We start from the raw sequence: 144,179 nt of genomic DNA, 5'->3' as shown, positions 1-144,179 counted from the left end.
GATATTATAATCAGTGTCCTGGCAGGAGAGGTGAGGCACACCCAAATTGTTTAATTTGAGGAGAGCTCACTAAAAGGATTATTTACAAAGTTTTGGGAAGAGTACAAAGAAACCCTGAAGAACAGTTTGGTATCCCAGATTCAGTAACAGCAGAGGGTGTTTCTACTCCCGTCTGAAAGTTGAGGGAAGGGATATACTGAGACAGATGTGGGTGGAAGACAGGAAAGGAGTGAAGAGAGAGAGAGAGAAAGATAGAGAGAGACCGAGAGAGAGATGGAGAGAGAGATATAGGTATGTATGGACGTGCAATGGTGTTGACGAACGTATAGGTTGTATCCTACCTGTGGTTACACTGAACATGCTTCTGAATACATTCTCACATGTCTTTTCATGAATTTGCGCATTCATTCCACTGCACCTGACGCCGAAAATATAATTAACTTACCTTGGGATATACGTATGTTCAGATACTGCCAACCTGTTTTCTAAAATGTCTTTACCAGTTTATGTTTCCAATAGTAATGTTTGCAAGTTCCGAATGTTCAAAAACTCAGTTGATATTGTCTTTTTAATCTGGATATTCTGATTGATGTACAATGGCATTTTACTGCATTTTGTTTGCATTTACTGATAACTGATGAGTTAGAGCATATTTTCATGTGTTTATTGATGATTTGCATATCCTCTCTTCTGAGGTGGTTATTTATGTTTAAATGTTTAATTTTTTATCCCTTTCTCCACCTCCCTTTTTTTGGATTGTTGGTATATCAAGATTCTCCAGAGGAACATTGTACATGTGTATATTCACGCACACACCTATAAGTAGGAGATTTATGTTAAGGAGTTGACTCATATGATTGTGGGAACTGGCAAGTCTGAAATCTGTAGGTCAGTATAGTAGCCTGGAAATTTAGGTAGAATTTCTGGGTTACAATCTTGAAGCAGACATTTTCTCTGTGAAATTTTCATTTATACCTTCAAATAATTTGATGAGGCCCACCCATGTTATCAAGGATAATTCCCTTATCTTAAAATTAACCGATTTATATGTTCACCACTGTTTTTCAGAGATATCCTATAATAGCTGTCCACTTTTGGGTGCTATCTCAGTGTTACACAGAACCATCTATAAATCAACTAACTGTAAAGAACTTATGCCACCACAGGTGCAGGCTAGGAAAGAGGAGGCAATAGAGTAAGAGTTGGGGCTTAGCCTCTTTTGGCCACTTCCTGCAGTAACTTGCTTGTGCCTTCACGGTCTGCTTTACCCTGATTTTGTGTTTACCACTTCCATTGGTTGGTGGAGTCCAATGGCTGCTGAACTGTATGCCTTCATGGGTCAAACAATAGCTAGTTCATGTTGGGCAGCTCAGGATGTATGAGGGCTCATAGTTAAGCATTCTGGATCTCTACTACATATCCTGTATTAGACGGGATTCTCTGGAGAAATAGATCTGGAGAGATTTCTCTGGAGAAATGGCTCAAATGAGTGTGGAGGCTGACAATCTGAAGCTTGTAGGACATGATGGAAGACTGGAAACTCAGGCAGAAGTTAATGCTATAGTGTCAGAGGAGGATTTCTTCTCAGAGAAGTCTTTTTTTCCCTTAAATACTTCAGCTGATTAGATGAGGCCCATCTAAATTATTGAAGGTAATCTCTACTTAAAATAAACTGATTGTAGATGTTAAGCATATGTACAAAATGCCTTTACAGCAACACCTAGATTTGTGCTTAATTAAATGATTGGGTACTATAGCCTAGCAAGGTTGATGTATAATACTTGCCATTCTAGTCAGGCATTATATTTTTGATTTATAGTCATTCATTATACATTTATATGCCAGTCTTTTTTCCAGGATTAACATTTTGCAATTATGTTCTATCAGTGTCAAACTCATTATTCTTTTGTTTTGCATTATAGTACATCTTATGACCTGTTTTAAAATATTTTTCTATGCAAAGCTCATACTTTCCAATGTTTTCATATGCAAACTTTATTTTTTAATCATTCACATTGGAGTCTATGACTCATGTCAAACATTTATTGTAACATTGTTCCTCATTGAATTTGCTGACTCCTGCTCATAAATCAGGTTACTGTATATATGTCAATCAGTTTCTTGATTCTCTTTTCTATGGGTCTGTTGTTCTATACTTGGGCCAACACTGCACTGTTTATTATAGATAATTCATAAGGAATGTATCTCTGTCAACTTAAAATATATACGTAACCAAGTACATAATGTAATTTGGGGCTTTTTTTTTTTCTGTCCTGAGATCACTCAGGACATGCCAAGGTGTCGATGGCTGAATCAATTTGGAGAATTCACAGAGCATTTCATTGTTGGCAGAGTATAGGGAAACCACAAGAACAAATGTGGCATTCTAGGACTACTAACAGTAGGACTTTTTTTTTAAGCTATCTGTAGGCCTGAAGGAGCAAGAGTAGGAAACAGTTATTATGACATGGGGCAAAAGAAAGTTCTATAAGAAGGTTGTTTCATGATGTAGTCAGCACGTGGTGACATTGCAGATAAGAAGAGGGAAATAATTCAAACTCTCCTTTCACATTTCCTGCAGGTTTCTTTCACTGAAAGAACATAACAAGGAATCCAGGAAGCACTTGTTTGCATAGTCCCTAGTGGGCTGCTTTATAGAGCCAGAACAGGTTTGTAGAAGGGTACAGAGGGAACCCAATGGGGAAAATGGGCTATACCGCACAAAAATGACATAGAAGATCTGCAATAATGCATCTTCAACACCAAAATAAGAATCATGTTAGCACAGGGAAACATCATACATTTGACCTAAGTTTAAAGTTTCCTTAAGTTTTAGTTTAAAAACATGGTAATTCCAGTGATTAACTGATCATGAAGTTCTGGCTTATGCTAATTAGTCAATTCAGAGGAAACAGAATGACTGTTTCATTTATTGAAATGACCACCACTAACCCTTAGCCCATGTTCTTCTCCCTACTTCCTATAAGTAATACGGCACCCAAGAATTAAAATGAAACAGAACTGAGGGCTAAGTAAGAAAAGAATGGAAAAAATAGAATACCTGGCTGATCAAAGCATGCATATAATAAGGGAGAATTTATAATCATTAATGGCCCAGAAATTCTTCATTCTTAGACTGCTTCTGTCCCCACTTCCAGGGGTAAAAAACTAGCACAGTCTAAGGATGTCTGTATTTAAGACATTGACCTACTTTCCCAGGTGTGCTTGCTGTCAAGAACTGGAGTGGCACTGAGATAAACTAAAGCATGCTCTTTGTGTTGTATTTGTAACTTTTTTAATGGAGGGTGAACTTTACCAGTTTTGTATCTACGTGCAAAAAATGCCACTTTCTACAGAGCCACTTCAGGATCTGAAGTTGTGCAGTGAGATGGAAACTACAGTCTTATAATCCCTCAATCACTCAAAGCAGTCCCATGAAGAAAGAAAAAAAAAAAAAGAAGCTGAGGTTGTATTCTAGGTCAGTGCTATTCAAAGTACGATTCATAAATTATTGCTGGTCTACAGTTTGTTATTGCAAGGGCATAAGCACAGAAATCGAGAGTAATCATTTGGAAACTTCTATAGCAATTTGACAGTTGTGTGTGACAAGACTTTCTTCCTAGATGTCAGTATAGGATCATGCTTTAATCTGTAATAGTTACGGGTCAGTTTGATAACTGTAACTCACATGTATACTAAAATCTGATATTCATTTCTTTCATGAAAAGATAGTTTAAACTTGATTATAGTTATATAAGAAGCATTATTGAAACTGGAAATGTTAGGTAGAAGCTAGGTAGGAGCAGTGGAAGAAGCGCCCCAGAGGCAGAGTCCCAAGTACTTGAAGGGGAATGATAGAGATCATGAGCTGGAGGTGGGGATGGTGATAAAAGTACACAGTCCAGCACAGTAAAAGCCAGCGGGAACAACATCCTGACCTTGTGGCTTCAAAGACCTTGGGGCCGACAGATCAAGAGCCACAGGTGTGGAACAAAGCTCTCCTCTCATACCTCTGCTCCAGTGTAACCCCTCCGCTCATTATAATTCACTGACATCATATCTATAGCCCTACCTGATGGAGGAAGACTGCCAAGATGAGTCAGGTGCCAACCTGTGGGAGGTGATTCCCAAACGATTGGAAGCAGCGTCCATTAGAGACCACTGCTCAGCTCCTCCCAGCCCAGAGAGACCCAATAATATCCAACTGGAAAACAACCTAAGGGCTGGTTCCGCTTGGGGAACCCGTCTGTTTTCCCACTTTGAGAGAGTGTACTTTTTTGCTTTCATGAACTACTTTGTGCTTCCAACTTTCCTTCTGGCTGTCTTTATCTCAGTGCAGATCTTCACATAAATTTTCTTGTGAGTAATCTAAGGACCGAGACCTTCATTCATGCAACACAGACTCTCACACCCCTGACAGAAATATTAATATGTTTCTGTGAGGCCGTTTTGATATGCTACTAAAACCAGACATAGCTGGTCACTGATGTGCTTCTTTGTCTAGGAGTGATGTTATCTTCAACCTAACAGATAAGTCAACAAGTACGCTTGTATATACTTTTGAGTTACAGTTGTCAAGTTATATGCACACATTGGATAGATGGTCTTGTTCAATGTATGCACGTAGGTGTTTAATAATTCATATATCACAGAAGAAGGCAAGATGTATCAACTGTAAAAGCAATTCTCTATATTAATAACCTGTATGCATAGTTTTCATGAACAATTTATAAAATGTGTACACTTCTTTCTTCTCATATTTGTCCTGATTATATTTACTGTAATGTGATGTTCTCTCTTATATCTAATAAAAGTGGAATTTGCATTTTATGTCTTTGTGACTTGTATTTTATTTTTCTAGTGTTTACATTTATTGCATTTTACAAAATTATTTTTCTACACTGATTTGGGGAAGGAGTGACTGATCCTTCACCAAGAGATAGTTGGAGAAGTACTGAGTTTGGTGAAAATTCTAGAAGTGAAATAGAATATTTAAAAATAGTGTGGTATTTATTTATGTATTCATTTATTTTTAAATATTTTGTTTTATTTTTATTTGAGAAATAGAGAGAGCTCCCAATGGGGAGTTGGGCTGGGGATGGGGAGAGGGAGAAGCAGTCTCCTTGCTGAGCAGGCAGGCAGTCGACAATTCCAGGACCTGAGCTGGTAGATGGTTAGCTGACTGAGCTACCCAGGCCCCTCAAAATAGTATGAAGTTTGAAGGAATGTAAGAAGTTAGAATCTTCATCAACGACTTAGTCAATATTTCAAATAACAAAAAGACGGAAAAGTAAAATATGAAGTCCAAGTTTTGAACTACAGTAATTAATAGTGGTACAATGCAATTTGCTGGGAAATTCAAGTGGAGTTGCAAGTTTGGAGAAGGTATTAGGAGCTAGTAAGGTGGTTTATAAACAATTTAAAATAAAATAATCATAGATACCTATATTAATATTATAGTTAAAATTTTGCTAATAACTAAAAAAAAAGTAGTGTCATTTCCTCCTTTGGATTTGTATGGCACAGGGTCATAAAATGTCATTTGGTCTCGAGTGTTTCCCAGTTATTAGTGGAATACTTCTGTTTGTCATACTTCTCTGCCTTCCCACAGTACTGTATATACCTTTAAAGATTTAGCCTGAAGACAAATTTGAATGGCATTGCATTTAGAATGATTATTATCCTGAGATAACAAAAGTTTTGTTTGGGGATCAAAGATTTTTCATGAAAGTGGATTTCTACCAACATGACAATCAGTTTGCAAGGATGTGTGCCACATGTCTGAACTCCAGCAGTGGAGAAGCTTTATCTCTTTTGTGATACTTGATGCAGCATTTTATTTTGGATTATTTTTATGTCTCAAATGTACTTGGCTTGGTGAAATACTCAACAAACTAAAGGCAAGTTAAATATAGCTATTACCATGTTTAAGGAATGAAATATATTAGGCTACCAGATTTTGCAGGGTTCTTTCTGACACCTGTGGCTAAGTACCTCATACCTCATATCTCTTTAGTCATTTTTTAAAATTTCATTACACCTTATTACTGTCATCTGTAGCATTGTTCGGATATCTATTTTGTCTTTATTTGTGTGATTATTTTATATGTGTCTGTCCTCCTACCATACTGTATTATCCCTATCTTTATTCATTTTTAAGTACCTAGCATATTGCCAGAACAACATTAGGGGCTAAATATTTATAATGTGAGTAAATGAATGATGGGTTTTATTAAGCATAGAGCCTCATGTTCAGAACAATATACTTATTAATTAGCTAGCTCCATTTGCTTGTTTGTTGGTATCCATCTGTCTAGGATTACTGAAATGGAGGAAGTGAAGTACTGACTGTTATTATCTTTAAGGGCTGCTGTTCAATGATCCTGTTATTAACAGAAAATTCATTTTCTTCTTATGCAAACATGAGATAGAAATCTTAGAAAAAAATTCACTCTGAATTGCTTCTTTTCCCCCATTCCAAAGTGATTTAAAATATGGTATAGGATCTTTCTCATACCAAGAAATAGTCCCTGACTAATTATTCTATTTCAATAATTCCAGTACCTCATTACTGGAGTATAACTGAAATTTCATAATACAATATTGATCTTAACATGATTCGTAATAAATATACCATTAATATCAACATTGTACAGGAAATATATATGCATTTAACATCTACATTGAATACACATGATGATATTATGATAAATTCAATTTACCCATTCAACATTTTATATTAGAGAAATATAAAAATTTGATATATTGATTTACAAAATATAATCTTGGTATGGATTATGAAGACTAAATGATTTTCTAATAAAACAGATGGAAAAATATGCATAGCACACCAATACTGTAGGGTCAATGTGACAAATAATGCTACTGAAGTGCAGATATGGGTGTTGAAAGAACTTCTTCCTCCATTTCTTATCAAACTTGCAGAAAGTAAACATTGTCACTCGATTCATTAGAATAGGTTAGATTCTCAAGTGGAATTTATATTCCACTATATATTGGTTATGATAACAGAAAACACATTTTCTAACACTATATTTTTAAAGCTGAAGTAAAAAAAAAATCACTAAATGTTTCAATAGAAACTGCTTCTCAGGTTTGGATTTCAACAAGTTCTGGAAATGCTTCAACCTTGTTACCCAGTTTCAGAGATGACATCTTCCTTCCCATCCCCATTTCAAAGCAATTGCACAAATCCAAGTAAAATTTAATATTGATGTAAGTAGGGAAATAATAAATTAATATATTATGTTTATTTGCTCTTCCATGCCAAATTATGTTTTATTCAGCACATGGCCTCTAATATATTTATCTGTATGACCAAGGAGATGGCAGAAATAAAATTTTATGGTTTTAGAAAAAGTTTGGGGAAAAAAATCATAGTTTTTCCTCTATTTTGAGGCAATTCCCCCGTTAAGTGTTAAGTCCTAGATAAGAGGTTGAATTAAAACAAAAGATAATGCATAGAAGAAATTCTGTCCCATTCAAATCCAAAAGAGGATGGAGAAAAAAAGTAAAGAAGTAGAGTCATTCAACTTAATCTTAGATATTAATCAGTAAAGATATATTGTCTAAAGTAGATGGGACAAGACCCAGAGAGTTAGAGTATTAGTTAAACTTATATGATTCATCAATAGAAAATAAGAACATGACAAAACATATAGCATGAGTGTCTGGGGAGGAGATGACAATAAGTAGGTAAGTTTAGATCTAAGTCTGCCATAGTGGATTCTTAGTAAGTACCTCTCTAAGTCCACAGATATTATTTGGAAAAAGAAGTGATTTCAAAGACAAATTGACAAATGCATTGTGGAAGAAAATCATTATGAAGGCTGTTTGCCTTTTTAGCCTTCCATCAGAATTTAAAAATAATTTTAAAATGTAAATACTTAGCTTGTATAAATTAACTTTTTATTCAGTCTGCTAAAGTAATGATAATATTGATTGAAATAATAAAATAAAAGTTTATATAACATATATTAACATATATGCATATATCAATATATACATACATATTTATTTATGTTTACTTATATACATAAGCATATATATCCATGTCTTTAAAATACTAAATTATTTGAATCTATCATTCAGAATTTTTATGAATTTGGAATTGTCTTTAGGAATTTTATACTTAATACAGAGAATAATCTCTTTTTTTCTGTAGGTAAACCAGGAAGATTTTGTTAAATAACTTTAATCTATATAGCAATGGCATAAAATTTTGAGGGAAAAATAACACTTGGACTATTGTGGTTACTGCGGTACCTCTGTAAAGTTTGGAGACGTGCAAACAATATATTTAGGGCTAGAAAGGGTTTTTTGCTAGTTTGGTTTTTTGAGGTTTTTTATTAGTTTATTTCAACTTCCTAGGTCGCATTAACACCTAGGACGTTAAGCAATCACGGGTGAAAGATGGTTGATGTTTTATTATCTCAAATTACCTCATGGCTTCTATTTAAGTCTATTGGCCATGACTACATAATGAGTTTGGGGGTTGGGGGAGAAGGATCGATGAATTACTCTAAGATCCGGAGAAATTCTCAGAAAGTACTGTGTTCAGGCACATAGAAAATTTGCATATGTCAGAAGAGTCAATACTGTGTGTAGCAGAGAAAAAATACCTTTAATGTAGACCTCTATGCTAAGCCTACTTAGGATTTAATGTTTTAAATCCTGAAGTTTCTTTATAAAAGTGACTCATAGAAGGAGTTCATGTGAAGCATTGATACATAAAATTCATAAAACATCACTGGTGGTCTGGGGATATGTGTTTTAATAAAGGAATCATTAGCATGCCTAACAAGAGACAAGAGGTAGGTAAAATGTTATTTTTGGCATAACAGTGTTTGCATTGGAGTGATTAACAATTATGAATCAATATTGGACTATGTTGCAACTGTGAAAAATCCTTTGAAATCTGACTGCTGAATAACGTATTAAAAAGGAAATAAAGTAGACTTAGAAATCATCAAGATATGGTTGTCTTCAGATTCAAGGCCCAGGTATATACTTGAGAAGTTCAAAGTGAGACATGTATGGTCCACCTGTTATAGGTGGGCAGCCCTTCTCTACCTTTCTTTACCTATTGAACAAGTCAGACCATCAGAACAGGAAGTCAGAGAGACTTCTAAGACCTAGGTGATGCTTTGGATTGGATACCATGTCCTCTACTTTGCTTGCCTGCTGGCAGCCAGACATAATGCTATTACATTGCCAACTTATGTAAGCATTCTTCAACAGTTTTCAAACATCAGGGATCCAAGAAACTCATACGTTAAGAAGATCAGAGGGAGGAAAGAGTAATAAGTTGCTAACAATGTTTGCTCTTCAAAACACAACTCTCCCCCAGTTTCTACCCGACAACAGTTTAAAAAAAAAAAAAAAAATCATACACACGGAAGAAAAGTGTTGGTGTGTGTGTTTATATATGTGTTTCTTTTGGAAAGGTAAGTGGAGGAAAAAGGCTATATGCATAAAATTACTTTTTAAGAGTCACAGTTAAATATTGGATAACACTGTGTAAATTCCCTGCTCTGTGCCCCCTCCAAAAAAAAAAAAAAAAAAAGACAACAATGGATAAAGCTGATGCGATCAAAATTATTAACCTGAAATGTTACTCAGTTTCATTGGCAGGCTAATTCTGGTATTTAACATCTCAGGGCAATATAAAAAAATACCTAAAATAAAGACAATGTATTCTGGTTCACTCTTTTTTTTAAAATAAAATTAAAAATTTTTTTTATTACTGAAAAATCAAAGTACTGAAATATAAAATATATTTTTATGATGTAAAGAATCCTTAATTATATATATAAATGAGTAACTTATTAACTTAATCGTTAGTTTGGGAAGTAAAACTCAAATTGCTAATTTGTTATTAATTAATAATATCTTAAATCTGAGATGATTCTTTTCAGTGGCTTAAATTGCTGTCCTCCTTTCCTTTTTTTTTCTTCTTTTTTTTCTTTCCACAGAAACTAGTACTCAATAAATCTTACCCTGACTTACAATGAAATAAAAGTATTGAGAGTGTCTAGGTTTCAAATGGACAAGGTTAGGAGGGTAGTAAATTACTATCTTTTCAGCTCTCTTTCTTCTCTATCAATAGGCACCGTTGGATATGAAGGTTAGGGTATAATTCTGGGAGGGAAAAAAAGGAAGAAAGAAGAAAGTTTTGAATTAGTGATCTAGTTAGAATTGTTATTTTTTTACATAAGGAAACTGAGGCAAAGAAAGACTAAATATCTTTCCTTCAGCTATGCATATTAGATTTTAGAACTGCACTCAAATTATTAAAAGATTGATTGCAATCATTTTCTTCCAACTTTGTGCAGTGAAAGTCTGAAGGGAAAATGATGTACTAATAGTAATAACAGTGTGCTGAACAATAGACTATAGATTTGTGCTTTTTAATACATTGAATATGCTTTTAGCCCTCACATTGAAGTCAAATCAATTTAAATTTTTTAATGGGTGGAGTACAATTATCAACATTTTCCTCTTATCCCCTGCTTTTTAATATGACTACACATAATGGTTTAAAATTATATTTGCTCAATCTATATTCATACAACCTCTAGAGTTTTGTTGGAAGCAAGGCAGTAATAAAACAACTGACTTGAATTACTAAGATGCATCAATAAGAGAAAAATTAATCTAAAGAAGTACTGGAAAAACTATATTGGATACATGTTCTATCTAATGCAAGTTAGCTAATTACACTATTACTTGAACCTGGTTTCAGCCAACTGTCCTGATTTTTTTAAAAAAATCTATAATAAAAACATTTCTCAAAATGGAACTAACTATTCTTTTTAAATCATTAATTGAACAAGTGTTGTCTTTGGTTTTTAAGTTATATTTTTTCAACAGATATGCCTTATAATTCACTTTTTGTTAAAAGATTAAATATAACTATGTCATTAAGGAGTATAAGTGGTTAGCAATTTATTCTCTTAGAAACACTTTTATTAAAGATTTTATTCATTCACTCATGAGAGACACACAGAGAGAAGCAGAGGCACAGGCAGAGGGAGAAGTAGGCTCCATGTGGGAGCTTGATGTGGGATTCAATCCCAGGACCCGGGGGTCACAACCTAAGCTAAAGGCAGATGCTCAACCACTGAGCCACCCAAGCATCCCTACAAACACTTATTTAGGGGTATTTTGTTCAATAAGATGTAAAGATGAATCAAGCCCTTAGTAATTTACTCAGGAGAAGTGCCCAATCCCCCCAGGAAAAAGAAAGACCTGTACAAAAACAACTGTAGTAACAGGGAGAATTATAGGAAATGTGATTTAAACTTATACAGACTCTAGGATAGCATAATTATATCTGCCTTTGGGTTGAGGGAAGGTATCACAAAGAGAAAGCTTTTTGTTTGGAGCTTAAGAGGTAAATGCAGACCTGGTTAAGGACAGCCAGAAGACAAAACTTTCATTCTGGTCATTTCAGGTTGTCTAAGGTCAATATAAAGCTAAAATAAATTTCATGAGTCCTAACATCTGTTTTTTTCTTATTATTAATATAAAAGTGAATAACGAGAGGACTGGAAGAGAGTGAGGCAATAACTTAATCACTTTTTAAATACAGATGAGTAAATTCAGTTTCAAAATGTTCAAGTGTCTTTCCTAAGATCAGGGAATTAGTAATGTCAGAACCAGATCTAGAAGGTGTGATTGAATCAGCATCATGTATTCATGTATTTAGGATCTGTAGAAATTATACACGTATTTAACTCCAGTTTTTTGCATGTTCTCTGCTTGAAATCCTCTTTGCCCTAAACATTGGTTCTGCTTATCCAAGAGAATCTTCCATAACATCCCCCTCTTCAAAGTCTTCCAGCTACAGGATGTCCTCCTATGCTCCCTTTGCAGCCTGCACTTCCTTCCATCATTTTTCTGCAACTCAGAATTCCAAATCTTTTCACTGCTATCTTCTTCTTTTTGAGTCTCTAAGTTTCTTGGTGTATGACTCTGACCTATATTTGATGTTACTTCAAAACTCAGAAAGACATTTAACACATAATATGCAGTCAATCAACATTCTACTGCATACAAAGTTGCAAAATTATATGCTGACTTAAATTGCTTTTTAATTATCTCTAGTGCATGTTTTTAATCTCATAAACCAGATTATTTGCTATCAAAGAAGGGCTGTATTTCATATCCCAGAACCACAGCAATATTACTGCTGCATACACTCAATATATGCCTATTGATTGACTAGTATAATTAATATGTTTTTTTTTATTTTAAAATCTAAAAAAAATAAGCTTTATGAAATATATATGATTTCAGGGATCCCTGGGTGGCTCAGTGGTTTAGCGCCTGCTTTGGTCCAGGGCGTGATCCTGGAGTCCGAGGATTGAGTCCCACATTGGGCTCTTTGCATGGGGCCTGCTTCTCCCTCTGCCTGTGTCTCTACCTCTCTCTCTCTCTCTCTCTCTCTGTGTGTCTCTCATGAATAAATAAGTAAAATCTTAAAAAAAAAAGAAATATATATGATTTCACATACACTCCACATATGTTTAATTGATAATATATATTGAATTATAGTGGCTATGTATTTCATATGAGTAGCTGGATAATAAAATTTATTAGTATTGAATATAATTATTCAATTATGTATTTTTCTCCTGTAGAACTTAAAATCTAATTTAAAAAAAAAGCCTAATCTTACTATCTCATGTTAAACTGAGTAATTGCATTTGGCTATTTACATTTTATGCAATCTACAACTAATCGTCTTCATGAATAAAATAGTGGTGTTTAACTAACTTTTAAACTTTAGCACAAAAATCAATCTGTGCAGAATTTTATTCATTGTACATTGGGTGATTATTGAATGAACTTTCAAAACATGGCTATTGAATTCATTAGTTTATAATATAATGCTGTTATATATTTCTATATAGAATATAGAAATTTATTTTTATAACACATTGATACTATGCTTGGATATTATATAGTATAAGGATTACTCAAGGAAATGCAAAACAAAATCACAATGAGATATCACTTCACCTGTTAGAATGCCTGTTCTCAAAAAGACAAAAGGTTAAGTTTTGGCAAGTTTAGAGATTAAGGGGAACTTTTGTGCACTGTTGGTGGAAATGTAAATTGATGCAGTGCAATGTTTCCTCACAAAATTAAAACTAGAATTACCATATGACCCAGCAGTTCAACTTCTAGGTATTTATCCAAAGGAAATGGAAACACTAACTCAAAATGATATATGTACTCCCATGTTTTTAGCTGCATTATTTATAATAACCAAGACATGAAAATAAGTGTTCGTCAGTGGATGAATTAAAAAAGAAAATAGAGATGCAATGAAACGCGGGGACACCTGCACCCCGACGTTCATAGCAGCAATGTCCACAATAGCCAAACTATAGAAGGAGCCTCGGTGTCCATCGAAAGATGAATGGATAAAGAAGCTGTGGTCTATGGATACAATGGAATATTCCTCAGCCATTAGAAACGACAAATACCCACCACTTGCTTCAACGTGGATGGACCTGGAGGGTATTATGCTGAGTGAAATAAGTCAATCGGAGAAGGACAAACATTATATGGTCTCATGCATTTGGGGAATATAAAAAATAGTGAAAGGGAATAAAGGGGAAAGGAGAAAAAATGAGTGGGAAATATCAGAGAGGGAGATAGAACATGAGAGACTCCTAACTCTGGGAAATGAACTAGGGGTGGTGGAAGGGGAGGTGGGCGGGCACTGAGGGGGGCACTTGATGGGATGAGCACTGGGTGTTATTCTATATGTTGGCAAATTGAACACCAATAAAAAATAAATTCAATGAAAAATAAATAAATAAAAATAAATAAATAAATAAATAAATAAATAAATAAATAAATAAATAAAAATGTGGTACACACACAGTGGAATATTATTCAACGTAAAAGGAAAGGAATCCTGCAATTTGAAACTACATGGGTGGAACTTGAGGACATCACCCTAAGAGAAATAAATAAGATATGGAAAGATAAATATCATATAATCTACATATTATATGTAGAATCTCAACAAACAAATGAAATCAAACAAACAAACAAAAATGGAATTCACAGAACAGATTGGTGGTTGCCAGAGGTGGGTGGCAAGGAAGGCAGACAATATGAGTGAGGGGGGTCAAAGACACTAGTTGCCAGTTATGAAATAATTAAGTCCTAGGATATAAGCTTGGTGACTATGGTTAATAATACTATATTACATACTTGAAAGTTGCTAAGAAAGTAGATCTCAAAAATTTTCACTACAAGAAAAAAATATGTAACTATGTGTGATTAGAGTTATTGTGGCGATCATTCTTCAATATATACAAATATCAAATCATTATGTTGTACAGCAAAAAAAATGTTAGCTATATCTCAATAAAAAGTATTGCTGAACACAAAGCATAAATGACAAAAATGATAAATTTGCAAATGAGTTAAATTTCTACCTTATAGTGTCTAGCCTTGGGAGAACTGATTAGTATCAGAATTTCATCAGTTTCATGCTGAGCCACAAATAAAACTGGTTTATGTCTCTCACTTAAGTTCCTTTTCAGACCAAGCGGGACACTAGTTTACAGAGCACAGCTCTATATTTGCTATGTAAAAAATTGATTACATGGAGGTCTATCAGTCATAGAACATATATTTACAGATTTCGTTACAAATAATCAATATAATAATGAGTACTTACTACATGTCTGAATTTTACCATACTTATTTGCCATTTATCATTATTAGAAATATTAAACATGTATTTTATCATTGATGACTTGATATTTCTGTTCTTGAGATATTAAATGCCACTTATTTAAAGTTTATCATTTTAACCTCATAAATATCACCCAGTTTCTGTAACACATGCAAATTAAAATCTTAATAAAGTTAGAACCTTCATATAGAGTGAGGAAGGGACTCATTTACCAATACAGTGTACCGTAACATTTAAAGCTGAATTGTGGTTTGCATAATAACCTATATGTAACAGTGGCCTACTTTCAATAGTTCAATCCTTAATATTCATCATGTTTCCTCTGAAGTAAAGCAGTCATACAGTTTGTTTGTTTTACCATATAACCAATAGAACACAGAAGTCTGTTTTTTTCCTAATCACTTTCTTATTTTAAGCGGGGGATTTAAAAGGAGGGGAAAAATTTTAAAGAATTCATAATAGTTTGGGGAAGTGATGAAAATTCTTTTAAACTATTCTTTAGATGTATAAATGCCTTAAAATTTATTGGAAGAAGGTATAATATCTGTGTCCTAAAGAAGGCAATAATAGGACCATGTTTTAAAAATTAGATGTGTCTAGCAGACTGTGTTTCAGGGTATATAGGAATAGAGTATTTAGGATAAAACAGTGTGTTTGGAAGTGTGACTCCACGCAGTTGAAAGCTATTGATAATAGCTTTTAGTGGTTATTTTGTTCAGCTAGAGATGATGCGGAGATGAAGGCCAGTAGGCAGTTAAATAGCTCCTTGAAGTTTTATTTCCTTGGTGTCTTATCCTTCACACAATTCTTCTCAGGGAAACAGGAAGGACAAGGCCAAACTTTCAGATGAAAAATAAGTAACCAGAAATTAGAGGAACATTTAGATATTTAAGGTGGGAGAAGAATGTTCCTCTTCCTTTACTATAACATGATATTGAAGAGCTTAGTCTCTCGTGTATTTTTTTTTTCTCTATATATAAATGATGCCATCAAAGGATGGCGACCTGTCAGAAATTTGACTGGCATAGTTGAAAGATACAGGGTGATACTATCATAAAGAATAGTTGTTTATGGGGATCCCTGGGTGGCTCCACAGTTTGGCGCCTGCCTTTGGCCCAGGGTCCTGGAGTCCCCTGATCAGTCCAGCATAGGGCTCCTTGCATGGAGCCTGCTTTTCCCTTTGCCTTTATCTCGTCCTCTTTCTCTCTCTGTGTCTCTCATAAATAAATGAATAAAATCTTAAAAAAACAAAAGAATAGTTGTTTATATGTTTCTTGACCTTAACCATAATGCATTAAAATGATATTTCAATTTGAGACTAGTTTTACTACAATAGCTACCTCCACCGAAAGGGATAATCTGTTGAAAAACAGTATGAAGCAGAAGTATGGGCGTGGCACGGAGGAATTTCTATTTTTCCCAAATATGTCCATAGTAATGATGAATAAATGCATCTCCCTTTTGGGGTTAGGTTTTTGATCTCTCAGAAGGATTTGTTTTTTTATGACATTTTTTTAACTTTTTGTATAAAAAGATAGTCACTGTACTACTGAAACTTTAAAAACAGATTTTATCCACAGTACCTTTGCACTTGCTAATCATTCTTACTAGCAGATACTACCCCACGTAGATAACTTGCTTTCTCTTGTCCTTCCAGACTTTGCTCAATTATCCCTTTGATTGTGACATATTCCCTGGCCACTCAAATTACAGCCCTCCCCAACACCTTTGTTTCTGTTTTATGTTTCTCTTAAAGTTCTCACCACTATTTAAGACACAATGTGTCTTCTTTATACATCTTACTTATAGATTGACTTCCACCACAAGATTGGAAACTCCATTCAGAGATTTCCTTTTTTAAAAATTTGTTGTTGTTCTTGATCAGATCCTTAGCATCTAAAATGGTGCCTGACATGGAAAGTGCTCATTAAATATTCATCGAATAAATAAGTGAACCGTGAAGGGATAAATAATCATGATGGTATTCTGTAAGTAGTGAAGGATAGCCCTTTCATGAACTAACACTATCTCCTAATGAAAAACAAACTAAACTAAAAGCATGTCTAACAAAACAACACGAAAAACATTTCTTGATTTCAAGCAATTTAGTCTTGGAGGGTAAGAGTTAATTTGTATATGCTTAAAGAAAATTAAATTATTTTGATACTATGAAAGTTATTTCTTACATGCAACAGAGGAAAAACAAATTTAAAATAAGTAAACGAAGAGGAGATCAACCTTATTAATATCAGGGAAATAGAAATGAAACAAAAATAATACAATGCTTCATCCATGAGACTAGCAGAAACAGTTAAGCATAAAAGTGTCATGTTTTGTCAAGGATGTGAGAAATGAGAACTAGTGTATTAATACTGCCTTAACTACTGTCATATTGAAACCCAAGGAAGCAAGAACTCAGCAATTCCACTTGCCTTATTTGGTCTCAGGAGATATGTACGTGGTGTACATTGTGTATAATAGCAAATTAAAAAGAGAGAAAAAAAAAAGAGAAGGAAAAAGAGGAAAGGTCATGATGCTCCATTAATAAGGCAATAGCTGATTTAATTTTGGCATATTTGTAAAAGATAAAATATAATGGTTAAATGGAAAATGAGATGGATTAGAAATACAGTCAGTTTATAATAAGTCTGATAAAAATGTCCTAGTTTGTATTGTTTTACAATTTGCATGTTGTAAATACTTCTGCTATGGCTGATTTTAAGCTACTGATATGAAAAAGCAATAATGAACTTTTTCAAGTCAATACTATCCAGCTAGTTCCAGCCCAACAGTACATAAAATTACAGCTCAAAAATTAAATTGTGAGTAAAAAAGCACATTTCCTCAACTGCATTTTGAAAACCATCATTAAAATGCAGAGTGACATATTACGTGTTCTGCATAGATATGAATATGGGATATTAAAATATGATTGGGAGGCTATATCCAAAATTTATTTTAGTTCATTTTTTTGTTGTCTTTTTGAAAAGAAGATAAAAGATTTTTTGAGGATAGAATGAAATGGAAATAAGTAGATTTGATGGTCAAATATCACTTCCAATGTATCTATAATATTTTACTTTATCCATTTAAATTTATTTGAAGGAAACTGAAATATTGTTAAAATTATTAATTCTGGACGACACATATATATGGTTATTTTGGTTTATTATCTTCTCTGGTTTTGTATTTTAAAAAACGTTCTTTTACATAATATTTAAGATAAAAATGTACCTACTCTGAGATAAATATGCAAAATATACCTACTCTGAAATAACGATGCAAGTGTCACAGTAGCACACATGCTGATTTGAAACCCTTATCGAGGTGAAAGTGGTGATAAGATCAGATGACTTCTTAGCCATCACACTAATCAAGAGCTATTAAATGAAGAAAGTTTCAATGACAATTTAGTGAATAAACAGTCCTTTAAAAATGGAGAATGGAGACCAAATTTTATTAAGTACCCTACAACAAGTACTGGAGAATGAAAGATTATGTAAGTCAGAGTGATTATATATATTTTTTTTTCTTTTTTTTTTTTTTTTTACAGAACAATGGAAGGTACAAAACGAACAGGCAAAACAAAACTCTAGTTTTGAATATCATTGTATGATCTTTTACTTGGAAAAAATGTGGCAAAATTTCAGAAATCTGGTTTGGGAGTGACATCCTTAGGCTACGAATTAGGGCTACTATATAATTTATCAACAAAACTGAGTGAGAATCATGGCATTTGCAGAATGAAACATGATCCAGTGAGTAATTATGCCTGCACAAGAATTTTAAACCTGCAAATGGGGATTTTTATAGCCAAACTCTTTAAAACTGACCATTTTGGTGAAATATATCACATGGATTGGAAATGAGAAAGCATAGATTTGGAGGTCACAGTGAAATCATAGGTAGTGTAGGTATGAGGTGTGGTAGGATAAGGAGCATCTAAAAGAGAACTGAAAAGAAAAGACAGATGAAAATGAAAATATCTGACAGATTTGTTCAATTAAGGAAGTTATCAAGCAGAAAAGAATCACAAAAGACAAAAAAAGCATTAATTTATATTTTAAGTATCTTGCTCAGAATAAATTATTTGACAAAGGTAATAGTTTATCTCCTGTATCATTTGTATATTTGACCTGTTTTTCAAAATTTTTACAATTTTATATGTATTAGTATTACAAAGTGCTTTTGAAATATTTTTGTTCTGCAGTTTCACTCAGATGATCACAGCAGTATTTTCTAAAAGTGGACAGATATTGTTTTCTTTGATATCTCAAATTTTCTGAAGGGCAGAGAATCACTACCTATGACTTTGAGTTAAAAAAAAAAATCTGCAACTTTGTCAAGGTGTTTAATTGACGAATTGGGTCTATTAAATTGTAAAACTACCCAATTTTCTTGTTCCTGTGGTTGTTTGTTCCAGAACCAGTATGAGAAAATCAGCACTGTGGGTAGTAATTTTTCTTTCCTTTGTAATTTTATAGGACAAGAAATATTTCTTCTATTCTTTAAAGTTAAACTCTTTCTTCAACCACTCCAGAGAATTCTTGGAAGTTAAGGAAAGCTATTCAATCTACTTCCCACTCCCTTGGGAAATTACATACACATGAAGAATAATTCTAATTCCTTCTTACTGCTACAAATGACCCAGTGAATTCTTTCATGTTTAGGTGAATCATCTTTATGAACTCATTCTTAAGTTACACAAAATAAAAGTCAAAATAAAACTTGAAATGGCCATGGCATATGTATAGATAGATGAATAAGAAATCATTTATAAGACATGTGTAGGGTACACTTTCAGTCATTGCCCATATTTCAAAAATAGAGAAAATAATGCATATTTATCCATCTCAAGAAATATAAATATTACTTACTAATAAGAGAGGGAGGGATCCCTGGGTGGCGCAGCGGTTTGGCGCCTGCCTTTGGCCCAGGGCGCGATCCTGGAGACCCGGGATCGAATCTCACGTTGGGCTCCTGGTGCATGGAGCCTGCTTCTCCCTCTGCCTATGTCTCTGCCTCTCTCTCTGTGACTATCATAAATAAATAAAAATTAAAAAAAAAAAAGAGAGGGAAAATCCTCATAAATGTGAAGAGCTAGATTTTATTGGTGAGAAAATACAGTAGCAAAACAATAAGTTTAGATTTGAGTAGAATTAATAGAGTCTTTAAAACAACATTGTAATCTCAATTTTACCCCCAAAATTCAATTTTAAGGTAATTATAATTAAGCCAGTCCTATGGTCTGATACTACATAAGACAACTGTATTTTTTGGGATGCCTGGGTGGCTCAGCGGTTGAGCATCTGCCTTGGCTCAAGTCGTGATCCCAGAGTTCCAGGATGGAGTCCCACAACAGGCTCCCTGCATGGAGCCTGCTTCCCCCTCTGCTTGTGTCTCTGCCTCTGTGTGTGTGTGTCTCTCAAGAATAAATAAATAAAATCTAAAAAAAAAAAAAAGAAGAAGAAGAAGAAATAGGAGTTAACAAAACGCAACAAGTCAAAGATTAAAAATATTTATTCAATGATTAGAAGTAAAGCCTCATAGTTGTTACTTATCTCCTTGGAGATCTATTAGACGGGATATAATAAATTTGTTAGTTTCCTGGAAGTGTAAAAGGAATATTGAACAATTATAATTAGGAATATTGATTAAATCACCTTCTACAAATTGTTTATTACTGTCCATCTGTAAATGGATGATATCTACTTTGAACTAGCTTAAGTAAACAGATGATTTAATTAGAATGCTTGCTGTTCCAAAGTGAGTGTATGGGAGTAGTTTTTTTGGCCACAGTGGTTACTGGAAACAGGAACCTGGAGGGGGGTAGGGAGCATATTCTCCACATCTGTTGTTTCTTCCTCATTTGTATTATAGCTTTATTCACTTTATCAGTTGAGCATGCCAACATTGTAGAAGCCATACTACCAACAGGTTTAGATTTTCCATGATTTTATCACTAGACCTTGATCCCCATTTAGCATGAGTTTAAATTTTTGAACACCAATAAAAATAAAGATGTCTACTATTGTTCACCTTATGGGAACACATATATACACACATACATGCACAGAAATATAACTTTTTCCACCCTCTCAAATTCAAGTTTAAAAATGTTCCAGATAGCCCAATTCAATTATTCCATATGAGATTCAAAACCACATCCAGGGGGGAATATGTAGCTATGATATTAGTATTTTGGCCTAATGTCCATTCCTGTCAAACAGAACTCTTTAGAACAATTATTTAAATAGAATAACTCTCAGAATAGGAAATGAAACAACTGATATATGTTTATTTTGCACCATAATCAAAGGATAGCAGTAAAAAAATATAAAATGATAACTGAAAAAATGTTTAATTTAAATGGGAAATGTAGTTATAAAGACAAGTCTTACTATTTGGGCTGGATAGTAATGTGCATTTCTATATTCCATCTGTCACTATTATGTGGCCCTAGAAACAAGTGTCTTTGTTCTCCACCAAGGAGACTTTCATGCCTTCTGATTGCTTTGGTCGGTGGGAGCAGTGAGGGTCTGAGCAAGTAAGAGGAGAGAGTTAGTTATGATCATAATTATACACATGGGTGGAGTGAATACTAGAACTTTTGATCTCCCCTAGAAATCTGCAGCAGTGTATAATTTATCATACGGTCCATAGGAAGGAAGTAGTTGGTGGTATGTTAAAGTGCTATTAAAATATATAAATGAAAAAAAATTCTATGTCTATGGGAAGAAGTTGACTCAGTGGACTGTACAGGAGTTTTATGCTTTCTTACCACATTCTCAAATGGAAGCCAGCTTATAGAGCTGAGTTTCCTTGATTGAGGAGATAGGACATCCTTTAAAGAAGGACTCTGCAAGGTGGCCACAGCACATCTTTCTTCATGTCTCCCACAGTAAGATGTGCAGCCATTTATCAAAGTGAGTATTTATTATGAAAAGGAAAATATTTTGAATTCCCACGGAATTATAAAATAACAACTCAAAATTTATGTCAATCCCTGAAAACTATAGCCACAGCCTCGAGTGAAGTTTCATAATTTATGGAGTGTTGGCCTGAGCCTATTTCCCAGTTTATCCATTGGGGCCATGACTTATATTACTATTAAGGATACTTCTTTAGCTCCAGAAGGTATAATCAGAAAAATTATAAATAAAAAACTGGAAAAATTCTATAATGAACCCGACCCATGAAATGATATTATAGAAGGAAGGGCCAAATAATATGTCCTTGGGACTCCATCCCATCTATTATCCCCTTAGCCTAAAAAATAAGTAAATAAAAGCAATACAGTATCTCCAAAATAATTCTGAAGCTAACATTACATAAAATCATTCTGAATTCTTTATGCATATTTTTTATTTTTTCCTTTATATATCTTATCCAATAGAATAAAGAGTTTACTTCACTGGCTGTTGGCCTGATTTCAAATACAAATAATAAATTGAATTGATGCTTCATAGTGTAAGAAGTACTTATCTAGAATTTATGGGGTTCACATTAGCACTCCCTAGGGCTCCCTTGTCCCACAATACTGGTTGGTAGGAATCTGCGGTAGCCATTAAGGATAGGACCACTGTAATCTAGGATTCTGGAATTAAGTTTTAGGTTAATTTAACTGAGGTCTGTAGGAGATTAAAAATGACTTCAAATCTCTGTCCCTTCTCCCTTTGAGAAGTGACATAGAAATTGTCCTTCCTTTGAATTGGCTGTATCTAATAACAACTTTGATTAATAGAATGTGGAAGAAATGAAGCTGTACCAACCAGTCCAAGTCGAAACTTTAAGAAATTGTCACCTTCCACCTCTTGTTTTTGGAATACTTCCTGAAGGAGTCAGCTGTAATGTAAGAAGTGCCAAAAGCTGTAAAGAGTTTAAATTGAGCCCAACCTGTCAACCATCCCTACTGGTAGGGATTGAATTCATTCTTTCTGAAAGATATGTTGAAATCCTAATTCCAAGTATCTAAAAACACGAACTTGTATGGAAATAGGTCATTACAAACGTAAATAGTTAAGATAAGGTCATGTAGGAGTACGATAGGCCCTTAATCCAATATGACTGGTGTTTTTTTATAGACAATATAATGCAAAGAATCAGGGAAGGCAACCGTTTGACAATGGAGGCATAGATTGGAATGAGGTGTTTGCAACCTAGCCCTGACAATGCCTTGGTTTCAGACTGCTAGCCTCCTTAAAAGAAATTTCTGTGTTTTAAGCTGCCAAGCTTATAGTACTTTGTTAACACAGCCCTAGGAAACCAATACAATTGGCAAGATATCACATGTATGGTGAAAAAACAACAAAAACAGCTTGAGCTCTCTTGTCTAGTCCATCCAACAACTGAGGGCTATTGGTCCATGCTGCCAGGAGCAGATGTTACGGCTTCCTAATCTTGCTAGCCTGGGCCCATGTATCTCCCTTGTTGACTGATTTAACCTTATGCAAGTCTCTGCAGAAGGATCCTCTACTAAATGTTGAGCTCACCATCCTGATTCTGCCATCAGTTTCTTGTTGTGACCTTGACTTGTGCCTCATACCTCCTGAAATCCTCAGTGTGGTAAAATGGGCCAAAAGGGGTAAATCTATAAGAGTAAGAAGAGTTAGAGAAGGTAAATTATGGCAATTTCTGTGTTTTCTGCCACAGAAACATGTTAATGGAGTCTTGTGGTCAGATTCTAAGATAAGAACCCAGAAAAACTAAATTTTTTCAAGTGTCTCTGAGCCTCAATGTCAAAAGGATAAGACATATTGTCTGAGCTGTCTTAGACCTTGTATCTATCACTGACGCAGACATTTTTTATTTTTGCATCATGCTCATGTGGTAACATGGAGGCTAGAATCCTCTCTCTGTGATCCCACTCACATACACTTCAACAGAGGCTATGGAGTATAACTAATTATCTCCGGACTTTGGACTAACCAGATATTCCAAGATCCATTTACAGCCTCATTTCCAATTTCCTAATAATAATCCATATAGTAAGGTCTGAGGAATAAAGAAATTCAAATAGCAAATGCCAAAAAGAAAAGAAAACAAAACAAAACAATACAAAAAAAAAAAAAAAAACAAATAGCAAATGCCCTTATCCAACAACAAACAAGATGGTTTCATATATACAAGCCCTCCCAGCTTGCTGTAGCATTTTGATGTAATATAAATTGGAAACGTATTTGTCAAAATCTCTAACAAAACTGAGAAATGTGTTTGCATGATACAAATACTATATTTAGTTTTTGTATAAGAACTGAGGTTTCCGAGTTTGACCTCTTTCATACCATACTTTCTGATACTATTCATCCAAAGGGTTTGTTGCCTTTTAAACAAGGGATGCTGTTTTTCAGATAAGTGGTATAATGATTAAAGGATCCATCTAATAAATAAATAAATAAATAAATAAATAAATAAATAAATAAATAAGGATTCATCTAACTTCTGTAACTGTCATCAGAGTCACTTTATTTTAGATATGCTGAAAATATCTCAGTTTCAGTATTTACCTGATATCTCAGAACCCCAAAGGTTATTAAGAGAATAGGAAAAGTGTTACTTTGATTTGTAAAATGTATGCATGCTTACACACCATCAGAGTGAGAAAACATGAATTGCTATAATTTTAAAAATTGAAACTATTTTACAAATTATATTTTTAGCTAGGGGGAAGTTTTTTTTTTTTTTGGTGATAGTAAACACTTTCTGTCTTTACAGGATTTCACCAAGACCTCACTAGTACCTAATTAGAATCTGAGCATATAAAAATGTGATAGTTCTTTAATTTTTTTTATCCAATGCATTTAAGTATGGAACTTTCAATAGCCTATCTATTGAGAAATGTGGACTGAAAGAAATGTCCTTTATACAATCCTGAATGTTGTTAGTGTATTTTTTTTTAAATTATGTGTTGTATAAATGAGAAAAGAGGTGCTAAATTATTCTCTATCCATACTGGTTATTTTGGGGTCACCACCCTTGCAAGATTAGTTTGACATTTGTGACATGGCCACAGTGATAATCAAACATCTGATTTGATTTGCATAAAACTTAGTCATTGGCAACTAGCCTCTCCCTGGTTAAACCTGCACACATAGTTAATCAGAGTTTATTATTGCCACAATCAGTCTATATCTGTCACTGTAAGTTTCCAATTATCAGTTCCTTGGAGAGAAAATTCTGGCTTAATTAGAAAAATTAGCTCTACACATTCAAGAAATGATTATTTTTTTAGGTTTTTGTTTGTTCTGTATTTGTAAACCTTTCTTTTGGAACTGGAATAAGCCCCCTCCTCCCCAGCCTAATGTCCATTCCCTGCATAAAGTCTGGTTACTCTTTGTGCCCCAAGACAGAAGCCGTGATGCTTTGCCACACGTGGAGGAGCATCATGTCATGGTGGAAAAGGTTTATCTCCTGCTCTCATGTTTCGAGGGCCTGGTTGTACTCTTCTATTACAGTCTGAAATAGATAAAGATATTATTTTCTCATTGTTTTTTTTTTTTAGATTCAGCTTTACTATTTTAGAATTGATATTAGGAATTTTGTAAAATTCCCTCATTTTGGAAATCCTTTTTTAAATGATATAGCTAACCACTTCTGTGTTAGAAGTCAAATTTACTAAATGATTAGCACAATAATAACTTTAAAAAATCTTTCTAGAATCAAGAATATGTGCATAATATTGCATTTCACATCATGTCTTCATTGTCAATCATAAAACCTCCTGGAGCGACTGTCAATAAGGTTTTGTGTTGCATTTATCATTCTTACTGAGAAAAGACTAACTGGCCCTTGCCTGTCTCCATCAGCTTTTGCTATTTATTGATTAGTCTATTTATAACTGTAATATCATCAATTTTTCAAATTAAGATACAGTTCCAAAATGCCAAGTTTGGACTTTTTAATAATTACTTAAGTCCTTTCTGCTGACCTTTGTCTTTCATGTTGTTAATGTTTTGCCTGTGTAGGTTCTTTCTCAACTGAGCTACAACAGATTCGATAGTGCTCTTCTGTTGAAGTGAATATATCCTCTGACAGTTTTTGATTTGATCAAACTATGCATTTACTCTCTTATTTTCTTCCTTGTACCTTAGTGGCAATCCAAGCTATTGGATGTATGTACGTGCACCTGTGTGCAACGCATTGCATTTTCTTCTAAGCATATGTACAAACTTAAAGAAATTTCAATTTTAGAAAATTTTATTTCCTTGCTCATTGAGTTTACTTACCAGAGTCATTTATATAATCCATTTTCCCAATCAACACTATTCAGAGACTGACTTTTCATACTTTTAAAAAAAGGTTCTTTAAAAAAAATATTTTATTTATTTATTCATGAGAAACACAGAGAGAGGCAAAAACATAGGTAGAGAGAGAAGCAGGCTCCCTACTGGCTTCTTCCCCAGGGAAGCCTATAGGGAGCCTGATGTGGAACTCGATTCCAGAACCCCAGAATCATGACCTGAGCCAAAGGCAGACGCTCAACAAATGAGCCACCCAGGTGCCTCTAAAAATGACTCTTCCAGTCATGTCTTCATTGCCTAAGTTTTATAAATAGTACCATTACACAATGACTGGACAATATTCTCTCCAGGATAAAGATGATTTTATCAAGAAAAGATGGTCTTCTTCATTTATTAGATATTATATAATTTCTGTGGAAGTAGTTTTAAATGCGAACTTCTATTGGACAAAACGTCCTTTAAAACAAACAACAACAACAAAAAACTTTGATTGCTACTATGGTTGAACTTTTATCACAAATATTCCTTATTTTAAAATAAATAAAAACAAAGATGGCATGAAATTAGTTTCCACAGTATGAAATTATTTACAGCAGCAGTAGACCACTTCTCAGATAAAGTCATCGAAATCTGTGTGTCTGAAAGGATGGGAATTTATGCAGCTTGACTCTATGGCATCTGGAGGTCGACAGCTGGTTATTATGTACACCTAATTTACCGGAGCGGTAAATACTGCAAGTGAAGAGATCAATTCACCAAAGGTCTATGGTTCAATAGGTTTAGCACTTCATGTTGAAAATAAAATGTGGAATAAATTAGGAGAAAACCTTTCTCACACTGCCTCAATAATAAAATAACCCCCACAGTGGAAAAAGACACTAAATGAAGTGTCTTTCATATAATTAGGTGGATGGTAATAAACTCAGTCTTGATCTGCTTTATGAAGTATTGTAATAATATTAATGATGTTTAACCATGTAACAATCCCTGGACAAATGGCAAATCTATTTTCAATACCAAATTACTCATCTTTAAAAGAAAATAGATTAATAGCATTTTCTACTTAGAAGACATTACAGGAAAATTAAATTAATGAAGCTTTAGTGTGTTCAGAAAAGAAAAAAATAGTTTGTAAAGGAAACATAGAATTTTATATTAAGCTTTAGGTTTAGTCATTTGTGTTAACCCAGGAAATACAGCTAATAGGTTAGAATATAGATCCAATTTAGAGATTAATTCCTTTTACTGTATAAACCATTAAAAATGATTAAAAATGCAGTCTAGCTTCTAATCTTAAAAGGGACATTTAAAATTTACACACAAAACAGTATATATTTATCTCATCTCTATCTTCTTATATAATGATCAAAAATTTAATGAGTACAAGAGAACTGATTAGGAAAACCACTAATAAATATCACCCACAATTGACACTCAGATAAGCCATTCTTATTCATGCTTGATAGCATGTGATCATAAGTTCTTATTTAAAATCAGCTTTATGTTGTTGAATAACTATATTATACATTGGAAACTAATATAACTCTGTATGTTAACTAACTGGAATTAAAATAAAACCTTAAAAAAATCTAAAATAAACTTTATGGAACTACATTTTACATTCAATAAACTTCACTGCTTTTTAGAGGGAGATTTCACTAGGTTCTGATAAATGTCTATAAAGTCATGTGGACACTTCCAAAATCTAAGTATAGAATAAGCCTCTTGCCTCAGAAACCTCCCTGTGCTCCTTTGCATCTACCCCCTCTCCCTCAAACCTGTTCATTTCACAATGACCATTTTGTGTATTATATCCAAAGATTTTTCTTCTCTAGAATGTCATTGAAATGCAATTACTTAGCATGCAGCCTTTTGGGTACAGCTTCTTTCACCTACCATAATGTTTTCAAGATTAATACATGCTGTGGCCTGTAGAAGAAATTTGATTCTTCTTTTATCATCAAAAAATTATATGATCATTTCTTAAGATGCAATCAAACTTGCAAATTCCATATACGTTAGCCTTTTCCATCATCCTGCTTTTTAAAAATCTTATCTATGTTTTTGTGAGTGTGCTTGGCATCCAAAGTACATTTGAGAGTGATTCAGGGGGTGGATCTTTTCAAAATATAAAATCACCACTTGTAAGCTACCTTCACTAGAATACATAAAACCTTGTCCTTATTATGTGCTCATTTTGTTCAACCGAGAAGTATTTTTCAGTGTCTGATATAATTTTAAAAATGTAATACACATTTTCTCAAGCTAAGGACGACATATATTTTATTTAAATATTAAAGACTTAGTGGCTTCTCTGTCTCAAAATATTTCAGAGACTGTCTCATTTTAACCTAATATCAAACTGGTTAGCTACTTTCCATGTGAAAATATCTTTTATTATTTAATGTATTTATATTTCCATGCACTTGTTTTAAAACCACAATTTACTACATTTAATTTCAAAATTTCTAAGTTAACAATCTTGTTAAGAAACACTTTTTAAAAAGAAAATGAAAGCACTAAAAAAATTCTTAACATAAATCCAATGTTGTTTGGACTGTAAAGACTGGATATCCTTGAGTTTAAAAAAACAAAGCTAGAGGTGTTAAGAGGAAAACCAACCAAAGTAACTACTGAAGGTTGCTTTTATGTCTCACAGTAAAGTCTTTTTTTTCGGTCTGTGTTTTTGTTTTGTTTTGTTTTGTTTTTATTTGTTTGTTTTTTTCAGTTTTTGTTTTTAATTATAAATATACAGTTGATCCTTGAACAACATGGGTTGGAACTGCATGGGCCCACTAATACATTGATTGTTTTTAATAAATGCAGGACAGTAAATGTATTTTCTTCTCCTTATGGTTTTCTTAATGACATTTTCTTTTCTTTAGCTTACCTTTTTTTGTAGGAATACAGTGTAAAATACATAAAACATAAAATATGTGTGAATTGACAACATTATTGATAAGACCTTTTCCGGTCAACAGTGGGCTATTAGTAGTTAAGTTTGGGGGGAGTCAAAAGTTGTATCCAGATTTTCAGCTGCACAGAGTGTCAGCATCCCTAACCCCTGTGTGTTAAAGGGTCAACTGTAACTATTCTACACAAAGTTACAGTGTTATTTTTGGTGTCTAGATAGACATGGGTTTTCTTTGGCTCATGTTCCCTCTCCTCTTCTGTCTTTGTGTCTTTCTTTCTCTTCTGGAAATCATACTGTTTTTGTTTTCTTCTTGTGCTTTTGGCCTCTTAATATTTTACTGGTTCCAGTCTCACTCCTAATGTCAATGAAATCTTAGATTTTAGCCCTTTTCATTATTCTCTCTTTTGTTTTTAGGCCTCATCTACTGTAATGGATTAATCTATCAGTCTTGCATTCATAATGTCCAAATATAAATATATAGTCTTGAACTTTTATTCTGAATTCTGACTTTGATTTTTTATGCAGCATGTCTCCATCTGGATGTTTTAGCTTCAAATTAAGCAAGCAAAACATTACCTCCATGTTTTACCATAATCACATTCTTCTCTGGGTTTTCTAATTTTTTTCTCATGATACTCTTGTCTCTTAATTACTGGGTTCTAAAATGATGAGACATTTTTCTCTTTCTTTCTTTTTCTTTTTCTTTTTGTTCTCCTTTTAGTTAGTCACTAGGCCCTGTTGACTTTTCTCTCTAAATTATTATGTGCCTACATCTGTCCCTTCCCTAGTGTAGTCACTTACTCTCGCTCAGGGCAATGTTACCTCAATTGTAATAGTTTCCTTTCTGCCTTTTCCACTCTTCTCCAATCCATTCTCCATGTTTAGATACATTAATGTTATAAAATATCGCTTTCTTTGTTCCATACTCATGCCTATAAGTTTAATGCCTGTATTAAATGTCAAGGTTCAAACTAGGACAATTTACTAATAGAAGTTGGAAGTTGGTTGGTTGTAAATAAGAAAGGACTCCACATTATTAAATCAGGCTTAGTGGCTGAATAATAAATAATGGTTGCAGATTTAGCTGCATTTGAACATGAGGCAGGTGAAGAAAGCAAGTAATAAATATGTCAAATGCAACTTTTAGTCTTGGCCTATGGGAACAGGCTTTGAAATTTAATAGTTGTACATAAAGCCCTTGTACCAGAAATTTAATTCAGGATGGTGAGTGCCAAAAAAGCCAGAAAAAAAGAGCCAGATAAGTGGATCATGGTAATCAAGTCAAGATTGATACTAGAAAAATAGAAAATGAAGAATTAATTACATTACAACAAGAAGCAGTAGTTCATATGTGCTGCAAAAGTATGTTCTACTGATAAAGCTTTTCTTTTAAATGCCACAGTTTAGTGAAGCAACATGGAATTCCTTTGCAACTCTCATCTGAAAGAGCTCGGTTTGGTCTTAAGATATAGCAATTCATCAGATCAAATACCAAAGGTTCAGATTGTAAATCTGCTTAACTCATGCTCTGCAGGAATGATTTTTCTTTGGCAATGTCACTACCTAATTAAGAACTCATTGGGGATCCCTGGGTGGCTCAGCGGTTTAGCGCTTGCCTTTGGCCCAGGGCGCGATCCTGGAGTTGCGGGATCGAGTCCTGCATAGGGCTCCTGGCATGGAGCTTGCTTATCCCTCTGCCTGTATCTCTGCCTCTCTATATATATATCATAAAAAAAAAAAAAAAGAACTCATTTTCTTTTGTGGGTCAAGTTTCAAAGCCATAGCTATTGAAATCATTTGTAATGTTAAAGGTCCACCTAGTATGTTTGACCAAGTTATAAAATTTACTCACAAATTTTTTTCCTACAAGGAAATTTTCAAGTTCCTTTCAATACTTAGGGCATTGCATTATACATTTCCAAATTTTACTTAGAGTAATATGAATATTTAAAGTAATAAATGCTTCTGTAATTCTAAGTGTCTTATGAACGGTTCTTGTGTTATATCTAAAACAATGTCTATTTCAATAAAATTATCCTCAGTGAAACAATTATTCTTCCAATACCTAAACATTTTCTAATTAAGAATCCCTCCACAAATAATGTTTTATTATCGTTTTCTATTGATTCATAGAATTTCTGCTTTGGAGCCCATTCATCTAATGAAATCTTAACCAATGGGCCTATTTCAGTGAATTCTTCATCTTTGAAATGCAATAAAATATTTTATCTTTAATATTTAAACATTAAAATAGTGTTTATTATTATTGTCCTCTATTGAGTGTGTTCCTTTAATCTATAAAGCGCAGTTTTAAGTTTCTCAAAACAGAAATACCCTCCTACATGTCTCCATTCCTTGGATAATGTTCCTTATAGTCTGTAGGGAGTTGCTGAACAATAGTTGATATTTTTATGGTTAATAGATTGAGCCCTCTTCCAGTGTTTTAAAAAATGATGCGTGTTTCACTGAACGATCACTAATATCTAGGTATAAGGAAAATACTGACCCTGAGAAATGCAGCCTAATGGCCACAGGGTACCGTGACAATAGCATCAAGATACTTAAGTTCTAGCTTCAGATCTGCCCATAAACTATGATTTACCTCTTTCTTTGCCACCAACAACTTTAGTCAAAACCTCAAAGGTTATTTACTGATATAAGATTTTATTATTCTATGAATAGATTCTCCCTACAGCTCTTTCAGCTCTCAAGTTTCTTTGTTTTAAAAATTACCTATTTTGAGGGGCACCTTAGTGGCTCAGTCCATTAAGTGTCAGACTCTTGATTTTGGCTCAGGTCACGATCGCGGGGTCGTGGGATTGAGCCCTGCATTGGGCTTCACACTCAACTGGGAGTATGCTTGAAATTCTCTCCCTCTCCTCCTACCCCTCCCCTGCTCACTGTCTCTCTCACACAAATAAATAAGTCTTTTAAAAAACCACCTATCTCATATGTAAAATGCCATGACTTTCTCATCTTTCATTACATGAACTCATTCTTTTATTCATATTTAAGTGCAAACTGACTCATAATCATCTCAACTTATATATATATACATATATATATTTGTTATATGTGTGCTGTACATATTCATTTTCTTTCTCATAATTGCTTATTATGTACTTATTATGCTCTGGTATTATTACTTATTTTATTATCTCAGAAAATTATGCTATTCATCTAGATGTCTATTAATACTTTTGATTGAAATAACTATGATGGGAAAATTAGTAAACAAAACACAATCTCTCCCACTATTTCCTTAAATCAACTTTCACAGGGACGTTTAGGCAAAAATAGATGTTATTACTATTAAGACAAATCAAGTTAATTTAAAAAGTGTGAGCTCCATATCCTGTCTTAAAGATCTTACACATTTTCCCAAATAGAAAGAGTTGTGCTTAGAAAGAAATTTTACCTTAAATAAAACCTAAAGAAAACAATCAGCAGAGTGAAGGATAGCTGTAATTTAGCTGTAATTACTGCACATGGTCTTATTCTATAAAGTATTATATACTGACAACCAAAAGTTTCTATTTTCCAAGCTTCAAGTAAACAGTTACTGCCTGTTCATTTCTTCATAGGTTTCTAATCAGGATTTCTATGACCAAAAATATGTTTAATAGAGGCAAAGACAGGTAAAAGTTTAGTAACTTTCTGTACCTAAAAAAATACATTTCCTCAAGTTGAATATTCTGTAAACCTTTTTTCCTTCTCCCATTTCCATATCATAATAACACTTTGGTGTTACTGCTCCTTCTTCAGTTAACAGCTCCTCCCAATTTAGAATTATTCATGAATTTAATTAGCATGCAATATAGCTTTACAGATTATTAATTGGGAGGTAAAAAAAGGAAGCAGCTGTGGCAGAGCAACTATTTTAAAAATGCTTAAACTCATCAACACCCTAATTCATTAATAACTTTAAAAAGGAAATGAGCATGATAAAATATGAAAATATCCTATACTGGTTTTTATGTGTTGTCTAAGTGCACATGAAGTATAAATGTGGCTCATAAGAAAAGTAATTCAAGAAAGCAGAAATAATACTCCTAGAAATATATATTCAACTTTCAAAGGATTCTTCTTAATTTAGGAAAAAATAATCAAGAAGGAAAATCAGAATGTCATCATAGGGTCAGGAATTTTTTTTTCTTTTCTTTTTTTTTTTTTAGGGTCAGGAAATTTTTTAAAATCACAAAGATAATGTCTCGTAACATAATTTGTCATATTCTAGAAAAAAAAAATCCTGATGTTCTTGTGAAAAGTGGAAGGGCGTAGTGGGAGGCAGAAAGAAACCAAATCATATATTGTGGACTTCTTAAAACTAGAAATATAGGTCAGGTAGGTGTTCATATTTTCAGTAAAATTTGACTTTTTTGTAAATGAAAGGGAATTGTATATGATGATAATTTTTCATGGAAAATGTGTGAAATTGTAACACTTAAAAATGAGTATTTATTTTATAAATAACGCCTTATTTTCCTTATCTATAATAGAGTTCCTCTACTCCCACCCATAACTCAACATTTTTTGTCTTCAGTATAAGAACATTTAATTAAGAAAATTAAAAAAAAATGCAAGAAAACCCTGATAATTATTACAGGGATTTATTTTTCAAATGTAAAAGGAAGAGTTTTGATAACTCAGGCATCACTAAGAGTTTAAAATACTTAGAGATAGCAGCTGTCATTGATGACTTCTGCAGTGATGCTAGCAAGCAACTATTTCAATATCAGAACCCAAACTCCTCAGTTAATTTGCCAATCCCCTAAGTAGGTGAAACCATCCATGAGTGCCTTCCATCTGTTCCAACAGGTCCCTATGTTTGTTATTTCTTAGATGGGTGCACACCATCCAACTGTGACACAAACTCACAAATCAGCTGTCAGATAGTTGTGAAGACAAAGGCAGAGGAAAGTAATCTCAACTTTGAAAACACTCTTATTTATAAAAATACCAGAATCAAACCTTTTACACACATATATATACATATATTTATATATTATGCTTATTGCAATCCTCTATTGATAAAAAAATTCTGATTATTTTGACCCAACGTATTTCTTATGATTTGCTAAATTTCACTGAGCTCCACAAAATAAGGCACAGCTATAAATGGAGAGAATATTCTTTTTATGTCGATTTTAAAAGTTTCAATTTTGCAAAACTATTAATCGTATCTTGTTTGTCAAGTACAAATGAATAATTTTGGTAAGGAAAATAAGAAGATACATAATTACAATAAAACACGGAATCACAGAGATGAAATTTGCCCCATTTGAGATCAGTTTTAAGGAGGATGTCAAAGACAATTGATAAATAATACTGTCTATTGCATCTTTGAAGATTTTAATACAAATTATGCATTATTAAAGTTCCAGGTAGATATATCTTTGCTCTTTAACACTTTATTCCTAGGAAAGTTAGTTATTATCAACTTTTGCTTCTAATTATTGTCAATGTTACCCCCATAGTTATTTGATTTCTATGCAAAACTGGTTTTACTTACATACTTACCTGTATAGTTCTTTTCTTAAATGGAAATTTATTTTTCTAATCACATTGCATCCTCTGGTTATAAGAGCATGGTTGTTTATGCTTAAACTTAAATATGTTGACAGATAATAATGGGTTTCAACCCTGGCCCATATACTTACTCTCTATGTGATATTTATTTATCCTTTCGTGACTTTAGTCTTCTCAGATGAAACCACTACAGTTAATATTATATACCACTAACTACGATGAAGATTGATGAGTTAAAGAATGTAAAGCACCCATTAGAGTGTCTTGAATGCAGTAGGCAACTCAATTAAAAATAGCTATTATTCTGTGGAGGATAACAAGGAAACTTAGTTCAAGACATTATTCAACAATTATTCAAGTGCATTGTAAGGTACATTTCAGTATTTCTAGCTTGCAAACACCCACAAGAATGCTGTATATATATCATCTCTAACAGGAGAAGGTAACATGGAGGAGAGAAAACTCTTCTGTTTCTCCACAGCATCCCTACAGAGCCCATCGCTATTAGAAATACGGGAGTAAGAATATATGTATGCATTCTCATTCTGAAGAGATTTTGGCTCTCTACCACTACAGCCTCTTTCTAGTGACTTTTCTTCCACAGTTCTGAGTCTCAACCAAGCCTCACTAATACTGTTCCTTCCTCTCACCTACCCCTGGCCAAATATGGTGATGCTTCTTATATCCAGAATTCTCTAAGTGCCTCAGCAACTCTGTGGGTTTTCCGTGACCTTACCTACACCTTTTCAAAGTGTCTCTTCATTAAGTTCTCATCCAGATTGAGTGTGTCTCCATATTCTCACCTCCAGTTAGTGTGTCGGGTCCTCTGACTTGCTAGGACTCTGACAAACATCCAGCACATCTCACTGGGGCTTTTTCAGTGTCTTTTTTTGTTATTGTCAATGGTCTTACCTCAAATGGTGTCCAAGTAAAAATTCTACCCTCCATGAAATCACTAGGGTAATTTATTTAAATTGCAACCCTGACTGGATCATTATTCTTTTATTTAAAATCTTTACATGACACAATATCACTAGAAGAAAAAGTTCAAATATTCACATTTCCTATTCCCTTTCTTCTTGGTATGGTAATGTGATGTGAACCAATGGGATGTTCAGTGATATCCAGAAGATGCAGTTTTCTCTAACTATATCATGACTGAGAGTTACCATAGCCCTGAGGGGTTAAGAGGGAGAGAACCAAAAAACTGTAAATATATACAGTTGTCCATTTCCTTTAAATGTATTTTTATCTCTTTTCTTATCAGAATGGAAAGTAATTTCTTTCCCAAATCTGGAAAGAATATAACATATGACATAGCAGCTGCAATTGAGACTACATCTTGATTTAATTTGGGATAGCCTATTGTCAGTCTTCAGGATCAATCTGGTTTCTGCAAGGCCCAGATGCTAAATGTAATAGAAAAATGTTGAGGGCCACCATTTCTGTATCCTTCAGAATCCAGAGAATGCACTGACATCTGCCATTTTACCCCCATGATATGATACTGCTTTTGATTTATTATCTTGAGGGTCTGTTACAGAAGCCTCCATTTAGTATCACTTTTTCTGAGAGTCTTTATCCTGTAGGCCACGAGACTGATGTGGGAATTTCAACAACTCCATACTAGGTGTGTCAAACCCCACTGTTTGCTGAACTGCGTGAAGGGATACATTTATTACCTGGTATCTCCAGTCAAATAGGGTGTCGTGGTGATTCTTCAGATCTCCAGGTATTCATGTCAACTCAGACCCTCTGCAAAACAATTCTCTAAAGTATTCGACTTTGCCCAGTGCAGTTATCTATCCAAGTGTCTTTTAGGGGCGGTCTTCCAGAACCATTAGCGTGTGATATAATAGTGGTATTACAGGTTCCTTCTTCATCCAAACCTTTGCTATTTATGATCATTGCATCCACCCAGCTTCAGGTGGTTAGGCACGCTTCCTAGACCTCTTCAGTTTGGGAGTTCTATCCCCTTTATTTCCATTACTGTTTCTGCTTCTACAACTGTCTCTCCTATGGTCATCCCTGGTCTACCGGGGAGAGTAACTAAGGAACATTCTAATGATGTTGGTGACACTCTCACAAGCATGTTTACTATGGCCTTGGCAAATGGTAAATCCTTCAGGCTTTCCTGTGCAATATAATCATCTGGCGAGATTTACTGCCTTACATATTGTAACCACTCAAGCAGTCTCACTTCCTCAAGCCTTTGAATTTTTTCTTTTAGTGTCTGCAATGGGAATTGGGCATTTTGCCTTCACTTAGCATGCTCATTGCTTTTTCCAGATTCCAGGAGCTATCCTTGTAGCCATTTCATATTTCATACCAGCCTCTGGGGTCCTTGACAGGATATTAAAATGTATATTTTTAAAAATTTCTTCTAAATAAATTCCACCGTATTCAATCTTATATTTTGGCCCCCAGATGAAGAATTCTCAGAATTAAATTCTATCTGTACTCCCCCAGCTACTGCTGGTACATCCTGATTAGGTCCTTTGAGACATCATCCCCTTCCTTTCTTATGAGGCTAAGCAAATTCCCAGCTGGGTTATACCACAACTTAATATTAGTATATGACTTGTGTGTAGCAGGGAAGGATGAGGCTGATCCTAAGGGGAAATGTGCCTCTTCACACCTTTAAGTTAGTATAAAGTGCCAACTCTTGGTACAAGCATCCACCTAAGTGTACTCATCTCAATTATCAGGGTTCTATCGTTTTCTAAGTTTGCTTTTGACACTAGCATAACAGACCTTCCTTGGCTGGGCATTAACCATATCTAGAGCTTGAAAATTTTATTTATTGTTATTTTGTAGATTTTTAAAAAATTTCTTTATTCATGAGAGACACAGAGATAGAGGCAGAAGGAGAAGCAGGCTCCCTGTGGGGAGCCCGATGAGGGACTTGATCCCAGGATCCCGGGATCATGCCCTGAACCCAAAGCAGATGCTCAACCACTGAGCCACCCAGGAATCCCAAACTTCAACATTTTAACTGACAAATCCTAGGCCTGGTTCATGTCATTCTCTCATGTACCCGTGCTGTGGGAGACAAGGTGAAGCACTTTGTTGAAACTTGCTTTTAATCTTTATTGTGAAGGAGAATCTACTTCCATTTTTCCCTTAATCAATTTGAAGTGTATATTTTCTAAACATTTTCAAGTTGTTATGGCTAGAGACTATATGAAATTTTCCATGTTTTAAATTCTATTCACATACATACATATCTTGCATGGAATGTCTATGGCCATATTTAGATAATAGTTTTGTGATTTTATTTTCCTTATTATTTTGCCAGTTACAGGAAATCAATGTTAATCTTCTGAAAAGTGGAGTTTTAAAGTCATAAAACATCATATTGAGTTGGTTGGTAGAATCATCAGGCATGCTTACTGATTCACCCAGGTGGAAGGGAAAAGCAAGATCGATTTTATCTAGGCTAAGAGTCCAGACATAAAGGTGCAATAAAAGAACACAAAATCACATGAAAGTATAGGTGAGATCAGGCTAGTTGATAATAAAAGAAATGTTTCAAGGTGATTAGTATAGTGACATAGCATTTTGAGGTAAAAATGGGGATTAGACTCATGTGCAGATAAAAAAAATAAGGAGGGCGGCCCAGGGGGCCCAAGCGGGTTAGCACTGCCTTCAGCCCAGGGTCTGATACTGGAGACCCAGGATTGAGTCCCATGTCGGGCTCCCTGCGTAGAGCCTGCTTCTCCCTCTGCCTCTCTGTCTCTCTGTCTCTCTCTCTCTCCTCTGTCTCATGAAAAAATAAGTAAAATCTTTAAAAAAAAATAAGGAAATTTTCCAAATATTTTTTGAGCATGTCCTATGTTCCATGTACTTTTGCAGTTCCTTTGGATGGTGTAGGGAATAAACATACATATCTCCTCAGGTAGATTATATTTTTCTGTGTGGAGGTAGATTGGCTGGGGGTGGATGAGAGGAATAAGTAAAATAACACGGCCTCTCTGAGGAGGATAAATGTCTTAGAATCACTGATTTTAGATTTATGTGGAATATCTTTTTTCTCTTTTAATTTATATGCAAACTTCCCAGCACACTATATTTAAGAGATTAATCCTTTAAGCAGCTTATATTTAGTTTGCAATCCATTCCTACAATCTTTGTGTAAGTGCTTATATATTTGGGTTAAATCTGCCATATCATTATTCATTTTCTATCTCACTCATGTTTCTGTTTCCCTTCTCGCATTTCTTGTTTTCTTTTTGATTAATCAATTCCATCTTTCCACCTTTGTATTTGCTATTCATTCATTGGTTCTGAAATGACAATAAAAATAGCCTTTTCCTATTACAGTCTCCCTTGCATTGGTAGTTTTGCCTTTTTAAAAAGATTTTATTTATGTATTTATTTACTTATGTATTTATCATTTATTTATTTGAGTGGGGGGGAGGACAGAGAGAGAGAGAGAGAGAGAGAGAGGAAGAGAGAATCTCAAGCAGGCGCTGTGCTGAGCACAGGCCCCGATGCAAGGCTGGATCTCACAACCTTGGGATCACCACCTGAGCCAAATCAAGAGTTGGATGCTTAATAGCCACCCACACACCCCAAGTACTTTTGCCATTTTTTGAATAATTCAAGAACCTTAAAAGATTATATTCCATTTACCCCTTGCATATTTTTGTAGTATCATTGGCATGCACAACATTTTAATGCCACATATAGTTTAAATCCCACAGTGTATTTCTTAGCATTGTTCTAAAATTTCAATAGTAATTTAGATTTCTCACGTATTTACACTTTCTGGTGATTTAGTACATCTTCCATTATCAATTTCCTATTTGGGAACATTATTCTTCTGATAGATTTTCTTTATTTTATGGCAAGTTTTACTGCAAATTAATTCTCTCAAATTTTGTTGTTGTTGTTGTTGTTGTTTTTGAAAGTGCATTTATTTCATTTGTATTCCAAGAGTACATGCATTGGACATGGCGTGCTATATCGCCATTTCATTTTTGTCACCATACTAAAGATACGATGCCACTTTCTTTTGGCTCCAGTTGTTTCTTGAGACACCAGGTCCCAGTGATTTTGTTATGATTTTTAAGCTTAAGTGTCTGTCTAGCTGTTTCAAGATTTTTCTTTTTCTTTGGCTATCCGAGGTTTTGCTATAATATGCATTCTGTATGCTTATCTTTGTATTTATATTGCTCTGTATTTATATAGGTTGATAGAGTTTAACTTTAATCTGTGGTTTAATCTGTGTTTAACTTTAATCTCTGTCTTTTTAATGTGATTTTTGGAAAATTTTGTGACTATTACATCATCACTATTTCCTTTCATCCTTCCCTTTTTATTATGGGATATCATAAAATATATATACACATATATATGTGTGTGTGTGTGTAAATGTCTAGTCCATCAGTCTCTTATTTTGTTACCTGTATTTTTCTTCCTATTTTTCTATGTATTTCAGGTTTGCTATTTCCTACTGTGATTCTGGGTTTTCTAACCTATTAAACTTATCTAGCATATACTTAATCTCCTTTCTTGAATTACTCACCTCTATAACCTTCATCAGCTCTATTTTACATATTATGTTGACTTCATATGTTTTCCTCCTAATTAGTTGTATATATTGTGTATGTCATAGAGCCATATTATGCAAGCCCTGTCTTTCTTACTAAGTATGACTTTTCCAAGCCCCAGTCTTCTGCTTTTTTTTTTTTCACCTTTTCTACTCCCTGTGATAAGAATTGAAAACGCTACAAGAGAATTGTTGCTTCTTTTTTTTCTAAAATCAAGCCTCCTCAAGTTCTCACTGCCTTGGTGCTCTCTGATGACTGTAAACTTCAGTTTCAAATATTGTATCCAGCATTTGCAGTTCATATATCTCTCTGTGGGATTGTCAGTCTGAAGCAAACTGCTTCATCCTCTCAAGGGACAGAAGACTACAACTGACACCTAAATGATTTAAGAAAAAAAAGAGGCAAATGTGACAATCTGAGGAAAAAGCATACATTGGACATTAGGCAATGAAGGACAGAGATCCTCGAAAGATAAAAAACAAAGGAGGTGAGCCCTACAATTGCTGCAGCTTACTGCCCAACAGAGAATATTCAAACTATGGCAAGAGGAAGGGACAAAGCCACCAGCAAGAATTTACAGTTTTCGACAATCAGAAATACACGAGAAAGCGATTTCTGATGACTGCGGTTTACAGTAGCTGGATTGACATATCCAAAAGCCATCACAAAACACTGTGTTTTATATAATATTGCCCCAAAATGCAAACTCATCTACAGTGACAGAAAGTAGATCAGTAGTCGCCTGGGGATTCTAACATGAGATGCTGGAATGCAGGATTTAGTGATAAAAAATGGGCAAAAGGAACTTTTTTGGAATGATGGATATGTACATTAACTTGACTATGGTGATGGTTTCAAAGGCGTAGACATATATCAAAACTTAAATTGTACAGTTTAAGTGAAATTTCTTTTCTTTAAATTATGCTTCAGCAAACCTGTAAAAAAAATACTTTTTTTTCCAGCTGGTAAATCTCTAGATTGTTTTCAAAGAAAGGAATAAACAGACCATCTGAAAGGTTTTTTTTGCAATAGTTTAGATAATAGAGAATGGTTTTGATAAGGCTTCAAGCCGTGAAAATGCTAACAAAGCTAGATTTTAGAACTACTTTGGAAATTGGGGATAATTATGAGAAGTTTTAGAAAACTCTGTGGCTCTACACCATTCAACAGATATTTATTTAGAGACTGTTTTGTGCCAGCCTAGACCAAGACACTAGTTTTATGGAGTCTGCCATAACTTCCTGGGGACTTTTTAAGGTTCCTAGTAGAATAGTAGTTTTTTATCAGAACCACAGAGGTCAAGGAGCATGGCTGCTCACACTGACCTAAGCCAAATGTAAGAGAAAAAGAAAGAACAAAAAGAAGGAACTATTTAGAAGAGTTCTAAGAGAGACTCTATTTCCCAGAACTAGCTTGAATCCAGTTAAGACAATGAGGCAATTTTTTTTCTATATAATGTTGAGGATGTAGGAATTTTATTTATCACAAGGAGGAGTTCAGAAGGATACAATAAGACACTTGAACAGAAAGAATTGTGAGTTTACTTTAGAGTATTAGGAATGATTATTAGGATTATTAGGAATGATGAGACAGAGATGGAAGATATTTAAAAGACTTGAGGAAAAAAAATATCTATTTTCCACAATGACAAGAAGAATTAAAATAGGTTAAATGACACTGAAAATAATATTATTTTTTCTGTAATATATGTACTGCAATGTATGCAGTCACACTGAGGTACATGGTCAATTCTCAAATCTGAGAAAGAAAATAGCAAATAATGTATGCAAGACCCTCTTCTCTAAATCTTAAATAAGTATGAGTCAAAATCATATGGAAAATATTAAGGGTAATCTATATCATCAATCTATTTTCCATGCCCTTGATTTGATAGCTTCTGACAATAATCCTGAATTACCTTGTGAGTTTTCAATATATGTGTTCAATTACCTTTATCTATATTTAGCACTAGCCTGTTGATATCATTCACTTTAAAGAGTCTCTGCCTGCAGAATATTTGCCAGTATATCATGGATTTTCATATTTAGTTTTTATACTTTTTTTTTACTGGATGTAATAAATTAGTTGTATTGTTTTATTCACACATGACTGCATTGCAATTCAAAGACCTTGGCAGCATTTTAGAATTACAATGAAATCATCATGGGGACCAGATATTCATTGCCTTTTTCTTCAAACTGTCACTAAGCCATGCCAAATAGAGAGGAGCACACATATAAATGCATATATTGAATATAAACTTATTTCATTTTAACTCTGTGGGGATGCAGGAAAAATGGTGAACTAGCAATGGAGAAAAGGGTTTAAAGAAGAAATAAAAATAAACATTTGGGTTTTTTTTTTAAAGCCTTAAACTTAAAATTATAAATCTTACTATTTTGTATATAATTTATCACTTTAGTTAAAATAAAATAATTGCTTCCTTTCAAAAATAAAGATAATGATAGTCAAACTTTTGCAATTTACTTTGCAAATAGGTACAGACAGTGAGAATTTAGAAAATGTATTTTCTGGTTCCTAAAAGAAACTGAGGGACAGGATATTATGAGATTATCATTTTTCAGAGATATTTAAACAAATTACTCTGGCAATGCTGACGCTACTGACTGAGATAATTCTTTTACCATTATTACGTTTTTAAATGCAAGAATAGGAATGTTTATTTTTTTGTAAATATGAAGAATAACTAAATTTGCTTTTATAGATTAAAAAGGGAAAAATTGCACTTCAAAATAATGATAATACACATTCAATTCTTCCATTCCAGAAAAATTGCAGATTTCTTAGAGAATCCAGTTATAACATGTACAGTGTACTTGGGTTCTATCTGCGCACAACTAATTGCTAAAAAGAACTGAGATCTGTCCAGGACTTTGCAACGTCCATATATCATCAGAAATGTCAATGCACCTCTATTCTCTCAATTAATTGTATAAATTTAACTGCCATAATTATCACTACTACCTGGTGTATACCACTGTTAAAACTTGTATTTAATGTTCCTACTCCAGTTTTGAGCTCTGGACTCCTTTCCAGGAATTAGAGAAACATATGACCTCATTCTGTGCACTGGAATCCAGATATCATATTACATCTTTTATAAGATATTAAGGACATATGGATCGAGTCATTACATTTGTCAATTGAATTAAACCAATGAATGTAATTGCCAGTATCCCATAATCATCACTGTTTGAAAGGCTATGAAGAATTTAATTATGAGGAACCACTTAGTGGTTGAAGGAAAAATAGTATAACTTACAACGAACATAAAGCTTTGGTCATGCATGTAAAGGCTAGATACATAATATTATGTAAATCATACCTGGACTCATTAGATGAAGCAAATTTGGACATACCTGACTTTGCAGATTATCTTAATATGGATTATTAAAAAAATGAAGCAATTTCATCTGGCACTATGTAAGACTGAAATAATATTAGAAATAAATACTACTTTGCAGCAAATATGCACTTTTTAAGAAATTTGTGATGATTGGATAAAAAATTGTTAGCTTTGAAGTATTGTCATTGCTGGTCTAGATTCCACTATTTTGTAAATGTTGCTAGACATAATTCTACTTCATATTGTTTCAGATAAGTATATAATTAGATTATGGCTAAACCTAAGAATTTACACGTCCTTAAATTTTACTGTGCTCATCTCCTTCCAATTATTAGTAAAGACTGATGAACAGAAATTATGAGAGAACCCTTTAATATTTTGCTTTATCTGAGGATATCCTTGTCATTCATTCACCATCTGACAATAATCTTTAATCTGTGAAATATATTTTGCAAATTGTGATTAGATGAGCATGTTATAAACATGTGCCAGAATTTTCTAGGATTTAAATACCTATAAAAAAGTGAATAACAAAGTAAATAACAAAACTTGAAGAATTCAGTGGAATTTATATCTTACATTTGACAAGGTATCCAGGGGATCCCTGCCCTGGGTGGCTCAGCGGTTTAGCCTGCCTTCAGTGGGGTGTGATCCTGGAGTCCTGGGATCAAGTCCCTACCTCGGGCTCCTTGCATGGGGCCTGCTTCTCCCTCTGCCTGTGTCTCTGCCTCTCTCTCTCTCTGTGTCTCATGAATAAATGGATAGAATCTTTAAACAAAACAAGGTATCCAGTCTTACTCAGACATTTGAATCAATCCAAGAAGAATCTTAATGGCTGAGGACTGAAACTGCATGCAATATCTGAATAGTGATTACTGATAAAGATTGATGATACCTTAATTGAAAAAGATATATATATTGAAAAGACCTTTTTATCAAATGCAAGATCCTTGGAGTTTTGAACCTTTGCAAAGAGAAAATATTCCTTTTGAGTTCTGGATATATGCTAATGAGAAGTGTGTATAAATTTGACCAGGGTGAGAAATACAACAATGTGATCATCGATGGTAATTAAATTTATGCATGGGAATCTCTGAGAATAAAGTATACTTCTCTGTCAGTTGGCAGTGTCATGCACGGACCAGTCAAACTCAGGTTGAATGACAGTGTGCCAGAAGTAGCCTTAAGTTTAAGAGGAATAGCATGCTTCTCCCATCTCCAGTCTATCCTCTATATTAAAGAGTATTTTGTCACAAATAGCTTTGGATGCTATTGGCTACATTCTAAAAGATTTTTAAAGAAACATGTCCAAAAATCATTGCTAGTTTGCAAGCAGAAATGAGAGGGAGTGTAGCAAGCCCCTCCAAATGTGGAATTTGCAGGGTTAAGACATGGAACATTTTCCCATCTTCAACTTATTAAAAATAAAATGACTAAAAGCTGGCTCCTAATGAATATAGGTACTTAAATAATTTCTCAATTTCCCATTAACTATTATAACTAAAAATAAAGGACGTGTATTTTTTCAAAACAAAATTAGTGGTGGAGACATCATGTTCTTATTTAAAACTCTAGAGTGTAATGTGGTTCCTAAGAAGTCCATTCAGTTGCACAAAAATTTTCAGAAGAAAAAAAGACCAAGAGTATGTCCCACATTAACACAGAACTTAAATAAGTAGTGAAGAGACAATAATTGTTTCCAACTACACGTATTTTTAATTAAATTAAAAATAGATGATAGATAGATAGATAGATAGATAGATAGATAGATACACAGTCACATGTCACTGCCAGAAATAATGCAGAGATTCTGTTTACCCTTTATCTAGTTCCTCCAGTGGTAACATCTTGCAATATTATAATATAGTATTACTATCAGGTATTGACTTAATGAAATCAAGATACAAAACCACTCCATCACTGCAGGGACTCTCTAAACCTTTACTAGCCACACACTTCTCTCTTCACCCATCTTTAACCTCTGGCAACCACTAATTCCACTAATCCACTCCCTGTTTCTATTTTCTTTTTATTTCAAGAATATTATGTAAGTGAAATCATGCAGTATGTTACATTTTGAGACTAGCTTTTCTTCACTCAGAATGAGTCTATGGAGCTTCACCCAAATTATTGCATACAGAGTAGTTTCTTCATTTTTATTCCTGACTAGTATTCCATGATATGGATGGCTGTACCACTGTTTAACCATTCACTCACTGGAGGATCTATGAGTTATTTCCAGGTTTTTGCTATTATGAGTATTATGAGTAATAGTTAAAATTAACATCTGTTCGAAAGTTCTCTTTGTGAACCTAAGTTTTCGTTATAACTGGGCTAAAGGCACAGGGAGCATTATTTTAGGTAAATGGTATTTTCATGTTTTGTTTTTTGAGAAATTGCCAAATCATTTGCCAGATTGGCTGTTCTATATTATATTTCCCCCACAACGTATGGTGGATCCAGGTTCTCAGAATCCTCACCAGCATTTGGTGTTGTCACTATTTTTCTATATGAGCTCTTCTGATAAGTGTGTAGTGGCATTACATTGTTTTTAATTTGCATTTTCAAAATGACTAATGATACTGAACCCCAAGAAATGGAGGTTTCAGTGGGAAACCTTGAGAAATGAAGTAATGTCTTTCTGGAGCAAAAACACTTTTTGCTTACTGCTTGCTATAAAATACAGGGCTTTTCCAAGCGTGGTACTTTATTCCCATAGTGCAACCCGCTAGGTATGCAGGCATTCATCTGGTCTCCACAGCACAAAGGAGACAAAGGGATCAAATTATGGCACCTTCTTTGCTAGGAGAAATAAAGTCACTAGACTCTCATCTATAAATCTTGTGTCTTCTGCCATCATTCATGAAACAGCAATAGGTTACCTTAATATTTTTACGTAGGACTAAAATCAAAACCCACACTTCTCATTTAGTACTAAAATGTAAGTCATTACAGGGAAACACATTTCAAGTCTTTCATCATTGGAACTTAACCAATATGTAGTATTATTTAATAATTACATGTAAGATAATTAATGAACTACTGATAAGAGAAGTAAGTATATGTATATACTTATACATAAGTACAACGAGTTGGACAACGCTTTGGACAGAGTAGATAAGAAAAGAAAGAAAAGGGAACCAAGGAAAGGTGTCATGTGAGATTCTCTCATTACAAGTCAACTGATTCTATTTGATTTCGGTTTGCTAAATGCTAATATTAAACTTTATGACATTATTACTTATTAATATTATTTTAATTTTTAAACCTGTTCTTTAAAGTTTATCTCATTTTATCCTTACAGCATGAGTGTGATTTAGACAGGACATTATTTTTCAAAGGAGGAAAATAAGTTCCACAGAGATTAAATGACATGCTTCAAATTAAATAATTCACAAATCAGTTCCAGGATAATATAAAGAATGCATTAATAGGATTTGCAGAATGAGTTTCTACAAATTGGAAATTCTGAATTTTTATATCTAATATTGGAGATGTATTTGTTTATATCATCCATTCTTATCCCTTGAATACCTAGGAAGATGTCAAAACTCTGTTATTAAAAAAATCTGTAGTCTTTTTAAATTTTAGATTTTATTTTTAGATTTTCCTAAATCATCTCATATACAAATTGTCAAAAATCTATTTCAAATTCTCTTTATTTCAAGTTATCTTTTGCCTGTATTTTATATAAATTCATGGCTTCATTAAACTTCCAGTTTGTTAAAAAAAGTTTAGTGAATTGCCTTGTCCAAGGCAATATTATTTATCTTAAAATATATTTGATAACGATAGACAATTCTTTTTAAAGTTTTTTGGTGTTGTTTATTTATATTTTTAGTAAGCTCTACACCCAGCTTAGGGCTCAATCTCACAGTCCCAAGATCAAGAGGTGCATGATCTACTGACTAAGCCAGCCAGGTGTCCCAAGATAAAAATTTCTTTAGAGAGTTTACTGCAGGTTCCCAGGAGTCATTGTTTTAAAATTAAAACTTAGATGTGTCTACTAACATAAGGTAACGTCCCCAATACTTTATGATCTGGATCTAACCACTTTTATGCCTCAAATGATTATTACAATTTGGATGAAAAATGTTGAGACCAGCAGATAAGCACAAATAAAATCTCTTGTAATATAATGATAATATTGATAAGTTATAACAATAATAGCAGTTCACATTTATGTAGTGCTTACTGTACGGACACTATTCTAAACACTTCTGATGATTAATATATTTAAACCTCAAAATAGCTCTGGAACTACACGGCAGTAATAGTAATAATTGTAGTAGGAGTATTTGCATTCCACAGAGAAGAAACTATTAATAAGGAATGCCATTAATCTGGGTAAATAGTTATAGAGTTCAGCAGGCATATGTGTTCTTTGTTGGAGACACAAGTGTCCCTTGCCTTAAATTCCCTTGAAACCACACACATTGATAGGAATGAAAATTCCATCAGATATTTATAAGAAACTCAATCCATGTCATTCTGAAAGTCTTAGGACTGATTTTGTCTTCCTGTAGCTATTCTGGTGAGAGGCTTTTAGGGATCCCCATTACCTGACGGCCTGGGATGAGAATGTACAAGTCATATTCAGTTGACATGATTGTCCAGCATCAGTCTAGCTTGCCTTGGAGATATTTTCATCTATCTTCCTCCCCTACGTGAGCCAACTGTCCAAATCTGTTCCAGGATAATCTAAAGCAAAGACCACCTTGAATTGTTTCAGATTATCTCCAAACATTACTGGGATCTGGCATCTTGCAAGCCAGAGGAGATTTCAGTCCTGCCTTACATTCCTAAACCCACAAAGCTGAAGTCCTGACCCTTGGTCACTACTTTCTACTGTGTTATAATTATGACACAGGCTTCCTCAATCTCTAATGAGTTTTCCCAGCAATTGCAGGATCATCATGCTGTCCATTTAAATTTTCTGCTCCCTATTTGGAATTCTCATCTTCTTAGGTGACATCTCATTATCATAAGGATATTGCACATCCATAATTAGGTAATTCCTTTTCTGCCTTCCCATTGAACTTTTAATTTAATTAATCAAATCATTTAACATACTGGTTTATAATTATTCCTACAAATGTCTTTCTCAACAAATAGAATAGGATCTCTTCAAGGCAAGAGTCCCTTTGAATTGATATTAGTACCCTTGGTTCTTATTATAGCTCCTGGCATATCTTAACTTTTCACTAAATATTTGGCTAATCATTTCATCAATTGTTTTTTTTTTATTTAAAAAACATAGAAAATCTGCTAGAAATTCAACTACCATGAGTCAGAATATGACTGTGTACACTGTGTATACCCCTCAAGTCAAACAATCTCTAAGGTTTCTGTAGAGCTTGGCACCAAGTAGAATATTGCAGGTGTATAAGATGCTTCCCTGATGACAAAGTGATGATAATGGCATCCTGCAGTTTAAGTGGAGAACCAATGAATTCAGTTTTACTGGATAATTATCATTTGTCACTATCTACATGATGTCAGACCAAATTATTTACTATAAAAAATAAGAACAATTCTATTTTTAATTTTCTATTTAAATTTTTATTTGAGTATAGTTAATGTGCAAACATTAGTTTCAAGTATATAATACAGTGATTCAACAACTCTATGCATAATAATGTTGAGTTCACTACAAGTGTAGCTACCTCTATCACCACACAACACTACTCCAGTTCCATTGAGTCTCTTCCCTATGCTGTGCCTTTTATTCCTATGCCTTATTCATTCCATAGCTGGAACCTGTATCTCCCTCTCCTCTTTAACCATTTTTCCCATCCTCCAACACCCTCCCCTCTGGCAAACATCAATTTTTTCTGTGTATTTATATGTCTGATTCTGGGCCAAGAACTTTATTTTATGTATGCTTTAGTTAGTGATTATGCCCCAGAGGCTCAAAATGTCCAAATCCATTCTACATTTGTTTTCAATGTGAATGCAACACTAGTGAATTTAGGGTTGCTTTCCTTTCAGGTTAAAAATAGACATCAAAATAAGGCAAATTTATAACCTCATATTTTGAGCTAAGTTAGCTTAAGGAGAGTCGTTTGGCCACTTGAAGCATTTAGAAAAGTAATCTAATATAAATAAAAATTTATACTCACATCCAATTTAAAGTATCTACTTAATTCCTCTTCTCAGGTATGACAAACAGTAAGAAAAACCAACTCTAGGTAAGAGGGAATATTTCTGTCCTTTTGCATTGCTCCATTTCACTTCTTTTGTCCTTCTTCCTATTTTCTGATTTTTTTTTTCCAGGCCAGGCAAAGATGGAGAAGGCAAGGGGAATGCCCATCCTATACAGCACATGTTTTCTCAGGGGATTCTCTTGTTTTAATACTCATTTGGCTGAAGTAGAAGGCAGTTGATATACACAGAAATCTCTATATTACTTTTGAAAATTGCCTCTCTCCACCAAATCTCATATTCTCTTATTCTCTTAGAAGTGATGGTGGTATATATACACTTTTTCTTATTAATTTCAATCAAACTTCTGAGACAACAGAAACATGTACAAATAACATGCAGTTTTATTACTGTTATCTGTAGAGCAGCATCCTTATAAGTTTAATATGGACATCAAAATTCCTTAGAAACCAATGTTCTAGAACCACAGATAATGCAGAGGATCTGGTAGGTCAGATTATATCTTAATACAAATCTAAAATTTTGGTGTGTCCGGTACTTGTATGTCCATATCAGAGGAAGTCATTGCCTTCCTAGGGAAGGGAAAACTGCCAGACCTCAATAATGTAATTTAAATGATAGTATTTGGGATCCCTGGGTGGCGCAGCGGTTTACCACCTGCCTTTGGCCCAGGGCGGGATCCTGGGGACCCGGGATAGAATCCCACGTCGGGCTCCCGATGCATGGAGCCTGCTTCTCCCTCTGCCTGTGTCTCTGCTTCTCTCTCTCTCTCTCTCTCTCTCTCTCTCTGTGACTATCATAAATAAATAAAAATTTAAAAATAAATAAATAAATAAATGATAGTATTTTAGCTACAATTCTCTCCCTTTTTTTGTACTTAAAGTCAGAGAATAGTTTGAGAATAATACTTCTGTGAATAAGAAAGTCCATTGTATTTTGATAGGGATTGCATTAAACGTGTACATTGCCCTAGTAATATTGACATTTTCACAATATTAATTCTGCCAATCCATGAGCATGGAATATTTTTCCATCTCTTTGTGTCTTCCTCAATTTCTTTCAGCAGTGTTCTATAGTTTTTAGGGTAGAGATCTTTTACCTCTTTGGTTAGGTTTATTCCTAGGTGTCTTATGCTTTTGGGTGCAATTGTAAATGGGATTGACTCCTTAATTTCTCTTTCTTCAGTCTCATTGTTAGTGTATAGAGATGCCACTGATTTCTGGGCATTGATTCTATATCCTGCCACATTGACGAATTGCTGTAGGAGTTCTAGCAATCTTGGGGTGGAGTCTTCTGGGTTTTCTATGTAGAGTATCATGTCATCGGCGAAGAGGGAGAGTTTGACTTCTTCTTTGCCAATTTGAATGCCTTTAATGTCTTTTTGTTGTCTGATTGCTGAGGCTAGGACTTCCAGTACTATGTTGAATAGCAGTGGTGAGAGTGGACATCCCTGTCTTGTTCCTGATCTTAGGGGAAAGGCTCCCAGTGCTTCCCCACTGAGAATGATATTTGCTCTGGGCTTTTCGTAGATGGCTTTTAAGATGTTGAGGAATGTTCCCTCTATCCTTACACTCTGAAGAGTTTTGATCAGGAATGGATGCTGTATTTTGTCAAATGCTTTCTCTGCATCTAATGAGAGGATCATATGGTTCTTGGTTTTTCTCTTGCTGATATGATGAATCACATTGATTGTTTTACGAGTGTTGAACCAGCCTTCTGTCCCATGGATAAACCCTACCTGGTCATGGTGAATAATTTTCTTAATGTACTGTTGGATCCTATTGGCCAGTATCTTGTTGAGAATTTTTGCATCCATGTTCATCAGGGATATTGGTCTGTAATTCTCCTTTTTGGTGGGGTCTTTGTCTGGTTTTGGAATTAAGGTGATGCTGGCCTCATAGAACGAATTTGGAAGTACTCCATCTCTTTCTATCTTTCCAAACAGCTTTAGTAGAATAGGTATGGTTTCTTCTTTAAATGTTTGACAGAATTCCCCTGGGAAGCCATCTGGCCCTGGACTTCTGTGTCATGGACTTTCTTCAGAGAGTTAGAACAAATTATTTTAAGATTCGTGTGGAATCAGAAAAATCCCCGAATAGCCAGGGGAATTTTAAAAAAGAAAACCATATCTGGGGGCATCACAATGCCAGATTTCAGGTTGTACTACAAAGCTGTGGTCATCAAGACAGTGTGGTACTGGCACAAAAACAGACATATAGATCAGTGGAACAGAATAGAGAACCCAGAAGTGGACCCTGAACTTTATGGTCAACTAATATTCGATAAAGGAGGAAAGACTATCCATTGGAAGAAAGACAGTCTCTTCAATAAATGGTGCTGGTAAAATTGGACATCCACATGCAGAAGAATGAAACTAGACCACTCTCTTGCACCAGACACAAAGATAAACTCAAAATGGATGAAAGATCTAAATGTGAGACAAGATTCCATCAAAATCCTAGAGGAAAACACAGGCAACACCCTTTTTGAACTCGGCCACAGTGACTTCGTGCAAGATACATCCACGAAGGCAAAAGAAACAAAAGCGAAAATGAACTATTGGGACTTCATCGAGATAAGAAGCTTTTGCACAGCAAAAGATACAGTCAACAAAACTAAAAGACAACCTACAGAATGGGAGAAGATATTTGCAAATGATATATCAGATAAAGGGCTAGTTTCCAAGATCTATAAAGAACTTATTAAACTCAACAGCAAAGAAACAAACAATCCAATCATGAAATGGGCAAAAGACATGAACAGAAATCTCACAGAGGAAGACATAGACATGGCCAACACGCACATGAGAAAATGCTCTGCATCACTGGCCATCACGGAAATACAAATCAAAACCACAATGAGATCCCACCTCACACCAGTGAGAATGGGGAAAATTAACAAGACAGGAAACCACAAATGTTGGAGAGGATGCGGAGAAAAGGGAACCCTGTTACACTGTTGGTGGGAATGTGAACTGGTGCAGCCACTCTGGAAAACTGTGTGGAGGTTCCTCGAAGAGTTAAAGATAGACCTGCCCTAGACCCAGCAATTGCACTGTTGGGGATTGACCCCAGAGTTTCAGATGCAATGAAATGCCGGGACACCTGCACCCCGATGTTTCTAGCAGCAATGTCCACAATAGCCAAACTGTGGAAGGAGCCTCGGTGTCCATCGAAAGATGAATGGATAAAGACGATGTGGTTTATGTATACAATGGAATATTAGTCATTAGAAACGACAAATACCCACCATTTGCTTCAACGTGGATGGAACTGGAGGGTATTATGCTGAGTGAAGCAAGTCAATCGGAGAAGGACAAACAGTGTATGTTCTCATTCATTTGGGGAATATAAATAATAGTGAAAGGGAATATAAGGGAAGGGAGAAGAAATGTGTGGGAAATATCAGAAAGGGAGACAGAACATAAAGACTCCTAACTCTGGGAAACGAACTAGGGGTGGTGGAAGGGGAGGAGGGTGGGGGGTGGGGGTGAATGGGTGACGGGCACTGAGGGGGGCACTTGACGGGATGAGCACTGGGTGTTATTCTGTATGTTGGTAGATTGAACACCAATAAAAAATAAATTTATTTTTAAAAATACTTCTGTGGATAAGATTTTCAACCAGTTTTCTATGTCTGAGCAATACAAAATCAAAATGTATGTAAATATTTCCCCCATGTTCATTTGTTTGTTTGTTACGTGGAATTTAAGAAACAATATATTATTTGTCTTTCTCTGATTTAATTATTTTGCTTAGTATAAAACTCTTTAGGTCTATTGATGCCATTGCAAATGACCAGATTTCATTCTTTATTATGGTTGAGTAATATCCCACTTTTGTGTGTGAGTGTGTGTGTGTGTGTGTGTGTGTTATCTTTATCCATTCATCAGTTGTGTACATTAAGGCTGCTTCCATAATTTGGCTATTGTTTATAACGCTGCCATAAACATAGGGGTAAGTGTATCCTTTTGAATGAGTATTGACTCTTAACTATAGAGAACCAACTGAGGGTTATTGGAGGGGAGGTGGGGGGAATGGGTTAAATGGGTGATGGATCTTAAGGAGGGCACTTGTGATGAGCACTGGGTGTTGTATGTAAGAGATGAATCACTAAATCCTACAGCTGAAACTAACATTACACTGTATGCTAACTAACTGGAATTTAAATAAAAATTTGAAGACAAATAATGTATTTTAATATTTTAGGTCACAATGTGAACAAAGAGCTTGACAAGTTTGGTCAGATGCTGGCATAGTATAAGCAGAAAAGTCTAGATTTTAATCTATCTTTCCCACTTATTCTTTCTTCAATGCCTATAACATAGATATAGATACATATACACAGATATATATGTCTTATATATTATATATATAACATATATATGATGTATTTTTAACATATAAGGCTTACATATTATTTATATGTCTGGCAGATGTCTTGAATAGTTGTTAGGTATTTAAATGTCATGTGGGACTTAAAATAAATCTTTGATTTTGAGGAAGTTTCCATGACTTGAAAATTTTCTAGCATCTTTGTCTTCAGGCTACTAAGCCCAAGTGATGTCCACAAAAATATCTTCACAAATTTTTAAAGTACACCTTATGAGATAGTATTTTCCTGCTGAGATCCATTGCACTATAAAATGTCTACCCCTTTCTTCTGATCTAACAGTCAGTAAACTCAGTTTATAAGGGAGTGTGCATTCCTTGTTCATGAGGTTCAATAGGTTCGAGTATGTTAATTCACATCAAGTTTTCACCATCAAAACTAAAAAGTTGCCCCTGCATAATATTCAACACCCCAGATAATGAGTGACTGCTGTGGACTTAACTGACTATATGTGTAGGAATATTCACATCTAATCTTTCACTTTGTATAGGTTTAATTCACTCTGGTTTGAAATTTGGGGTTATTTCACAGTCATAGATGGAGACAAATTTAGGTTATTTCCAAAAGAAAGTTACTTTTCTAAACTGTGTATAAACTTTCTTTACTTTCCCCCGAACGCTTTCCTCCAAAGACATGCCAAAATTTTTCATCCCTGAAATAACTTAAGGCTCCTCTAATTTTCTTTCTTTCTTTTTTAAAAGATATTTATTTATTTATTTGAGAGAGAGAGAGAGAGCACACAAGTAGGGGGAGCGGTAGGCAGAGGGAGAAGGAGAAGTAGTCTCCCCGTTGAGCAGGGAGCCCAATGTCTGGCTGGATCCCAGGACCCTGGCTGGGATCATGACCAGGGCCAAAGGCAGATGCCTACCAATTGAGCCACTCAGGCACCTTTAAGACACAGCTCCTTTAATTTTCTGAGAAGAGTATGTGACTTTGTCTCTTGTTCTCAAAAAGTAACAGCCTTATCGGGTGGTGGAATAGATGGGGTTTACCAATTTTATACACATATTATTTTTAGTGGAGGAAGAATATGTAATTATATGAGATTGTCTCAACTATTTTGTAGGATAGTAACAGTTCTTTTCAAAAGACTATCAAAACTTTATGACACAATTTTATCCTAAAAAATCAGAAGACTTTTACAATTTCACATAAAGTAGATTTTTATACAAAAAAAGATTAATATTCATAATTGAAGGGTCCTTAAGAGTAATTTAGCATGCTTGAAATTAAATTTATTTTCATCAGTTGGAAGATCATAAAATGCAATTTAGGTCATATGCTATGAATATTTTGCTTAACCTATAGATCAAGATGTTGAGAGATCAAAGATAATCTTAAAGAGAATTGACTTATTCCATAAAGATTCCATGAATAATGGAAATAAAAGGTCACAATTTCATTGAAAGAAAGATTTATTTTTTTTCTTCACAACTCAAAACTAAAATTGATTTAATGTATCTTGTTTTCCAGTTGTGATTCTTCTAGAAGAATACATTGTTTCACAGCCATATATCCACAAAATTATTTTTATTCAAGAAAGCAAAGTTATCTTCTAAATAAATGAGATCATTTTATAGCTGTTGTATTCTCATGAACTATTTCACCCATTCTTTAGAGTTCCTCAGTAGGGCTTTATCAAGAGTGAATGGAGATATGGATCCAAATTGAATTATTCTCAGAATAGCTTTTTGTTAATAAAACCATTTTATATTTTAGCAAGTATTTAACAGTAATGGATATAGCACATTAGAATTTTATTTAATATGTTAAATTGAAAGTGCTGTAGTAAAATTAGTGAAATTAAATGAAATAATGTGTCTTATAATTTCCCCAACTCTAAATTTTAATTGAATTGCTTGCTAAATATTTAATAAACATAATAAAATATAAATGTAAATAAAATAAACATAATAAAACAGAATAGCAAGACTATTTATCTAATTTCAGGTTTTTACTGTGAAATCGGTTTAAAATCAATGCTACATAAATAAAAAATTATCTCAATAATCCTGAAAATATAAAAATGTTTGTGATGCATTATGTCTAAAATGAATTTAGGATTTGACAATGCATACAATTTGATGTTTTTCCTTTCTAATTTTTACTTTCCTTCCTTTTATTTGGAATTATCAAGATAACTTATTACTAGAGAGGACACTTTCTCCTGATGGGTGAGTTTTATTTAACATTTCAAATAACACAGTGGCTGAAAGTGCAAGAAAGTTTATATCTCATCTCCACCAGTTACTAGCCCTGCAACCTGTGCAGGTGTTTTATTTTTTATTTATTTTATTTTTTAAAAAGATTTTACCCATTCATTCATGAGAGACACAGAGAAAGAAAGAGAGGCAGAGACACAGGCAGATGGAGAAGCAGGCTCCACACAGGGAGCCCAATGTGGGACTCGATCCCCGGACTCCAGGACCACGCCCTGGGCCCAAGGCAGGTGCTAAACCACTGAGCAACCCAGGGATTCCCCCGAGCAAGTGTTTTAAACTCTATGTGCTTCAATTTTATCAATGGATATCATGGATATGGATTTTATCAAGAGTTATCCAAAATATATCCATCGTCACAATCATAGCCTTCTTGTGCCACTAAACCCTACACGGTAATTAACCACTAGGCTTGTGTGCCATTTTAAACAGTGAAATCACCATCTTGTTCATTCTCAGCTGGCAACTCAATTTTTTTGCCCATCTGTGCATGTTCCAGAACAACTGTGAAAGCACTCCAAGTATTGACCTAGTTTTACAAGTAAATTTTGGGGAGTGGATGAATGTGCATATTAGTAACTGGTGAATAATCAAGATCGACTGTTACTGTGTAGGAACAAGTAGGATTAAGATCAATATGTACATAGGTCTAGATGACCCTAAATTGAATAATAGAAAAGCAGAAAAATACATTGAAACTACAATGCTTCGAATACTATTTCATCTGGTATTTACTTTTCTTAATTAATTTATTTAGGGAGTTTGATTTGCCAACATATAGTATAACACCCAGTACTCATGTTGTCAAGTGCCCCCCTCAGTGCATGTCACCCAGGTACGCCAATCCCCCACTGTTCTCTCCTTCAACTACCCCTTGTTCATTTCCCAGAGTTACGGGTCTCTCATGTTCTGTCACCCTCACTGATATTTCCCACCCGTTTTCTCTCCTTTGTGCTTTATTCCCTTTCACTATTTTTTATATTCCCTGAATGAAAGAAACCAGATAATGTTTGTCCTTCTCTGATTGACTTACTTCACTCAGCATAATACCCTCCAGGTCCATCCACGTTGAAGCAAATGGTGGGTATTTGTCGTTTCTAATGGCTGAGGAATATTCCATTGTATACACAGACCACATCTTCAATAAAGAAGATCCATTCATCTTTCAGTGGAAACCGAGGCTCCTTCCACAGTTTGGCTATTGTGGACATTGCTGCTAGAAACATCGGGGTCCAGGTGTCCTGTGGTTTCACTGCATCGGTATCATTGGGGTAAATCCTCAGCAGTGTAATTACTGGGTCATAGGGCAGATCTATTTTTAACTCTTTGAGGAACCTCCACACAGTTTTCCAGAGTGGCTGCACCAGTCCACATTCCCACCAACCGTGTAGGAGGGTTCCTCTTTCTCCACATCCTCTCCAACATTTGTGGTTTCCTGTCTTGTTTTTTTTTTTTTTAATTTTTATTTATTTATGATAGTCACACAGAGAGAGAGAGAGAGAGAGGCAGAGACACAGGCAGAGGGAGAAGCAGGCTCCATGCACCAGGAGCCCGACGTGGGATTCGATCCCGGGTCTCCAGGATCACGTCCTGGGCTGAAGGCAGGCGCTAAACCGCTGCGCCACCCAGGGATCCCCGTTTCCTGTCTTGTTAATTTTCCCCATTCTCACTGGTGTAAGGTGGGATCTCATTGTGGTTTGGATTTGTGTTTCCCTGATGGCCAGTGATGGGGAGCATTTACTCATGCCCTTGTTGGCCATGTCTATGTCTTCTTTGGTGAAATTTTTATCCAAGTCTTTTGCCCTTTCCATGATTGGATTTTTTTGTTTCTTGAGTGTTGAGTTTAATACGTTCTTTATAGATCTTGAATACTAGCCCTTTATCTGATATCTCATTTGCAATTATCCTCTCCTATTCTGTCTTTTTTCTGTTTTAGTTTTGTTGACTGTTTCTTTTGCTGTGCAGAGGCTTTTTATCTTGCTTAAGTCCCAATAATTCATTTTTGCTTTTGTTTCCCTTGCCTTCATAGATGTATCCTGCAAGAAGTTGCTGTGGCCAAGTTCAAAAAGGTTGTTGCCTATGTTCTCTTCCAGGATTTTGATGGATTCTTGTGTCACATTTAGATCTTTCATCCATTTTGAATGTACCTTGTGTGTACATTGAATGTGTCTGGTGTAAGACAATGGTCTATTATTTTGCACATGGCTGTCCAGTATTCCCAGCACCACTTATTGAGGAGACTGTCCTTTTTCCAGTGGGTAGTCTTTCCTGCTTTGTCAAATATTAGTTGACCCTAAGTTGAGGGCCCTTCTCTGGATTCTCTATTCTGTTCCACTAATTTATGTGTCTGTTTTTGCGCCAGTAGCATACTGTATTGATGATCACAGCTTTGTAGTACAACTTGAAATCCGGCATTGTGATGCCCTGGCTCTGGTTTTCTTTTTCAATATTTCCCTATTTGGAGTCTTTTCTGATTCCACACAAGTCTTAAGATGAATTGTTCCAACTCTCTGAAGAAAGTCCATGGTATTCTCATAGGGATTGCATTGAATGTGTAAATTGTCGTGGGTAGCATAGACATTTTCACAATATTAATTCTTCCAATCCATGAGCATGGAATATTTTTCCATCTCTTTGTGTCTTCCTTAATTTCTTTCAGAAGTGTTTTTTCAGAAGTGTAGTTTTTAGGGTACAGATCCTTTACCTCTTTGGTTAAGTTTATTCCTAGGTAACTTATGCTTTTGGGTGCAATTGCAAATGCACCCAGGTTAATGACTCCTTAATTTTCTTTCTTCAGTCTTATTGTTAGTGTATAGAAATACCACTGATTTCTGGGCATTGATTCTATATCCTGCCACATTGCCGAATTGCTGTAGGAGTTCTAGCAATCTTGGGGTGGAGTCTTTTGGGTTTTCTATGTAGAGTATCATGTCGTCTGAGAAGAGTTTGGCTTCTTCTTTGCCAAGTTGAATGCCTCTTATTTATTTTTGGTGTCTGACTGGTGAGGCTAGGACTTCTAGTACTATGTTGAATAGCAGAGGTGAGAGTGGACATCCCTGTTGTGTTCCTGATCTTAGGGGAAAGGCTCCCAGTGCTTCCCCATTGAGAATGATATTTGCTGTGGGCTTTTTGTAGATGGCTTTTAAGATGTCGAGGAATGTTCCCTCTATCCCTACGCTCTGAAGTGTTTTGATCAGGAATGGATGCTGTATTTTGTCAAATGCTTTCTCTGCATCTATTGAGAGGATTGTATGGTTCTTGTTTTTTCTCTTGTGGATAAGATCTATCATGTTGATTGTTTTACGAGTGTTGAACCAGCCTTGCTTCCCAGGGATAAATCCCACTAGGTCAGTGAATAATCTTCTTAATGTACTGTTGGATCCTATTGACTAGTATCTTGTTGAGAATTTTTGCATCTGTGTTCATCAGAGATATTGGTGTATAATTCTCTTTTTGGTGGGGTTTTTGTCTGGTTTTGGTATTAAGGTGATGCTGGACTCATAAAACGAGTTTGGAAATATTCTGTTACTTTCTATCTTTCAGAACAGCTTTAGTAGAATAGGTATTGTTTCTTCTTTAAATGTTTGATAGAATTCCCCTGGGAAGCCATCTGGCCCTGGACTTTGTGTCTTGGGAGGTTTTTGATGACTGCTTCAATTTCATCCCTGGTTATTGGCCTGTTCAGGTTTTCTATTTCTTCCTGTTCCAGTTTTGGTAGTTTGTGGTTTTCCAGAAACGCATCCATTTCTTCTAGATTGCCTAATTTATTGCTGTAAAGCTGCTCATTACACGTTTTTAAAATCGTTTGTATTTCCTTGGTATTGGTTGTGATCTCTCCTCTTTCATTATTAATTTGAGTCTTTTTTATTTTTAATAAGGCTGGCTAATGGTTTATCTATCTTATTAATTTTGTAAAGGACCAACTCCTAGTTTTGTTGATCTGTTCTACAGTTCTTCTGGTCTCTATTTCATTGATTTCTGCTCAAATCTTTATTAACGCTCTTCTTCTGCTGAGTGTAGGTTTTATTTGCTGTTCATTCTCCAGTTCCTTTAGGTGGGAGGTGACCTTGTGTATTTTGAGTTTTTTTCCAATATTTTGAGGGATGCTTGTATTGAGATGTGTTTCCCTCTTAGGACTGCTTTTGCTGTATCCCAAAGATTTTGAATTGTTGTATCTTCATTTTCATTAGTTTCCATGAACCTTTTTAATTCTTCTCTAATTTTCTGGTTGACCAATTCATCCTTTAGCAGGATGCTCTTTAATCTCCACGTGTTTGAGTTTCTTCCAAATGTCTTCTTGTGACTGAGTTCTAGTTTCAAAGCATTCATGGCCTGAAAATATGCAGGGGACAATCCCAATCTTTTAGTATCAGTTGAGACTGATTTGTGACCCAGTATGTGGTTATTCAGGATAAAGTTCCATATGCAGTTGAGAAAAATGTGTATTCAGTTGCATTTGGATGCAAAGTTCTCTCTATATCTGTGAAATCCATCTGGTCCAGTGTATCATTTAAAGTTCTCTTTCTTTGATGATGTTGTGCTTAGAAGACCTGTCATTTGCAGAAAGTGCCATGTTGAAGTCCCCTACTATTAGTGTATGATTATCTAAGTATCTCTCTGGTTATTGATTGATATACTTGGAAGCTCCCATATTAGGGGCATATATATTCATGATTGTTAGGTCCTCTTGTTGGATAGACCCTTTAAGTATGATATAGTGTCCCTCTTCATCTCTTACTATAGTCTTTGGGATAAAATTTAATTTATCTGATATGAGGATTGCCACTCCAGCTTTCTTTTGAGGACCATTTGAATGGTAAATGGTTCTCCATCCTTTCATTTTTCAGGCTGGAGGTGTCCTTAGGTCTTAAATGAGTCTCTTTTTGACAGCAAATAGATCAATAGCTTTTTTATCCAGTCTGAAACCCTGCGTCTTTTGATGGGATCATTTAGCCCATTCACATTCAGAGTTGTTATTGAAAGATATGAATTTAGTGTCATCATAATACCCATTCAGTCTCTGATTTTGTGGATTGTTTCTTTGGGCTTCCTCTTTCTTTTACAGAGTCCCCTTCATATTTCTTGCAGAGCTGGTTTGGTGGTCTCATATTCTTTCAGTTTCTTCCTATCTTGGAAGCTCTTTATTTTTCCTTCTATTCTGAATGAGCGCCTTGCTGGATACAGTATTCTTGGCTGCAGGTTCTTCTCATTTAGGACCCAGAATATATCCTGCCAGCCCGTTCTGGCCTGCCAGGTCTCTGTGGAGAGATCTCTGTGGAGAGATCTCTGTGGAGAGATCTGTTGTTCATCTAATATTTCTCCCCATATAAGTTAGGGATCTCTTGTCTCTTGCTGCTTTAAGGATTTTCTCTTTATCTTAAGAATTTGCAAGTTTCATTATTAAATGTTGAGGTGTTGAACGGTTTTTACTGATTTTGGGGGGGGACCTCTCTGTCTCCTGGATCTGAATGCCTGTTTTCCTCCCCAAATTAGGGAAGTAAATTCTCAGCTATGATTTGTTCAAATATGCTTTCTGGCCCTCGGTCCCTCTTGGCACTCTCTGGAACCCCAAATATAAGTTGATTTTTCCTTCTAGGGCTATCATTTATTTCCCTTAATGTTTCCTTATAGTCTTTTGTTTTTCTCTTTTATCCTCAGCTTCCTTCTTTGCCATCAGCTTGTCTTCTATGTCATTCACTCTTCCTCTACCTCATTAACCCTCATCATTAGGACCTTCAGTTTGGATTGCATCTCATTTAATTATTAATTTTGGCCTGATTAGATCTAAATTCTGCAGTCATGAAGTCTCTTGATTCCTTTATGCTTTTTTCCAGAGCTACCAGTAGCTTTATAATTGTGTTTATGAATTGACTTCTGACATTTTATTGAAATCCAAATTCTGTAACTCTGTGGCAGAGAATATGGTTTCCGGTTCATTGTTTTGTGGTGAATTCTTCCTTCTAGTCATTTTGTCCAGTGTATAGTGGCTGTATGAGTGGGCTGAGACAAAAATATCAAGAACAACCTAAGTAAAATACACCCTAAATGATTCCAAAGAGGTCAGAGACCAAAAAATGAAAAAAGAAGAACAGAACAAAATAAAAAGAAAAAGGACCACTTAAGTGAAATTTTTTTTTTAAAAAAGTAGTAAAAAATAAAAGGCCAAGAATCCCAAGGAAGAAGAGAAAGACAAAAAAAAAAAAAAAGGAGAAGAAAGAAAAGGGTGAGACTAGGAAATCATGGTGGTGACAAAAGTGTAGTAGAGGGAGAATTAGTCTACCTGAGGGGTTCTAGAGTTTGAGCCTCTTGTTTCTGAGTATATTAAGTTATATATGTTAGAAGATGCTCGTTCCCAAATTTATATAAACCAGAAATACTTGTAGAAGGCCCCAATATTGACCACCAATACATAAATGAGATATAAGAGGTGGGCAGATTGAGAATGAGGAATCTCACAGAATGAACCAGCACAGTATACCACTTGGTTCTGAGTGCATGCTGGTCATGTTTTAGAAGGTATTAACTTCCACCATTGTAGAATGGCTGAGGCGGAGAAAACAAAAAACACAAAACAAAAAAACATATCTTGTATATCTCCCCAAACTGAGTATGTTGAAGGGAATCTAGAAGTGGAAAATATATCTAGCACCTTAATTGTAGCAATATGAAATACAAAAAGTTAGAAACTTAAAAATGAAGAGGTGGTAAAATATTGTAGTTAAGGTGGGAAAAGAGAAAAAGAAATCGGAAATTCATAGTCTGTTATAAAAACTAGTTGGAGTGGAAAAAGGAAGAAAAAAAGAATAGGAGGGGCCCGCTCTGGTTCTATATACTGTAAGTCCCTCGACTTCCCCTGGAGCTTTCCAGCGCTGCTCCGTCAAGTACTTGCTCTCCCCCATCCTTCCAGCTGGTCTTCTAGGGGAGGGGCTGCTGTGCTGACTCTCAGGTGCGTGCACCTGGGGAGATGCCCCCCTCTGCTGGGTACGGGCTCAGTGGGAGCTGTTGACCCCTAAGGCCCCTGTTCCCTGGCGGCCCTGCCCCTCCCAGGCACAGGGTGACACCAGGGGGAAGAGCCCCACTGGCGGCGCCAGCTCCCCAGCCCTGGAGTCAGCTCCTACAGTACCTCCCACAGCTCCCAGTCCGCAGGGGCCTGGATGCTCCGGGGCAGGGGCGCTGACCTGCACAGCTTGGGGCGACAGGGGCAGGAGCGTCCCCACTGTCCTGGGCCCTCCCCACCTCCCTCCTGGGGGGAGCGCAGGATCCTGGGCTGTGTCCCTCATGGCCCCTCCCCCACTGGATGCTTTTTAATTTTTCTTCACCCTCCTACCTTGTTTAGAAGCGAAAACCCTTCTCTCTGTAATGTTCTGGCCGTTCTCTCTTTAAATCTCAGGTCGAATTCGTAGGTTTTCAGGATGGTTTGACAGTAATCTAAATAAGTTGGGGGGGACCCTACCCCTCTGCCGGCCTCTCAGCTCCTTTTCTTAATTTTCCAGTTGATGCCAATAAGTCCTGACTCTGGGATTTAGTTCTCTATGGGGTCCACTGTTCTGCAGGCAAAGCTCACAGAAACAATATTATCTTTTTATCTTTAACTGAAAATACAACCAAGAACATATATGGCCACCAATTGACCTAGAAACAGTAATCTTGGAGTGAAGGTACACTCGCGGGGCCCTTTAGCCATTATAAACTGGACAAACTTCCTCTGAGTCTTTGCAGCAGTTAACTTCATGTTCCTATCACCTTCTCATCAGGACAGTTTGGATTCATTTCAGGTTGAGCATAACCAGACCTGTAAGCCTGTATAATCTTTTACACCTGCAGGAATGGGATGTTACTTTAACAAAATCCATTTTCTTGGTTTCTTAGTTTCTCACTCAGTAATGAATCTGCCTGTTTTCTTCATTTGCTTTGATGAAAAAAGTCAGGCTTCTCAAAATAAGAAAGCACTAAATATCTGTAGTTGGGAAAAAGTAGTTAAAGCTTCAACAGAATAATTGATTTGGGGCTTGGTAATGAGATTTTAGATACAAATTCAAAAGTATGATATAGTTCATGAGAGAAAAAATTGACAAGTTGGGTTTTTGAAAGACTGATAAGAGAAAGAAAAGACAGACCTGGCAAAAATATTTGCAGAATACCTATTTGATAAATTTCAACAAGAATGAAACTAGTGAGTTTCAGAATGAATGAGGGGATTTTTTTTTTTTAACTGGGCAAACAATGTTATTCCTTTCAAATATATGTTAAAGAATCCCTTTCAAAGAACCTTTTTGAAATGTATTGTCTATGACTGCATTGTCCCCCTCTTCACTGTTTTTTTTAATCCTGATAATACAGTGATTTATTTTGATTGATTTTCAGACAAGATCGGGTGTGTTCAGGGTGGTATGGCCGTAGACTTGATTGATTTTCAAATGCTGACCAAGTCTTGTACTCTGTAATAAACCTCGACTGGTCTTGAGGAATCATTGTATATTTTTATTTCTATTTGATAGTATTTTGTTAGGAATATTTATGAATAATGCATGAAATAATGTGGCTTTACTTTTCTCCTAATGCACTGTTTTGTCTGGTTTTGGTATGAAGGTAATATTAACTCTCTAAAATGAATTGGAGAATGATTCCCTCCCCTTTTTCTAATTTATTTTATTTTATTTTATTTTATTTTATTTTATTTTATTTATTTATGATAGTCACAGAGAGAGAGAGAGAGAGAGGCAGAGACATAGGCAGAGGGAGAAGCAGGCTCCATGCACTGGGAGCCCGACATGGGATTCGATCCTGGGTCTCCAGGATCACGCCCTGGGCCAAAGGCAGGCGCTAAACTGCTGCGCCATCCAGGGATCCCAACCTCCCCCTTTTTCTTTTGGAAAATATTGTTTATAAATAATGTTAATTCATATTTAAACATTTGATGTAATTTTCCAATAAGAGAATCCGAAACTACTTTTGGCAAGTTTAAAAATTGCAAATTCAATTTCCTTAATAGTTACAGAACCATTCAAATGATCTCTTATTGGATTAGTTATGATAGCTTGTGTTTTGGAAGATTTGGTCCAAAACATTGTTAAATGTGTGTGCATATAAAGTTGTTAGTAGTATTCCTTTGTTATCCTTCCAACATCTGCCGGTTCATAGAGATATCTCTTGTTCCATTTCTGCTTACTTGTATCTTCTCTTTTTTCATTTGTCAGTACTATTAGAGGTTTGCCAATTTCAATGATCTTTTCAGCCCTCTGTTTCACTGACTTACATTATTTTGTTTTCAATTTCATTGATTTCTGCTCTATACTTATTATTCCCTTCCATTTGCTAGTTTTGGATTTGTTTTTCTCTTCTATTTCTAGGTTCTTGAAGTGGAATCTAGAGGATTGATTTGAAGGACTTAAGCATCCAAGGTTTTTTGACAGCCCATGGCAATGTACAAAATGGTTAATAATTATAATGATCGTATACTATCAGCCAAGTGCCATTTGGCACTATGACATGATCCTGCAGGGTGTCCCTGGGCTCACAATTTCTAGTGGGCTCTCCCCAAGATGAATCCTCTCAACTCAAGATCCTGACACAAAGGGATCCCAGAAACCACCGTGAAGGAGAAAGGCTTCAAAAGCCTGCCACTCTTTGCAATGTGGGGAGTGTATACAGGGAATGAAACTCTGTAGGACAATTTGAATTTCAAATTTAGTAAGAGAAAAGCAAATGTGGAGGCAAGGCCCCACATAGGTCTTTAGGTCTGAGGCATGGGTTTGGGAAAAAGAGAGGCAAAATGGCAGTGGCTGGGAGCAAGCTTCTCCTTTCCACTTCTTTCTCCTTCTCTTCTTGAGGATCATGTCATAGCAAACCAGCAATTTGGAATCCTCAATGAAGATGACCTCATGCTGTAGTTTGTTTCCCTGCCGCATGCCTGTGGCTTTGTGGATTTTCATCTGGATGGCAGAGACCTGGTCTTTGAGTAGGATGATGAAGAGCAGTAACTGCTCCTTTAGTTTCAATTCTGTCTTATCTGTTGGGCACTTGGAATTTGATGGACAGAGGACTCTTGTTTCTGCATAAGAACTCCTCTAGAACAAGGATGTCCTCTGTCTTCAGTTTCTCAGAGAAAGGTTAGGCTCATCTTCAATGGAGTAGAATGTAGACAGCAGTCAATGAGCCTGGAGCTGGGACAAGTGCCACAGGTGGAGCAGATACAAAGGCTGTTGGCACAGTCATGGGGGCTGGGTGGGGTGCCATGATAGGAGGAGCCAAGGGATGCAAGGACACATTGATCCTGAATATATGGATGAAGGGCAGTGTGAGGGTGGTCACTGAGCCCAGGGGCAGTTGGACCATGGATACCACATGACCATACTGCATACTCAACTCTGGTGTAGACATGGTGCAGCATTGCTGGTGGTTGGGACCGCCAAGGTGATGGCTTGAGATGAACTGGGTATATTGTGGCTTAAACCATAGGTGGAGGAATTCATTGAACTTTTGGGGGCCAATTATTTTTTATATCTTTTAGCATTTTGGCCTCTAGGTGACCTCAATCTGTTCCTGAAGGGTGATAATGGCCTGGGCAGCTCACTGGGTCTGCTATCCATGCTATTCAAGTGGTTGTGTAGGGTCACTTTTCCTCTAGCTTTTGGATTTCCTCCTCACTGATTTTCTTACTAATAGCCATTTTTCTCTACACAAAAGAGGTCAGTACACCACTGGGCCAGTTGTTTAAGCTGCTCTCAGTAGCCAGATCTGGTGCATACACCTCATTTTTTTGTTTCTTGCCCATAGAGCAATCTTGCTGCTTCACTCAGCAAGGTCAAGAAGTCCAATGCACATGTATTTCTGTATTTGCTGGCAGGAATCATCTCCCTGCTGATAGAGGACATAAGATACATGTTTAGTGCAGGAGCTGGAGACAGGGGCTTAGAAGCTTTTGAATCTTCAATATTAAAAAGTTTGTGTACACATGGTTGGACTATTCTTTTCTCTTTTTTTATTTATGATAGTCACAGAGAGAGAGAGAGAGAGAGAGAGGCAGAGACACAGGCAGAGGCAGAAGCAGGCTCCATGCACCGGGAGCCCGATATGGGATTCGATCCTGGGTCTCCAGGATCATGCCCTGGGCCAAAGGCAGGAGCCAAACTGCTGCGCCACCCAGGGATCCCGACTATTCTTTTTAATGCATGTATTTAGTAGTATAATATCCCTCTCAACACTCTGTATCCTTGTCTCCAACTTTTGTATATTTCTATTGTCTTTCATATAAATTTCTGTTCATGTATGTGGAGTGTCATTTTTCTTTGCTTTCAAAACTTGTCTTCAGTTTTCAAAAGCTTAAATGTGAAGTGTCTTATTAAGTATTTCTGTGGGTTTATTATATTTGGGACTCATTTACCCTCTTAAACTTACAGGCTTATGGAATATTTTTTTTCAAATTGGGAGGATTTCTGTCACTATTTCTTGGAATATTTTCTCAGTCTCCCGTTTTCTCCTTTTCTTATAAGACTCCATGATGAATATTAGATTTTCTTTTTTTCTTTTTTATTTTTTTAAGATTTTGTTTATTTATTCATGAGAGACTGAGAGAGAGAGAGAGAGGCAGAGACACAGGCAGAGGGAGAAGCAGGCTCCATGCAGGGAGCCTGACGTGGGACTCGATCCCGGGTCTCCAGGATCACACCCTGGGCTGAAGGCGGCACTAAACCGCTGAGCCACCTTGGCTGCCCAGATTTTCTTTTTTGGAAAATCTGGAGGATCCCTGGGTGGCTCAGCATTTTAGCGCCTGCCTTTGGCCCAGGGCTCGATCCTGGAGTCCCGGATGGAGTCCCGCATTGGGCTCCCAGCATGGAGCCTGCTTCTCCCTCTGCCTGTGTCTCTGCCTCTCTCTCTATGTCTATCATGAATGAATGAATGAATTAATTAATTAATTAATTAATAGTCCCACTGGTCACTGATGTTCTGTTCCATTCTTTTTACGCCATTGTTCTTTGTCATTCTCTGTTTAAATTGAGTATTTGCCACTTTCTACCTTCAATGTCACTGACTCTTCCTTCTGTCCCTCATTCTGCTCTTGAGCCTATTTACTAAGATTTTTACTTCAGACATATTTTTCAGTTCCAAAACTTGTATTTTGTTCTTTTATATTTTTTTCTTCCTGAAGCTTTCTATTTAAAAAAAAAATATTTTATTTATTTACTAATGAGACACAGAAAGAGAGAGGCAGAGACACAGGCAGAAGGAGAAGCAGACCCCCTATGGTGAGCCTGATACAGGACTTGATCCTAGGATCCCAGGATCACAACCTGAGCCAAAGGCAGATGCTCAACCACTGAGCCACCCAGGTACCCCTCCATTTTTTTTGAGAGCTTTTTAACTTTGTTTTAAGCATGCATCTAATTGTTCCTTGAACTATTTTAATAATAACCTCTGTGTTTTTTTAAAGATTTTATTTATTTATTTATTTATTTATTTATTTATTTATTTATGAGAGACATGTAGATAAAGCCAAAGACATAGGCAGAGGGAGAAGCAGGCTTCTCATCGGAAGCCTGACATGGGACTTGATCCTGGAACTCTGGGATCATGCCCTAAGGTGAAGGCAGGTGCTCAACCACTGAGCCACTCAGGCATCCCAGTGATAACTGCTTTAAAATCTTAATGAAATAATTCAGTATCTTTGACTTTTTAGTATTGGTATCTATGATTGATTCCTTCCATATAGTTTGAGATCTTCCTGGTTCTTTACATGAAAAGATTGAAACATGGGCATTTTTATTATGTTGTGAGACTCTGGATCTTACATGAATTTTCTGCTTAAAGTGACTTTTTGACAGCATTTTGGCAAGTGAAGGGAAGGACTCCTCTGCATGTGGTAGAATCTCATATTCATTACTGGATTTCAATTGATACCCCAATATGTATTGAGCTCCTCGTTACGGTTGACCATGCATGGGAATTTGGGGTCCTAATGTAGTCTTCACAAACAGCACTGGTTTCCACTGAGTAATGTTGAAAGTCTTGATTTTTTTTGGACTCCTCTGATACCACCTCAGTGATGAAGGTAAAAGGAAGCACATTATACCCAAGTGGGCCTAGAAGTCATAGGTCTATACATGGTTTCCATTGACATTACTATGGAAGAAAAACTTTGTTACTGGCAATTGGTTATGAAAGTCCAGTCTCTGTACTGGGAGTTTTCTGACAACACAGCAGTGTTTTCTGGCAACAGTGTTGAGGAAGCTCATTATAGCTTCATAAAGGTGGAAGTTCAGGCTCCCCATTCACCATCTGCTGGCATGGGTGAAAGTGAGGGTTATAGTATTTTCTATGTTATTTTACTGAAGTAGAACAGTTACTGTCTAATATTTTTGTCTTCTTGGACTGCTCCCTTCCTATTCCTTTAGCTAGAAAGACAGGCTTTTGTTGGAGTTTTTTGGCCAGTGCCCTTTGGAGTCCCCAAATTCCAAAATATATGAAGAATATTTTATGATATATGAAGTAAAAAGAAAAGCCAAAGAATTCATCACCATGTCATTCTTTAGGCTTTGAGGTCCTTGCACCTTTCATAGACTACTTATGTTTGTTTTATATGTAATGTCCAGGATTTTTCACTAGACTTAGGATGAGGAATAAGGAAAGGTATGACACTTCATCTTCCCGGAAACAAAGTATATCCCTTTACTTTTAATCTAAGTTTTTATTATTTATTTATTTTGAGAGAAGGGGGGAGGTGAGCAGTTGGGGGAGGGGCTGAGGGAGAGCAAGAGAGAGAATGCCAAGCAGACTCCATGTCCAGCACAAGACCCTACACAGGGCTGGGTCTCAGGACCCTGAGATCATGACCTGAGCAGAAATCAAGAGTCACACACTTAACCCACTGAGCCACTCAGTCACCCCGAGTCTTTATATTTAAAGTGGGTTTTTTATAGAACTCATAGAGTTGGGTCTTGATTTTCAGGTTTTGTGTTGTTGGCTTTTTTTAATCCACTCTCATAATATCTCTTTTAATTGCAGTCTATAGATCATTCATATTTAAGGGAATTATTGGGACCCCGGTTGACTCAGCAGTTGGGTTTCTGCCTTTGGCTCAGGTCTTGATCCTGGGGTCTGGATCGAGTCCCTCATCAGGCTCCTGCAAGGAGTCTGTTTCTCCGTCTGCCTATGTCTCTGCCTCTCTCTCTCTCTCTGTCTCTCCTAAATAAATAAATAAATAAATAAATAAATAAATAAATAAAATAATTATTGGTATACTTGGATTAATACAAACCATATTCAGAATTATTTTCTATTTATTGACAGAGGCTGCTTTTACTGTCTTATCTGGTTTTAACGGAACATTTTATATGATCCCATTTTATTCCCTTTTCATTATAACAGTTCTTTTAACATTTATAATGTTCAGTTTTTACTAATTTAAGACCTCCTTCAAATAGTATATTATTTCATGAGTATATGAATTAGATGTATACTAATAATGTATATATTATTAATTGTATGTATATTATTGTATACTTTATATCTACATGTTATTAGTATGCATCTATATACATTAATACAGTGAATAATATATAAATATGTTATGATAAATGTTTCCAATTCCTCCTCCTATCCTTTGTGTCATTTGTTGTCATTTATTCCACTTTTCATGTGCTATTTGGTATTTATGATTTGAACAAATAATGTATTCAGCTGAATACATAATTATATTCAAGAGGATAATTGTGTTACCTAAGTTTTGGAAATGGTCCTTCAAAATGCTTTTGAATTTTATTTTGATAGGTACTTTGGAGTGTTATTGACTTATGATCAATACCATGATTTTTAATGATTTTTCTTTATCCCAAACTCTGAACCATTTGAGTAGTTTATATTGGCAGTCTCTCCCATCATTTCTCCAGGAAATACATTCACTTTAACCATTAAGGAATTGATTGATGATCATTGCCATAAGAGACCCACGCATGGCAATTTATTAACAATATGCTGAGTTCTTAGTCTTCACTGTAGCATAACAAATTATAATTCATAATAAAGCATCTTCCTAAGGACTTTTGGCCTGAGGATTATCTATTTCCCCTGTAGATCCCAATAATCAGTCAATCATGGTCATTTTGCTGGCTGAGCACCATAGGGGAAAATGGAGAGTGCATACTCTGACTGCCATTTCCTCTATACCTATTTTAAAATATGTCGACTAGTTCAGCTTTTATAAATCAAGATTGAATTTGAGAGATGAGAACTGTATATAATTTGTAAAATTATAGATACATAATTATGCATTTAATCATGTAACATGTAAGTGACATTGCAAATAACCTCAGTTTTATCTTCAAAGTATTTATTTTTATGTCTAAAAGGAACTAATTATTTGAGAGAAATGATAACAAAAAAGTTAATTTCATGATTGGTGAAACTATCCTAGATGTAGTATTTCCTCTAATTTTGCAGGAAACCAGCTTGCCGATCTTTTTCTTTTCCTTTAGGCAATGAGGATCTCATTATTGAGACCACCTACAGATGGTATGATTGAAATTTTGAATCTGTGCATAATCACCTCATCATTTTGATCTTTTGATGCAAATCTCTAGATAATCATGGACATTACATGAAAATAAAACTTAGGAAGTTCAATTTTTGCCCTAAATTGCTCACATTTCATATATGCCCTACATAAATCTGAAATATTGCTGGTATGCCTAACTTCTCTTAAGTACAAAAAACATAAAGTTTCTATGATTGACAACTTATTTTATGCATTCCATGAAGTTAGAGTATTAGGTATTATTCTTGGAAAGTTTTGGTTTTAAGTAATGTGTTATATTTTTGATTGATTTAAAGTCTCAACATTTTGTAGCTCACATTACCCTGTATTGTTTTGTCAATGTGTTAGTAGTTTGCAAATTAGTGTTTCCTTTCTTCTGTACCTTCTGAGATGAGGCTTCATTCAACATAAAAATTCAGTTTTATATTGAACAAAATTAGTTTTATATTAAAAGAATTGAACTGCATCTGTCAACATGCCAAAAATTTAAATGAGGAAAATCTTTAAATTATTAAAGGGTACCATAACTTACTTCCATTTGTTGTAATTTCATTTAGTTATTACATGTGAAATTCTGCATTTTAAAAAAATGTTTAAAATTACTATTAAAATGCCACCACCAAGTATTATTTTATAAAATATTTTTTAAACTGGTACTCAGATATACCAAAAATTATTACATGCATGAATTACATTACAAATTTAATTGTATTTTCAGTTAATCCCCAGCATTGTTTACTCTAATAAAGTGTATATTATGAACCCAACATAAGCAATAGTACCCTTTATTATAATCACTGAGATAAAATAACTAAATTTAATTAATGCCAAAATAACATATAAAAGTCAAATATGTGGTTTATTTTACTTTATACTGGAAAATCAGATGTAATTTGTTGAGTTTTAAGAAATTATTTTTTTAATTTTTTAAAGGATTTTATTTGTTTGTTTATAGTGAGGAAGAATGCCCAAATGGGGAATGGACCAGGGGAGAGGAGAGATAGAATCTCAAGCAGATTCCATGCTGAGTGTGGGGCCTGACACAGGGTCAATCTCCTGACCCTGAGATCATGACCTGAACCAAAATCAAGAGTCAGATGCTTAACCCACTGAGCTACACAAGTGCCCTTTATGACTTTATTTTTAGAGAAGTTTTAGATTTAAAATTGAGAGGAAGTTATGGAGATTTTTTCCATATTACCTCAAGCCACACACATGGAAAGCCTCTCCTATTACCAACAACACTCACCAGAATGGTACATTTTTTACCAAACACAAACGTATATTGACACATCATCATTACCCAAAGGCCATAATTACCTTTGAATGACTCTTAGTTTTGTACATTCCATGGCTTGGGATAAATGTATGATGACATATATCCATCATCATAATATCATACAGAGTATTTTCACTGCCCTAAAAATCCTCTGTGCTCCACCTATTCATCTCTATCTCCCTTTTGCTGCTACCCTAAGCAACCACTGATCTTTTATTGTCTCCCTAATTTTGCCTTTTCCAGAATGTCCTATAATTAAAATCGTGGGGTAGATAGCCATCTGCGATGGACTTCTTTCACCGAGTAAGATGCATTTAAGGTTCACCTATGTCTTTTCATGACTTGACAGGTTATTTCTTTTTAGCTCTGATTAAGATGGCTTTGTTTGGATGGACCACAGTTTATTCATCCATTCACCTAATGAAGGGTTTCATGGGCTTCAAATTTGGGCAAGTATAAATAAAGCCACTGTAAACATCTATGTGCAGGTTTTTGTGTGATGTAAGTTTTCAATTGCTTTGGATAAATACCAGTGAACAATTGCTGCATCAGATATCTTCCAAAGTAGCTGCACCATTTTGCATTTCCAATCATTATTGTTTCAAATATTTTTTTTTCTGTTCCTTTTACTCTTTTTTTTTTCTTTTGGTATTTTTGTGTATGCTATACACAAATACCATGTTGCAGTACAGGTTTTGGACTTTCCAGGTTTTTTTTTTTTTTTTCAGTCATTGTTCTCTTTACTTTTCAATTTTTGCTCATTCTATTGAGGATTCTATCCTCTAGCTCAGAGTCTTTCTTTACCTGTGTCCAGTCTATTAGAAAGCCTACTGGAGGCATTCTTTATTTTTGTGTGGTTTTTAATCTCTAGAATTTCTTTTTGATTATTTCTTAGTATTTCCATCTCTCTGCTTACTTTGTCCATCTGTTCTTGGATGCTGCCCATTTTATTCATTAGATCCCTTGGCATATCAATCATAGTTGTTTTAATTTCCCAATCTGATGATGATGCCAACATCCTGCCATGTCTGGTTCTGATGCATGCTCTTTTTCTTCAAATTGTGGTTTTTACCTTTTGGTATGCCTTGTAATTTTTTCTTGATTAACTGGACATGATGTAAAGACTAAAAGGAATTGCTATAAATAGACATTTAGTAATATGACAATAAGGTGTGAGAGGAGAAAAATCATTCTATGATCCAATAATTATATCTCGGGGTTTGTTTTGCTTTGTTTTTATAAGCCTATGCCTATGGACTATGAACTTCACAAGTGTTTCTCAGGGTTTGTTTGTTTGTTTGTTTGTTTGTTTGTTTTCTTCCATTTTTAGGTAGGTCAGGATCGATAGAGTGGGCTAAAGTTGGATATTTCTCTTCCCCCTGTGGAAAGCTACAGCCAGCTGGAGTTGGTTGTTTCCCTTTCCCAGATCAATTAGGCTCTGACAATACTTCCAATATTCCCAGCAGGTTAGGCTCTATTTAACTAGTTTCCTCTGAGGGCAGATCATCCTAAGAATGCAATGCTCTGGTATTATTTAAAATGGTTCCCTTTGCTAAGGTTCTATCAGAAGCCTGAGGGGATTTTATCTGACATTTATGGTGGGAACCTGGTTGGGCTCCTGGAGTTAAATTTCACAATATCATGGAAGGCCCCTTGGATGCGTTCCCCTGGGATTTTCAACTCTCAGAGTTGTCCTCACTGAGCCTCCAGCAATTCATCAATTACAGCATAGATTTCCTACTCTGGCACTGGATCCGGCAATGGTTCTTTTTTTTTTTTTTTTTTTTTTTAAGATTGTATTTATTTATTCATGAGAGACACAGAGAGAGAGGCAGAGTCATAGGCAGAGGGAGAAGCAGGCTCACTGCAGGGAGCCCAGTGCTAAATTCTATCCCAGGACCCTGGGATCACAACCTGAGCCAAAGGCAGACTTTCAATCACTGAGCCACCCAGACAGCCTTCTGCAGTGGTTCTGCTTCCAAGTATCTGCTCCAGTAAACAGAGTCTGCCTGTATTTGCCTGTTTCTTCCATTTGATGGCAGCAGTTTTTCCTGCATCCCACCTTCTTCCAAGGATAGAAGAGTTCATTTTTCAGTCGGTTGGGTTTTTTTTTTTTTTTTTTTTTACTTGTTGGGATGGAGTGGCCATCTCCAAACTTCTTATGTGCAAAAGTAGAAATGAGAAGTCCATTCGTTGTTCTTTAAAGAGAAAAATTCTATACAACAATCTAAAAATATTATTCCATTAGTCCTATAATTCAAATAGGCTTTGGGAAAATGCATGTTGCTTAATTTATTATAGAAAAGTACCTCAGAAAAAACAGTCTTCATTCCCTAAATGGGAAACTCGACATATGTATTTGCATTAACATAGATGTAATGCTCCAAATAAGTTTGCAAGAATAATCATGAATGAAAATTTACTTTCAGTAGCACAAATTGTGAATTTTGTTTGTGAACTTTCAAGCCAAACATAGGCAAAATGGAAGAGGAGAAGTGAGGTTGTGGATGATATTTCTTGGGATGTATTACCCTGCTGGATTATAAATCAGGCCATCTTTACGCATTAGATAATTTAAAACTAAAATCAGCTTAATAGCTAAATGTTGCTATTTGAATTATAGGCTTCTAAAATAAAGACATGGTAAATTCACAGTTTATAAAGTGCTATGTGAAATAGGATGTCAACCCAGATGGTCTGACTTGTAGAAGAGAGATTTATAATAAATAAACATCTTTATTAGAAGTGTTCCTAATAATTATTTTTCAATATAAGTAGCTTTAAATATTGCTTCAGAGGATGTGCAACTTGAACGGAGGCAGGTGGTTATTGGTACTGATATCATCGTGTGTAAAATTAAATATATCTTTGTTGATGTCCACGGATTTCTTAAAATATGTCCAGTTTTTTTTTTTGTCCTCAGGTAAGGATTTAACTTTCTGTTTCTATTTCCTTTAATATGTTGATTGTTCATAATTTCAGTTCTATATCTTTGAGCAAAAATAAGAATAGAACTTTTTCTCTTCTGTGTCAATATTAATCTAGTAGACCATCGCTTGAATTTATAACTATACGTCATAGACTCTCTATGTCTCTCAGTTCAGTGTTATTGGCTAATATTTGCATGGAAACACTTTTATTTTCAAAGATAAATAAAACATTAAACTACATAGGAAAAATCTATAATTGTATTCCAAATTCAATTAACTGTAATTGTATGTAGCTATTTGAGGAATTCACTATAATTTAGAAAGATTTGTCTGTCCTGGATATTGTTGGATTTAAGAGACTCATGCTGTATTCAGTGTGATGATGTTCTGCAACCTTGTACTTGTTCAGAACTGCCTTGCATATTTAATCCACATTTTTGTTAATGTGTACAGTGACTGTCTAAAGATTCAAAAATATGCTGAATAAACTTGTGTAGAGAGAGAGCAAAGGGAAAAAGAAATGCTATTATAAAGAGATAGCAATTATTTAACAGCATGTTGATACTGTGGTGATCAGAGAACTATGGTTTAAGCATTTCACATAAAAAAAATCTAAGTAGATTTTTTGTTGTGTATGCATATGTGTGTGTGTTTTGCTATTTTAGTTATATTTTTGAAAAATAGGTTGGAGATTTGTAGTTAATGTATAAATTACCTACTGGGAAATAGCATTTCAGTTAGTATTTTTATATACAAAATCTAAATTTTCAGGCACAATTTGCTGGTGTTCAGCAGCAGAAAATGTCTACTATGTTAGTTTTAGAGTTCTACTGGGCTAGTGTCTTTCTTTATTGTTCTTTATATATTCTTTTTTTCAGACTAACTAATGAAAGATTTAGTAATTTCCAATATACCTTGAGACTAAATTCATAAGTTGATTATTTGGCAATTTTATTATTTTTTGATACTTTTGTACTTTTGCCCTATAAAATTTAAATGTACATCTTTAATTGAATTGTTTCAGTATTTATTCATACTTCTATTTATACATAAATATTAAACAAATGTTTTACTTCATTATGATAAAAATACCAAGAATTTAAAACACCTTCCAAAAATTGACACATAAAGGTGTTAAATTAATATTTGTAGGAAAATGACTTTCAGAGTTTTGGCAGCTTTTATTTGTTGTATGTGTATGTGTGTACATTGCAACTGTATGGACATTATACCATGGCCAGTATTCTGGAAGAATATTTTAATGTAATTATTTTATTTTTGTCCTAGAAATTATTAGTTTTTGTTTATAAAGCCAAAAATATTAATAAGATATATAGCCTTGAAAATGACTAAATTCCCAGTCAGTTCATAGGATTGAAATAGGCTGATAAAATAAATTTAATTTTTTAAAAGATTTTATTTATTATCCATGAGAGACACAGGGAGAGAGAGAGAGAGAGGCAGAGACACAGGCAGAAGGAGAAGCAGACTCCAGGCAGGGAGCCAGAGGTGGTACTCGATCCCGAGTCTCCAGGATCAGGCCCTGGGCTGAAGGCGGCACTAAACTGCTGAGCTACCTGGGCTGCCCAATTTAACTGTTTTTTAATTTTTTTTTAATATTGTCTAGGATGAGTTTGGGAAATATCTTTTGTAAAACTTCTTATTACTAGTAAAAAAAAAAAAAAGCCTGAAAAGATGTGTTAAGGAAAGACTATATATGTATAATCTCTTTCTCCCCCTTCTCCTCACCCAGAACTATCCCACCACACACACACACACACCCACACACACAGTTTCAGTGCTAAATATAGTAACTTCCCAGTTTTATTTTATTGTTATACATTTTGCTTTAATGAATTCTCATCACATTTGAGACTCATTTCTGACCCATATTTGTATAATCTAAGTTGAGTATTCGAATTATTAGCTTTTTTCCATAACCATTATGATTAAATTGGTTGAGAATAATATATTCCTTGTATTAGTACTGTAATTAATAGAGATTCACTGCAAATTTATTATTTTGAGATAAATAGGGTTTTCCATTATTTTTATTACAGCACTATTATTATTAGAGCATTATTTTATGTTATCGAAATTGTTAATTTAAGTCCACATGACATTGCTTCATCTTGATCTTATATGGTTTTCCTATTGTTCAAATTTTGCTAAGTTGATAAAGATGAATAAAAGAAATGAAAAAGGATTGTGGAGGTGGGGCATGATGGTGGAAAGGTGGGGTCCCCAAGTTACCTGTCCCCACCAACTTACCTAGATAACTTTCAAATCATCCTGAGAACCTACGAATTCAGCCTGAGATTTAAAGAGAGAACAGCTGGAACACTACAGTGAAAAGAGTTCAGGCTTCTATCAAGGCAGGAAGACGGAAAAAAAATAAAGAAATAAAAAAGCATCCAAGGGGGAGGGGCCCCGCGAGGAGCCGGGCTAAGGCCGGGGCGAGTGTCCCCAGGACAGGAGAGCCCCGTCCTGGAGAAGCAGGAGCTGCACCAATCTTCCCAGATGGAAAGGTGCTCACAGGGAACTCGGGCAGGATCCTAGGAGGGCGGGGATGCCCCCAGGCTCCCAGGGGCACTAACAGGGTAACAGCGCCCCAGGGGAGAGCCTGCCACACACTGCAGGCCAAGCTCCTTAAAAGGCTGGGGCGCTTGCCTGACGGGCCCGGGAGCAGCTCAGGCGGCGGCTCAGGTGGTGGCTCCTTGCAGAGGGGGCTGTGTGGTCCCAGAGCCCAGGGCTCCAGGGGACAGAGCCCAAGATCCCACGCTCCCTCAGGGACAGGCAGAGGCCAGGAGGACACAGGGTGGCAAGGAGGTTCCTGCTGCCAGGTGGCCCTAAGCTATGCAGATTGGTGCCCCCCGCCCCCAGAGTATCCAAGCCCCTGCAGACTGGGAGCTGTGGTAGTTACTGCGGGAGCTGACTCCAGAACTGTTGTTGCTCCTCCTGGTGTCACCTTGTACCTGAGACTGAGCAGGGCCACCAGGGAGCAGGGGCCTCACAGAATAAACACTCACACTGAGCGGTACACCGGGCAGGGGGCTGGGCAGCTCCCCCAGGTACACACACCTGAGAATCAGCACAACAGGCGCTCCTCCAGAAGACCAGCTGGAAGGACAGGGAAAAACAAGTTCTTGACCAAGCAGCCCTGGGAAGTTCCAGGGGAAGTCTAGAGACAGTATATAGAATCAGAGGATACCACTCCTGGTTTTTTGTTTTCTGTTTGCCCCCCCTTTTTTCTCTCTTTTTCTCCTTTTTCCAGTACTTGTTTTTAGCCACTCTGCACTGAGCAAAATGACTAGAAGAAAAAACTCACCACAAAAGAATCAGAAACAGTCCTCTCTCTCACCAACTTACAAAATTTGGATTACAAATTCGATGTCAGAAAGCCAATTCAGAAGCACAATTATAAAGCTACTGTGGCTCTAGAAAAAAGCATAAATGATTCAAGAGACTTCATGACTGCAGAATTTAGATCTAATCAGACCAAATTAAAAATCAATTAAATGAGATGCAATCCAAGCTGGAGGTCCTAATGACGAGGATTAACAGGGTAGAAGCACAAGTGAGTGACGTAGAAGACAAGTTGATGGCAAGGAAGGAAACTAAGGAAAAAAGAGAAAAAACAATTAAATGATCATGAGGATAGGTTAAGGGAAATAAATGACAACCTCAGAAGGAAAAATCTACGTTTAATTGGGGTTCCAGAGGTCGCCGAAAGGGACAGAGGACCAGAAAGTGTATTTGAATAAATCATAGCTGAGAACTTCCCTAACTTGGGAAGGGAAACAGGCATTCAGATCCAGGAGATAGAGAGATCCCCCCCCCCCCAAAATCGATAAAAACCATCCAACACCTCGATATTTAATAGTGAAACTTGCAAATTCCAAAGATAAAGAGAAGATCCTTAAAGCAGCAAGACACAAGAGATCTCTAACCTTTATGGGGAGAAGTATTAGGTTTACAGCAGACCTCTCCACAGAGACCTGGCAGGCCAGAAAGGGCTGGCAGTATATATTCAGAGTCCTAAATGAGAAGAACATGCAGGCAAGGATACTTTATCCACCAAGGCTCTCATTCAGAATAAAAGGAAAAATAAAGAGCTTCCAAGATACGCAGAAACTGAAAGAACATGTGACCACCAAACCAGCTCTGCAAGAAATATTAAGGGGGACTCCATAAAAGAAAGAGGAAGTCCAAGGAAATAATCCACAAAAACAGGGACTGAATAGGTATCATGATGCCACTAAATTCATATCTTTCAATAGTAACTCTGAACGTGAATGGGCTTAATGATCCCATCAAAAGGCAGAGGGTTTCAGACTGGATAAAAAAGCAACCAATCTATTTGCTAAAAGACATATTTTAGATGTAAGGACACCTACAGCCTGAAAATAAAAGGTTGGAGAACCATTTACCATTCAAGTGGTCCTGAAAAGAAAGCAAGGGCAGCCATCCTCATATCAGATAAATTAAAGTTTATCCCAAAGACTGTAGTAAGAGATGAATAGGGACACTCTATCATACTTAAAGGGTCTATCCAAAAGAGGACTTAACAATCATGAATATTTAATGCCCCAAATGTGGGAGCTGCCAAGGATATCAATCGATTAATAACTAAAGTTAAGACATACTTAGATAATAATACCCTTATACCTGGAGACTTGAATACGGCACTTTCTACAATTGATAGATATTCTAAACACAACATCTCCAAAGAAACAAGAACATTAAATGATACACTGGACTAGATGGATTTCACAGATATTTACAGAAATTTACATCCAAACTCAACTGAATACACATTCTTCTCAAATGCACATGGAACTTTCTCCAGAATAGACCACATACTGGCACTCTAATGAGGTCTAAACCAATACCAAAAGATTGGGATCGTCCTCTGCATATTTTCAGACCATAATGCTTTGAAACTAGGACTAAACCACAGGAAAGAAATTTGGAAGGATTTCAAACATGTGGAGGTTAAGGACCATCCTGCTAAAGATGAAAGGGTCAACCAGGAAATTAGAGAAGAATTAAAAAGATTCATGGAAACTAATGAGAATGAAGATACAACCGTTCAAAATCTTTGGGATACAGCAAAAGCAGTCCTGAGGGGAAAATACATTGCAGTGCAAGCATCCATCCCAAACCTGGAAAGAACTCAAATACAAAAGCTAACCTTGCACCTAAAGGAGGTGGAGAAGGAAGAACAAATGAAACCTTCACCCAGAGAAGAAGACAGTTAATAGAGATTCGAGCAGAACCAATGAAATAGAGACCAGAAGAACTGTGGAACAGATCAACAAAACCAGGAGTTGGTCCTCAACAGAATTAATAAGATAGATAAACCATTAGCCAGCCTTATTAAAGAGAAGAGAGAAAAGACTCAAATTAATAAAATCATGAATAAGAAAGGAAAGATCACGACCAATACCAAGGAAATACAAACTATTTAAAAAACTTATTATGAGCAACTATACTCCAATAAATTAGGCAATCTAGAAGAAATGGATGCATTTCTGGAAAACCACAAACTACCAAAACTGGAACAGGAAGAAATAGAAAACCTGAACAGGCCAATAACCAGGGAGGAAATTGAAGCAGTCATCAAAAAACCTCCCAAGACACAAAAGTCCAGGGCCAGATGGCTTCCCAGGGGAATTCTATCAAACATTTAAAGAAGAAACAATACCTATTCTACTAAAGCTGTTCGGAAAGATAGAAAGAGACGGAATACTTCCAAACTCGTTCTGTGAGGCCAGCATCACCTTAATTCCAAAAACAGACAGAGACCTCACCAAAAAGGAGAATATTAGACTAATATTCCTGATGAACATGGATGCAAAAATTCTCAACAAGGTACTAGCCAATAGGATCCAACAGTACATTAAGAAGATTATTCACCATGACCAAGTGGGATTTATCCCCCGGACACAAGGCTGGTTCAACACTCATAAAACAATCAACATGATAGATCTTATCAACAAGAGAAAAAACAAGAACCATATGATCCTCTCAATAGATGCAGACAAAGCATTTGACAAAATACAGCATCCATTCCTGATCAAAACCCTTCAGAGTGTAGGGATAGAGGGAACATTCCTCAACATCTTAAAAGCCATCTATGAAAAGCCCACAGCAAATATCATTCTCAATGGGGAAACACTGGGAGCCTTTCCCCTAAGATCAGGAACATGACAGGGATGTCCACTCTCACCACTGCTATTCAACATAGTACTAGAAGTCCTAGCCTCAGCAGTCAGGCACCAAAAAGAAATAAGAGGCATTCAATTTGGCAGAGAAGAAGTCAAACTCTCCCTCTTCACAGATGACGTGATACTCTACATAGAAAACCCAAAAGACTGCACCCCAAGATTGCTAGAACTCCTACAGCAATTCGGCAATGTGGCAGGATATAAAATCAATGCCCAGAAATCAGTGGTATTTCTATAACAATGAGACTGAAGAAGGAGAAATTAAGGAGTCATTAATCTGGGTGCATTTACAATTGCACCCAAAAGCATAAGATACCTAGGAATAAACCTAACCAAAGAGTTAAAGGATCTGTACCCTAAAAACTACATTTCTGAAAAAACACTTCTGAAAGAAATTGAGGAAGACACAAAGAGATGGAAAAGTATTCCATGCTCATGGATTGGAAGAATTAATATTGTGAAAATGTCTATGCTACCCAGGGAAATTTACACATTCAATGCAATCCATATGAAAATACCATGGACTTTCTTTAGAGAATGGGAACAAATCATCTTAAGATTTGTGTGGAATCAAAAAAGACCCTTAATAGCCAGGGGAATATTAAAAAAGAAAACCATATCTGGGGGCATCACAATGCCAGATTTCAGGTTGTACTACAAAGCTGTGGTCATCAAGACAGTGTGGTACTGGCACAAAAACAGACACATAGATCAATGGAACAGAATAGAGAATCCAGAAGTGGACTCTCAACTATAGGGTCAACTAATATTCAACCAGGTAGGAAAGACTATCCACTGGAAAAAAATCTCTTCAATAAATGGTGCAGGGAAAATTGGACAGCCACATGAAGAAGAATGAAACTAGACCATTGTCTTACACCAGACACAAAGATAAACTCAAAATGTATGAGAGATCTAAATGTGAGACAAGATTCCATCAAAATCCTGGAAGAGAACACAAGCAACACCCTTTTGACCTGGCCACAGCAACTACTTGCAAGATACATCCATGAAGGCAAGAGAAACAAAAGCAAAAATGAGTTATTGAGACTTCATCAAGATAAAAAGCTACTGCACAGCAAAAGAAACAGTCAACAAAACTAAAAGTCAACCTACAGAATGGGACAAGATATTTGGAATGACATATCAGATAAAGGGCTAGTATCCAAAATCTATAAAGAACTTACTAAACTCAACAGCAAAGAAACAAAGAATCCAATCATGAAATGGGCAAAAGACATGAACAAAAATCTCACAGAGGAAGACATAGACACGGCCAACAAGCACATGAGAAAATGCTCCGCATCACTTGCCATCAGGGAAATACAAATCAAAACCCCAATGAGATCCCACCTCACACCAGTGAGAATGGGGAAAATTAACAAGGCAGGAAACAACAAATGTTGGAGAGGATGCGGAGAAGGGGGAACCCTCCTGCACTGTTGGTGGGAATGTGAACTGGTGCAGCCACTCTGGAAAACTGTGTGGAGGTTCCTCAAAGAGTTAAAAATAGACCTCCCCTACGACCCAGCAATTGCACTCCTGGGGATTTACCCCAAAGATACAGATGCAGTGAAACGCCGGGACACCTGCACCCCAGTGTTTATAGCAGCAATGTCCACAATAGCCAATCTGTGGGAGGAGCCTCGGTGTCCATCGAAAGATGAATGGATAAAGAATATGTGGTCTATGTATACACTGGAATATTCCTCAGCCATCAGAAAGGACAAATATCCACCATTTGCTTCGATGTGGAGGGACCTGTAGGGTATTGTGCTGAGTGAAGTAAGTCAATCGGAAAAGGACAAACATTATATGGTCTTATTCATTTGGGCAATATAAAAATTAGTGAGAGGGAATAAAGGGAAAGGAGAGAACATGAGTGAAAATCTCAGTGAGGGTGGCAAAACATGAGAGACTCCTAACTCTGGGAAACGAACTAGGGGTAGTGGAAAGGGAGGTGGGTGAGGGGTTGGGGGTGACTGGGTAATGGGCACTGAGGGAGGCACTTGGCGGGATGAGCACTTGGTGTTAAGCTAAATGTTGGCAAATTGAACTCCATTAAAAATTTTTAAAAAAGGTAACAGGGAAAAAATGTTAAGGTTTATCACTAAGCAAAAAAAAAATAAAGTATTTTAAGATTGTTGGTTAAATTATAAAGGAAGGTAAATTAAACAGAGGTACATTATAAAGAAGTGTCAACTGAAAAAGAATTTCAAAAATCAAAAGTTACTATTCTTAGGTATCTATTTGCTATTAGGTGCATATGTGTCTATAACTGTTATATCTCCTTCACGGATGAATTGAGACTTTTATCAATATATAATGTCCTTCTTTGTCTCTTGTAACAGTTTTTTGACCTAAAGTCTGTTTCTTATGATATTACTATAGCAAGTCCAGTTCTTTCCCAGTTCCTATTTGCATGGAATATCATCCTCTTTCATCCTTTCACTTTCAAACTATTTCGGTTTTGGTTTAATTTTCCTATGAGTGGGGAATACATTTCTTTGCATGCTTTATAATTTTTCGTTGAAACTTGAACATCTTGAATGTTATATTAATTTTAGAAGTCAGATTCTTCTTCCATCTCAGGATTTGTGGTTGCTGTCGCTTTCTTTGCCTTCTAATCAGTTGTTTGCTTAAGAACTTTTATAAGCTATATTTGGAAGGACTGTATTATTTGTTGTTTGTAGTCTCTGAAGTCTCTGTTCCTTTATCTTTTTGTTAGCTAATGTTGACAGATTTATTTGAATTCTTAAAGCCAAGAACAAAAGCTCTTTTAGTCTTTGCACATTGGATATATGCTATAACATTCCTTTAACGCTTACATAGCCTGTTTACAACTCTGCCTTAATCTTTATTTCCTGCTTGTATGGAGCCTAAAGATCAGTCTGAGGTTGAAAGCTTAAGATCTTCTCAGGTCTTTTCTGAATGCACATTCTACTCTGGGCATGCACATAACTTTCTATATTCCCCAATATATATGTGAGATTTTTAGTGCTATGACTTTTCAAAGACTCTTCACAGATTTTCTTCCCAGGCTTTTGGCATGTCTATTATTGTTTCTCAAATTTCAATCATTTGCTCCATGCTGGAGTAGGTTATTCAGTTGCCTTTCAGAATTTTCAAGAAAAGGCCTCTCTGTAGTCACTTTTCTGCCCTGAGAGATTTCTGAATCAGATGAAACCAAAGCAAGTACTTTTGTCAGTCCTTCAGGCGGCCACTAGACAAATTAAGATATATGAGCAATTCTTTGTGAACAAAATATCTTTTGCTCCCTCTGTATCAGGGTGCCAGGAACATGGGTTGCCATCTTCAAGATCACTGTTGATCTAGGAGCAGGGTAAAACAAAGGCAACTGAGGGCTCTCCAACTGTTTTTAAGATGACTTCTTTATTAATTGTTTAGTTGGTCACTATAAACCTCTGGCTTTATTTACAGAATTCCAAAGTTTAATTTTAATCATTTTTGCTCATTTTTTTTTACCATATTTGTGGAGGGATAGCTCCTTGAGCTAAATGCCCCAACATTTTCATGGAAAATTTTATACAAGCTACTAACATACTAAAATTCCTTACCATTTGAAAGAAATACCAATAAATTATTTAATACCTCTGTGGAGTGTGTGTGTGTGTGTGTGTGTGTGATTATATTTTCCAGTCTTCATCACTTTCTAATATATTCCTATAAAATGTTTTAGCTAGACATATTTCATTAAAGTAACTATATCATCAAAATAAAAATAAATAAGAGGTCAAATTATATCATTTAAATTGCTTCTGGAAAGATATAAGATGTTTATAATATCCGACTTTCACTTAAGCTTGGATCTGTCCAACATTAAACAAAATTTTCATAAATGCTACTTTAGTTTCGCACTCTTTGCCAAAATATTAGATGATTAAAATAAAGAGACTAGTATAAGAAAGATACTTACTGGGATGCCTGGGTGGCTCAGCGGTTGAGCATCTGCCTTTGGCTCAGGGAGTGATCCGAGAATCCCAGGACAGAGTCCCACATCGGACTCCCTGCAGAGAGCCTGCTTCTCCCTCTGCCTGTGTCTCTGCCTCTCTCTATCTCTCTGAGTTTCTCATGAATAAATAAATAAAATCTTTTTTTTTAAAGAAAGATATTTACTTAACATCTATGGAATTCAATAATTTGGAACATGAAGTCTCAGTTTTGTTTTCTAATCCATCTCTGTGGGCTTATCATCTTCAGGGCCCCCCAACAAATTGCTTGCAAGTTTGTCCCCAGAACCTTAAGGCCAAAATTTGAAGGATATAAAATTGAATAATATAGGGCCTATAGTCATTAAGAAAATTCAAATGCAGTAGGGGGAAATAAGATACATCAAAATATTTATTTCCAATATAATACAGTGAGCAATGTAGATAGATGTATGTACACGATTCTATGGGAGCACAGATTAGCATTTGACATAACCTGGTGTTTGGAGCAATGCTGCTTAATACTTTACTTGAAAGGTGAATCTTGAATTACTGGAAGGTCAGTACAAGCAGAGAGCAGCATGAGAAAGACACAGAGACACAAACTAGGATTACATTTGTAAGAAAAGAAACTATCACTAGAGAAAATCAAAAGTGGACCATTGCTAATGAGGAGAAATAACAGGGATGGCAGTAAACCAAAGTTGTATGGATAGCAATATTACTTCTTTTAGGGGGAAAAAAGACTTCATAATGATTCTTTATGCCTTCCTAAATTAACGTTGTTTATCTGTTACTTGAAGTGAAAACTCAGAATGGTAATTATTAGAGAAGTGAGAACTGAGATATAAAGGTCATTGTCTGCTTTAATTCTAACACAATATGCTCACTCACTAGAGCTATGCATAAAGATAACTTTCTCAGTCAGGATTTTGCCTGAAAATTACTGCAATTACATATCTGAGGAGCCATAACTGAGCCATAACTCTGGACAATGACACAAATAAAGTAAAAGCTCATTGGTATGTGTTAACCATATGTGTGATTCTGTCTTCTTTTCCATTTATTTAAGAAAAAAAATGTTTTCCTTTTTTTACTGTAGGATTTTTGAGATCCTTGATATAACTCCACCTATATTTTAATTTAAATTTTTGAAGATAATTCCGACTAAAGTATAATATTAAATGATTGAAGAGCAAGATTAGATATACCACGAAAAGAAACATTTTATCAACATTTCTTACAAAAACTTGCAATTCTTTTTAAAAAGTCTTTATCTTAGAATTATTTCTGGTGATTCTTAATTTATATCCTTTAGATATTTTTATGTCCTGAGCTATACATTTGGATATAAGAAAGTACATGGATCTCCCTTTCATCAAAAGTAATTGAATTTTGACTCCAAAATCTTTTATGTGTTCAAATTAGAAAGCATATGATGAATAAATAACTTCTATATCTCTGTATCAGGATTGAGGGTAATTCTTACATTACATATAAAAGATGGATTAGAATCAAAATCTAATTGTAATATTTGGGTTATGTCCACATTATTTCTGTAAAACTTAATTTGGGGAAAATATAAAATCCATTCTAAACTGTTCATGCCATCGGTAGCCATTCATAGTGCTAGGATCAATTTCTTATGATGATTTTTCCATCTTTATATTTTAATCTACTGTTTTCTATATTCAGCATATTCTCAACCAATCCTCAACTCCTAGCAGTTCTTTAGTTTTCATCTAATCCTGACTTTTTTTCTGCTTTTCACCTCAATTTATCTTCTTTAGCTTTTCACAGTTCTCCTTGGGCATCTGTATCCTCTACTTTTTATATCCCATAGATAGCATTTCACAAATATCAATACTATGAATTTGAAAATTTGATATTTTCAATCTGTCACACTTTTATGTACTAGCATGTGTTCTCAAGTTGTTTCCTGCTATATCTGTTCTGAAGTTGTTAACTTCTGAATCAGTCGGATTATTTTAACTAAATGAAAAAGGAAAATAACAAAAATTATCTTAATAATTGAGTTTATTTTGTCTCACCAAAGAGAAAATATGGAGTGATGACTGGCTCTACAGCTGGTCAATGTTACAGCTAAGCAACATGGTTAGGGATTCCAGTTCTTGCGATCATTTCATTCTGCCACCCACAGTGTAGGCTTCATGCTAAGACTCATTCCTTTCCTAATTATAGGATATTTGTGAGTCTCAGATGGGTAAAATGTTCTCATTCACAGTTTTTAAGGCAATATATTTGTTTTAGTCCATTCAGGCTGCTATAACAAAATATCATAAACTGAGTGGATTACAAACAACAGAAATTTATTTCTCACAGTTCTGAAGGCTGGGAAGTTCGAGATCAAGGCTCTGGCATATTCATAGTGTAGTGAAAGCTCACTTCTTAGTTAATAAATGGCGCCTTTTTGCTTTGTCTTTACATAGGAAAAGGAGGAGGCAAGCTCCTGAACCTTTTATAAATACAATCACCTTCCAGTGGCCCAACTCAATACTACCACCTTGGGGTTAGCATTTTAAAATATAAATTTGGAGGAGACACAAACCTCAGATAATAGTACTATTATTAGTACTATCATCAGATAATATTACTCTTATGGTACTGAAAGAAGTTTTCCATGTCTCGTGCACCAGGTTAGACTATGTGTCTATTCCTGGACAAGTCTCTACTGACAGAAGAATGCCATTAAAGAATAACCTTAGACCTATATTCCCCATAAAACAGAGGAAAACAACAAACAAACAAAAAACAACCCTGTCCAGAGACATCGGGTAACCACAATTCATCTATAATCACCAAGGTCCAACCAAAAAAGAGGTACTCTAAATTCTTTTTTACAATAAATTAGAATGCATTAAATTTAAGAAATCAACTACAATGTTCACTTTAATTGCCTCAGAGACTGGAGCTGGTCAGGGTGATAGGTTAAGATGTCTTAAAATTTGAAATTTCTAATCTTTGTGATATAAAATATATTATTAAGATAGAACTACTTAGTCTTGTGAATTCAGCATAACATCAAAAACAAAAACCTTTTGTGGAAATTAGAAAATTATGCAATTTTTAAAAATGTGATAATTATGTTAGAAATATAGAATGTCTTTAACTTCTTTTTTTTTTTAATTTTTATTTATTTATGATAGTCACAGAGAGAAAGAGAGAGAGGCAGAGACACAGGCAGAGGGAGAAGCAGGCTCCATGCACTGGAAGCCCGATGTGGGACTCGATCCCGGGTCTCCAGGATCGCGCCCTGGGCCAAAGGCAGGCGCCAAACCGCTGCGCCACCCAGGGATCCCAGAATGTCTTTAACTTATATTGCAGCAGGCTATATATTGCAAGAGATTAGAGAAAACATAATGTCTGCTCTTTGTCTATAACAGTATACAAACCAAACTGGAAGAGACGTTGCTTTTCCGGAAAAATGATAGAATTAAGACTATTTCTTGGTTAAAAACAAAGGAAACTTGACAAGTAGGAATATCAAAAACAAAACAAAGACAACAATACTCTTACTTGAATATATACTTGTATAATGCCTAGTGATCATATTATCTTAATAACTATTTAAAAATTGCAGATCTCTATTTTTCCTTACCTGATCTTTATTAGGAAATGGTGTTGTATCAGTCTGTTGTTATCAGTTGGATAATGGCACTAGTGATGATGGAGCAGCTTAAGTGTTCTGGGTGCACACAGAAAACAATGGAGAAAAAATAGAAATAGATTATGTTAAAATGATAGTTTAGTATTCCAGACTGCTTCATAAGAATTTCCTTAAAAACTCAAATTTTAAATACAGCTATTATGGTCATGTATTATGTAATACTGAAAATTTCACTACACATTGTCTCTTTACTTTGGTTACCATTTTTTAAGCACCCTTTCCACATCTACCATTTGAAGTTCTAGTATGAAGAGTTAGGTGGCAATATCAATATAGAAAATGGTTACTTATGCCCTGAGTAAATGAGTAAATTTGCTTCAATTTTCTCATCTTTTGACAGAATGGTGGCTGAGATGATATAAATGCTGATTAATGTGCTATCCCCTAGAGAGACAAGAAAAGTAAACTTGGGGGGTCAATATTTTTTTGTTCATTACCCAAGAGAATATAAAGTAATTTACACTTGGGTTGCTTTCAGCATGTAGTCTCACAATAATTATCCAAAGTTAAGCAAGAAAAAAAATTATTTCAAATTTAGGTAGTCAGAAATAAGAAGATGTAATGCCTTGAAAATTCCCTGAAGCAGGGTAAAATATGGCTTAGCCAGATGGAAAAGGAAAAAAAATCTATAAATGCTAATTTATATATGACAAGAAAGCTGAATACTACTTTTTTTCTTTTTGTATTTAGTCAACCTGAAAATCTATACATATATTTTTATTTAATATATAATATTTTATTTCTTTTTAACATACACTCTAAAATCACTTCTGTAAATGCAGATGCTTATATAAAAATATATATTTAAAGTGACTAAAAATTAAGTTTGTTTTAATATTATTAGAATTAATAAAAACAATTATAAAATGAAATGACCTTTTCCAAAGTTACTTGGTACATACTGTCTGAGAAAAATTTCTTTGCCTCAGTCAACATAAGAGACTTCAAATTCCAAATAAGATAAACACATTTTATCTTACTCCTCCCTCTAATCACACACACAAACCCCCTAGACAGAACCCATAAATTACTCATAAGGAGATGCTGAGAGATCAAGAAAAAGAAAGAAGACTAGGCTAAGTTAGGTCTGGTTTAAGACTCAAGGAATGAGCTAGAGGTTTGGTCCCTGGGAGTATTTTTCATGCCTCTCTAAATATTCCAACCTGAGCATCAGAAAAATGCACACCCATAAATTCCAACAGACACAAACAAAAAAACAGACCCAAATGAAAGTTCTTTCTCCATCCAAAGGACCCAGAAAAGAGGTGATGCCACTTTACAACAACCCTGTATTTATACATACTAATGCTAAAAGTAAACACCACTAAAAATACCATGTCACCCTCCCCCATATGTATGGGTGCCATAGTGGCAGGGCCAGTGAGTGGAACCTTGTCTTTCAACTCCCTTCCCATCCAAACAGCAAAAGGTAGTATATTTTCTTCACTTTCTTGCCTGTGGACAATCTCTGACTTTTAACACCACCTTTGCAGTAAGAAGGAGGCACCTTTCCCCTGTGAAGACTATTGACAGAACTCTGATTCAACATACCAAGAACCATGACAATCTCAACTGAAATGTGGAGGCTAAAATAGTCATCAACATTAAAATATTACAGATGTTGAAATTATTTGACCAAAATTCTAAAGCATTTAAGCTAAAATTATTTCAACAAGCAATAAAAAAACCTCAAGAGATATTCAAACATGTAAAGTACTATGAAAAAAAAAACTAAGATATAAAGGAGAACCAAGTGAAAGCATTGTAAGTGAAAAATACAATAACCAAATAAATATCTTCATGGGAGAGTTCAATAGAAAATGGATATGACAGAGAAAAAAAAAACAGGGAATTTGAATATACATTATTACAAATTATCTAATCTAAAAAAAAAGATTGATAAAATGAACCAAGACTCAGGAACTTATGACACACAACATTTTTACATTCATGTCTGATGAGTACCAGGAGAGGAAACAAAAATATCAAACTGAAAATATATTTAAAGAAGTAATATCTAAAACTTTTTTAAATTGATGAAAGACAAAAACCTACAAAAATTCAAAAAGGTGAATGAACTCTGTACAGGATAAACCCTGAGAATTTACACCCAGATGCATCAGAGTCAAAATTGTGAAAACTAAAGTCAAAGAAGAAAGCTTACAATCTTCCAGACACTAATGGCACATTACCTATAAGAGAATAATGCTTCCAGTGGGAGAATGGCAGATTGATTGTATGTACCTGATGTCACTGCTGGAGTCCTGAGTTTCATTCCCTGTGGTTGTCCATGCAGGTAAAATGGCTACATGATCAGCTTTCTGTCAATGCTCAGACATGATACTCAAGTGGGTTTCCCTTGAGAGGGACATTTCACATATGTTCCTGTGGTTCACTGTTAGAGTGAAAAGTGCATCCTGTGTTACCTGGTTGGGGAAAATCAAGAAGTTTACTCTTGATTTCTCTGTATTTCCACTAATATAAATCTTTCTTCTCTTGTTTGTATCCTGTTTTCTTTTGCTGTAGTAAACCCTAGTTTTGCTATTGAGCCTTGTTTTCTAGCAAAAATAAGAACAAACAATAATTAATAATAAATATTAAAAATAAATTATAAATAAATGATAACTCAAAATAAAACTAAAATGGTTAAATTAGTACCAGAGAAAGCAAACTTCAGAACAAAGTAAACTATCACAGATGAGGTAATTACATAAGGACAGAAAGATAAACTGGTTAATTCACCAAAAAGACATAACTAAATTTAAATATATTTGTAAGAACAAAATAATTGAGTTTCAATCAATAATCAACAACAGAAATATAAAACAACTCTATTTAAAAATATTTTAATTAAAAATACCTCTAAATAATTAAAGAAAATGTTTAAGAAAACCAAAAGAATATATTGTACTGAACAGCAGTGAAAATACAACATATTGAAATTTATTAAATAAAGCCAAAGCAGTGCTGAGAGAAAAATTTATGGCACTGACTTTCACATTGCCAGAGCAATGAGAAAATAAGAAAACATGTAAAAGACTGCAGAGAAAAAGGATACTTTACTTCTATGTGCAGGCGATGTGAATATCTACATAGAATATACTAATGAATCTACCAAAGGCCAATTCTAGAGTGCTAGACAAATTAGTAAATTAGACAAAGTTGCAGAATATATGGTCAATGTATAAAAGCAAATGATTTTCTATATACTAACAAAGTATGTAGGAAAACTAAATTTAAGAACACAGTATCATTTGTCATTACTCCAAATAATATGCAATATGATACATATAACAAATCACAGAGTATCTAAATGTCAAAAACTACCAAAAACTAATGAAAGAAACCCAAAAAATCTAAATGAGTGAAGAAACATGCCATACTTCTGAATTAGAAAATTCAAAGGAGCAACAATATCAATTCTCTTCAAATTGATAGTTTAATTTTAAAAAGATTTTACTCATTTATTCATGAGAGATACAGAGAGAGAGGCAGAGACACAGGGAGAGGGAGAAGCAGGCTCCATGCAGGGAACCCGATGTGGGACTTCATCCCAGTACCCCAGATCATGCCCTGAGCTGAAGGCAGATGCTCCACCACAGAGCCACCCAGGCACCCAGGCATCCCTGATCTAGAAATTCAAACAATTCTTACTAAAGTCCCAACACAAATCTTTGTAGATGTAAATAAGTTCCATATTTCATAAAATAAACTAAAAGAACCAAAATGATTTTTAAAAAGAAAAATATATTCTGAAGAGCTATGATACCTGACTTTAAGACTTAATCTTAGCCACATTACTGAGAGAACAGTATTGGCTGGGCAATAGACAAATGGATCAAGAGAATAAAATAAAGAAGCAAGAAACTGAGACATGCAAAATAGTCAATTGATTTTAGGCAAATGTGCAAAAGCAATTAAGTGGCATAAATATGGTCTTTTCAACAAATGATATTGAATATTTATAAAAAAGGATACATAAAACTCAACCTAAATTTCACCTGTTATTCAAAGGTCACTAAAATGCATAAAGCAAAACAATACAAATGCAGAAGAAAACGTAAGAGAAAACCATTGTTACTTAATGGCAAAATGAAATGTTCTTACTCATGACACCAAAGGCATGATCAAAAATAATTTAAATATATAAATTGACTTGCTCAAAACTAAAAGCTTTTTTTAAATAATAAATTTATTTTTTAGTGGTGTTCAATTTGCCAACATACAGAATAACACCCAGTGCTCATCCCGTCAAGTGCCCCCCTCAGCACCCGTCACCCATTCACCCCCACCCCCCGCCCTCCTCCCCTTCCACCACCCCCAGTTCATTTCCCAGAGTTAGGAGTCTTTATGTTCTGTCTCCCTTTCTGGTATTTCCCACCCATCTCTTCTCCCTTCCCTTCTATTCCCTTTCACTATTATTTATATTCCCCAAATGAATGAGAACATACAGTGTTCATGTAAATGGGCAAAAGACATGAACAGAAAAGCTTTTGTTCTTTGTAAAGAGCATGCTATGTGAATTAAAAGATGAGACAGAGCCTGGAGGAAACCATTTGAAAATCACATATCTGACAAATGATTTGCCTTCAGAGTATATTAGTAATTCTCTGTATTTGTTTGCTAAGGCTGCCATAACAAAGTACCATGGAATGGAAGCCTTAAACAACAAGAGTTTATTTCTTCAGATTCTGGAGGCTGAGAAGACCAAGAGCGAGCTGTCAGTAGGTCTGGCTTCTTCTGAGACCTTTCACCTTGACTTACAGATGGTTGTCCTCTATCTGTGTCTTTACGCAGTCTTCCTTTTATATATTCTGGGTTCATGTTTCCTCTTGTAAAGACATAAGTCATATTAGGTTAAGGCTTATGCTAACTGGATCATTTTAATTTAATTACCTCTGTAAAGACCCTATCCCCAAATACAGTCACATTCTGAGGCACAATGTTTGAATTTTGAGGGAACACGATTCAGCCCAAAACACTCTCAAAACTCAATGGAAGGAAAGCAAGCAATTCATTTAGAAAATGGCAAAATGAACAGAGAATTGTCTAAAGAGCATACAGGTAGGTGGTGGGCAGCCCGGTGGCTCAGCGGTTTAGCGCCACCTTCAGCCCAGGGCCAGATCCTGGGGACCCGGGATTGAGTCCGGCGTTGGGCTCCCTGCATGGAGCCTGCTTCTCCCTCTGCCTGTGCCTCTCTCCCTCTCTCTGTGGATCTCTCATGATTAAATAAATAAAATCTTAAAAAAAAAAAAAAAAGATGGCAAAGACATGGATTGGTGTTCATTATTATTAGCCATTCAGGAAATGTAAATTAAAATCACAATGGTATATCATTAGATACCTTTTAGAATAGTTAAAATAAAAATTGTGACAATATCAACTGCTGGTGAAGATATAGAGAAACTGGACTTTCTATACATTGTTGGTAGAGATTGAAATAGTGTAGCTACTCTTGAAACAAGTTAGGGTTCTATGAGAAGCCTAGGACTCTAAAATCACACTCCCAGGTATATTCACACACAACATTTTCAGGGAATTTTCATGGCTGTTTAACTTGTAATAACCCCAAACTTGAAAAAAATACAAATACCACTCATTGGATGAGAAGATAAAGATAACATGGTGTTATCCATCAAGAAAAAGGAATGAATAATTTAGCAAAGAAGATTGATCTTAAGAGAATTGTGCTGAAGAGTCAATCCTAAATTTCCACATCATCTATAGTTTTCTCAGTGACAAAATTATAATGATAGAGAACATATTGGCATTTAGGTCTGGGAGCAGGATACAACCATTAGGGGTAACACAGGAAGTTTCTTTGTGGGGATACAACAGTTCTGTGTCTTGTTTGTGCTAGTGGTTACTCAAACTTATACATGTGAGAAATTTTATGGAACTATACATCAAAACCAAACCAAACCCCAAACAAATGAAAACCAATGCATGTAAATGCTGTTGAAACAAATAAGATCTGTATGTAAGTTAATAGGATTGTACTAACATCTATTTCCTTATTAAGGTATGCCACTGGAGGAAGCTGAGTGAAAGATGCACATAAGAACATCTTTTTGTTGTTGTTGCTTTTGCAAATCCTTGTAGATCTTAACCTATTTCAAATTAACAAATTGTTAAAACATTAGAATAGCTCCAGTCATATTGTGCTAAAATAATTTCTTAGTAATAATATTTAGTTAATCCTTTAGTAATAAAATTATGCTGAGCATGTTGTAAAATCAGGAAGAACCAATTACTCTGTTTTTCCATTATGTTACCTACAATTTCTCCAAAATATATATGGCTCACATGATTTTAAAATGTAATGGAAGTTGGAAATCAGGAATTTATCAATAAAATTCTTTTTTTGTTGTTGTTGTTTGTTTTTGTTTGTCCTAAAAACATGCATCACTCATTATATACATTTCTTGGGACTTAAAGTAACACTTACATTATTTCAACAATTTGGGAAATTTATGTTACACATGGCATTTTTTATCTTCTGTAAACAAACCAGATTATGTGCTTTTAACTTATAAAATGGCCTTGGAAAATATAAAAGAAAAGAGGCCCATTTCTTTGTTAAGAATTCAAAATGCAAAACACAGAATCTGTACCAATTGTTCCGCATACCCAAGATAGATTAAGGTTGATTAATTTGGTTGTTCTATGAATGGAAGTCATTGGAATGGAACAGTGAAAGGGGAATGAATTAAATGCTAACAGCCAGTTTAGTCCAATAATTAACTATTACTGTTACATACTTTCATTCGCTTTGCTTATTCTCTCTCTCTCTCTCTCTTTTTTAAAGATTTTGTTTATTTATTCATGAGAGACACAGAGAGAGAGGCAAAGATTTAGGAAGAGGGAGAAGAAGGATGATGTAGGACTTCATCTCAGGACCCCAGGATTACCACCTGAACCGAAGGAAGACTTTCAACCACTGAGCCATCCAGGTGCCCCGCTTATTCTCTCTTGAAAGCAAGAATATTGAGTTCAGCATTAAAACGTCATCAAAAAAAGAAAATAATACATCAGAGTGATACCATCCACTAAATAAATCTTAGTTTTTTTTTTATAATGGTTTCCCCATTCTTCCCTTCTATACTCTTCCTGTCCATCAGCACAGACCTCATAATAAAGAGTTCCTTTATCCGGAATATATATGAGTGTTCATTAAAAGAGAATGGTATTTCATTATTAAATTACTTTGAAATTCAGAATTTGGCAATATCTCTAATGCTAGTAGTTTTACATCCTGATATTCTTGATCAGGATAAAATTGTATCTGGTTCATTGTTCAAGTTAAACTTACAACATGCTCAGCTACAACTCTGAACATTACTTTGCCAAAGCTTCTTTTTTTTCTAGATACTTGGTGGGCTTGAGTCTTACCACTTAGCATGAGTCTGCCCTGAGAAACTCTTTGTACAAAAGTTGACATTTGCTTTGACAATCATTTTGCAGCCAAGGTCAGATAATCACAAATATGAATTCTAAAACCTTATATTATATGCCATATTATGTTAGGTCACTTTAATGACTACATTTCTATTCTTAGGTTACTAAAAATTATTCAGTACCCTGGGGTAATAATTACTATTCAGAAAACTTCTAAATCAGAAAGTTATTAATGGAACTATTAGCAATAACAGAACTGTTGTACTTGAATCTTTTTCTCTTTCCCATGTTATTCCTTAATTTAGATGATCATGAGTAAGAAATGCTCAAAAATGCATGGAAATATAAAAGAAAGAAAAAGAAGATGTTTGAATAATTCACAGAACTGAGTATAACCCTAAATTGGAGTCTTTCCTGCTTCTTTGAGAGATTAGTAAACCTAGATGGAACCTCTACTTTTAAAATTTGGTGAATTGTTATCTCTACACTATTTTTCTGAGTTCTCCAACATACATCTTCAGATTACATGTTAACTGTGTGTTCTCTGGTCCTGTGAAGTCAATTGACTCTACCCTTTGTAAGAGTTAGAGAGAAGCACCAATTCTTCAACTGTTTCCTTAAAATACTTCAATATCTGGTTCTTGTGATAAAATAGTTTATAATTATTTATTAAAAAGTGAGTGAAAGCAAAGTGAGAGGATCTTGGAATTATTCACCATTTCTCTGGCACTCTCTTATTTCTTCATTTGACAAGAGCCAATCCAAGAAAACTCAGTCTCCTAACTCAGTATCTTGTTCTATACAGTAAGGGGGAAGAAATAAGAAAAAAATATGTAGAGAGAATACATATTGATTTGTGTAATCTAGATACTTCAATCTTAGAAGTACACCCATCTTGTTCATCTTTTCTTCTCCTAAGGGTGAGATTTCTTTCCAAGAATTAGGGAAAAAATCGTTTCTAAATTAATTTTTGGGTGATTGTTTCCTGGCTTGACATCTGTCTTTCTTAAATTGAAATGCTCTAGTTCCCCCTTCTGGAGCACTAGTTCCTGTCATTTGGTCTTACATTAGCACAACCAGTAAGTGCTGTTCTGCCTCACAAAAAAACATTTAGGAATATCTGAGTAGTTTGAAATTTGGAGGATCAAATACAAAAAAAAAAAAAAAAAAAAAAAAAAAAAAAAAAAAAAAAACAGTATCATTATGTTGGCAGGCATAGTAAATTCTGAGTTTAAACTTTCATAATTCTTTTATTCTCCCAGATAGGGCCTATCAAGTGTCTAAGATTTCTATTGGCTGGGTAGTGGTATCTTCTGGTGGGATGAACTTCTTAGAATCTCCCTCCAGAGCTTGTGACTCCTTAGAAAGGGAAATCAGTACTAAAATAATTTTATGCTCAAGAGGTCAGATTTGCTTTGCAGTATGCTCTTGCCTCGTTTAGACAGTACATTTGGAGGTTAATATTTCTTCTATAGAATTCAAACTGAAGAGGGCAAACACTATTACATGAGATTGAATTCTGACTCACCCACTTACTATGTGACCCCATAAATTCATTCTTTCTTGATCTCAATACCAATCACTTGTAAAATCATCAATATTGTTCTTGCTACAGCAAAGACAAATTCTAACCTCAGAACCACTGACATTGCAAAGAAATCATGGCCTATGTCTCTAATCCATTCACTCTTCCTCTCTCTTAATTGACTCTTCTCTTCTAAAACATTTGACATCACTCCCCAATCATTACTCTGAACAGATGGCCTTGCTTCCAACTTCAAGGAGAAAATTGAAGCAATTATAAGAGTGCTTCCATTAGTCACCTTACCAAATAACCCACTTACCTTTCCTTATTACTATAGTTGAACAGTTCCTGCTTCTATGCAAAGTTATCCCTTTACTTGTGAATAAGTCTCAGCCTGTTATACCCAGTCAAAGAAGTTAACTAAATTAATTCTTCCTTTTTTCTCCATCATTTTTCCTTCTCTACTTGATCATATGAGTCAGAACACAAGTACTATATTTTCTTTTCTACTATAAGGGAAAAAAAAACACTTTACATTTATTCCCAAGTTATTGATTCATTTGTTCGCTCCCTTTTGCAGCAAAGCTCCTGAAGAGCCATCGAGTCTGTCTCCAGATATTCTCCCGTTGTTTTTTTTTTTTTTTTAATATTCTCTTGAGGTTTTTCTAAACACTCCTCTGAAAATGGCCTTTCTGAGGTCACTATGACCACATGGCTATAAAATTATGAATGGTGAACTCTCAATAATCTTACTCAAACCACTGATAGCTATCATTTAGCATGGTATGTAAGTGACTCTTCTTGGAAACCTAGAAAGAAAACCAGCATTTTCTTTCCCCAGACTTCTTAACAGTAGAGTGTTCAACTCTATACTTTTCTACTTTAATCTGCAATCACTGTGTTGGTGATCTCACCCAGATTATTAGGTTGATAGGCTTTACAATTGGCTTCAGCCCACATTTCTCCAGGCAAATCCAGTCCTGGTATTTCCACTCAAATGTCTAATAGACACTCTAGACTTAACATGTCAAATTGAAAGTCTCTTTTTCCTCCATATCTCTTTCCAAATCCCTTGCTCACAATTTTCAGCATCTCAGCTACTGATAATTTTATCCTTATCAGCCAAACAGTGTGATCATAACTGATTTCTCTTTCTCCCATAATTCTAATTAATTCATCAGAAAATCCTCCTTGCTCTATCTTCAAAAGTGCTAGAATCTGATTATCTCCCATTATCTGCATAGCTAGCACTATGGTCTGAGTTACCATCACCTCTACTCTATATTGCTTCAATAACCTACTGTTTACCTTTCTTCCACTGTTGTTGCCATAGAGACTGTTTTCAACAAATCATTCAGAGTGATCCTATTAATAGCTAATTTAGGTCATACCAGTCTCTTCTTAGATTCCTTCAGTGAATCCTATTTTTCTCAGAGTAGAAGCCAAAAGCTTCATAATGACCCACTGGGCTCGACATAACCTAGTTCCATGTTAACTCTGTAGTTTTTTTTATTCTACTCTAGTTATTCCAATTTCTTTGAGGGGTTCCATAAACATTGCAACATTCTTTTACCACATGGATTTTTCACTGGCTGAACCCTTGAATTGGAGAGGTATTCCTCCCTATATTCATATAGCCATTTCTCTTACCTGTTTTTCTTCACCATTCCAATATTACTTCAGTGTGCTCTACTTTACATAAGTGTTCTTGATCTATTTTAATTTTTTTCCAAGACACTTATCACAGTTTATTATGTAATTTACTTACTTAAGAATTTTACTTTTTGTTTACACCCACTAGAATATAAGCTCCATGTGGACAGATAAGGGTTTTTGCCAGTTTCATTCAACAGTGTCTCCCTAGAACCTTGGAGGGTGGATGGCACAGGCTAAGTGCTCAATAATCTATTTTGAGTTGACTGATTAATTATATTATTATCTCTCTTTCCTTCTAGAAGAGGTATAATTTTTTAAAACACCAGGTTCTGCAATTATGTCTACAACGCAGTTTTGGGGGACAGTTCAAATGACTGTTCTCTGATAGAGATGCATTATACTGTGTACAATGGACTTTTCTTGCTGAACATCTGCTTCCAAGTTCTTATGCTGTTGTTCGACTGAGTCTAGTGGTTTGGAAATCATGGGGGAAATTCATTGTTGATTTGCTTCAGTGATAATGCCTTTATATGATAAGCACCTTCTATCCAAGGATATGAGAAAATAATTCCACCGCATCATTTAGAAATTTTGTGCTCTATTATATTTAGGTAAGTTTACCCCAATCACTGATTTCACAACTTGAATAAGGCCTTTACTCTTCCCACAGTCAGAAAAAAATGCTTTCTCTGAGTCTCTCTTGAGGCTACCTCTCAACATATCGAGAAATGAAGCTCTGTCCTTTCTTGGCCAAAAAATGGAATCACACCATAGGTAGGAATTTGTTGAAGATCTGGGTGTAGCTCTGATTGAAGTAATTTGCTCAAGATGGCCCATACATGGCTCTTGCCACCTTTTTGGTATCTAGGATTTCATCTCACTCAGAGCCCCTCTGACTTCTCCCATTCTTAAAACATAGGTTCAGTTCTAGCAAAGCCACATCGACATGTTAAGAGGGTGAAATGTTAGTAGAGTCAGATCACCAAAAATTACCTGAATATTGTATCTTTTTTATTAATATATGATAAGAAAATTAGGTAACAGGCCCAGTCCTTTAACACATTTTAAAATTATCAATAACTCATGAGGTGCATGCAAAGCAAACAAGAATCATGTTGATTTGACACTTTAATAAACAATAATGAGGTTTAAGACAAAAACAGAAATTGATCATCTGTACTTTTTATCTACACTGCCATCAAATTTAATAGCATGTGACATTTTTATTAACCTAGGAGTCTTATTTGTTTATTTTATTATTCTCTAGAATGACTGCTTGCTGATGTTCAGTGATTTGTCCTTTGCATTTGCATAGTTAAACACTCTCAGATCTTTGCTGTATAGGTAAAGGATTTTTTTAAAAGGTAAAACAGATATTTTTAAAACCTTTAAAGCAACCTGTGAAAGAGAAATATCTCTTTGTCAAGAAGCTAATTCCTAAGGAAGGAATGCAAATTATTTTATTGTAAGACTTATGTAATAGAATTTCAAATCTAATCGAAAATAAAAAAGTATAGAAGCTATTTCCATAGTACACAATTGTTAGTCACCAAATGCTTTACAAAGTAATATCTTCTGAGAATATTAGTGAAAATAATTTTAATTAGTGAAATAAACTGCTTAATTTAATTGAAGCCATAATGTTACTAAATAATTATGTGTCTTAGGCTACCAATGCAATATAACATTAAAATAATTACATTAATTTTATTAATTAGCATATTAATAATTTCAGATCAATAAAACATTTTGGGAATTTTATAGATAAAATAAATAAAGAAACAACAAATAGCCACCTTTTGCTTCGACGTGGATGGACCTGGAGGGTATTATGCTGAGTGAAATAAGTCAATCAGAAAAGGACAAACATTAAAAAAAAAAAAAAAAAAAGAAAAAAGAAAAGGACAAACATTATATGGTCTCATTCATTTGGGGAATATAAAAATTAGTGAAAGGGAATAAAAGGAAAGGAGAGATAATGAATGAAAATATCAGTGAGGGTGACAAAACACGAGAGACACCTAACTCTGAGAAATAAACAAGGGGTAGTGGTAGGGGAGGTGGGTGGGGAGTTGGGGTGACTGGGTGATGGGCACTGAGGGGGGGCACTTGGCGGGATGAGCACTGGGTGTTATGCTATATGTTGGCAAATTGAACTCCAATAAAAACATAAACTAAAAAAAAAATAAATTAGATTTTTCTATTAGTTTACTGGGAAAGTCTTGGGTGGCACACATAATTTTCAGAGTAATTTTCTTTTAACAGATTTTCCCATAGCCACATGTGATCAGTTCATTTGCCAACTTCAAGTTTGGATAACTCCATGCAACTTAACGATTTCACAATGCTCAGCATGTTAACTGAAGCTTTGCTGAGCTTAACAAAGTGTCATTGAGTACATTGAGTATCTGGCAAAACTAAAGTGCTGCAGCCATTTTTATACCTTTCAGTTCACACTAGCGTACCCTCACCCTGATGACAAATGTTGATGTGGTTTCCACAAGTACACCAAAGTTGCTAGATTTCCTAAACTGTTATTCTAGCCATCTGATTCGTTTCAGAACATTTACCTATATTCCTGAGGGTAGTGCTTATCTTTTCCTTGTCATGTAAGTTTTTTCCTTTTTTTTTTTTTTTTTTTTATAATCACCTTCCGAGCAAACTTCTCATGAGCTTGTCCTTTACTTCTACAAAATTAAGTTGTTTCTAACTTCAGAGGACCTGGCACAGCTAGATTCTTCTTTTAGCTAACTCACTCTGCTTCCAGCTGGAAAAGAGGCTGTGAATCATTTTTGATTCCTCTCTTCCTTGCACCTCCAGATTTTACTTTGTAAAGTCTCCACATTGCTATCTCCTAAGAATATTTCTAAATAATGTTTTTCCATTTCCATTGCTGTGATTTCAATAGTCTCTTCCTAGGGTCCCAATTTCAATTGCCTCTTCCTGAAACTACTCTCTACTCTACTGTCAGTGAACTTCTAAAAATGGATTCTGCATTTACTGCAGGAAATATTTCCATATTGTCTATCCTCACTCACTACCAAAGCCTAACTGTGTCTTTGCCCAAAGTGTCTTCAAGGTAATACCAATACCATAATATACTTTTAAAGTGTTTGTATGCTTCCTGGGGAAATACGGCATCATCTGTTTAGAGAATGTGATTCATGAGATCTATATTGTTGAGAAACTCCTTTGAGGCAAACTATCTCTTATAGATCTTCAAATTTTGTTCTTGAGATAGAATGAAGAAAAGAAACACATTCAGGTAGAGATGCTGGTACCAGGGAGACTAAATCGTCAGGCATACAAGAAGGATACAATAAGGTAACTTACATGATTACTTTTAAAATTTGTACTTATATTAAATACATTCACAATGAAACACATGATTTTATTGATGACTTTTTTATTATTAGTCTCTCTGTCTTGGATTATTTCAAACTATTAGGAATTCAAAGATAACCTATAGCAAAGGGTTGTTACTTTTTTTGGAAACAGAATACAGATTTTGATGATAAAAGTCCTTTAAAACTTACATTTTGTGCTACAGTTGGGTTCCATTTTGTATGGCATGCCAAAACATCTCTCACAAAGAGTTTTTCTCTACAGAAGAATAAAGACTGGATTTTAATATTTGAATTATACCTGCCAAGCCAAAATTGGGCTTTTCTTCTCTAAGTCTATATCAAGAGGAACATTTGCATGATTTTTTTTTATTATAATAGAGATTTGGATTAACATTAAAAGCTTTGTTTATGTAGTTCTGCTATTATTTTTCTTCGAATCTATTTTTGTTCTATCCTTTGCATCTGTATGCTAGCATTTAAGTAAATTATTAACAATTATTACATAACAATAAATATAGGGAAGAAATTAAATTTGTTTCTATGGATGTACATTATTTAGAGCATCTTAAGTACTCATGTGAATTTAATGATCAAAAACTTGAATTAGATATGTTAAAGAATTCCTGCATATATTATTCATTATAACAATTTTTATGATATGTGAATATAAAATATATATACCCTAAAAGAGATTGAATGAATTTAAGATTCTCAACCAGGGCAATTGATGACTAAGGATGTCATTCTCTTAGGTAAAAAAAAAAAAAAAAAAAAAAAAAAAAGGAAAATGTGGAGGAATTGATATGTGACTTGGGAAAGGCTGTTTTAGTATAAGTTTTTAGGAAGTGTTAAGGTTACCTACAGAAAATGTACAAAATAAAAAGAGAAAAAGTCTTAAAGTCCTCAGGACTGGTGACAAATTAGAGAGAAAAAGCAAACTAAAATCAAGACTCAATAAAAGTGATCAAGAGAAATAACCAGAGAAAAAGAAAAATAAATTATATTCTGAAATCAAGAGAAGTGCACTTTAAGAAGATAGTTCATATTTGTAAACTGTATAGAAACATTACGTAATGTAAGACCTAAGAAATAGTTTCCGTTAGGTTTCACAATTGGGAAAGTGTGACATTAGTGAGAGCAGTTTAACACTTGGATGAAGTTTGAGGCCATATGGAAGCAGATGACAGGCTGAGGATGCTTGGTGATAGGAGGGAATACATGTAGAAAATAGGGTGTTTGGAGTAAATAAACAGCCAAAGAAATTTCTTGTTTGTTGATTTGTTTGTTAGGTCTTGTTTTGATTTCTTTTAAAATAAAGTTGAAAGACTTCTACTTCCAGTGTGGAATATAAGGAGCTTGGAAGCCATCACTCCTCATCATCACAGGAAAAAAAAAAAGGCTGAACAAACGAAAAATCAAATATTTTTTTTAGATTCAGTAGAAAATTTAGGTTACAGGGCAAACTATTGCCCTAAAATTGGTGAGACAGACCGTTGGATGCAGAAAATCACAGCTTATTGAAGGATAAGCCCAAGAAAAAAAACCTTTGCAAGAATTAGCACCAAGATAGGAAAACTTAAACTTTATTTGATGAAATTGTTGATGGCAAGGATGGACAAATTTAAAAGTTAAAAATTCCTGAAAGAGGCCAGTCTTTGCCCACCACCACATTTACACACATTTATACACTTTTGTTAGTTGTACCTCCAGGAGCCCTACCAGACTCTGACAATGTAGATCTGAGAAAAATACCCTAAGTTTCCACTTTCCAGCAGGGTGAAGGGAAAGTAGCTATTTTGAAATACATAACATAAATGAAATATGTCTTTAATGGACTCATCATTAGATAGGACATAGCCAGGGAAAGAATAAGTGAACTTGAAGAAATTTCAATAAAAATTTTGAAAATCTAAATGAAAATAAATAAACAATAAGATGAAATAAAATATTCAAAAGATGTGGGACACTTAAAAAGGACATAAGATATATGTAATGAGCCTCCTAGGTGGAGAAGAAAAAGGAAGAGATAGAAGAAAATTGAATGAAAACTTACAAAATTAGTATAAGCAGCAAACCAGGGACACCTGGGCTCAGTGGTTGAGCATCTGCCTTTGGCTCACATCATGATCCTAGGGTCTTGGACTGAGTCCCACATCAAGTTCCCTGCAGGGATCCCACTTCTCCCTCTGCCTATGTCTCTGCCCCTCTTTCTCTGTGTCTCTCATGAATAAATAAATAAAATCTTTCTAAAAAAGCAGCAAACCATAGATCCAGAAAGCTGAGAGAATACCAAGCAGGAAAAATATTTTAAAATATCTAATTTAGGTATGATGGTTAATGTTGTGGCAATTTGACTAGCCTACGGTACCCAGTTGTACAGTTAAACACTATGACAGATATTTCTGTGAAAGTATTTTTTAGATACAATTAAAATTTAAATCACCAGACTTTGAGTATAGTAGTATAATTTTTACTTACATAAATGCTTGATTAAAACCAAAGAACGCATAAAAATAGTGGAAGACAGAACAATAAAGAAGAATGATAGAAAACATTAAAAAAATATGGTAGATATTATTCCAACTATATAAAAACAACACTTTAAATATCAGTGGTCTAAATACACCAATTAAAAAAAAAAAAGGACTACCATAGTAGATAAAAACAAACAAAAAACACATGATCCAACTGTGCTATTTACAAAAACTTCATGTTTAATATAAAGACACAAGTAGGAGGGGCAAGACGGCAGAAAAGTAGGGTCCCCAAGTCACCTGTCCCCACCAAATTACCTAGATAACCTTCAAATCATCCTGAAAATCTACGAATTCGGCATGAGATTTAAAGAGAGACCAGCTGGAATGCTACAGTGAGAAGAGTTCGCGCTTCTATCAAGGTAGGAAGACGGGGAAAAAGAAATAAAGGAACAAAAGGCCTCCAAGGGGGAGGGCTAAGGCCGGGGCGAGGGTCCCCAGGACAGGAGAGCCCCGTCCAGGAGGAGCAGGAGCTGCTCCGACCTTCCCGGGGGAAAGGGGCTCGCGGGGAGTTGGAGCAGGACCCAGGAGGGCGGGGATGCCTCGGGCTCCCGGGGACACTAACAGACACCTGTGCCCCGGGAGAGTGCGCCGAGCTCCCTAAGGGCTGCAGAGCGCACGGCGGGACCCGGAGCAGCTGGGGGGGGGGGGGCTCGGGGGCGGCTCCGCGGAGGGGGCTGCGGGGCGGGAGCAGCTCTGGGGGCTCGGGGGCGGCTCCACGGAAGGGGCTGCGGGGCGGGAGCGCGAATCCAATAGCTCAGGCTCTGGAGCACAGGGCGCCGGGACACAGCCCAGGATCCGGCCACCCCCGGGACAGGCAGAGGCCGGGAGGGCCCAGGACAGCAAACGCTCCTGCCCTGAGCTGAGCAGATCAGCGGCCCCGCCCCGGAGCCTCCAGGCCCTGCAGACGGAGAGCTCTGGAGCTACTGCAGGAGCTGACTCCAGGGCTGCAGAGCTGGCCCCGCCACTGCAGTTGTTCCTCCTGGGGCCTCGCGGGGTAAACAACCCCCACTGAGCCTTGCACCAGGCAGGGGCACAGCAGCTCCCCCAAGTGCTAACACCTGAAAATCAGCACAACAGGCCCCTCCCCCGGAAGACCAGCTAGACGGACAAGTTCCAGGGGAAGCCAAGGGACTTAAAGTACACAGAATCAGAAGATACTCCCCTGTGGGGTTTTTTTTTTTTTTTTTCTGTTTGCTTTCCCCCACCCTTTTTTTCCTTTCTTTCTTTTTCTCTTTTTCTTCTCTTTTTTCCTTTTTTCTTCCTTTTTTTCTTTTTTCTTTTTCTCTTTTCTTTCCTTCTTTCTCTCCTCTCATTTTCTCCTTTTCCCAATACAACTTGTTTTTGGCCACTCTGCACTGAGCAAAATGACTAGAAGGAAAACTCACCTCAAAAGAAAGAATCAGAAACAGTCCTCTCTCCCACAGAGTTACAAAATCTGGATTACAATTCAATGTCAGAAAGCCAATTCAGAAGCACTATTATACAGCTACTGGTGGCTCTAGAAAAAAGCATAAAGGACTCAAGAGACTTCATGACTGCAGAATTTAGAGCTAATCAGGCAGAAATTAAAAATCAATTGAATGAGATGCAATCCAAACTAGAAGTCCTAACGACGAGGGTTAGCGAGGTGGAAGAACGAGTGAGTGACATAGAAGACAAGTTGATGGCAAAGAGGGAAACTGAGGGAAAAAGAGACAAACAGTTAAAAGACCATGAAGATAGATTAAGGGAAATAAACCACAGCCTGAGGAAGAAAAAATGACGTTTAATTGGGGTTCCCGAGGGCGCCGAAAGGGACAGAGGGCCAGACAGAATATGTATTTGAACAAATCCTAGCTGAAAACTTTCCTAATCTGGGAAGGGAAACAGGCATTCAGATCCAGGAAATAGAGAGATCCCCCCTAAAATCAATAAGAACCGTTCAACACCTCGACATTTAATAGTGAAGCTTGCAAATTCCAAACATAAAGGGAAGATCCTTAAAGCAAGAAGATCCTTAAAGCAGCAAGAGACAAGAAATCCCTGACTTTTATGGGGAGGAGTATTCGGGTAACAGCAGACCTCTCCACAGAGACCTGGCAGGCCAGAAAGGGCTGGAAGGATATATTCATGGTCCTAAATGAGAAGAACATGCAACCAAGAATACTTTATCCAGCAAGGCTCTCATTCAAAATGGAAGGAGAGATAAAGAGCTTCCAAGACAGGCAGCAACTGAAAGAATATGTGACCTCCAAACCAGCTCTGCAAGAAATTTTAAGGGGGACTCTTAAAATTCCCCTTTAAGAAGAAGTTCAGTGGAACAATCCACAAAAACAAGGACTGAATAGATATCATGATGACACTAAACTCATATCTCTCAATAGTAACTCTGAATGTGAACGGGCTTAATGACCCCATCAAAAGGTGCAGGGTTTCAGACTGGATAAAAAAGCAGGACCCATCTATTTGCTGTCTACAAGAGACTCATTTTAGACAGAAGGACACCTACAGCCTGAAAATAAAAGGTTGGAGAACCATTTACCATTCGAATGGTCCTCAAAAGAAAGCAGGGGTAGCCATCCTTATATCAGATAAACTAAAATTTACCCCGAAGACTGTAGTGAGAGATGAAGAGGGACACTATATCATACTTAAAGGATCTATCCAACAAGAGGACTTAACAATCCTCAATATATATGCCCCGAATGTGGGAGCTGCCAAATATATAAATCAGTTATTAACCAAAGTGAAGAAATACTTAGATAATAATACACTTATATTTGGTGATTCAGTCTAGCTCTTTCTATACTCGATAGGTCTGTAAGCACAACATCTCCAAAGAAACAAGAGCTTTAAATGATACACTAGACCAGATGGATTTCACAGATATCTACAGACCTTTACATCCAAACTCAACTGAATACACATTCTTCTCAAGTGCACATGGAACTTTCTCCAGAATAGACCACATACTGGATCACAAATCGGGTCTGAACTGATACCAAAAGATTGGGATCGTCCCCTGCATATTCTCAGACCATAATGCCTAGAAATTAGAACTAAATCACAACAAGAAGTTTGGAAGGACCTCAAACACGTGGAAGTTAAGGACCATCCTGCTAAAAGATGAAAGGGTCAACCAGGAAATTAAGGAAGAATTAAAAAGATTCATGGAAACTAATGAGAATGAAGATACAACCGTTCAAAATCTTTGGGATGCAGCAAAAGCAGTCCTAAGGGGGAAATACATCGCAATACAAGCATCCATTCAAAAACTGGAAAGAACTCAAATACAAAAGCTAACCTTACACATAAAGGAGCTAGAGAAAAAACAGCAAATAGATCCTACACCCAGGAGAAGAAGAGAGTTAATTAAGATTCGAGCAGAACTCAACGAAATCGAGACCAGAAGAACTGTGGAACAGATCAACAGAACCAGGAGTTGGTTCTTTGAAAGAATTAATAAGATAGATAAACCATTAGCCAGCCTTATTAAAAAGAAGAGAGAGAAGACTCAAATTAATATAATCATGAATGAGAAAGGAGAGACTACCAACACCAAGGAAATACAAACAATTTTAAAAACATACTATGAACAGCTATACGCCAATAAATTAGGCAATCTAGAAGAAATGGACGCATTCCTGGAAAGCCACAAACTACCAAAACTGGAACAGGAGGATATAGAAAACCTGAAGAGGCCAATAACCAGGGAGGATATTGAAGCAGTCATCAAAAACCTCCCAAGACACAAGAGTCCAGGGCCAGATGGTTTCCCAGGGGAATTCTATCAAACGTTTAAAGAAGAAATCATACCTATTCTACTAAAGCTGTTTGGAAAGATAGAAAGAGACGGAGTACTTCCAAATTCGTTCTATGAGGCCAGCATCACCTTAATTCCAAAACCAGACAAAGACCCCACCAAAAAGGAGAATTACAGACCAATATCCCTGATGAACATGGATGCAAAAATTCTCAACAAGATACTAGCCAATAGGATCCAACAGTACATTAAGAAAATTATTCACCATGACCAGGTAGGATTTATCCCTGGACACAAGGCTGGTTCAACACTCGTAAAACAATCAATGTGATTCATCATATCAGCAAGAGAAAAACCAAGAACCATATGAACCTCTCATTAGATGCAGAGAAAGCATTTGACAAAATACAGCATCCATTCCTGATCAAAACTCTTCAGAGTGTAGGGATAGAGGGAACATTCCTCAACATCTTAAAAGCCATCTACGAAAAGCCCACAGCAAATATCATTCTCAGTGGGGAAGCACTGGGAGCCTTTCCCCTAAGATCAGGAACAAGACAGGGATGTCCACTCTCACCACTGCTGTTCAACATAGTACTGGAAGTCCTAGCCTCAGCAATCAGACAACAAAAAGACATTAAAGGCATTCAAATTGGCAAAGAAGAAGTCAAACTCTCCATCTTCGCCAATGACGTGATACTCTACCTAGAAAACCCAAAAGCCTCCACCCCAAGATTGCTAGAACTCATACAGCAATTTGGTAGCATGGCAGGATACAAAATCAATGCCCAGAAATCAATGGCATTTCTATACACTAACAATGAGACTGAAGAAAGAGAAATTAAGGAGTCAATCCCATTTACAATTGCACCCAAAAGCATAAGACACCTAGGAATAAACCTAACCAAAGAGGTAAAAGATCTATACCCTAAAAACTACAGAACACTTCTGAAAGAAATTGAGGAAGACACAAAGAGATGGAAAAATATTCCATGCTCATGGATTGGCAGAATTAATATTTTGAAAATGTCAATGTTACCCAGGGCAATGTACACGTTTAATGCAATCCCTATCAAAATACCATGGACTTTCTTCAGAGAGTTAGAACAAATTATTTTAAGATTTGTGTGGAATCAGAAAAGACCCTGAATAGCCAGAGGAATTTTAAAAAAGAAAACCATATCTGGGGGCATCACAATGCCAGATTTCAGGTTGTCCTACCAAGCTGTGGTCATCAAGACAGTGTGGTACTGGCACAAAAGCAGACACATAGATCAGTGGAACAGAATAGAGAACCCAGAAGTGGACCCTGAACTTTATGGGCAACTAATATTCGATAAAGGAGGAAAGACTATCCATTGGAAGAAAGACAATCTCTTCAATAAATGATGCTGGGAAAATTGGACATCCACATGCAGAAGAATGAAACTAGACCACTCTCTTTTACCATACACAAGGATAAACTCAAAATGGATGAAAGATCTAAATGTGAGACAAGATTCCATCAAAATCCTAGAGGAAAACACAGGCAACACCCTTTTTGAACTCGGCCACAGTGACTTCGTGCAAGATACATCCACGAAGGCAAAAGAAACAAAAGCGAAAATGAACTATTGGGACTTCATCGAGATAAGAAGCTTTTGCACAGCAAAAGATACAGTCAACAAAACTAAAAGACAACCTACAGAATGGGAGAAGATATTTGCAAATGACATATCAGATAAAGGGCTAGTTTCCAAGATCTATAAAGAACTTATTAAACTCAACAGCAAAGAAACAAACAATCCAATCATGAAATGGGCAAAAGACATGAAGAGAAATCTCACAGAGGAAGACATAGACATGGCCAACACGCACATGAGAAAATGCTCTGCATCACTGGCCATCAGGGAAATACAAATCAAAACCACAATGAGATCCCACCTCACACCAGTGAGAATGGGGAAAATTAACAAGACAGGAAACCACAAATGTTGGAGAGGATGCGGAGAAAAGGGAACCCTGTTACACTGTTGGTGGGAATGTGAACTGGTGCAGCCACTCTGGAAAACTGTGTGGAGGTTCCTCGAAGAGTTAAAGATAGACCTGCCCTAGACCCAGCAATTGCACTGTTGGGGATTGACCCCAGAGTTTCAGATGCAATGAAATGCCGGGACACCTGCACCCCGATGTTTCTAGCAGCAATGTCCACAATAGCCAAACTGTGGAAGGAGCCTCGGTGTCCATCGAAAGATGAATGGATAAAGACTATGTGGTTTATGTATACAATGGAATATTAGTCATTAGAAACGACAAATACCCACCATTTGCTTCAACGTGGATGGAACTGGAGGGTATTATGCTGAGTGAAGCAAGTCAATCGGAGAAGGACAGTGTATGTTCTCATTCATTTGGGGAATATAAATAATTGTGAAAGGGATTAGAAGGGAAGGGAGAGGAAATGTGTGGGAAAGATCAGAAAGGGAGACAGAACATGAAGACTCCTAACTCTGGGAAATGAACTAGGGGTGGTGGAAGGGGAGGAGGGCGGGGGTGGGGGTGAATGGGTGACAGGCACTGAAGGGGCACTTGACAGGATGAGTACTGGGTGTTATTCTGTATGTTGGTAAGTTGAACACCAATAAAAATAAATTTATTAAAAAAATAAATAAAGGCACAAGTACATTAAAAGTAAATGGATGGAGAAAAAGATACTATTCAAACCTAATCAAAGGAAACTGGATTAGCTATATTAATTTCAGAAAAAGAGACCTTAAAGCAAAGAAAATATCCAGATTAAAGAAGGTCATTTCATAATAATAGTAAATGGGATAATTTTCCAAAAGACTTAAAAATTTTGTGTGTGTGTAGTCTTTGATGAGGTGTCTGTTCAATCATTTGCCCATTTTATAATTGGGTTGTTTTCTTATTGTTTCGCGTTAATATTTCTTTGTTTATTTAGGATACTAGTATTTTATCAATTATCTGTTTTACAAAGATTTTATCCAAGTGTTTGGCTTGTTTTTTATTCTTTTTATAGTGTCTTCTAGGGAGCAGGAGTTTTTAATTTTAATGAGTCTAACTTGTACATTTTTTCCCATTAATACCGTTTCCAAGTGTTGTACCTAAGAGTCATCACAAAAACCAAGGGCGCCAATTTTCTCCTATGTTATCTTCTAGAAGTTTTATAAATTTACATTTTATTTTATGGTCTGTTATTCACTTTTAGTTAATTTTTGTAAAGGGTATAACGTCTCTGGATGCCGGTTGTTTCAGCACCATTTGTTAAGAAGACTGTCCTTTCTCTCTTGAATTGCCTTTGCTTCTGTGTTGAATAAGAATAGAAAAAGAGAATGTCCTTGTTTCTGGTGTTGCTAAGGAAATATGTAGTTTCTTACCATTAAGTATACAAATATACAAATTTTTGTAGATTTGTATTGATGTCTGTCCTTTATCCAGTTCAGGAAGTTTCTTTCTATTCCTATTTTGCTGAGAGTTTTTATAACCAATAGGTCAAATGCATTTTCTGCACCTATTGTTACAATCATAATTTTTTTTCTTCAACCTGTTGATGTGATGATTATATTAATTACCTTTTGGATGTTGAACCAGACTTGCATAATGGAATAAATTCCACTTGGTCATGACATATGTTTTTCATACATTTTTGAATTTGATTTGCTAATATTTTGTTGTACATCTATGTCATAATAGATATTGGTCTATAACTTTCCTTTTTTATAATGGTTTGTCTTTTTATTTTTTTTAACATTTATTTATTTATTTATTTATTTATTTATTTATTTATTTATTTATTTTGGTTTGTCTTTTTAAATTAGGATACTGTAGGTTATATAGAATGAGTTAGGAAGTATCCCTTCTGCTTTTACTTTCTGTGAGAGACTGTGGAAAATTGATATAATTTGTTTCCAAAATAGATGATGTTGAACTTTCAGAGCTCCAAAATTCTGAGTCTATACATTTGGTATCAGGTTTCAATCACCTATACACAATCACAAACACCAATGATCAGGGTGTATTTACTAGATGGTAGCCATGATGCCAACCATATTTCATGATTTTTTTCCCCAATTAATCCTTATCGTAGTTCTATAAAGTTTAAACTATTACCTTCCTCTATTTTACAAATAAGGAAATTAAGACATGGCTTACAAAAGTATATGCTGAAGATGATATATGTGACAAGAGACATATATGATGTAAGTCAGATTACTGTGTTTGATACCATGCAACCAATATAATAGCGAAGAATATAGGAAAACACACTTTTCTCTTGGTTATGAGAAATCCATTTATGGCAAAGGTGCTACTAGTATCTCTTCAGTGTGACACTGTATTCTCAAGGAATCAAACTACATTTAGAAAATCTGTTCCTGGGGTGTCTGGCTGGCTCATTTGGTAAAGCATGCAATTACTGATCTTGGATTGTGAGTTCTAGCCTCACATTGGGTATAGAGACTACTTAAAAATAACCTTTGAAAACAAAGAAAATTTGTTCCTTTAATTTTTTTTTCTGTAGTCCACATTATTCTCCTGCTGGTTGCAATACAAGCAGGACTGGATTGCATTTGGTTCTCTGAACATACTACGCATTTCATATAACCATTTCCTCCCTAAATCCTTTCTGTTGCCCCAATCTTTTTCTCCTGCTGCTTAAATAGCAGATTCTTATTTCTATCATTTAACACTTCTCTAGTTTATTTTTCTTTGGGAAATTTTTGCTGACTATCCTTCCATTTCAAGCAAAGTTAAATCACTCCTCGTACAAATTACTTCACTGATTTGTGCCTATGTTTTATTTCTGTGTATATCACATACTTATAATTTTTATAATTGTCTGACTGTCCTGTTATGTACATTTCCTTGAGATATAAAATCATGATTTGTTGTGATCTCTGGTATCTTCTTTAAATTGTAGCAAACACAGTAAATATTAGACAAATCATTTACTTCATTGAACATATGGCTTCATAGTGAAAAGTAGAATCAGAGTAAAGAATTTTATAAAGATTTTTTTTTCAAAGTGTGGTTTCAGAATCACCAGCTTCAGAAATAGCTGATATATTTGTAAAATGTACAGATTCATGTGGCACATGACATGCTTTCTATAACAAGATCTTTTGTGTGGAGAAAATCTATTTTTATCAAGCTTCCCAATGATTCTTGTGCATTCCATTTGTAGTTTGATTTCTGCCTAAATCATCAAACATGTTCTCTTATAAGCTACATTGAGCACTAGACTATTAGTAGCTTGGATGTTAGTATAGTGTCATATCTTTTTTGTGTCAACTCCTTGGACAATTTGATCTATTTCTTAAGTGTCTTCCCTCATCATTCGCACCATCCCTGAGACGCTGTATCATTTTTTTCAGAAAGCTTACTTTTACAAATAACCATTCTCATGCTCAAGCCTACCTCAAATGTTCTTACAGACACTCAAAAATAATTCTAATATTGTACACCTGAAACTAATATAACAATATATGTTAACTACTTCAAATTTAAATAAAAACTTTAAAAGATAACTCCAAATGGTTGTAAAGTTTTTGTGCCTCAAACAGACACCAAATAGAAGCATAATGGGGAAAGTTAGCTCCCTTTGCTGAACTGATTACATTAACTCAAGGCTAGCTCAGCATGGAGGAAGGGTACCTTTTCTAATTTGTTCATCCAGATATGGATGTGGACAATTTTTCTGTCCAGATGTGGATATTTTTATTATTTACCTACAGGTCTTGAGTGCACTTGACCAGACCCTGTTATCATTTATTGATATCTAGTGTCAGTTACTGTGCTGAAATCTTTGTATTTTCTTCTTCAACCTTAACATATATGTTGCATTTCTCACAATAGGACAACAGCAATAACAAAAACAGTCAAAAATAAATAGTGATTCAAACAGAATAAAGATGTGTTTCTTGCTTTTGTAAGCAGATCAAAGTGATTCAAAATTTCTATCCAGAGACTATACGTTGAACATGTAGGTGGCTGTTCACACAGTTATTCAGGGATAAATGTGAATGATGAGTTTACCATATACATTTTGTAAGTGGATTTCAAACCTACCCTGGACAACAACATCCAGCCCATAGATGAAAGGAGCGTGAAGGATTATCTATAGGTTTTTGTTTTGTTTGTGTGTGTGTATGACTCAGTTTTATAAGTATCGCACATCACTTTAGTTCATGTCCATGGACTGGAACTCAATCCAGCACTATATGTAACTGCAAGAAGGCTTGAAAAATAGTGTAGTTGTGTTTTACAGGAGGAAGAAATAGGGTTGATTAGTATCTGACAATCTCTACCTTGCAGGCAGAATTCTTTAGGCAACTGAGTCAACAGAGGTTTTTTAAGCCTAAGAAATGGGATTATCCTTATATATTTAGCAAGTTTTGAAATTGGGCTTTGATGACTCTCCTGACTTCCAAAGGCAGAGCTACTAAACATTTTTTGACAGATGCTTCAGATTTAGCTTTTAAAAATATCCTATGAAGACTTTCCTGAATAAATTAATTTATAGAAGTCATGAAATATACCAGACCCTGGGAAAAGGCCTAAGAATTCTTTGTGGAAGTTAAACGAAAATCATCAGGCCACCTGAGTGGCTCAGTGGGTTAATGTCTACGGCTCAGGTCATGATCTCAGAGTCCTGGGATGGAGCCCTGGCTCCCTGCTCAGCAGGAGTCTGCTCCTCCTTCTGCTCCTCACCCTACTCCTACATTCTCTCTCAAATAAATAAAATCTTAAAAAAAGAATATTATTTTAAAAAATAAACAGAAATCATCAATGTACTTTTAGTGCCATATGCCTCTTTGATTCTCTAATTCAACATATTACCTGGAGATAGTCCCAATTATGCCAGAATTTTAATAAAATAAATGTTAGTTAAATTTTTTCATGGGGGAAAACTGATCACCAGATAGCTACCAATAATACATTGATAACTAAATACATTGTCAAATAAAATATTTATCATGAAAAAAGTGAAAAATTGTTATCTTACCTGGGTCAAACCAGGATCATATAATTGCTTTGGGAAAAAAATGCTATGGTTTGGACACACACATACAGATAAATATTTTGCTGTCATTTCTTTTAAAAATAATTCAAGGTTCTTATTTATTGACTTATATCCATATACATATATGTATTATATGTATAAACATTTATATATTTATGTGTATATATGTTTTTTATTTATTTGTGTGTGTGTGTGTGTGTGTGTGTGTGTGTATACTTTTTAGCAAACTTTGCCATCTTACTTCCAGGAATAATGGTGCAATAGAATTGAAGATTCTGATTTTGTAGTAAAAGTAGCATTGATATTTTCAGTGCTTTATATGATATATTGGGACTAGGCTAGAAATTGGGATACTGGAGATTGGGATACTTGTGCTGTATTAAAAAGTCTGTAATACTTAGCTGTGTAATATTAAACAGTTCTCTCTGTTATCTCTCTGGACTCCAGCTTTCTCATTGATATAGGAAATTTTTGCTCTAGAACTAGGCAAATCTATCTGAGGTCTATCATGGGTCAAATAATTTTAGTTTTTTCTTGATTATATCCCACATTTTAAGTAATTTCCCTTAGTTAAATTATTCTTGTTTTAAACTATTATCATAGAGGGTTTAGATATTTTAAAACATTTTATGATATATGTTATAGTTTTGCTGCCTATTTGGGGAATACTGAATATATATTATATATATAATATATGTGTATATTATATATAATTTACAAAGGAATGTATAATGCTTTTGGATGATATTTTGAGAATATCATTTGTCATTGTACTGGTGACATTGTATGGTATTATAGATAATAGAATATTTAATTTGAGGTAATAATAGATGGTTTAAATACTAATTGATCTTTAGCAAGTTAAGTAGTCTCTCTGAGTTTCAGTTTTCTCACCTACAGAAAATAGCAGCTCCGTCTTAAGAATTTGGTGATATTTAAATGTGTGAATGGGTTTTTATTGACCAGTCTGAATATATTCTTTTAAGAATAATGTTTGCTATGTATAACATAAGAGTTGTTTTTATAATACATTTTATTGTTTACAATGGCTTAGACTTACAGAAGTTTGCAAAGGTGATACAGAAAGTTCTCATGTATTCCTCACCCAGTTCCTCCATTGTAGTTCATAGTATTATGATACATTTATTACAATTAATGAACCAACAATAAGAAAGTATTATTAACCAATATAATTTTTCTCTTTTCATGTCCTATCCACAATACTACATTACATTTAACTACCACACTTCTTTAGGCTTCTCTTACCTGTGGTAGTTTCTCTGACTTGATTTGATTTTAATGACATTGACAGTTTTAAAGAGTAGGGGTTAGATATTCTAGGAATATCTGTCAACTGATATTTATCTGACGTTCTTTTTATTTTATGATCAGACTATGTTATGTTTGGGGTGGAAAAATACAAAGAGAGAGTGCTATTTTCATCACACATGGATGAGGTAGTGTTTATCAGGTTTCTAGACTATATCCTTTTCCCTCTTTGATCATTTTTATCCTGGAGTGGTGAGTATGCTTCGGCTTCTTGAGGTCAAAATATCTATACAAATTTTTTGGGATTGTCCTACACAGTAGGTTTGTCCTCTCTTCCCATTTGCTTATTAATCCACTTATTTATTTATGTAAGTATAGACTCATGGGTTTTGTTCTATACTTTGGGTTATATCCAATACTTATTTATTTATTTATTTGCTTATTTATTTAGGCACACCCTCATCATTGTTGGTTGTCTTTTTCTCATTTTTTTTTGTTTCATTTTGAGAGATACAGCAAGTTTATCTTGTATATTTCCTGCTCTAGTCCTAGAATCAACTGTTTCTCCAATTGCACTGGTGACTTTTATTAGAGACTATTATTAGACTCCAAGATTTTGTCACAAAATATGTTTGTTACTGTGCAGCACTGTTTCTAGGTTCTATCTGCTGAGAATAGGGTATGTGTAGATAAAAACCAGCCTGTGGAGGTATATATATATATATATAATGTGTATATAATATACACATATATTCCCATGTATATCCATCTGTATCTATTAGTAAGCTAAATATGATTTTATACTGATACCTCCAGCCTTATTTTTTAATGTTTATTTTATTTATTTATTTGAGAGAGAGACAGTATAAGCATAGAGAGAGAGAAATAAGCAGACCATTGGTGAGCAGAGAGCCCAACACAGGGGATTGATCCTGGGACCCTGAGATCATGACCTGAGCCGAAGACAGACACTTAACTGACTGAGGCACTCAGGTGCCCCTAATACTACCAGGTTTTACCCATTATGACTTAGGTTATTCTAGTTTCCCTCTGTGCTTATCTGTAATTTCTCACTTCAACAGTGAAAACTCTGGTTCCCATCCTCCACCACTCATTTATCTAATTGTTTAAAGAATATATGCACAGCACCATAAGAATACTAAATCTGTACCCTCATGGGAAACAATTTTATTAAACAGAGTACAGTGCATATGTAAGTTTCTTTTTTCTTTAGTTTTACAGACTTCACTAGTTTCCAAAGTTATTTTGGTCAGCGCTTTTTCCTATACTCCCTTCAGTGAGGCTGTTCAATATATTTGTAATATGGTTATTGTTTTATCATTTTCTGCATTCCATCCTAAAACAGATACTTTCAATGTGTCTGTTAAGGTTCATGCTGTAAAGTTTTATGTGTACTGAAAAATTCACAGTGTCATGTATCCACAAGCACAGTATCATAGATAATCTTTTTTTTTTTTTTTTTTTGCTCTAAAAAGATCCCTTCTGCTTTAAGTATTCAGTTTTTCTCCCCAGCATTAAACATCTGGAAACCATTGATTATATTTCCATAGCATTGCCTTCTGGGTGTTATTTAAACAAATCTATGCTATGAAACTCTCTTTGTATAATTCACCTATTTTGCTAGAAATAGATGACAAATTTGATATCATGTATGTATACAAAACACTGATAAAGTCAGGCCAAGAAGATGTGCACCTGTTTTCAAAGGCAAAACAAAAGAAGCTCAGTGGTGTATTCACAGAGCAACATATATTCTAGCTTGTAATAGAACCAAGTGTATGTTCTAGCTTCCTAAATTTATACATACATGATATTTAATAAATATGATATAAAATATAAAATATATTTTTAGATTCTCCCATAAACTTCAATGTCAGAAGACAAAGTGAAATATGTTAAGAATGTAAGAAATGTAGATTTTAGCTCACCCTATTGTTGAAGGAACTACATAATTTATTATGCTCTAGAAATAGATTTGATTTTAGGAAGACAAGGTGAAAAATATACTTTATTAAAACTAAATCCATAACCTATGATGAAAAAATGCAATATACTTGCTTGACCTTCCCTGCTGAATTTAGCTTCATTATTCTAAAAAGATGTATATTAGAACTATTAATAAAATAATAATATGTTAAAATATATGAGTAAAATAATCTTAATTACAGCTAGTCTCTATTGACCACTTTATAAGAGCTATAGGTTATGCTAAATGTTTTATATACATTAGTCCTCCAAAAATTAACCAATAAAAATAGTCAAATAAGTGAACAAACATGAGATAGGTGCCAGCATTTTCCTACCATATGATGAGAAATCTAGTAGCAGGATTATTAACTACCTCTCCCAAAGTCACACATCTATCAAAACCAAACATTCCTCTCAGGGTTTTTATTCTTAAACCACCTGAGTAATTTTTTCTTCCTTCCATGTAATTTCCTTTTCATTTTATATTTGAATATCTTTGATGACAATTTCAGTATTTCCAGTGTTGTCTGGTAATTCTTATGATTGTTAATATTTGTAAGTATTGTTGTTGCCATGTTTTAATGCAAACATTCTGAGTAATCTTTTTTCAATCTAAGCTATTTTTTGTTCAATTAAAAGAGCAATAAGGAATTCTAAAGTAATAATTTGGTTTCTTTTGAAGATGCGCAGAAATAATCAAGTTTTATACCATTCATTAAAATCACTGCTTGTGGCAGCCAGGGTGGCTCAGCGGTTTAGCACCGCCTTCAGCCCAGGGTTTGATCCTGGAGACCTGGGATCGAGTCCCACGTTGGGCTCCCTGCATGGATCCTGCTTCTCCCTCTGCCTGTGTCTCTGCCTCTCTCTCTCTCTCTCTCTTTGTGTGTGTGTCTCTCATGAATAAATAAATAAAGTCTTTAAAATCACTGCTTGTGTTGAAAAAATATGCGTGTTATAAGGGGATATTCCTTTTAAGGCAAAAAATGCTATTGTGCTACTTCTATAGCCAATTTTGAGTACAAAAAGTCTATTATGGCTTTGATTAATGCTTCGATTTATAATTATAATATATGCAAATATATTTTTCTGGCAGTCAAGTAATAGATACCCTCCACTTTTCTAGATTATAATGGAAGACATCTAAAGATGAACCATAATTAAAAGTGTATATTGAACCAAAGAGATTACTACATTTTGGATGATAAACCATCTCATTTGGGAAAATGGTACCATCAATAAAATGGATCCTAAAAGAGAATCCCTAAGAAAAAGACATAATTCATTTTTCTAAGACCTTTGATAAAATTTTTTAAACAGAAAATGTTGTAATTTCAGATGGATACAAGGTGATACTAATACTATAAAGATAAAATGAAACAGGAGTATTATTAGTAATGGAGAAAAGAATAATTAAGTCATTTTAATTTAGAGATTATATCCATTAGGTAATAAAATAACATCATAACTTATAAAGAGATGGCTCCAAATGCTTGCTATTAGTTGAAAATTATTTAAAAATTCTTTTAATTCATACATTCCTAATAAAGTTAGGAATATTAATGAGGTTATTCTTGCTGTTATTAGTAATGCTGGACATTGATGAGGTCTTAATGCTTATCATCATATGTGGGTCCAAGAAAAATCCTATATTAGTGAAACTAGTAATCCAAAGTTGTCACTTAATGATTTTGCAGTATGTTTATATAGATTTCCATATTTGGGGGTTATGTTCTAATGGATTTAGAATGTTGCTAAATGTTACTTTACTTATTTTAATTTTATAATAAATACCTCCTAGACAATTTAAGAAAAGAAATTTTTTTTAAATGGAATTTTTAAATTACTAGTGTGCTGGATATTCAGTTTGAGATATCCCATCCCAACTAGCTCCCAGACACAATTTTCTGCCCACATTCACCCTGTTCTGTGTTCAGAAAGACTAATTCCTATTTCCTGCTGGCTGAATCTCCCTCCTCTACCCACCCCAACACTGCTGAGGACTTCTGGCCAGGTTAGGACAATGGAAGGTGAAGGAGAAGAGGAAGAAGAAGAAGGGGGGGAGGGGATGGAGAAGGAGAAGGAAGGCAAAACTTCCGGAAGCTGGAGTAATTCTGCACTCCCTTCTGTCACTAGGCTCTGGGAAAAATACTTAATATTCTTGTCTCTTCAGCAAAAGGGCTGTGATAGTTTCCCACTGTCATAGTTTTCTAGGCATACTCTCATCCCTTTTTACTCCTGCAGTGTATTCCCAGACTTTTGTAGGAAGTGCCTCCATGAAGACTCTTCATTTGAAATGTTTGGGGTGAATTCTAATTTCTGTTAAAAATGCAGCCTAAAATATCTAGAAATAACAACTTTTGAAACTTTGTTGGATATTCTCTGTGCACACATAGACCATAGCTCTACCTCTACAACTATAGAGAGAAGAATAATCTATTCTGCATTTTTTTCTTTTTTAAAATTTTAATTCCAGTATAATTATTTTTTTTAAGATTTCATTTATTTATTCATGAGAGACACAGAGAGAGACAGAGAGAGAGAGAGAGGCAGAGACACAGGCAGAGGGAGAAGCAGGCTCCATGCAGGAGGCCCGACGTGGGACTCGATCCCAGGTCTCCAGGATCACACCCTGGGCTGGATGTAGGTGCTAAACTGCTGAGCCACCCAGGGATCCCCTAATTCCAGTATAACTATTTTTTTTAAGATTTTATTTATTTACTCATGAGAGGCACAGAGAGAGAGGCAGAGACATAGGCAGAGGGAGAAGCAGGCTCCCTGCAGAGATCCCAATGTGGGACTCAATCCCAGGACCCTGGGATCATCCCTGAGGTGAAGGCAGATGCTCAATCACTGAGCCATCCAGGTGCCCCGAAATCCAGTATAATATACAGTGTTGTATTAGTTTAGTTTCAGATGTATAATATAGTGATTCAACAATTCCATACATTATTCAGTAATCATTATGATAAGTGTACTCTTAATCCCCTTCCCTCATCCAGCACCCCTCTGGTAACCATCCGTTCTCTATAGTTAGGTTCGTTTGGAGTTTTGTCTAATTTTTGCTCTGTTTGCTTTGTTTTGTTAAAAATTGCTTTGTTTCTTAAATTCTACATATGGGTGAAATCGTATAGTATTTCTTTCTCTGACTGACTTATTTTGCTTAGCATAATACTCTCTAGCTATATTCACATCGTTGCAGATGGCAAGATTTCATTCTTTTTGTGGCTAATATTCCATTATATCTATCTATCTATCATCTATTACCTCTTCTTTATCCATTCATTAATTGATGGACATTTGAGTTATTCCCATAGTTTGGCTATTGCTGATAATGCTGCTATATATATCCAGGTGGATCATCCCTTTGAATTAGTATTTTTGTATCTTTTGGGTAAATAGCTAGTGATTTAATTGCTAGACAATAGGATGGTTTTATTTTTAACTTTTTGAGGAAACACTATAGTGTTTTTCAGAGTGGCTGTACCAATTTGCATCCCCACCTACAGTGGAGAGGTTTTCCCTTTCTCCACATCCTCACCTATGTCTGTTGTTTCCTTTGTTGTTAATTTTGGCCATTCTGGTTGGTGTAAAGTGATATCCCATTATGATTTGATTTACATTCCCTTGATGATCAGTGAGGTTGAGTATCTTTTCTCATGTCTGTTGGCCATCTATATATCTTCTTTAGGAAAATGGCTCTTCATATCTTCTGCCCATTTTTTTTAACTGGGTTATTTGTTTTTTGAGTGTTGAATTTTACAAATTCTTTGTATATTTTGATATTAACCATTTGTCAGATATGTAATTTGCAAATGTCTTCTCTCATTCTATAGGTTTTTGTTTGTTTGTTTTTTGTTTGTTTTTTGTTTGTTTTAGTTTTGTTGATTGTTTCCCTTGCTGTGCAGAGACTTTTTATTTTTATATCTCAAAAACTATCCCAATAGTTTTTTGTTTTTTGATTTTGTTTTGTTTCCCTGCCTCAGGAGACATATGTAGGAAAATGTTGTTATGGCCAATGTCAGAGAAATTACTGCCTATACTATCTTCTAGGATTTTTATGGTTTCTGGTCTCAAATTTAGATCTTCAATCCTTCTTGAGCTTATTTTTGTGATGGTGTGAGAATGTGGTCCAGTTTCCATCTTTTGACATTTGCTGTCTAGTTTTCCCAACACCATTCATTGAAGAGACCGTATTTTTGTTTCCCATTGCATATTCTTGCCTTTTTTTTGCCAGAGATTAATTTACCAAAAAGCCATGAGTGTATTTATGGGCTCTATTCTTTTCCATTGATGTGTCTATTTTTGTGTCAGTACCATACTGTTTCAATTACTACAGTTTTGTAATATATCTTGATATCTGGGATTGTGATCTTTCCAGTTTTGTTTTTTTTTCTTTTTCAAGATTGCTTTGGCCATTCGGGATCTTTTGTGGTTCCATACAAATTTGTTCTAGTTCTGTGAAAAATACTTTTGGTATTTTGATAGGGATTGCATTAAATCTTTAGATTGCTTTGGGTACTGTAGACTTTTATTAAGTTTTTATTTAAATTCCAGTTAGGGGATCCCTGGGGGGCGCAGCGGTTTAGCGCCTGCCTTTGGCCCAGGGTGCGGTCCTGGAGTCCCGGGATTGAGTCCCACATTGGGTTCCCTGTATGGAGCCTGCTTCTCCCTCTGCCTGTGTCTCTGCCTCTCTCTCTCTCTCTGTGTCTCTATGAATAAATAAATAAAATCTTAAAAAAAAATAAATTCCAGTTAGTTAATATACAGTGTATTATTAGCTTCAAGTGTACAATTTAGGATTTAAACACTTACATACAACACCCAGTGCTCATCACAAGTGCACTCCATAATCTCCATCACCTATTTAGCCTATCCCCCCACCTACCTCCCTTCTGGTAATCATCAGTTTATTCTCTATAGTTAAGAGTCTGTTTCTTTGTTTACCTCTCTTTCTCTTTTTTTTTTCCCTATGATTGTACAGCCACTCTGGAAAACAGTTTGGAGGTTCCTCAAAAATTCAAAAATATAACACTGTATCATTATATTGATTTTGTATCCTGCAACATTACCAAATTCATTTATCAGTTCTAGTAGTCTTTTGAGAGGATTTTTAGGGTTTCTATATATAGTATCACGTCATCTGCCAAAAAGTGAAAGTTTACTTCTTCTTTATCAATTTGGATGCCTTTTATTTCCTTTTGTTGTCTGATTGCTGTGACTAGGACTTCTAGTATTATGTTGAATAAAAGTGATGAGAGTGGATATCCCTGTCTTATTCCTGATCATAGGAGGAAAGTTCTCAGTTTTCACCAATTAGTATGTTGTTGACTGGGTTCTTCATACATGGCGTTTATTATGTTGAGGTATGTTCCCTCTAACCTGCTTGGTTGGGAGCTTTTATCACTAATGGATGCTGTACTTTGTCAAATGCTTTTTCTGCATCTATTGAAATGATCATATGATTTTTATTCTGTCTTTTGTTGATGTGATGTATCTCGTTGATGGGTTTGCTAACATTGAACCACCCTTACATCCCAGGAATAAATCCCTCTTGATTGTGGTGGATGATTTTTTTAAATATATTGTTGGATTCAGTTTGCTAATAATGCTGTTCTCATAGTGTAAGCTAGGAAGCTTTCCTCTACTTGTATTTTTGTAAATAGTTGGAGAAAAATAGATACTGTTTTTTAAATGTTTGGTAGAATTCACCTGTAAAGCTATCTGGTCCTAGACATTTGTTTTTTGGGAATTTTTGATTATTGATTCAATTTCATTGCTGGTAATTACTCTATTCACCAATGTAAAACTTTCATACACACTTGAGCATAGCACTGTGACAATTGTCCTATATTAGCATTGTCCCTGGTCTATACAGGAGTTTTTGTTTTTTAAGTTTAAATATAAAAGCAATAATGATACAGAGGTTAACGCATAATGTATAATTTTGACTATATGGCATATATAGATGTAATGTTTTGAAAAAAAATAGTATTTTAGACTTGAGTTAATAAAATGGCCTAATAAAAGGTCTTTTGGAGACTTGGAAAAAAATGAAATTGATTCAATTTCATTGCTGGTAATTACTCTATACAAGTTTTCCATTTCTTCCTGATTCAGTTGGGTTGTTATGTCCTTCTTGGAATTTATCCCTTTCTTCTAGGTTGTCCTATTTGTTGGTACATAGTTTTCCATAATATTTTCTTTCAGTTCTTTCTATTTCTGTGTTGTTAGTTGTTATTTCTTTTCTTTCATTTCTGATTTTTTAAAGATTTAATTTATTTATTCATGAGAGAGAGAGAGAGAGAGAGAGAGGATTGGGAGGGAGGGAGGGAGAGAGGCAGAGACACAGGCAGAGGGAGAAGTAGGGTCCCTGTGGGGAGCCCGATGTGGGACTCGATCCTGGGACTCCAGGACCACGCCCTGAGCCAAAGGCAGGCACTAAACTGCTGAGCCTCCCTGGCGTCCCTCATTTCTGATTTTGTTTATTTGAGTACTCTTTCTTTTTTTGATGAATCTGGCTAAAGGTTTATCAATTTTGTTGATCTTTTCAAAGAACCATCTCCTAGTTTTATTGATATGTTTTATTCTTTTTAGTTTGTACATTGTTTATTTCTGCTCTAATATTTATTATTTTCTTCCTCTGCCAGTTTTGGGTTTTGTTTATTCTTTTTTGGGTTGTGTGTGTGTGTGTGTGTGTGTGTGTGTGTGTGCTTTTAGGCATAAGGTTAGGTCTATTTGAGGTTTTACTCATTTCTTGGGGTAGATCTGTACTACTGTAAACTTCCTTCTTAGAACAGCTTTTGCTGCTCCCAAATATTTTGAACTGTTATGTTTTACTTCCTTCTGAGAACAGCTTTTGCTGCATCTCAAAGATTTTGAACTGTTATGTTTTCACTTTCATTTGTCTCCATGTATTTTATTATTTCATCTTTCATTTCTTGCTTGACCCATTCATTGTTTAGTAGTATGCTATTTAACCTCTATATATGTGTATTCTTTCCAGATTTTTTAAGGGCGGGTTGATTTCCACTTTCATAACATCGTAGCTGTTATGCATTTTTTTAAAAATGATTTATCCATTCATTTATGAGAGACACAGACAGAGAGGCAGAGACACAGGCAGTGGGAGAAGCAAGCTCCTCACAGGTAGCCCAGTGCAGGACCCGTTCTTAGTCTGTGAAATGGAGATAAGAGCATCTACCTCATCAAGTATTTCTGAATATTAAGTGAATTAAGAAAAATGAAGTACTTGCGAAAATGTGGTGCATAAGCCTTCAATAAATTATAGTTGTTTATTTTAAGACTTTGTTATTACTCTTGTTACTAGTATTATTATCATTGCCTTCCCCTCTATGGTATAGGATAGTGCTTAGATGCACAGAAAAGATAGATGTAAATACCTAAGCATACATAAGTGTATATATTCTAATAAATCTCACAAAATAGTGATTTTCAATATTTTAAGCTATGGTTTACCTTATAGGAGAAAATAATTCATTTGTATTATGTGGTAATTAGTAATGTAAACAAGGATATTTTCTAACTGTTATGATTTGTACTTCTTTTGTATTTTTTTAAGATTTATATATTTATTTTAGAATGAAAGAGAGAGGGAGCACTTGTTGAGGAGAGGCAGAGGAAGAGAGAGAGAGAAAATCTGAAGCAGATTCTCCCTATGAGCATAGAGCATAGAGCCCTGTGCGGGACTGGATCTCACAACCCTGAGATCATAACTTGAGCAAAAATCAAGAGTCAGTTGCTTAGCTAACTCAGCCACCCAGGTGCTGCTGCATTTCTTCTTTTGATTTGATTTAGTTTCTAATCTCGTTTTGAACAATTTTCAGTGAGATTATTGTTTGAATAGAGGGGACACTTGAGTGGCTCAATTGGTTAAGCATCTGACTTGATCTCAGCTCAGGGTCATGAGTTCAAGCCCCAGGTTGGGCTCCATGCTGGGCGTGGATTATTTAAAAAAAAAAAAAAAGTAATGAAAAGGGAAACTAAGCCATTTGTCATTATTTTTCTATTCAATTGCAAGTATTTCATACCATTAGTAATGATATATCTTATGTTACACAATTTTATAATTACATCTATTCAATAAATCATTCATATTCTTTTTTTTAAGATTTTATTTATTTATTTGAGAGGGAGGGAGAGAGAGAGAGAGAGAGAGAGAGAGTGAGTGAGAATGCAAGAACAAGGGAGAAAGAGAAGCAGACTCCCTGGTGCGCAGGGAACCTGATGTGGGCTGATCCCAGGATGCTGGGATCATGACCTGAACCAAAGACACTTTACTGACTGAACCACCCAGAGGCCCCAAATCATTCATAGTCTCAAGGGTTCTGACTTATATGATATATTTAGAAAAATGTCTGGACACAAAGGTATAATGTTTTCTTCTACCCATTGTACTCTAGTGATTTATTTTTGTTTTACTTTTTATTTTAGTCATGGTGCAAATACTCTCAATATAAAATATATTTTTACATATGTAGTAAAGGAAAGATGCCATTTTCATGTTACTTTTCTCAGCTTATTCTTTCCTTCAGTGATTTGAAAAGATTGAAATTTTCATATGAACCTCAGTCTATGTCTGTGTTGTCTACTTCAGTATCATAATCTGACAGATTTACAAAATGTATATAATCAGGTCTTTTGGTTAATGGAGATTTTTTCTTATTTTACAATGAGGATATTATGTGGTTGTTTCATTCATTACATTTTGTTTATCATTTTATCACAGAATATTAATAATTACCTACTCCAGATTTTCATATTAGTGTCTGATTACAACTCCCTTAAGGATTCTTGGTAAATTTTTTTCATTTCTACACCTTAATATCTTTGTTTCTCTATCCTTGTGAATTTTTACATTCTTTTTTTATCTTCTTTTTAAAAACCATTTATAATCTTGCCTTTCCTGTAGGAACTAATCCAGGAAAATCAATGGCTGATAAAAACATGTCCTTCTTTACAGAATTTCAGTTAATGGAATTGAAAATTCCTATTTGCCACCTCTGATGACACACTGGGTGATCATTTGATCAAGTAATACACAATTTTTAGGAGAAAGAGTAATGAAGAGTATTATAATGGAGGGATCCACTGACCCCATTATTCAATTTTAGCATCACTGAAAATGGGACCTCAAATATCAGGCATCTTAAGATGTGATGCAATAAATATACAGCACCATCTATGACTGCTTGCTGCTGAAAAAAAAGAAGAAAGAAAGAAAGAAGAAAGAAAGAAAGAAAAAGAGAAAGAAAAAGAAAGAAAGAAAGAAAAGAAAGAAAGAAAAAAGGAAAGAAGAAAGAAAGAAAGAAAGAAAGAAAGAAAGAAAGAAGAAGAAAGAAAGAAAGAAAGAAAGAAAGAAAGAAAAAAGAAAGAAAGAAAGAAAAAGAAAAAGAAGGTTTAACTTTAATAAAACTTCCAGCTTTAACTTCAAGTTTATAGTAAATATGGAAGAGAGAAGAACAAGTTCAATAATACCATGGGGAAATAATCAGCCAGGTTTGGGATATAGGACATTTTAGAGAACAAATGACCCAGTTTTACTAGCCGTTCTGGGAAAAAGGATGAGAGTGAAGAAAGGAGGTGAGGAGTGTTATGAAATAAAACCTAACAACCAATTGCAATGTGTGGACCTTGTTTAGATTCTGAAAAGAACAACCAATTGAAAACTGACAACTTTGAGACAATCGAAGAAATGTGAATGTTTATATTATTTGATGGTAATAATAATACCTTGTTAATTTTTTTTTTTTTTTTAGATTTAATAATGGCATAGTGGTACATCAGCATGGATAAATAGATAAGTAATGTTCTTATCAGTCAGAAATCCATACTAACAAATTTTGGGGTGGAATGGCATGATGTTTTGGTTTTGCTTCAAAATGTTCCACAAAATACAAAAATAACAAATTCGGGAAGATAGATAAAATGAGACTGGTAAAATATTGAATGTTACTAAAGTAAATGTGTGAGGAGGGCTTCATTATATTATTATTCTCTGCCTTTGTGTGTGTTTAAGTACAATAAAAACTTTTCAAAATTGCTACATAATAATACCATTTCTAACATTTTATTTTTTTATTTTTTATTTTTTTATTTTTTTTCATTTCTAACATTTTATTAAGTAACCTGGTAATTAATAAGTTTATAATTTTTGTAATGTCAATATTAACAGAAAAATGCTAACTAAAACTAAAACACTCAATAAATCTTTATAGATTAATGAATGTATAGCTAAAAAAATAAGTAGAAACCTAACATGAAATCAATGCTTAATTTCTAGCATTAATGATCTCTGTCATGGTGACTTTGAATTCCAAAATAAGGGGAAGAACCTCATATATACAGATGAAAGAATAAACTGAGAGAAGTGACATGAAAATGTCATCATTTACTACATATATACATATATATATATGGAATAAAGTATATATATATAAATAAAGTATTTTATATATAATATAAATAATATAAAAAGTAATATATATTACTTATATATTATATTATATATAAGATATCTTATATATCTTATATTACATATATATATATAATTTTTTATATTACTTCAAGTAAATGATTAGTGTGTTTTCCTCCTTAAGTTAAAGACTTAAAATGAGTGAGGTGAATTCACTCTAAAGTATTTTCTGGAGGTCCAAAGTAACATTGGTTCTCTCTCTCTCTCTCTCTCTCTCTTTCTCCATATATGTATATGATTCCAGGAAATATGTAGAAAGTTTATACTGAAGACATTTATACACCTAAGTAAACAAACACAAAGCAATTTCTTCTACAAACAAATTTCTTATCCAATTTCCAAAATAAATAAAATGACAATTTTATGGATATGTGTACATGTATATAAACACATATCTATACATTTTATCTCCAGTTCTGTTAAAATGAGATGCAGGATAATACATATTTTCGTACACAGTCAAGGTGTATTTATGAGAATTTTCATCTTTTTTTAAGAAGCCTTATTTATCATTATAATTTAAGCCTGCTCTAGCAGCAGGTTCATTTCCTTTACATTTGCTGAGAATACTGAAAATAAGAAAAATTCCATTCATAATTTCAACAAGTTCTTTACATTTTTCCTAAAGGTGACAAGTTTAGGATGTAGGTTTCTTCAGCATACACCACACTACGTTTAAGTACCCACAGGTGTTCAATTATAATTACCTCATGATATTTAAAAATAATGGATAATAACTTTAACGAGTGGTAAAAATCTCACATTTTCAGCCACATAAAAAACTTAACCATTATGTTTTAAGTAATGCTCTATTAAAGAAATATGTGGCAAGAGTGTTAGTTGCTAAGGAAACCATCGTCCATGAAATTGAATATAAAATAGAAACTTTTGGAAAAGATCTCTAAAATGCACACTGAATATTTTGTATTAGCTTCTTTTGACTTTGTTGTTGGTATTGGTGTCTTTTGGAGTATATTTTTAATATCGGATACAATAAAATTTACCTAAGCCAGTGAAAATGTGCACTGGGTTTCAAAGATTTTCTAATAGAATGAATATAAACCTTGGAGAATTCCATGAAGCAAATGTCTTTAACATCATGAACTCAGCTGTGCCAGAGTAAGCTACAGCAAAGTTGTTGCAGAATGCCTTACAATATTTCTACATTTTCTGTCTTTTTTAATACATATTTTCTTAAAATTAAATCTTATTTACCAATATATCATCTATATTTTTATTTTTACTTCTAAATAAATCTAAATAAATATTAAGTGAAGATGAGATTAACAGAATAGAGAACATTTTAACCTTACATATCTTTTACTATCTTTATAGTCCTAGCCTCCAGAGAAGCAAGAATATATTAGTGTTCTTAACAATTGAATTTTCAAGGTTAATTCCTAAATTAGTGTGTAACCCACAACTTGCATTAAACTTTTGTAAAAAATTGAAATATATCACTGTATTTGTTCTTAAAACTGTTGTATTTTGTTTATAAATTATACATAGAATAATGTTACTGTTAACTTTGTAAAAGGGCTAAACCATAATTAAAGAAACCATAATTAAAGAAATATTCCTTCTTAATTGCCCTGAATACAATAGTAGTAGTAGTAGTAGTAGTAACACTCTTGCCACGTATTTCTTTAAGAGAGCATTACTTAAAAAATAATGGTTATTTTTTTTTCTCTCATAATATAATTACTAGCTGTGATAACTATAATATTGAAAAGACGTAGTGAGATCAGACATCCTAATCTTTGGGGAAAATATGTGTTATTTAACCATTAAATATGATGTTATGTATAGATTTTTAAAGTATATTCATCGAATTGAAAAAATCTCTATTTCTCTGTTTTTGATATACGTATTTCTATTATGAAGATATATTGAATTTTGTCAATGTTTCTCCTGCAGTTACTGAGATGATCATATATTCTTTCTTCATTATTTTATTAAATGTGTTAATTTATATTGATCTTTTTTAAACATTAAGCCAACATTGGTGCATTACCATAAAATTATTGAATTGTCAAAACACACCCACATAAATCATAGTTCATCTCTCTTTTAAAAAAAAAAAAGTTTTTATTTACTTATTCTTGAGAGAGAGAGAGAGAGAGAGAGAGAGGCAGAGACACAGGCAGAGGGAGAAGCAGGCTCCATGTAGGGTGCCTGAGGTGGGACTCAATCCAGGGTCTCCAGGATCAGGCCCTGGGCAGAAGGTGGTGCTAAAAACTGCTGAGCCACCCGGGCTGCCCCCATAAGTCATCTCTAACACCAAACTTTAGGAATTATTTAAACTTTTCGAACAATATAGAAATACCACCTTCTTTCTGGAGAGGCCAAAACCCATCAGAAGCAGTTTTTAAATGTTCCTCTCTCCCACATTGTGATGTGAAAATATGAACACTTAACCATGTATCCACAAAATTACTGTTAGATAAAGGTGACTTTTAGTATTTTTAATCCATCTGTTTGACTAACTTTACTCTCCAGCTGGCCAAGTTCTATCAATCTTTAAAATCTGGGTTTATTTACCATAAAGAGAGCCAGATAGACAAGCCATTTGTTGCCAAAATGCATTTATTAAAAAAAAAAAAAAAACCTCTCAGTATACATATTTTCATTTGTGAATGCTATTAGCTTATTTACAGGGAGGTCTAATCTACTTCATTTATTACCTCTGCACTCTCAAAGTAGAACAGAAAAAATCACAGCCCAACTATTAAGCTTTACTTCCCAGTCCACCCACTGATCTTGGTCATTATCTCCTTGCCAGTCATTTCTATGTAACATTTCATAGTTTCTCTTTAAACCAGTTTTCTAAAAATGTTTCTTGCAATGTTTTATACAAACAAGTCTTAAACATTCCAATGACCAATAGGATTTGAACCATCCAATGGAAAAATGAGAAGTATTCATGTTATAAATAATTTTAGTCATGGATATATCCCTTCATAGGTCTCCTGAATTTTTTTTTCAACTTGATTGTTCACTCTTGCTGTCACCAAAAATTATTTGGACACATTATTGCATATGTTAATGGAAGCATGTGTGATTTTTCTAACCCTACTCCTGACCCATCTGTACTAATATATATATGACATCAAGGGTTTAGTCAAGGTTTCAAATAAATTTCATAATATTTTCTCATAATGATTGGGGCAAGAAGTTGATTTTTATTGACTACTAAATTAATAGAGTAAAATGGAGACTTTAAAATAACATTTGACATATGTTAAAATTATAGTATAGATTTCTCTTTAATGTACTTATCCTATGTACACATAATTCTAAAAACTGGTTATTTGGGCAGCCCCGGTGGTGCAGCGGTTTAGCGCCACCTGCAGCCTGGGGTGTGATCCTGGGGACCCGGGATCGAGTCCCGCTTCGGGCTCCCTGCGTGGAGCTTGCTTCTCCCTCTGCCTGTGTCTCTGACTCCCTGCCTGCCTCTCTCTCTCTACCTCTGAATAAATTAAAAAAAAAAAAAAATCAACAAAAACTGGTTACTTAAGGCCATTTAAAAACAAAAACCAAACAAACAAATCCCTTCTAGAAACAAAACAAAAAAACAAATCCCTTCCAAAAAAACAACCAAATAAGAACCCCGAACAAATAAAAACCTCTAGATTCTGTCTGGTATTTGAAGATAACCATAAACATTATTCCTCATACAGCACAAGTTCTTACTAACACAGGTTTTCGATGATATTATATAATTCTACTCATTTTCTTCCCAATTGTGATTGACATGGTGTTGATTCTGAATATTATTCTCCTGACAATTTGAACCATGAGGGGAGTCATTCTCTTTATTTGTAGTACTTGGGTACTTTGAGAACAATAATAAAGGCAATAAAGGCCACATTGTCACATGAATGCGTTTCCCTGGCATAAGACTCTAATACATCTGGCCAATGACCTTTAAGGAGATGAGATTTCATAGTAATTAGATTTCCCAATTTCCTTCCCTGAGAAATGGCACAAATCTTCCTTCATCATTATTAATGCACACAATGTTCTTCAGGTATGAGGCTTCTCTTGTCCATTCACAAATCTTTCATCATCTTCCTCAACTAAGTTCTATTTGCAAACAGTCTCCTGGAAAATTACTCCTTTTATCATCCACATTTGGTTGAATCATTCTTCTCCTCATGACATTACATATGTGGTATAGCAATTTTCACATTGGTAAATTTAAGTACACAGTATTCACCAAAAATCATGTTAATTCCTGGAAACTCCATTGGGCATATTCCATGGTCTGGATATCAAAAGATTACACATAAGTGCCCACCAAAAGAACATCATTGGTGAATAGTAGTTATCATATCACTCTGTAAGACTATCTATCATTTCCACTTTATATGAAAGCATTATAACCATAATCAAATTTGTAGTTCAAACATTATATTTCTCTCATGTTACTTTGGAGAAAAAATACTAACACAGACCAAAAAAACAGGCATCAAATGATCACTACAACTGACCAACTGACTGCTGGTTAACTGAGTCATCAGTGGGTAGCACGTCATCTTATCTTTACCTTATTTGAACAGAGTTTTAGTTGGTGCCCATAGATTGGTATAGTTCAATTTCCCATTTTTTAGAGAAAATAAGTCAGGTAGATTCTATCTGCATCAGCTAAGAGTTAGCACCAGATCTGTGCAAATGTACTGTGTACTAGCAAATATAGTGCATTGGTGTCTTGCTTTTAAAATGTTCTAAAAAAAAAATTAAAAAAAAAATAAAATGTTCTAATTACTTCATCTTTTCTATGAATTGATTACACATAAAAGCTTCAAGACCAAGGGTTCCCGGGTGGTTCAGTCGGCTAAATGTCTGACTTGTGATTTTGGCTCAGGTCATGATCTCATGGGTCATGAGATTGAGCCCCATGTTGAGCCCCCAGTCTGCTTGAAAGAATCTCTCCTTCTGCCCCTCCCCCCACTTGCTTGCATGTGTCCTCTCTCTCTCAATAAATAATTTTTTTTAAATATGACCATTTGCTATAATTTCTTTTGATTTCTACTGAGTTTTCATCTTAACTCATATTTCCTCCCTTTAGTGGAGTGTTTTGGTTTGCGTATGGAGTATACTCATAAAGCAAGGAATAGAATCAGTATTTCCTGGACCTCACCTTTTTGCCCATCCCTGAAAGATCTTGAATGATTTAATAAGTAAAGATATAGACCTTCTGCTCTATAATGGAGGTATATTCACATTTAATACTAATCTGAATATGTGGGGTGAGATTTAGACCAACATTAAAATCCCCTTAGGTAAAAATAATGTTTTTTTTTTTAAGTTTGAGGGTGTTTTTTTTTTTTTTAAGATTTTATTTATTTATTAATAGAGATGAAGAGAGAGAGAGAGAGAGAGAGAGAGAGAGGCAGAGACACAGGCAGAGGGAGAAGCAGGCTCCATGCAGAGAGCCTGACGTGGGACTCAATCCAGGGACTCCAGATCACACCCTGGGCTGCAGGCGTCGCTGAAGAGCTGCGCCACCGGGGCTGCCCAGGTATAAATAATGTTATATTTAGTTAATGGATACCTATCCAGTTCATTAGTGTCTCCTTTATTTAAACACATATATACAACCCTTTAATCTTGGACATCCAGATTAGATAAAACAAATAAAACCTTTGTGAGATGGAAAATGAATAAATAATCTCAATCACTCATTCCCATATCCCAATCCTAAATATCTATCCAGCTGAACCCAACCACACATTACAACCTATCATATTTCTACTAAAAACATATTTGTTTATTTGACTCAGCTAGCCTGTTAAACACTTTTTACCACTTGATTTCAGTACCAGGTATTTTTAATTGTCCATTCTACTTTTTAATGAAAAGATAACTCTGAGATTGAAAACAGATGTATTATACATGTGTCATTGTAGTGCCTTGCTTGTTTCTATGCATTCATTGCAATAAAATGATTAGCTTAATCAAATGAAACAAATTTAGATGGACAATATTGAGGGACTATTTACTGTTCTAAACTTTAGTTTGTATCATCCATAATTTCTGCTACTAGACAGATAAAGGCCTAGAGTAGAATATGTATTAATTCAAATTAATGATTCAATATATATTTGTAGCCACCACACTGCATGCCAGTAAGATGGGGTCAGTTTTGAGCAAGCCCTTGACTTGGCGGAATTTTTACCTAGAGCCATCATTAAATGATATCTTTCACATTAGCATGAAGTAAAATCTCTTACCATATCAATGCCTTCACTGAATGTGAAATACATGTATCATTCTTTGTTCTCTCTGAGCATGCGTCCTCCTCCTCTTTAACCTAAAAGAATTTCTGTAAGATTGTTAGTATTTTTCCTTTCATGTTTTGGAGATTTCATAACTGAAATGTCAAGTTTTATCTGCAAAAATACTTCCAATTGAGAATTTAATTTTTAACAGATACAAGATCATGAACATTTGGTAATTTTTCTGGCCAGTTTTTAAAAGTAGTGATCTTGAATTAGTCTATTTCTTCAAAGTTTATTGAATTAATCAACATAAAGTTTTCATTATATCCCCTTATTATGGTAATATTTTAAGTAGCTTCCTCCTTGTTACCTCCTCTATCATTCCTGATATTTATAAATTATATATTCTTTATCTTTTCTTTAAATTATTTGCTAAAATTTATCAATTATATTCATCATTTCAATTGAAAAACAATTATTTGGCTTCTATTCCTTTATTTCAATTTTTAAATTATTTCTATTCTATTTCTATTTTTATTTGTGGAAACTTGTATTATTTAAATTAATTATATTCTTTTATAATACATGCAGATGAATTTGCTCATTTATAAGGACTACGTTAGGCACAGCTCATAAATGTTGATATGTCAACATTTAAAATAAAATAATTCTAATTCTTTCCACTTTAAATAGTCCACATTTTTTTGTTTTTAAAAATTTTTCACATTCTCTTTCAAAAACTAATAAAATGAGTGCTGTTTTTTATATTTATCTATACCTATCTATACATATATATATATACAGTTTTTATTTATTTTATATATAGTTTTTAAATTTTTCTCTGGCTTCATTGTTTTTGGTGAGAAGTAAATTGTAATTTTTATTAGTGTTCCTTTGATGTAAGGTGTACTTCCTTTAATTTTGTAAAATTCTTTTTTTTTTTTAATCTATGGGTTTTCAGAAGTTTGACTACTGTGTTTATAGGCTTTTCTCTGAGATTTTTTGTTGCTTTTCAAAATTGAACTTCTTAGAGCTGTAGATTGCTGTTGTTAATCTAATGTAGAGAGCTGTCATCCATTTTATCTTCAGTTTTTCTTCTCTGTTTTCCCTCTCTCCCTTTGTCCTGGGCTTCATTTATGTGGACCACGTGATTGTGTCCTGCAGGTGACTGATAATCTGCTGTATGAAATATTTTCTTTTTGTGCTGTATATTAGATCATTTCTGTTGACCTTTATTTGGGTTTTCTATTCCTTATTTTTATCATGCCTAATATGTTTCTAATTCCATTAAGTGAATTTCTTATTTCAAGCATATGTTTTTAAGCAGTAAAATTCCTATTAGTTTCTTCCTTAGAAGGTACATTTTTCTCCCAAAAATTCCAGTTCTCTTACCATTTATGTCCATCTTCTGTAGTAAATTTTAGCATAGATTAAATTCTGTTTTATAGTCTCCACTTGTAATTCCATTATCTTGGTCATCTATCTTTTGGCCTCTCTTGACATATTTTTCTGTATGATGTGTCACATTTTCCTCTCTTTTGCATATACCATATTATTAAATTTTTCATATATGTGTGAGGGTTCAGTGGAAACTGAAAATATAGCTGTTATGTTCTTGTTTATTACAGAGGGTGTAGGTTCTTCCTTTCTTTGACAACTAGGTTGAGGGGCTGATAATTCTGAATCTACACAAAGTGGAGGTAAGCTGACGCTATGCCATAGATTTAATTAAAATGAACTAATCTATGGTTACTCTAACCTCTAACTTCCTAGGATACCACAAGAGAGGGTCTAATCTCTTTTAATTTGTCAGTTTTTGAAGTGAGGCAGTTTAGACCCCTATTTTTAATAGTTTTGATTCAGTTTATATTAAACTGAGTCTAGAAGTCATAGTCTACATTAAGACTATTCTAAATTCTCAAACCTTTCTAGACCTCCCCTGCACCCCACTACTGCATCCTAAGCATTTTTTCTGTGTGTGTGTGTGTGTGTGTGTGTGTGTGTGGTGTGATGGATGGATTATCAAACCCTTGATTTATTTTTGCCTGTTGAATTCTTCCAGATTCTAATCCATTCCTTCAGCCTGTCATTAAAGGCTCAGTTTTTAAAATATCTGTCAAAATTTCTTCATCTATGTGGTACTTGTCTTCTGCCCATCTCCCAAGAAGGCATTTGCCTTAGAGAAACTGACATGGCTCCCCTCTTGCCTATGAGAGGCTTTGAAATACAGGTCATAAATTGCTTATATAATGGCACATAAAAAGTATGAGTTTATTTTACATGGTTTCCCCCTCTTTTTTAGCATGGAAATGAGAGTCTTTAACATTTGTATCCATTCTATCTGGAAGCAAGATCCTTCTATATTACTTTACTATATGGACTATAGCTAGGGAATAAATTTTTCCAAGAAAGATAATCATAGGAACACATTTCACACAAGAAAAATAGGAAAAATAACCTAAAATATATTAAAACATTTGTTAGTGGTTATCTTCTCCTAAAAATTTAGATGTTTTTTCTATCACACTGAGACACATGTATTTGAGACGATCAGATTCTATGAAAAAGTATAGGTTTTTGTGAATTTAAGAATTAGGTGGGAACTGAATGTTTGATGGTCAGCGTGGCATCAGACAGAAATATATGTCATTGAGACCATATACAGACTTTTATCACTCAGGTAAACACAAGAAACTGCATCTCATTTCCAATGCAATACCAAGCTGAAATTAATGTCCTGGTATAAAGGTGGACTCATAAGAGAGATTTCTGAGCAAGTAAAGAATCCGATAATCTGGAGATTCTAAAAGAAGAATCCTGAGATGTAAGGTAAGAATTGTTTTTACTTGCTTGTTGAAGGTACTCAATATGGGGATTAACACAAAAAGCCACTCTTTCCTGATAAAATAGCTTAAAGTTTTCCAGATGCGCATATGAATCTTCAATACAATTATGTTTCCAGACTCCAGGATACATAGGGCTCTTAGAGACAAAAAACAAAAACAAAATGCAAAAACACAAAACCAAAACTTTGCTAATAATAAAATTAAAACCATATGAGTTAATACATAACCAAATGATACAGCAAGAAATAAAATTTTAAAAATTAAGTAGAAGATACCATGTAACCGATATCTCTTAAATAGGATTTTCTTTTTTTTGTCTGTCTGTCTGTCTGTTTGTTTATTTATTTATTTATTTATTTATTTATTTATTTATTTATTCATGAGAGACAGAGAGAGAGGCAGAGACATACGCAGAGGGACATGCAGAATCCCTGTGGGGAGCCTGATGCAGAACTCGGTCATAAGACCCCAGGATCATGCCCTGAGCCAAAGGCAGACACTCAAACACTGAGCCAACCAGGTGCCCTTCTTAAGTAGGATTCTCTATATTAAAATAGAGGCAATATTCTTAAAAGAAGAATATTGCCATGAAGTAATATGTGAAGCTGACAAGTGAAGAATATTTTAGATTAGCTATTTTGACTAAATTTTTTTCTATTTGTTTGGAAGATATTATTTTAATGTTCGGGCATTATGGAGAGGAAAATATGGCCATAGATGATGGATTAAATTTCATATAAAAACAGCAAGATGTGCATATGTGTGTATTCAAGACTGTCCTCAAAATGTATGTGGACAGATTTCTCATACACCACTCATGTATCACTGAATCATATGCAGGTATTTGGAACACTCTTTGAGTGAACTGGGTTGTGACAACCTGTTGGCATTCAGTGAATGTAAACCAGGGATACTAAAGACCTACAGCACAGAGACAGATCTTTGCAATTAAGAACTACTCTATCCAAATTACAAATAGTGACCCCATGGAGAAATATGATTCCATATAAGTTATACATGCTGATATATCATTACACTTTTATTATGGCTTGTCAACTACTGGGATCCATAAGTACATTTCTGGTTACACATACACACTGACAAAATTGTTCCTTTCCTAATAAGACTACCATACTTATCACAGTCGTCTTATCAGTAATCACATGCAACCATTCCCAGGTCAGCAACTTATATGTTGTATTCTAAAAATCTATTTTTAAAATGTATTTTTTAGAAGAAATAGCAAGAAGAGAAGCCAGCAGAATATATCGATAAACTACAAATATTTTAATTTTGACTGAAAGCAGCCCTCTTAGTGACTTTTGATAACATTGATTTTACTGGTCTCTGGCTCACATTGCCTGCATTTTCTATTTCACAGACCAGAATTTTATTGTTTTGTCTTATGTTTCATTCTTTAATGAGCCTAAGTCTTGTCTTTTCAATAAGAATATAACATCCTTGAGAGATTAAAAAAAAAAAAGATTATGCAACTTTATTTAAAAAAAAAAAAAATCACTGGGGCACCTGGGTGGTTCAGTCAGTTAAGTGTCCACAACCAAAGACTCGGGTTGTGATCTCAGGCTTTGAGCTCAGCATGAAGTCGGCTTGTCCTTCTCTTACTACTCTTTCCTCCACTTGCTCACTCTTTCTCCCTCTCTCTCAAATAAATAAATATAATCTAAAAAATATTTAATTTTCATGTTATAAACCTTGTTAAAACCTTGTTTGTCTCTTTTGGTGTACTAAGTGATCCTATTTCATTATGCATCCTTTATAATTAAAGCAGCTGCACCATAATTAGTACTTATATTTACATTTTTATTAGAATTTTTGAGTTATACTTAAGTTAACTAAAATTTAGAGCTCAAAACTGTTAGTAAATAGGATAATATATTCACTAGTAATCGTTAGTCCTTAATTGTATATGGAAGTGCTGAAGATACACATTGATGCAGCCTAGCCTGTACGTCATTAAAAATATATGCAAGGATTGACATTCAATCAAGAGGATGAGTGTTTTTTAAAAAATCACATTGCCAAGATCACTAACACTACACTCTTGAGATACAACTGAGAACCAATTCCTTTGCAATAATGAGATAGACAATTTTATAATATGTGTTTTGATTTCAAATGACCACTCAGTTTCATCTCCATTTAATACTCACCTATCTTCCCAATGCCATACAGATAGACCAGTCTAAAGCAATCTCTTGCCATAACATTGTTAAAACATTTTAGGTATAGTAAATCAAAAGACAGTGTACTCTCTGTTAAGTTCTGCATACATTCACTGTGATTATAAGCATAAACCTATGTGCTAATGTCCTCATTTACGTCTTTTTTCTAGTAATAGAGCATGTCTATGCAAATTATATATGTATATTCTATGCTTTATATTTTGTTCATCTTAATGAATTTTAGCTAAGCAATACATGTTTTAAAATGCTTACATATTGTACATTGATTTTTAGATATTATCATCATCAATCAGTGTTATTTTATTCAATTGTTAACATACTTAAATGTGTCTAGAACATAAACTACCTTATAAATTTTAGGAATATAGACATCTAGGATTACAGAATAGTGAAGGGCTTATGGACAAGTAAACAAAATCTTTTGTAATAACTCATGGTAAATAATAAGATAGAGGTTGTACGTAGGAGATTAAGCTCATGAGAGTAAAGGCATATAACCTATACTTCTCTGGATAGAAAATTACCCCAGAAGAAGAGTTCATATAATGATTCTTGAATGCTGTTTGGGAATTACTCATGCAGATGAGGTTTTAGAAAAGAGATTAACCAGAAAGAGTGAAAGCTACATGATCAGATATGAAGGAATCTTATAGAACATGTCTTATTTGAGCATATGTAAGTATTTTAATATGAATAAAAGGTAGGAAGTTGTGGAAGAGAGGCAAAATATAAGCCTTAATATATTTCGAAGAGTCAAATCATGAATGACCAATAAATAACAAAATAAAAGTTTGGATTCATTTCAGAGATAATAAAAATTATAAAAGATAATAGTGATATCCCAATAAAGACAAAATAATAGAAATTGTAGAAATGTTAAATCATACCCCAAAGATACAGATGCAATGAAACGCCGGGACACCTGCACCCAGATGTTTATAGCAGCAATGTCCACAATAGCCAAACTGTGGAAGGAGCCTCGGTGTCCATCGAAAGATGAATGAATAAAGAAGATGTGGTCTATGTATACAATAGAATATTCCTCAGCCATTAGAAACGACAAATACCCACCATTTGCTTTGAGTGAATGGAACTGGAGGGTGTTATGCTGAGTGAAGTAAGTCAATCGGAGAAGGACAAACATTATATGGTCTCATTCATTTGGGGAATATAAATAATAGTAAAAGGGAATAAAGGGGAAAGGAGAAAAAATAAGTGGGAAATATCAAAAAGGGAGACAGAACATGAAAGACTCCTAACTCTGGGAAACGAACTAGGGGTGGTGGAAGGGGAGGTGGGCGGGGGGTGGGGGTGACTGGGTGGCGGGCGCTGAAGTGGGCACTTGACAGGATGAGCAATGGATGTTATTCTGTATGTTGGTAAATTGAACACCAATAAAAATAAATGTATTAAAAAAAAGAAATGTTAAATCAATATTAAATAAAATCTGGTTTATTATTAAGAAACTGTGATAAATTACAAACCTGAAGTATGTTTTTGGAAGCAGAAGAGTTGATGTATAAGAATCACTTACAGATGGAATATCTTTGGAAAACAACAAAGATGATGAGGGTTTGTGTTTTGTTTTTTAATTTGTGACATTTGAGATGTCCATGGAAAAGCAAAGGAAATACATTGCAGAAGCAGTTTAATAGTGTAAATGGTTCATAGAATTTTTTTTTCATTCACCTGCCATGACATTGAAGCCTCCTATTATGCTTTTCTCTCTATGGCAGGTGAGAGATAAGGGGAGATTTTTGCTTCCATAGTTCTGGATAAAGCTTAGGATGTGTCAATGAGGTACACACACAAAATTAGGAAGGTGGTTGGAAGTATGTGTATGTGTGAGATTTAGCAGAGGCCATTCTCCATCGTGTGGTCACTAGTCATGGGCAGCTGTGATGTTACCAGTGTTTTTCTGCATTTTGCTGGCCTCTGGTTTCTCTTTCCTATGGACCAGCCCAGTGATACTTTACTTTGGGATGAGATGGTAAGTCTTATATTTTGAGATTCTACACAAGATATAAGAATTATTGATGCAAATATGTATAATTTTAGAGCAAAATACATATTGCTAATTGGCTTTATGCTAACATAGGAGCTGTGAATCTAAGCCTATTCATAGCCATCTAGTCAGCACAAAAGGAAAGATAAAATGAACAAAGACACAGTACCTCAGTGGTAATTCAGGCTGTA

General features: G+C 35.0%; 1 long non-coding RNA gene across 4 annotated transcripts; it reads right to left on the bottom strand.

Moving 5' to 3' along the window:
* Window positions 1-24,480: 24,480 nt before the first annotated feature.
* Window positions 24,481-103,917, bottom strand: LOC140626826 (uncharacterized). 4 transcript variants are annotated; one of them, XR_012025826.1, is made up of 4 exons: window positions 103,849-103,917; window positions 91,978-92,159; window positions 89,665-89,751; window positions 24,481-25,201 (listed from the first exon to the last, which is right to left on the bottom strand). It is a non-coding gene; the product is annotated as an uncharacterized lncRNA (long non-coding RNA). The 4 variants fall into 4 exon arrangements; XR_012025825.1 differs by lacking the exon at window positions 24,481-25,201 and adding an exon at window positions 84,374-85,427; XR_012025827.1 differs by lacking the exons at window positions 24,481-25,201; window positions 103,849-103,917 and adding exons at window positions 84,374-85,427; window positions 97,848-97,930.
* Window positions 103,918-144,179: the final 40,262 nt, after the last annotated feature.

This window comes from Canis lupus, chromosome 38 (assembly GCF_048164855.1).
Source record: "Canis lupus baileyi chromosome 38, mCanLup2.hap1, whole genome shotgun sequence".
Lineage (NCBI taxonomy): Eukaryota > Metazoa > Chordata > Mammalia > Carnivora > Canidae > Canis > Canis lupus.
This window is presented reverse-complemented; position numbering and strand designations above follow the sequence as displayed.